This window comes from Phaseolus vulgaris, chromosome 8 (genome assembly GCF_051622355.1).
Source record: "Phaseolus vulgaris cultivar YP4 chromosome 8, ASM5162235v1, whole genome shotgun sequence".
Taxonomy (NCBI): Eukaryota; Viridiplantae; Streptophyta; class Magnoliopsida; order Fabales; family Fabaceae; genus Phaseolus; species Phaseolus vulgaris.
This window is the reverse complement of record NC_143505.1, coordinates 5,742,776-5,886,954: the sequence shown is the minus strand read 5'-3', so window position 1 is coordinate 5,886,954 and position 144,179 is coordinate 5,742,776. Positions and strand designations below refer to the sequence as shown.

General features: G+C 29.2%; 10 protein-coding genes and 1 non-coding gene across 32 annotated transcripts; 7 read left to right on the top strand and 4 right to left on the bottom strand.

Annotated features, from left to right (window-relative positions):
• Positions 1-32,373: 32,373 nt before the first annotated feature.
• LOC137825019 (gibberellin 20-oxidase-like protein) lies at positions 32,374-33,882 on the top strand. Its single transcript, XM_068630691.2, has 2 exons — positions 32,374-32,765; positions 33,012-33,882. Exons 1-2 carry the CDS (start codon positions 32,410-32,412, stop codon positions 33,610-33,612), a joined length of 957 nt encoding a protein of 318 aa, XP_068486792.1. The 5' UTR covers positions 32,374-32,409; the 3' UTR covers positions 33,613-33,882.
• A 2,860-nt stretch (positions 33,883-36,742) lies between these two features.
• Positions 36,743-40,226, top strand: LOC137823490 (rop guanine nucleotide exchange factor 3). Of its 4 annotated transcripts, none has more exons than XM_090293712.1 (9): positions 36,743-36,858; positions 37,203-37,515; positions 37,617-37,736; positions 37,948-38,102; positions 38,192-38,266; positions 38,367-38,657; positions 38,993-39,148; positions 39,356-39,700; positions 39,930-40,226. In XM_090293712.1, the coding sequence occupies exons 2-9, from the start codon at positions 37,239-37,241 to the stop codon at positions 40,050-40,052; spliced, it is 1,542 nt and encodes a 513-aa protein (XP_090149838.1). In that variant the 5' UTR covers positions 36,743-36,858; positions 37,203-37,238; the 3' UTR covers positions 40,053-40,226. The 4 variants fall into 4 exon arrangements, with proteins under 4 accessions (XP_090149838.1, XP_068484759.1, XP_068484758.1 ...); XM_068628657.1 differs by lacking the exon at positions 36,743-36,858 and adding an exon at positions 36,902-37,118; XM_068628658.1 differs by lacking the exons at positions 36,743-36,858; positions 38,993-39,148 and adding an exon at positions 36,868-37,118.
• Positions 40,227-40,854: 628 nt separating this feature from the next.
• Positions 40,855-40,957, top strand: LOC137827336 (U6 spliceosomal RNA). Its single transcript, XR_011083727.1, has one exon. It is a non-coding gene; the product is annotated as a U6 spliceosomal RNA (small nuclear RNA).
• Positions 40,958-41,169: 212 nt separating this feature from the next.
• On the top strand, positions 41,170-44,280 carry LOC137823491 (uncharacterized). Of its 2 annotated transcripts, none has more exons than XM_068628660.2 (4): positions 41,170-41,304; positions 43,289-43,376; positions 43,662-43,741; positions 43,832-44,280. In XM_068628660.2, the coding sequence occupies exons 2-4, from the start codon at positions 43,305-43,307 to the stop codon at positions 44,091-44,093; spliced, it is 414 nt and encodes a 137-aa protein (XP_068484761.1). In that variant the 5' UTR covers positions 41,170-41,304; positions 43,289-43,304; the 3' UTR covers positions 44,094-44,280. The 2 variants fall into 2 exon arrangements, with proteins under 2 accessions (XP_068484761.1, XP_068484760.1); XM_068628659.2 differs by having other exon boundaries at positions 41,216-41,508.
• A 670-nt stretch (positions 44,281-44,950) lies between these two features.
• LOC137823489 (uncharacterized) lies at positions 44,951-51,757 on the bottom strand. 3 transcript variants are annotated; one of them, XM_068628653.1, is made up of 7 exons: positions 50,474-51,757; positions 49,761-50,036; positions 49,374-49,441; positions 47,561-49,193; positions 47,313-47,443; positions 46,972-47,152; positions 44,951-46,125 (listed from the first exon to the last, which is right to left on the bottom strand). In XM_068628653.1, the coding sequence occupies exons 2-7, from the start codon at positions 49,909-49,911 to the stop codon at positions 45,509-45,511; spliced, it is 2,781 nt and encodes a 926-aa protein (XP_068484754.1). In that variant the 5' UTR covers positions 49,912-50,036; positions 50,474-51,757; the 3' UTR covers positions 44,951-45,508. The 3 variants fall into 3 exon arrangements, with proteins under 3 accessions (XP_068484754.1, XP_068484755.1, XP_068484756.1); XM_068628654.1 differs by having other exon boundaries at positions 50,551-51,685; XM_068628655.1 differs by having other exon boundaries at positions 50,279-50,482.
• A 32,180-nt stretch (positions 51,758-83,937) lies between these two features.
• On the top strand, positions 83,938-91,593 carry LOC137823706 (U-box domain-containing protein kinase family protein). Of its 6 annotated transcripts, none has more exons than XM_068628940.1 (10): positions 83,938-84,110; positions 84,681-84,940; positions 85,438-85,559; positions 85,639-85,760; positions 86,462-86,566; positions 87,572-88,013; positions 88,201-88,338; positions 88,856-89,383; positions 89,782-90,546; positions 91,198-91,593. In XM_068628940.1, the coding sequence occupies exons 2-10, from the start codon at positions 84,697-84,699 to the stop codon at positions 91,378-91,380; spliced, it is 2,649 nt and encodes an 882-aa protein (XP_068485041.1). In that variant the 5' UTR covers positions 83,938-84,110; positions 84,681-84,696; the 3' UTR covers positions 91,381-91,593. The 6 variants fall into 6 exon arrangements, with proteins under 6 accessions (XP_068485041.1, XP_068485038.1, XP_068485035.1 ...); XM_068628937.1 differs by having other exon boundaries at positions 83,964-84,110; positions 88,198-88,338; XM_068628934.1 differs by having other exon boundaries at positions 84,015-84,225.
• Positions 91,594-101,865: 10,272 nt separating this feature from the next.
• Positions 101,866-110,383, top strand: LOC137826184 (signal peptide peptidase-like 4). Of its 2 annotated transcripts, XM_068632066.1 has the most exons (14): positions 101,884-102,230; positions 103,338-103,496; positions 103,631-103,742; positions 103,977-104,096; positions 104,230-104,381; positions 104,692-104,874; positions 107,449-107,483; positions 107,867-108,029; positions 108,768-108,821; positions 109,015-109,107; positions 109,226-109,368; positions 109,493-109,563; positions 109,716-109,799; positions 110,014-110,383. In XM_068632066.1, exons 1-14 carry the CDS (start codon positions 102,093-102,095, stop codon positions 110,124-110,126), a joined length of 1,620 nt encoding a protein of 539 aa, XP_068488167.1. In that variant the 5' UTR covers positions 101,884-102,092; the 3' UTR covers positions 110,127-110,383. The 2 variants fall into 2 exon arrangements, with proteins under 2 accessions (XP_068488168.1, XP_068488167.1); XM_068632067.1 differs by lacking the exon at positions 103,631-103,742 and having other exon boundaries at positions 101,866-102,230.
• A 701-nt stretch (positions 110,384-111,084) lies between these two features.
• On the bottom strand, positions 111,085-117,946 carry LOC137826185 (SKP1-like protein 21). Of its 6 annotated transcripts, none has more exons than XR_011083422.2 (10): positions 117,650-117,946; positions 116,204-116,428; positions 115,860-116,075; positions 115,687-115,797; positions 115,407-115,485; positions 114,843-114,949; positions 114,589-114,746; positions 111,908-112,041; positions 111,520-111,586; positions 111,085-111,338 (listed from the first exon to the last, which is right to left on the bottom strand). XR_011083422.2 is itself a non-coding variant. In XM_068632069.2 (9 exons), coding segments are annotated over exons 1-9 (1,044 nt in total). In that variant the 5' UTR covers positions 117,686-117,946; the 3' UTR covers positions 111,085-111,336. The 6 variants fall into 6 exon arrangements, 2 of the variants coding, with proteins under 2 accessions (XP_068488170.1, XP_068488169.1); XR_011083426.2 differs by having other exon boundaries at positions 115,884-116,075; XR_011083425.2 differs by lacking the exon at positions 117,650-117,946 and adding an exon at positions 117,011-117,150.
• A 3,500-nt stretch (positions 117,947-121,446) lies between these two features.
• On the top strand, positions 121,447-127,843 carry LOC137826183 (ascorbate transporter, chloroplastic). 4 transcript variants are annotated; one of them, XM_068632063.2, is made up of 12 exons: positions 121,586-121,818; positions 122,092-122,166; positions 122,660-123,198; positions 123,642-123,749; positions 124,149-124,304; positions 125,324-125,539; positions 125,893-126,102; positions 126,234-126,371; positions 126,575-126,676; positions 126,789-126,854; positions 127,074-127,158; positions 127,246-127,843. In XM_068632063.2, the coding sequence occupies exons 1-12, from the start codon at positions 121,764-121,766 to the stop codon at positions 127,341-127,343; spliced, it is 1,848 nt and encodes a 615-aa protein (XP_068488164.1). In that variant the 5' UTR covers positions 121,586-121,763; the 3' UTR covers positions 127,344-127,843. The 4 variants fall into 4 exon arrangements, with proteins under 4 accessions (XP_068488165.1, XP_068488164.1, XP_068488166.1 ...); XM_068632062.2 differs by having other exon boundaries at positions 121,588-121,818; positions 122,089-122,166; XM_068632064.1 differs by lacking the exon at positions 122,092-122,166 and having other exon boundaries at positions 121,447-121,818.
• A 674-nt stretch (positions 127,844-128,517) lies between these two features.
• Positions 128,518-132,348, bottom strand: ORC5 (origin recognition complex protein 5). Of its 2 annotated transcripts, none has more exons than XM_068632059.2 (5): positions 132,242-132,348; positions 130,144-131,007; positions 129,632-130,057; positions 129,040-129,346; positions 128,518-128,929 (listed from the first exon to the last, which is right to left on the bottom strand). In XM_068632059.2, exons 2-5 carry the CDS (start codon positions 130,977-130,979, stop codon positions 128,879-128,881), a joined length of 1,620 nt encoding a protein of 539 aa, XP_068488160.1. In that variant the 5' UTR covers positions 130,980-131,007; positions 132,242-132,348; the 3' UTR covers positions 128,518-128,878. The 2 variants fall into 2 exon arrangements, with proteins under 2 accessions (XP_068488160.1, XP_068488162.1); XM_068632061.1 differs by lacking the exon at positions 132,242-132,348 and adding an exon at positions 131,909-132,163.
• A 5,850-nt stretch (positions 132,349-138,198) lies between these two features.
• On the bottom strand, positions 138,199-141,497 carry ATI1 (mesoderm induction early response protein). Its single transcript, XM_068629016.1, has 3 exons — positions 141,300-141,497; positions 139,591-140,437; positions 138,199-138,633 (listed from the first exon to the last, which is right to left on the bottom strand). Exons 2-3 carry the CDS (start codon positions 140,428-140,430, stop codon positions 138,529-138,531), a joined length of 945 nt encoding a protein of 314 aa, XP_068485117.1. The 5' UTR covers positions 140,431-140,437; positions 141,300-141,497; the 3' UTR covers positions 138,199-138,528.
• Positions 141,498-144,179: the final 2,682 nt, after the last annotated feature.

Here is a 144,179-nt window from a genome sequence, read left to right as displayed (position 1 = left end):
TAATATTGATTATGAATTATTTATAAACACTTGACTACTTTGTTAAGATGTAATGTATAAAAAGTGGTGAATTGTATGGTTGTGATTGAAAGCTACAATTGTATTAGAAGTTTTTAAACATGGTTAGTTTATCTTACTTTCTGTTATGTGTTTGTATTTTTTAAAACCTGCAACGATCGTGTTTTATATAAAAAAAAAGACTACATGTACTAAATCTTAACATTGAGGAACCGATCAATTAGTAAAAAAAATTTAAAATATTTTGTCTATATATATATTATAATATTTTATAATAAAATATTGTGAGTAAGTCAATTAGATGTAACATGTATTGTAACATCTCATAAAATATATCTTATTATTACAATACAAGTTTTACCAATTTCTATACATACTTTGAGTTTTTCAAAATATTTCTATTACAAGATTTTGACTTATATAAATACGAATATTAACAAATAAGGTTCAAAACAACACAGGCTCTCATGCACTTGTATGATCATCTACGCGTGCGCGTGTACATAGTATAGTCATCGGAGTTCAAATACAACAAGAAAAGCAAGGGTAAGCTAGTGAAAATTAAGTTTTATAATATACACCATTCAATCAAAAGAACAAACCAAATTACATGGATCAATTTTTCAATAGTTCAATCTTCTTTAGTTTCCAACATAAAAGAATCACATAGATCTCTCATTATTCTATATCCAGGATATTTAACAAACAAAATAACAACTGACGCATTCCGGAAGACCTGTATTAAGTAAGTCCTATCAGAGACTAACACCTAATCCAAAGATTACCAGCGAATCCAAGAGAAATTATCAGAATAAGTTCAATACAACCCAAATCATGCATCTCATATGTCACGGTGTGCATGAACTCCCCAATCAGCTTCTCACGACCTAATATTTTAGTGTATGTAATTTAGATCATTAGTGAAACTCGAAATCTCTTAGTCTATATTATACACATAAATTTGCGATATTGTCAAGAAATTTCATATTTACATCATTTTAACAAAATAAGTATCTCTCAATAATTTACTTACATATATGCATATGCATATTCGATAATTTATTAATTTACCTACATATATGATTTACCTACATATATGCATATGCATATGAGAAGGTTTTAATCTTTAGTAGGGTAAGAGTAAACTTTTTCAAAACCATTCATTTTTCCAATAGTGAGGTGTTATAATTAAAATTCAATTTTTATTTGGAATTAAAATATATTAATGGTGTTATATTTGAAATTAGAATAAAAATTTGATTTGGAATTAGAATTCATTGACCGGTGAAATAGATTTTGTTTACTTATTTACCTTAGCAAGCATTGGTTATACAAACTTAAACTACATCGAAAACAACACAAAAGTAATATATAAATTAATTATATTAAAAAATCTAAATTGATCATATATTATTTTTATTTTTATAAATGAGTTCCAGTGACACGTAAGAAAAAATAGAATAATATGCAAATAATGAATTTATTTATGGCAGAGTAGATAACCGAAATAAAAAAAACATTATTAGTTCCATCGATAGTACTAACAAATATTGGTATCCCTGTTTTGAGTGTATACATTAAATACAACAAATCACCATTTCCCCATTTAAAGGAACAGAAGAAGAGTGTTCTCCCCAAAAAGTCAGTGCCGAAACTCCATTGGAAGCTTTGATTGTAATAGAGAAGATGGTGTCCAATATCATCATCTTTAGATTTGCAGTGAATATTTAGATTTTCTTTTCCCTCCAGAGTATTCGTAATCTCTACGGTCACCTTGGTTGCCCATAATATCGTCAGCATGGATAACAAGATAACGGTTTTCGCAATCAGAGACATTGCAACTTCCAACGCTCTTTTTCTACAGGCAGCCTCAAAAGCAATGACCAATTAAAACTATATTAAAATTATATCATATCTATACCTATTTGTACCTATATATATATAGGAGATTCCCCACTTTAACTGCTCTAAATTGTTTTTCTATTTTATTCTTGTTTAATATTTTGTTTTATTAATTTATTTTGATTATTTGGACATTTTATAATTTTTAAAATTAAAAGCAGTTTCTTAATTTTAAAATTTTATTTTATTTGTTCTTACTTGATTGACATATTTCTCAAGCACAAGAGGAAGAACCGAAATATCAGATAAATTCCTTTGTAGATAAATTAATATTGTTAACAAATATGAAATTTACTTGAAATTAATATATCAATACCCTTCTATGTTTATCTTATTATTTATTAGCTTAATTTTCTTTACTTTAATTAGTTTTATCAGAAAATAGTATTAAAAAATTATATACTTTTATTTAATTTTTAAAAAAAAAATTGTCTAATTAAAATTAAATATAAATATTTAATTTTTATAATTTTTTAATTTTTTAATTTTTTTTTAATATTTATTATTTTCCCAGATTTTAATATATTACATAACAAACACAATTTTGAAGACTAAATATTGGAAATAGAAAAGAGAAATAAATACACGAAAAAGAACTTATAGAGAAATGAGAATCATATGACATATTGTTTCAGAAATGAGATTGACATCTATTTGACATTTGGCTCAATCAATAAAAAGTACACTTAACAAGAATGTTATTAGTGCTCCATACTATAATTCAATATTTATTGTTGATAATATGCATTTTAAAAAATTATTTAGTTTTATTAAAATGTATATTTAATCAAAATAAAACTAAATTGAATAATCGGTAAATTTACCATGTATTACTACTATGTTAGCTATGTTTTGATAAAATTTATGTGTCTTCTTACATGTGTTTGTATTTATTAAAATGAACTTAAATTTATACTGATAATATAATATGAGTGTGTGAATAATAACATTATTTATTTAATTTTAATATTAAACATAATTATATATTAATAAAAAAATAAAAAAATGCGGATACACAGGTGCTTCTGTGCTCGCTAGTTAGTAATAATAATAATAACATTAATAATTTTAATAATTAATAATATTATTAATACTATTATTAATAATAATACTTAATATTAATAATAATAATAATAATAATAATAATATTGTTAAAATTATTAATATTATTAATTATTATTAATATTTTGTTAAGTTTATTAATATTATTAATTATTATTAATATTATTAATTATTATTAATATTATTCATTTTTATTAATATTATTCTTTATTATTAATATTTTTTTATTAATATTATTAATTATTAATAATATTATTAATTATTAATAATATTAATAATTTATTAATTTATTAATAATATTATTAATTATTATTAATATTATTAATAATAGTAATAATAATTAATAATAATATAAAAATATATAATTATATTTATTTTTTATACATTTGTAAAGATGTGTATAGTTATCTTTTGATATTAATAGTTATTTTTTATTATAATTAATAACTAATATATCTTTTCATACTCAAGTGAATGGAAGAAACTTAATACATTACTCAGCATTTTAACACACATTAGCACTAATAGGGAGACAAATGGAAGAAACTTAAACAAAAATAATAATGATTTATTAGATATAATTTATTATTCAATTAAATGTATTTTGAAATTGAATTTAGTAACATCTAAATAGAATTTATTAAATAATTAATTGAAAAAAGTATACTTAAACATATGTTATTATTATTTAACTGATAATTATAAAAATAATAAAAAATAATGAATAACTATAATGAAATATGTAAAATCTATTTAATGAAAAAGTGGTTATTATATAAAAAGGTGATTATTATTCAATTAAATGTATTTTGAAATTGTATTTAGTAACATCTAAATAGAATTTATTAAATAATTAATAGAAAAAAGTATATTCAAATATATGTTATTAATATTTAATTGATAAATATTATAAAAATAATGAAAAATAATTAATATCTATAATAAAATATATAAAATCTATTTAATGAAAAAGTGGTTATTATATAAAAAGGTGATTATTATATAAAATAATGAAAAATTATAAATATTTATGATAAAATATTGGAAAATCGTGGTCATTATATATATAAAAAAAGTAATACTTTAATGTTTAATTTTTAAGCAAGTTTCATACTAAACATATAATCTTTACCAACGATATATCATCACTAATATTGTTATTAATATTGCTTAAGGTTAGAGAAATTGTCTACAATAGTTTATCTAAGAATTTATATTTGTAGGTAATGTTATTAATATTAATATTATTAATAATATTAGTATTAATATTAATATTAATATTATTAATAATATTTGTAACAACATACATACAAAATGCACATACTTCCACACGTAACTTCCCTTACTCTCTTTTTATCTCTCCAATCGTCCTCTTTTTCTCTTCACTTCTCACTCCATACATCATCTTCATCTTTTTTTTCTATCAGTAAAGAATAAATAAAATAAAATGAGACACTTCAGGGGTGTCTCAACCCTTATACATAACAACCAAACCAGGTTTTCTAGCACCCTACCGACTAAGGACCCAACGAAACATTACACTACAAGCCAATATAATACACCATTACAAGATATTGAGACCCAACAAATACTGTTACAGTAGCCCACCAAAGAGACCATACCCTCAAAATAGGATGTACACCCATCACCTAAATAACATCATCTTCACCTATTTTATAATTTGATCGAGTTAATGACCATTTCTCCTCAATCAAATTTTCTAACAAAGTAAGTTCATTTTTGCCCTAAAGATCCTTCATTTTTTATTTTTCCTTATATTTACAAATCGAGTAAGTTCATTTTTTTTTTCTAAAATTCCTTCATTCTTTATTTTTCCTTAGGATTTAGTCATGAATCTTGGTGGGATCAGTTGAAAAAATTAATCCTCTCAACTTATTCAACTATATAATGTTTTGTTTTTGGATAACTTGCATTAGGCCCTTATATTTTGAAGCTTATCCAAATTGAGGGGATAAAATTCTAGAGGTTGTATTAAAGGATATGGATACAAGAGTTATAGAAAGATGTTAATATTAATTGTGTCTTTTCTAATTATTAGTTGTTTCCCTTTATAGAAGTGAATGACCTTTTATTTTGTCTTTGTCTGTTTTTGTATTTATTGATTGGCTCTTTGTTTTCCATTCTCTCTCTTTAGTTAGACCTAAACTGAATGTATTGTTTGTATATATTCAGACTATTTGTTTTGATTTCAATTGAAGAATAAAAGAGATAATCATTCTCATATCCTTTGACTTCCTTTTAAATTTTTGTTCATTTTTGTTCTATTTTATAGTATGGTATCAAAGCAATTTAAAGCCTATCCCAGCGAGTGTTTGGCGGACTTATCAGGCCACCCACTATTAGACGGTTATCGGACCACCCATAAATATATTTTCTCACGCACGAGCTTTCACTCTTGACGAGAGTGTTGGAGATCCCACATCGACTAGAGATTAGAGCATTTCATAACATATAAGTGGGTGCAAATCTCACCTTATAAGCTGGTTTTATGAGGTTGAGTTAGACTTACAGTTCACTTCTTAATAGGTTGCTTGGAAAGAAAACAGTTAAGGTAAGGGAAGCTAACTTTAACTTTTAATAGTACCCTAGGCTAGAAATCTGAATGTGGAGTAAACGTGGTCCTAAGTTTCAATTTCTCTTGCATGGTTGTTATTTGATAAAATTGTTTGATTTTATGTTGTTTGAACATGTATAAGTATTGGATTTTGATAGTTTGAAAGTTAAATATTGTGCTTGATATTGGAAAGATTCTTGAATGTTGTGAATTTTTAAATGATATGTATTATATATGAATGATGAAAATTGTATGAAATTGATGTCATACATATGGGATATATAATGTATGAGTTAATTGTTTGATGATAAATTAAGTATGAAAAGACTATGCTTAACATCTAGAGGATCTTCTAGCGTCAGTGATGATCTAAGTCATATAAACTAAGATATCATGTGGTGAGAAGTTGATGAGTGAGTGTGAGTTCATACACACTGGGTCTCGCTGTAGACACTCGGTATTGGAAGTTTGGAAATGTATGGATTAGATGTTAGTCTCTGGTAGGGGCATACCTAATGAGTCTTCCAAAAGACGATGGATTCATGAGTAGTAAGTGTTAAATGAAATCAAAGTGCTATGAATTGAAATAAAATCCAATGATTATGATTGAAAATAAATCTATGTGTGGTCTATATGAATGTTGTAATTGGTATTGAAATTTTATATAACATTTAAAGAAATGTTTATAATTGATTAATCTGATTGGTTCTTTTTTTTCATGAATTAAGTATGTTATGAAATTTCTTTTCATTAGCTTACCTTTCTTTTCGTTGTGTTATGAATTGCGATATCTTTACTACGCACACGAGCATATTATCATAGAGGTGTCAGAGGGTCTAGAGGGCTTTAGGATGTTGTTTTGAAACTTATATTGTAAATATTTGTATTTATATAAGATATAATCATGTATTAGGAATGAAAAACTCTAAACTTATTTTTATATAGAACTTGTATGGTAATATAGGTAGATGTATTTTTGGAGTGTTACAATATTAATATTATTAATAATGTTAATAATGGTCATATTAATAACAATATTAATTATAATAATATTATTAATGATATTATTAATATTAATAATATTATTATTTTATTAGTATTTATAATATTATTAATATTTTATTAATATTATTAATATTAATAATATTAATATTATTAAATTATTGTTATTATTATTAATAATAATAATACTAAAATATTATTATTATTATTATTAATTCATATGTAATATTGAATTTATTTATAAATATTATAAATACGTATCTCTCGATAATTTATATATATATATATATATATATTCGATAATTTATTAATTTACCTACATAAATATGATTTACCTACATATATGCATATGTGAGGTTTTAATATTTAGTAATGTAAAAGTAAACTTTTTCAAATGCATATATGAGGTTTTAATCTTTAGTAATGTAAAAGTAAATTTTTCAAAACCATTCATTTTTCCAAATAGTGAGGTGTTATAATTAAAATTGAATTTTTATTTGGAATTAAAATTAATTAATTTTTCCAATAGTGAGGTGTTATAATTAAAATTGAATTTTTATTTGAAATTAAAATTAATTAATAGGTGTTATATTTGAAGTTGAATTTGAAATTAGAATAAAAATTGGATTTGGAATTAGAATTGATTGGCCGGTGTTACAATTGAAGGGATTTCCAATTGAAATTGATGCGAATCTGAAATAGAATTTGTTTCGTTATTACCTTACCAAGCATTGGTTATACGAACTTAAACTACATCCAAAACAAAACAAAAGTAATATATAAATTAATTATATTAAATAATCTCAACTGATCATTTATTAGTTTTATTTTTATAAATGAGTTTCCGTGAGACGTAACTGAAAATAGAATAAAATGTAAATAAGGAATTTATTTATGACACAGTAGATAATTGAAAAGAAAAACATTAATTCCATCGATAGCATATGCGAACTAAAGAGTCTACGCTTTCATAAAGACAGGGTCCACTTTTTGTAATATACCAATGGCAGTCTTTACAAACATCGTGATCTTTGAGTTGATTGTATACCTCAAAATACAACAAATCACCATTTCCCCATTGAAAGGAACAAAAGAAGAGTGTTCTCCAGAAAAAGTTAGTGCCGAAACTCCACTGGAAGCTTTGATTATAATAGAGAAGATGGTGTCCAATATCATCATCTTTAGATTTGCAGTGAACATTTAGATTTTCTTTTCCCTCCAGACTATTCGTAATTTGTACAGTTATCTTTTCTGCCCACACCAACATAAGTATGGATAACAAGACAACAGTTTTCGCAATCAGAGACATTGCAACTTCCAACACTCTTTTACTGCTGTCAATCTCTTATACACGCAGCCTAAAAGCAATGATCATTTAAAACTTTATTAAAATTATACCATATTAGTAATAATAATGATAACATTAATAATTTTAATAATTAATAACATCAGTAATAATTAATAATATTATTAATAGTACTGATAATAATTAATAATATTCATAATAATTAATAATAGTATTAATATTAATTAATATTACTCAGAATAATTAATATTACTAAAAATAATTAATAATATTAATAATAAAATTTATATTATTATTATTATTAATATTCACAATAATACGAAGAATTTAGGTAATAACTTACTACGGATTCAAACTAATAAGTAATTATTTACTATTTAAATTTGTACGTAATTAATTACCTACACATAAATTTGTAGGTAATAATTTTCAGTCCAATTTTACCAAAATTACGTAAAGTCCAAATTATATTCATATATAATTATCAATAGGTAATAGCAAATTTTCTTTTCTTGTTGTGAGAATTTTTATTAGAGTAAGTTTAGTTCAACTCCTTTTTCCTTTGAGTCAGTTTTAGTTTTTTTGTTTATCTAGATGAAAGCTCTTTGCTTGTGGTATTTAAGACTTTAGGACGAGTCTCTATTAGTTCAAAGTCCTAGTGTATGTTTGGATCATTATTCAAGACTTTGTGGTGGAGGTTAAACTATTCTTATTTTCTTTAGGGATTTGTACTCTTTGTGAGTACATGTACTTCACATCAAGTAAGAGAAATTAGTTTTACTTTTCAATAGAACCCTCGATTAGAATATCTAGATGTGAAGGTGACGTGGTCACAAGTTTCAAAAATTCTTGCAAGATTTGTTTGTTTCGTAAACTAGAATGTGTTGATTGAGATTGATTTTAAAAGTATAGATACAATATACTTTGATAATTTGAAAATGTACATGTTAATTTTGATGTTGAAGAAGTTCTTAAATGTGTTTAAATTGTATTATGAACCATTTGACCTAAAAACATTAATGGGTGTTGGTTGTTTGAATTGAAATTTGAATGAATCGTGTTTAGAAATCATGAATATATATATATATATATATATATATATATATATATATATATATATATATATTTCTGTGTGTGTTTGTTGACATAGAAGTTTAAGCAGAGTACATGTCTAAGTATAAGCAAGGTGATATCATTTTGATTTTATAAGTTTTATAAAATACAAAATTTAGTATTATTTTTTTGGTGGAAGCTTGAAAAGTAGTCATTTTTATAAGTTTTCTTATGATATTTTCGCTCAAGCGAGAAATTTTTATTCAACCAAAAGATTTTTGCTCAAGTTAGAATGACAAGTTGTTCTCAGGTCAGAGTAAGGGGATTATCGATCAAGCGAAAATGGAGTAAAAATTTGGCTTGCTCTTAGATCTATTTTCGCTCAGACAAGGGGATTCTTGCTCACGCAAAAATAGTACTAGAAATAAGCTTGCTCTCGACCTCATTTTCGCTTAAACGAGACAATTTTTGGTCAAGCTAAAAAAAACTTAAACATAGAAATTTTCTTTTGAAAACTGTTTGATACTTATTTACTATTCTAAGTAAATCTTATGTAAATTTTTATTTATATATTTAATTGAAAGAGTTAGCTTATATTTTTATGTGATTTTCTTTGATATCTTTAGATTGTTTAAAATCCAAACTTTATGTGATTGAATGGTGTAATGATGTGTGATATGAAATATGAATTATGTGAAAAAGTGATCAAGACATAATATTTTCATGGAAGGAAATACCGTGTTGAGATTGTTAGGATGTGCATTGATTATGTATTCGTCTAGAAGGAGATATCTTGACTATATTGGTGTATTAGAATCATATAGACGAAGGTTATGAGGTGGTGAGAACTCAAGGAGGTTCATATGAATGGTCTGTTGTTTGAAAGATAACTAGTCTAACCTGTCATATGAAATGATTTTGTACCGAGATTATTATGTGCATAGCTTTATGGACTTCACATCGGGGTAGTATGACAAATGTAGATCTTTGAGTCTAAGTCAATGCATGAGTCTTATGAAAGTAAAACATGTGTGTATGTTATCAGTGCAATTTTGGCATGAGTAGTATTGATTATGAATTATTTATATTGACATGAGTAATATTGATTATGAATTATTTATATTGACATGAGTAATATTAATTATAAATTATTTATAGACACTTGACTACTTTGTTAAGATATAATGTATAAAAAGTGATGAATTTTATGTTTGTGGTTGAAAGCTACAATTGTATTAGAAGTTTTTAAAAATTGTTAGTTTATCTTATTTTGTGTTATGTGTTTTTATTTTTCAAAACCTGCAACCATAGTGTTTTATACAAAACCAAAGACTACAGTACTAAATTTGGTTATATTAAATATATTTATATATATATATATATATTTATATATATTGCAAGAGATAATGACTTTTTTTTTAAATCATTCACATTCTAACAAAACATATAAAAAAATATCATCACGAATATACATGTATAAAGAAATAAATTTTAAAGACCATTTATAATGAAAATAATATTCAATTTTGTTTATAAAAATGATAAAGTTTACTAATCAATTGAAAGAAAAAAAAATCATGATGAAAGAAAACTAAAAATTAACTAGCAACTTAAACTTTGAAATGAATATTTTTTAAAAGGAATAACGCTTAGGATCAAGAGAGACCAAACTTTCAAGATTTACTTTTTTTCTATATGATATATTTTGCACCTCTCTTTCTTCTTTGTGGTCATGAAACATTCTTGACCTGTAATCATATATAGAGAAACTGAAACAATCAATTTATAAAGATGAAAGCTAGAACTCATTTTCCAAAGGCATGAGTAATATATATATATATATATATATATATATATATATATATATATGTTGATATCAAAATATTAGATACCATATAATACATATTATTTCTCAAAGTAATACATATTAATTAAACCAAACACACTAATATTAAATTAATTAAATATATAATTAATAAATTAAGGTTGTCAAGGTATATTTCATTACTAATTATACCCTAAATAGTAAAGACAAAGCAAAACATAATTACTATATTGAATGAAATAAAATAAAATATACTTAATTGATATGAAAGTTGTAATTGATATTGAAAATAAATCCATGTGTGGTTTATATGAATGTTGTAATTGATATTGAAATTTTATATGACAACATATAAAGAAATGTTTTAATTGATTAGTTTGATTGGTTCTTTTTTTCATGAATTAAGTATGTTATGAAATTTTTTTTCATTAATTAACTTACTCTTCTTTTCGTTGTATTGTGAACTGTGATGACTACGCACACGAGTATATGATCATATAGGTGTCGAAGGGTCTGGAGGAGTATAGAATGTTGTTTTGAAACTTATATTCTAAATATTTGTATTTATATAAGCTATAATCATGTATTAGGAATAAAAAAAACTCTAAACTTGTATAAAAAAATATGTAGAACTGGTATGGTAATATAGGTAGATGTATTTTTTTGGATGTTACAATATTAATATTATTAATAATACTAATAATGTTAATAATTATCATATTAATAAAAATATTATCACTTTATTTATTTATGACACAGTAGATAACTGAAATAAAAAAACATTAGTTCCATGGATAGCACTTGCGAACGGATGAGTCTAGTACGTCTTCGTAGCGACATGGTCCAGTTTTTGTAATGTACCAATGGCAGTCGTCTGAACAAATAAAGCTATCCCTGTTTTGAATGTATACATCAAAATACAACAAATCACCATTTCCCCACTGAAAGGAACAAAAGAAGAGTGTTCTCCAGAAAAAGTTAGGGCCGAAACTCCATTGGAAGCTTTGATTGTAATAGAGAAGATGGTGTCCGATATCATCATTTTTGGATTTGCAGTGAACATTTAGGTTTTCTTTTCCCTCCAGAGTATTCGTAATCTTTACAGTCACCTTGTTTGCCCATACCAACGTGAGCATGGATAACAAGATAACGATTTTCGTAATCAGAGACATTGCAACTTTGAACACTCTTTTACTCATCAATCTCTTATACACGCAGCTTCAAAAGCAAGATCAATTAAAATTATATCATATTAGGGGTAAATTCCCTATCTAGCACCATTTACATTTTTATTTTCCTATCTAACATCCTTTTATTTTTTTTTTATTTCCCTAGCACCATTTAAAAAAAAAATAAATAAATATATTATTATTATTTTTTTGATAATTTTAATTTTTAATGCTTTAAAAAATAAATATTTTTAATGTTTAACATAGTTAGAAATATAATTAATAAATAAAGAAATGAGTTTTTACAAAATAAAAATAAAAAAGTAATAAATTTAAAATGTTTAGTTTAAAAGTATCTTTTTAAGAATGAAGAAAATAAAAAATTAAACCCTACAACAACATAAAAGTTGAATCTATAAACATAAATTAGTATTTATTTTTATTATTATTTATGATGTATCATGTTAATTTCAAGTAAAAAATATAAGACATAATTATAAAAAAAATAAAAGTCAATTAGTATTAGTTAATAGTGAACACACAAATAATATTGTTTAATTTGCTAAACGCTCCTGCCCAGGTAAATGGCGTTTGGAATTGTTTTTGAGTTGCTGTAGTTAGTGAATTATGGAAGCACATGAACAAAGGGGTGATCGACCTTTCGAGAGTGTTCACTTTGGCACAATTAAAGGCTTGGTCAAGGGTAACATCTAAAACTGTGAGTGGTGCATTAATCTTGTGGCTTATATGTTTTCAATTAAGTGAGCTTTTATAAGAGGTACTTCCTCGGTTGGGGTGTCTGTTTTTCTTTGTTTTAGAAGGTTAGGTTGTTTAGAAGGGATGAGGGGACTTATATTTTGTGCGAGTTGGACCACCCTAAAGTGGTTCATATTTATTTATTTGTTTCTTGTTGATAAAAAAAAACAAATAATATTCAAGTGTTTACCTTAAATGCAAAATACTAAAAAAAAAAAAACTAATGCAAATGTTACACTTAATGCTTAAAAATGAGAAGAAAAAAAATGCAAAAAATAAATAAGTCTAGAAAATAAAAACAACAACAATAAAATAAAAACAAAAAACAGAAAAAATAAAAAATAAAAAATGGCAGAAAAAAATAATAACTAAAAACATAAAAGATATAAAATAAAGACAAAACAAAATAAGATAAAGATAAAAGATATAAAAAAAATCCAAATAACATAAATATAAGAGATATAAGACGATACTAAATAAGTATATGTTGATCATAAAAAGGAAAATAAATGAAAGATGATCATTCATTTAATATTTTCTTCAATGATACATTAAATAGTTTGTGCGAAATGAAACATAATTAATGACAAGAAGTGCACAATCTAGTAATGTTGGAATAGGTTATTTATATGTGTCTTGGTGTTTGACAATATGAACATTTTTTTTTAATCATGTTGTTTTCTTATGTCCATATTAGTCCTTTTTCAACTTGGTTTTTTTTATAATTATGTCCTGTATTTTTTACTTGAAATTAACATGATTACATCATTAATAATAATAAAAATAAATATTAATTTATGTTTATAGATTCAACTTTTATGTTGTTGTAGAGTTTAATTTTTTATTTTCTTCATTCTTAAAAAAATAATTTTTAAACTAAATATTTTAAATTTTTTTTTTTATTTTGTAAAAACTCATTTCTTTATTCATTAATATATTTCTAACTATTTTAAACATTAAAAATATTTATTTTTTAATGCATTCAAAATTAAAATTATCAAATTTTTTTAATTTATTATTTTTTTATTTATTTTTTAAATGTGCTAGATAGGGAAATAAAAAATCAAAGGATGTTAGACAGGAAAATAAAAACAAGAGGGTGCTAAATAAAAAAATAAAATAAAAGAATGTTAAATGGGAAAATAAAAGTGTAAATGGTGCTAGATAGGGAATTTACCCCATATTAGTAATAATAATAATAACATTAATAATTTTAATAATTAATAATATTAGTAATAATTAATAATATTACTAATAGTATTAATAATAATTAATAATTTTATTAATAATATTACTAATACTATTAATAATAATTAATAATTTTATTAATAATATTATTAATTACTATTAATAATATTATTAATAGTAATTAATAATATTATTAATAATAATTAATAATATTATTAATAATAACTATTAATAATTAATAATAACTAATAATATTAAAAATAATTAATAATATTAAAAATAATTAATAATATTAAAAATCATTAATAATATTAAAAATCATTAATAATATTAAAATAATTAATAAAATTAATAAAATTAACAATAATATTAATTTTATTATTATTATTATTAATATTCACAATAATACTAATATTAAATTATCGAAGAATTTGAATAGGTAATTACTTGCTACGAAGTCAAATTAGTAAGTAATTATTTTCTATTTAAATTTGTACGTAATTACCTACACATAATAATATTATTATTATTATTATTATTTTATTATTATTATTATTATTTTTTTTTTATTATTATTATTTTTATTATTATTATTATTATTATTATTATTATTATTATTATTATTATTATGTAAGAATTTTATTTATTGATTTTTCTGTTAAATTACTCTATTATTATATATGGAAAAATTCTTATGAATAATAATTTGTAGGTAAAATTTGTTCGTAAATATAAATTTATCTATGGATCCATATTCATATGTAATTATCAATAGGTAATAACAAATTTTTTTGTTGTGAGAATTTTGATTAGAGTAAGTTGAGTTCGGCTCCTTTTTCCTTTAAGTCAGTTTTAAATTATTTGTTTATCTGGATTAAAGCTATTTGTTTGTGGTATCTAAGACTTTAGGATGAGTCTCTGTTAGTTCAAAATCCTAGTGTTATTCATGATTTTGTAGTGGATGTTAGACTATTCTTATTTTTTTTTTAGTGGTTTGAGCTCTTTGTGAGTACACATACTTCTAATCAAGTAAGAGAAATTAGTTTTACTTTTCAATAGAATCCTAGGTTAGAATATCTAGATGTAAAGGTGACATGGGCACAAGTTTCAAAAATTCTTGCAAGGTTTGTTTGTTGAGTAAACTAGAATGTGTTGATTGATGTTGATTTTAAAAGTATAGATATAGTAGACTTTGATAATTTGAAAATGTAAATGTTAATTCTAATGTTGAAGAAATTCTTGAATGTGTTTGAATTATATTATGAACCATTTTAACTAAAAACACTAATGGGTGTTGGTTGTTTGAATTGAAATTTGAATGAATCATGTTTAGAAATCATGAATATATATATATATACATATATATATATATATATGTATATATGTATGTATATATGTATATATGTATGTATATATATATATATATATATAGACATAGAAGTTTAAGGAGAGTACGTGTCTAACTATAAGTATTATTTTTTCGGTGAAAGCTTGAAAAGTAGTCATTTTTATAAGTTTTTTTATAATATTTTCGCTCAAGTGAGAAATTTTTACTCAACTAAAAGATTTTTGCTCAAGCTAGAATATGTTTTCAAGCAAGGAGATTATCGCTCAATCAAAAATAGAGTAAAAATTTGGCTTGTTCTTAGATCTATTTTCGCTCAGACAAAGGGATTCTTGCTCAAGCAAAAATAGTACTAGAAATAAGCTTGCTCTCGACCTCATTTTTGCTTAAACGAGATAATTTTTGCTCGAGCTAAAAAAACTTAAACTTAGAAATTTTCTTTTGAAAATTGTTTGATATTTATTGACTATTCGAATTAAATCTTATGCAAATTGTTTTATTTATATATTTAGTTGAAACAATTAGCTTATGTTTTTATGTGATTTTCTTTTATATCTTTAGATTGTTTAAAATCCAAACCTTATTTGATTGAATGGTGTACTAATGTGTGATATGAAATATGAATTATGTAAAAATGTGATCAAGACATAATATTTTCAGGGAAGGAAATACCGTGTTGAGATTGTTAGGATGTGCATTGATTATGTATTCGTCTAGAAGGAGATATCTTGACTATATTAGTGTATTAGAATCATATAGATGAAGGTTATCAAGTGGTGAGAACTCAAGGAGGTTCATATGAATGGTATGCGGTTTGAAAGATAACTAGTCTGACATGTCATATAAAATGATTTTGTACTAAGATTATTATGTGCATAGCTTTATGGACTTCACATTGAGGCAGTATGACAAATGTAGATCTTTGAGTCTAAGTCAATGCATGAGTCTTCTGAAACTAGAGTAAAATATGTGTATGTTATCAGTGGAATTTTGGCATGAGTAATATTGATTATGAATTATTTATAAACACTTGACTACTTTGTAAAGATGTAATATATAAAAAGTGGTAAATTGTATGTTTGTGATTAAAAGCTACAATTGTATTAGAAGTTTTTAAACATTGTTAGTTTATCTTACTTTCTGTTATGTGTTTGTATTTTTTAAAATCTGCAACGATCGTGTTTTATACGAAAACAAAGACTACATGTACTAAATCTTAACATTGAGAAACCGATAAATTAGTATAATTTTTTTAAAAATATTTTGTATATATATATATATATATATATTATTTTATAATAAAATATTGTGAGTATGTCAATTAGATGTAACATGTATTGTAACATCTCAGAAAATATATCTTATTATTACAATAAAAGTTTTACCGATTTTTATACATACTTTGAATTTTTCAAAATATTTCTATTACAAGATTATGACTTATATAAATACAAATATTAACAAATAAGGTTCAAAACAACACAGGCTCTCCTGCACCTGTATGATCATCTGCGTGTGTGTACATAGTACCGTTATCGAAGTTCAAATACAACAAGAAAAGCAATGGTAAGCTAGTGAAAATAAAGTTTTATAATATACACCATTCAATCAAAAGATTAAACCAAATTACATGGATCAATTTTTCAATAGTTCAATCTTCTTCCGTTTCCAACATAAAACAATCACATAGATCTCACATTAATTTATATCCAGAATATTTAACAAAAAAAATAACAACTAACGTCATCCGTATTAAGTAAGTCCTATCAAAGATTAACACCTAATTCAAAGATTACTACCGAATCCAAGGATAAGTTCAATACAACCCAAGTCATGCATCTCATATATGTCACGGTGTGTTTGAACTTCTCCATCAGTTTCTCACAACTTGATATTTTAGTGTATGTGACTTAGATCATTAATAAAACTCGAGATCTCTTAGTCTATATTATACAAATAAATTTGTGACATTGTGAGGAAATTTCAGGTTTACATCATTTTTCCAAAATTTCCACACATGTCTATAGTATATAGTATGAACTTTTCATAAATAAAATAATACAATTGAAAATCTTCGAATTCAATATCAGTATATTAAAAAAAGCTCATCAATATAAATAATTTAAATATTATTTAAATATAATTTAAAATCTTCCAACGTAACTCAGTCTTTTTAAACAACCCCCGTGTTGGTCATCAAAATTGAGTCTAGGCCGCAACTCTACAGTAATACACTAAAAAAATTGGAATTTGTTATTTTGAAATAATATTTAAATTTGAATTTTCAAAACACTTTTCAGTTTAGATTTTCTAGAACATTTTTTTAGAATTGTCTTTTTAGAATATTTTTACATTTTTGTTTTCCAAAATTTTTATTCTGAAATGTGTTTTTTGAATTTTGTTTTACAGAGTTTCTTTTTGAAAATATATTCTTTATATTTCGAATTTATCTTTCTAAAATCAGATTTTAGTTTTCTAATTTTATTCTAAAATTTACTTTTCATAATATAAAAAATCTATTCTAGATTTTTTTTAAATATATTTTTCAGTTCCGAATTTTAAAGATAATTTTGAATTTTTAAATTTATAGGGTACCAAAAGCAAAAGCCTTGTCCAGCAGAAGAATGAATTGGTGGGCCTGGTGATATTTTTACAAAATTGATTATTTTTTTATTGCTTTATCATATTCTTACGTTGATAACAAGTCATTTCACATTTTCCAAACAGTTATACTGAGTTTAAACTTTTCTAAATTTTATTTAAAATTAATAGGGAACTAGTTTTAAAATAAAAATTATTATCTGAAAAAAATGTTTATAAACAAATATATTGAATAAAGTTGAATAAAAATATATATTTAAAAAAAATAAAAGTTTAGAAAGGAAATTATCTAAAAAAAACTATTTAAAAAATACTAAAATAATGATTTAGAAACCAAATTATTTATAAAAAATAATTATTTAAAAATAAATTATTTGAAAAGTAATTATTTTCAGAACTAATTAATTTAAAAATTAAAAATGTGAAAAATGTAATTTGTTATAAAACTAAATTTTTAGAGAAGTGATTGTTTATTTTTAATCATGCACATAATTATATTATTTATAAATTAATAATTTTATTTAAATAATTATTTACAAAAAATAATGTAATATTTTAATTATTATATTTATCATTCACAAATTAATAATTTAAATTATATAAAACACTTTTCAATATATTTTTTAAAAAAAATCTATGAAATTTTCCAAATCAAAATTAAAAAAAAAACAAATTATTTTAAATTTTATAAATGTTAATTCTGTTAAAAAAATATTTACGTATTTCTATAAATAATTATTACTTAAAAAATAATTTTAAAAATAATTACGTCTTTAAATAATTACTTTTTAAATTATTATATTCTATATATCTGTTTTTTTAAATGATTTTTTTTAAAGAAATTATATGAAAAAATTAAGTTCCAAATTCATAAAATTAAGTCCGCGTTACCATCCTAGACAAACTATGCTATTTGATTAGAAAAAAAAAAAAAGACTGCCATTTTAGGAAAAACAAAATCAGTAATTGCATTGTTATACTGAATTTAATGTTATTATGTCATCATGTACGCATTTGCTAAAAGTAAATTGCATTTAATGGTTCTATTATATATATATATATATATATATATATATATATATATATATATATATATATATATATATATATACTAAACATGAGTGTTAGTATTATCCTTTAAAAAGAAAAGTGTTTGTAGCAAAACCTTCATTCAGTTATTAGGGAACAAATGTGTCAATATTTAACTTAATTATGTTGTAGTTAATTTCATTGGTATAAAGGATTAAATAAATATAAGAAATTAAGACTATTTTATTTGACAATTCATAAAACTAAAAAAAAAAAAATCAAACTCGTGTGAATGATAAACAGACAAATAAAGAAAAGTAGTTTAACATTTGAGTTTAAAAAAATAAAATCCATACGATCTTGATGATGTAATCATAGACTTCACCCAAATAATTGGTCACTATATTAACTAAATTAGAAACTATTTTATAAACTAAAAAAAATTTTGGTACCTAAAATAATTTTTATTATTAGAAAAATTTATAAAGTAGTTTCTATATTCAACTATTAACTACCAAGGTTTTAGTTACTAACTACATATATTCTAAATTAGTTTTTATTAGCCTTTTAGAGACTAATTTAAAATATTAGTAGCTAAAACTTTGGTAGCTAATATAGATACCAATTTAGAAAGTATTTTATAAAATTTTATTAATTATAGAAACCATTTTGGATATCAAAAAAAATTTTAGTCTCTAAATATTTAGTCAATATAATAACTAATTCTTTTTTGTTTCTAAATTTAGTTATTATTTAATGATTTTCTTGTAGTGTTATTTCTCCTTATCCATCTTTTTAACCCAAAATTTAGAGACCAAATCGGATTTTTGTAAACAAATATCAGCTTAGGTACATTATCCACTATCGATTTAGAAGTAAATCATTTGGCAACAACAAATTTAGAACTTATTACATTAATTGCATATTTGAGATGAGAGAATCCTTCTAAAACACATAATTTACAAGAGATAATGAGTATTTTTTGTAAAAAATCATTCACATTCCCCAAAAAACACTACAAAAAAAATCAGTATTATCTACGAATTTTTATCCACGGATTTTAATCCGTAGGTAAATTCAGCATTACCTACAGATATTACCTACGGACAACATTACCTACGGATATTACTTACAATTCTAAATCCGTAGATAAATTCAGCATTACCTACCAACTATTACCCACGGATCTTATTACTTACGAACTTTTACTCACGAATCTTATTACTTATAAACTTTTACCTACGAAATTTTATTCACGGATCTTATTACCTACGAACTTTTACCCACGGATCTCAATTACCTACCAACTATTACTCACGAATCTCTATTACCTACTAACTATTATCATAATAATTATATACATAATATTTAATAATATTTAATAATATTAATAATATTTAATAATATTTAATAATATTAATAATATTTAATAAAATTAATAATATTTCATAATAGTAATAATATTTCATAATATTAATAATATTTAACAAAATAATAATAATAATTAAATATATTAAAAATATTAATAGTATTTAATAATATTAATTATATTTAAAAATATTTAATAATATTAAAAATATTTAATAATATTAATAATATTTAATAATATTAAAAATATTTGATAATATTAAAAATATTTAATAATATTAAAATTATTTAACAATATTAATAATATTAATAATATTAATAATATTTATTAATACTAATAATATTAATAATATTTAAGAATATTAATAATATTAATAATTTTTTTTCGTGGGTAATCAATTGAAAGTTTACTAATCAATTGAAATAAAATTAAAAATAATGATGAAAGAAAACTAAAAATTAACTAGCTTTAACTTAAACTTTGAAATGAATATTTTTGAAAAGGAATAACACTTAGGATTAAGAGAGACCAAAGTTTCAAGATTTACTTTTTCTCTATGATATTTTGCACCTCTCTTTCTTCTTTGTAGTCATGAAACCTATAATCATATAGAGAAATTGAAACAATCAATTTATAAAGATGAAAGCTTGAACTCATTTTCCAAAGGCATGAGTAATATATGTTGATATCAAAATATATAGTACATATTATTTCTCAAAGTAATACATATTAATTAAACCAAACACTAATATTAGTCCCACTTGTAGCAACTCAGATGTTTAGATTCTTGTCTGCATGGTCCATCTTCCTTAACATACCAACGACACACTTTGCATATACCTTCATCTCTGTCTTTCATGTATACATCATAACGCACCAAACCAGCCTTTCCCCATTGAAACGAACAAAGCAATAGTGTGTCCCCAGAAACACTAGCCTTGAATTTCCAATGAAAGGTTTGATTAAAATTGAGAACACGCACTCCAAAATCATAGTATTTAGATATGCAGTGAAGGTTTAAAGCTTCCTTTCCCTTCAGAGTATTAGTAATCAACACAAACTCTCCAAGAACACTGGTGTTCCACGATATAAACACGAACAAAAACAACACACTTTTTGTAAATAGAGGCATTGCAACTTCTACTAGTCTTCTCTGCGACACTGAATTCGAATCTGTTTGTAAGAAATTGTTTCAGAAGGATTGGTATAGAAATTATGATAGATAAAAGGGGACAGCTACAATAACTACAGTGACTAATTAGTATTAGGGTAAAATATTTTCTCTTCTTTTATTTTCAACATTACTCACTTATTTATGTGAGTTTTTAGGTTAAGAGTTATGGGCTGATAGAGGTCCAACTACATTCATTTTGACTAACTGTACTCTTGTACTCTCCTATTTTTATTATGTAATCCTTTATTCAAGTGGGCTGTTTTGGTTGTTTTGTGGGTCTTACTGTAGTGTTGGGCTCTTCTCTATCAAATTATTAGACAATAAGTTTATGTGAATTTTCATTTAATGACATATGAGTGAAATACATTAAATATATAATTAATAAATTAAGGTTGTTAAGGTATATTTCATTACTATTTATACCCTAAATATTAAAGACAAAGCAAAACATAATTACTATATTGAATGAAATAAAATAAAATATACTTATCTAATAGAAAAATGTACATGTCACATACGATGCTTGCTAGTTTAAAAATAATAGTTAATGTTAGAAGAGTGATATGATTCAAGATTTTTCTCTAGTGTCGTGTTTGGATTGGTGATGGAATTTTAAGGGAATTGAGAGGAAAGTATGAAGAAAATGAGGTTGTTTGGTTTGAGATATGTTAAAGTGTATTTGTGAGAAAAATTTATTGAAATTTATGAATACGTGATGATTGTAGGAGAATTTTTACTTTTTTTAAAAGGTGTAAAATGTAAGTTTACAAATCCACTTATAAGGTTGTTTTGATTGAGGTATGCTAGTGTGAATTTAGTGTAAATTTATGAGAAAAATTTATTGAAGTTTGTGAGTGATGTGATTGTTGTAAGAAAATTTTTAATTTTTTTTAAAAGGTATAAAATGTAAGTTTTTCAAATTTACACTTTAATTTAACAATATTTGAATGAAAAAAATTAATAAAAAATTAATTTATTTATAATTTATTTTTTATAATTAATAATAATATTATTATATAACTTTTTATTTAAATAACTATATTTATTTTAATTATTATTAATTAATTTTATTAATTTTTATTAATAATATTAATGGTGTTTTATCAAACTGGATTGTATTAATTTAAAAAATAAAAACAAAAAAAAAACTACATGTTGTTTTGATGTTTGTGTGAATTTTCAAAAGCTATCGATTATGTAGTCTAGAAAATCGATTTCCAACATATAACATATGGATAATCTAAAAAAATTTATCAAAATCGATTATATTTTCATTCAACATCAATTCTCCATTTAAAATACCTACGTTGAGAATCGATTTTTCTTTGTAAACATCAATTATCTGAATGAAAGATAACTTTATAAAAGTAATCTATATACGTGTATTTCTTTGCTTTTCATGACATTTACATGAGGATTGGAAATTTCATTTTCTTTGTCATTTTGCGTCACCAATTCTACGCTGATGTCTTAACTCAAACAAAATTTCATTTTCTTTGTCATTTTGCGTTACCAATTTTACGCTGATGTCTTAACTCAAACAAAATTTTATTTTCTTTGTCATTTTGCGTCACCAATTTTGCGTTGATGTCTTGACTCAAACACACACGTGAATTACATTTCCATCGTGATGAACATTAATCACCCGGATCCGAATACAGTGTAATAAAAGACTAATACTTGAAATACTATGGAAACAAAATTTGATAAAAAAAAATTGCGTGTTATCAATTACAAAAATAATCAATTTTCTAGCTCGATAAAAAAAAATATTATACTTTTATTTTTAACCTAAACTGATTAATACCATTTATTTTTATGTGAAAAAACAAAAATACAAAACATTATAACTAATTAGAATAATAATATTTCTCAATTTCTAAAAGAGTAAAAGAAAAATACATTAAAATTAATGGAAATATATTCATTAAAACAATTATTTTTAAGAAGATCAAAAGAAGAAAAGAACCAAGTTTTTCAGTAACAGAATTTATTAACATTCCAAGAAATGCATATTATTTCTCCACACATACATATTAGAATGAAACAAATTAGTTCCAGTTATAGCATTGAAGATGGTCATGTTCATATCTACATGGTCCATCTTCCTTAATATACCATCTGCAGGTTTCACATGTAAGCCAGTCCCTATTTTCTACGTACACATCATAATGCTGTAAAGGAGAATTTCCCCATTGAAAAGAACAAAAGAACAGTGTGTTCCCAAAAACACTAATCCCAAAACCCCAGTGAAAGGTTTGATCTTTCTGGAGAACATGCTCTCCAAGATCATTATCTTTGGATTTGCAGTGAATCTTCAGATCTTCATTTCCCACCAGAGTATTGATTATGATTACATCCGTGTGCTGCGTCGGTAAAAATAAAAGACTGCAGCTAGGAGATGCAAGCGTGAGCACCAACAATAGAAGAACACTTCTGGAAAACACAGACATTGTAAACTTCTATTACTCTTTTATGGGGCACTCAATCTATCTGTGTGAGTATGTGTATATATAGGCTGAAAAGAAGAACAATGACAAAAGGTTGAAAGGAAAAATATATTTTCTTCAATTTTACGTAATTCCTACATGGCAATTTGCTACTTCTCTATTTCTTTTAAATGTTTATTTTTTTATTTATTTAATTGTCACTTTTAAAGTTCAAAACGTTATTAACTACTTTTTTTTATATTTTTACCTTTTATTTAATTTTTAATTATTATATATATTGAGATATAAGTTATATCTGCATTATCTATACCTATACATAAAGGGAATTTTCCATTATAACTATTTTTTTGTTACACGGATTTTTTTCGATTCTACCCTTATTTAATATATCTCATTTTATGAATACAATGGAGTATTTTGTTATTTCATATGAATTACTTAAAAAATAATTTTTTTTAAAATTTTTTAAATTAATATTAATGTAGAGTTTTTATATGACTCACCCACTTTTTTCTTAGTTCCTTATTTTAAGGCATTAACATGAAGAAAGAGAAAGCATACTCTCACACATTTCTACACCAAATCTCACATATAAAATAAAATAATCTTCATTTTCAATCACTCTCTGCACTCCATTTTTTGCTTTTCAATTTCGACTCATCATCCAAAATTATTTATGTATGTATATTACATTTCTATCATCGTAAAAATTAAGTAAAAGAGGAAAATGTGGATACACAAGCGTAACCGCGCCTGTGTTTCCACTAGTATGCAAGAATGTTGATACCCATTAGAGCATTTTCCGTGCACACTGATTAATATGTTACCAAACAAAAAAATTATGTTTGGATATTGCAATATAGTTTATCAATGTTCCAACCTATAGAAAAGTGTTTGGATTGCAGTTATTGATGAGATCTGGAGGTATAGGAATAAATTTATCTTTAAAGATAGAGTGATGGATCATTCTGAAATTTATTTTTTGGTCTAACTAAAAGTATGGTCCTGTATTACATCTAAAACTGCGCACGCTTGTCTTTCCTTATTGGATTGGTGTCTAGACCCGTTGACGTGTTTGTTTATGATTAAAAGTTCTTGACTTTACAAAATTTTAGTTTGAGTAGGACACTTGTGTGTTATTATGTTTCTCAGTTTAGTAGCTTAAGTTTCGATGAGTAGAATAGTTGGTTGTTTCCGGAATTTCTAAAACTTTAATGTTATTGTATTTATAAGGAATTATACTTAACAAGAAAAAAACTACACTAATTTATATTAATAAAATTATTTTAAGTTGTCAAAAAGATAAAGTATAAATAAAAAATTATAAAAATGTAGATGGATTTATAAGAACTACTAGTTAAAACAAATTTAAAAATGAATGAGTTTCTTAAAAACAATGTGACATTAAGCTTGTTGTGATAACTTTTTCTATTTGGATGATATGGCGTATGAGGAATTTTGCTCATTTTCAGGATAAGATTGAGGTTTCTCGGGCTATTTCAATTATTAAAGATTTAACTTGCCTAATTGGTAACTTGTCTAAAGCTTCTATGAAAAATGATATGTTGGATTTCAACCTGATCAAGTTTTTTGGTATTAAAACTCGTACTGGTAAAGTTCTTCGTCCTCTTCCTGTGAGATGAGAGTTTCCTTCACCAGGTTGGGTTAAAATTAACATTGATGGGGTTGTAGGGGATATCATGGTTTTGCTACTTGTGGAGGTATTTTCTGTGGGAGTATGGGAGAATTTATTGGAGCTTTCTCTGTGTTCCATGAAGTTCAAACTATTCTAGTTGCTGAGTTTTATGGGGTTATACATGCTATGGAGGAAGCTCAAAAGATGGGGCTTACTAAGGTCTGGTTTGAATGTGATTCTGCTTTGGTTTGTGTTGTGTTTACTATTAGGACAAATGTTCCTTGGATGCTTTGGAATCGATGAAATATTTGTCTTAATTACTGTGGGAAAATCAGGTTTCGGGTTACTCATATTTTTCGTGAAGAGACTACGTCTATTGATAAGTTGGCTAATTTAGGATTTATCCACAAAGAATCATCTCATTGGTATAATAGACTTCCATCTAGTCTACTCTTAGAATTCTTTATGAATATGTATAGTCTACCTATGTATCATTTTTTTGTTGACATATGGGTTTTGGCCTAATCCACCCATATTTTTGTATTTTCTTTCTTTTTTCTTTTTTAATAATATTTTTTTTTCATGTGATGGCAGATGATTGTTATAGGTGTCAACCTAACTGAGATGTCAACCTAGCTGAGGTGTGACATAATTACTCTATTTAAAAGTGGTATAAAAGAGTTCCATATATTACGTATATAAGAAACAATAGTGAAATGCTCGCCAAACAAAATTCATATAAAAATTAATGATTAATAAAGACAGGAATTAAATGCATTTAATAATTACCATAAAAAAAGCTAATAGCAATCATACTTGTATTGTCGTCATCTCGGCCAAACAGTTCAAACAACACTGAACTCCATTAAAGAATGACTTCATCCCGATGCGATGAGAGAAAATTCACAATAAAGACTAGTCATACTATAAATAAATCACTCCCTAAGCAAGGTTAAGGGAAAGGGAGTATTAGACCTTCATGGGCATGAGGATTAGGTCAATAGAAAAACTATAAATAAGTGAGGAACTCAAAGGTAAAAAGTAATGATTTTTTGACTATAGTACATGTAATTTACACATATTCATTGTTGACTTGAGCGTCAGAGTGTCTTTGCAGGTATCCCCAATCAGACCGAGAGATCGAGGCACACTAAAATCTTGGTAACTAATTAGATATTAATTTATAAACTAGTTTATAAATTTTATTAATAATAGAAACTACTTTAGATCCCAATAATTTTTTTAGTCTCTAAAATAGTATCTAATTTAGTCAATATAGTAACTAATTATTTTTTGTCTCTAAAGTTGGTTTATATTTAATTATTTTCTTGTAGTGAAAGTTGAAAGGAGAGGTTTTGCACACCATGACATATTTGGATGCACGACTTGGGTTGTATTAAACTTACGCTATGAGTTCTTGTTCACCGTGACACATATGGATGCACGACTTGAGTTGTATTAAACTTACCCTAGGAGTTCTTAAAGACCGTGACATATGTAGACACACAACTTGGGTTGTGATGAACTTACCTTGATCAATTCTCTTAGGTTCTCTTGTAAATATAGGAGTTATGGAACATTGTTATATATTTAAACACACGACTTGGGTTGTAATGAACTTATCTCGATCCATTCTCATAGGTTCTCTTGTAAATCTATCGGCAAAATTCGTCAGTAATAAAAATTTACCGACAAACAAATTTGTCAGTAAATCAATAATTTCTTATAGTTTACTGTTAGTATTACATTGCAAAAATTGTATAAATTCTTATATTCTTTCATACTCATTATTTATGCGTGTTGAATTTATCCAATCTCGATTCATATGTATGTTTTTAATGTTGTCATTGACATTATGTGTTGTTTACGTGCATGTAAATCTTACTTTTAAATGAAAGGTGCGACCTTATCCCATTTAAGAAGATTGACTTTTTTTTATAGTTTATTAGTATATAAAATTTGTTACATTTCACAAAATTTGATAACATTCCGCATTGGTCTTACGGTTACATGAAATGAAAGTGGTAATCTACCAAATTAAATTTGCACCCGAAAAGCAACAAAAAAAGTTCAATAAACTGAATTTCGTGAAATATGTGAAATGTAGATTAAAATATATGTACCAATAAACTATTGCAAAGTGATTAAAATATATCTTCTCAAACCATCTAAGTGGACAATTCTAAGATTCAATATATTGATTATTAATACAACCTCTTTTTGTTTGCATATAAAAGAAAACATAATAACTTTTTAAAATTGAAGGTGGTTCATAATTTATATATATATTAATCCCTAATGACAAATAAAGGTTCAATATAATAATGTAATTTCAATGTCAAACAAAACTAACCAACTTTATGTACTAAACAAATCCATCTACAATCAATTATATTACATACAATATTTTACATGTTTTTTCCCAAAAATTTTGCAACATAACGACTCAAATATGAGCTTCCAAAGAAAAATAATAATTTGTTGAGGTGGAACATCCTTATACTCACTCAATACCAATGAGTTCAAAACATTCATTGATACAACTATCACATACCAAATGTAAACAAAGAACTAAAAGTAATCACCTTATTTATATATTATTTAAAGGATAATGATACATTGACAACTCACATTTTTTATACAACCAGATTACAATTTCCAATACTATTATTTTAATACTTTTTCATATCATTTAATTTCAAACTTATCATTTATTATATATATTTATTTCTAAACCCATCACATCAAGAGTTGTATACAACTCTAAGGGTTGTCAAAGTATCATTTTCTTTATTTAAAAGAAATGAGGAGATGAACCAAAGCGTGGTCAGAAGCAGCACCGGTGTGGAGAGGAGGCGATTAGGATCAAGGCAACCATGAATAGGTATGATAGTGGCAGTGAACTCAACAACACGACGATAGGAACGAAGGGAGACAACAACAAACCAATTGTAGTAGTGTGGAGCAACAGAGCTCGTGAACTACTATGTTCAATGCAGTGGTAACGGAGGTCAAAAACACAACATCATCAGAGCAATGGAGAGAAAACAGAGTGTTCTTAAAGAGAAAACTCAAATGAGAGAACACCAGAGGAGAAGAAAATCGGCCTACAATGAAGAAGAAGAAGAAGAAGAGTTAAACGCTTAAAATAAAAGAGTTACGACGATCACAGTTGAATATTAATAATCGTTGTATCTGGGCTACGATGATAGTTCTTTAGTAAATCATCGTCGTAGGGTTACCTACGATGATTACTAATACTCAAATGTCATTGAAATACAAAAATGATGATATTTTCCCCAATCATCGTAACCCAGATACGATGGCTACTAATATTCAATAGTCATTGTACTTTGAATATGATGATAGTTTTCCCGATCGTCACAGTATAATTGCTCAAATCTTAAAACAATGGTATCAGTCAATGATCGACGATCGTTCTTGGAGGATCGTCATTGTATAATTACTCAAATTTTAAAAAAAAAATTCACCAGTCAATGATCCACGATGGTTGTTGGAGGATTGTCGTCGTAAAAAAAATTATGAAATAGAAATTAATTTTAGAGACCAAAATAACTAGTTACTATACTAACTAAATTAGAGACCATTTTAGAAACTAAAAAAATTATTGGTATCTAAAGTATAATAAAATTTTATAAAATAGTTTCTAAATTGATATCTAACCATTAGCTACTAAGATTTTATCTATTAATTACTTGTATTCTAAATTAGTCTCTATTAGTCTTTTAGAGACTAATTTAAAATTTAAAATATTAGTAGTTAAAACCTTGGTAGCTAATTTAGATACCAATTTAGAAACTATTTTATAATTTTTTATTAATAATAAAAATCATTTTAGATATCAATAATTTTTTAGTCTCTAAAGTAGTATATAATTTAGTAATATAGGAACTAATTATTTTTTGTTTCTAAATTTAATTGCTATTTAATGATTTTCTTGTGGTGTTAATGAATTATTTTACGATAGTGGTATGGTAGGGACTAAATTAAAAGTTGGCATAGACTAATTTAGATATTTGAAATAAAAAATATGAAATACAAATATAATATCCTACTATTAAAATATATCATTAAATAAAATGTTTCATCATTAATATATATATATATATATATATATATATATATATATAACTTATAGTTTTCCAGGACATAAAACACCAAACTGGGTTGAAAGAATAAAATATAACCCTAAATTCTTTCGTAAAACATATCTAACTTGAAAACTCAAACTTATAAAATAAACATTAGTGACTATGCTAAATCTCTTAGAATATTCTAAATAAAAGAAAATCAAATCAAATCAAATATAAAAAAATCAAATGTCATGAACACTATATTTTTCAATTTCATTCATTACTTTGAATTATTAATCTGAATCCACCATGGATCTATAAATTAGGATCGAACACGTTTTTTTTTTCTGATTAATCCTTCCAGGGATAGCAAGAGTTTAAATGGTCATATAGAAACAAACATGGTCCATCTTCTTTTATAGTCCAATCACATGTCAAACATCTAAGCTCATCCCTACTTGCTTCATATATAGCAAACTTATGAATAACATCATTCCATTGAAAGGCACAATGGAACAATGTTGAAGAAAAAAAGTTAACTGTAAAACTCCACACAAAAGAAGAATTGGGTGAAAGAATTTGCACTCCAAGATCATCATCTGCAGATTTGCAATGAAGGGCTAGGTCCACTCCTCCTTCTAAAGAATTTGTCACACTTACATGACTTTTATGAGTTCTTATTTCAAAACCATTGCTGGTTGATAGCAACCTTAGCCACAGAAGTAAGAAAACATGTCTTACAAATAGAGACATTGCACCTTTTCTGTTGATACTTTCTTGCATCTTTGTTATATAAATGCAGCTGAGAGGTTTTAGGTCAGAAGATAGTTGTAAACATAATATTGGCCAAGAATAATAAACTGCAGTTAATTTGCTAAAACTGTTTTCTTGAAATTTAAACCGACAATTTATTTATTATGATTTTATTCCTATTGATTACTCTTTTCCATGGCTGCATAATTTTCAGTTGTCAACTGATCAGCTTTAACTCTCTTTTTTATTACTCTTATAAAGCTTTTCTATGCTTTTTATCCCTATAAAATAATTGTTATTAATCTTTATAAAATGTGTGAATTTTTTTCTAAAATAATTTTTTTTTTTATTTTATTTTCATACATCCAAAAATTTAAATAAATTTTTTTAGTTATCGAACTTAAGATAAATAAATTTAACTTACATATCTTAAAAGTTATTTTAAAACGTCTCATGCTGAAGTTATATCACCACATTATTAATGCTTCGGTGATCTTTTGTTGATAAACAATTAATTAGTTTCATTTAATACCAAGATAAAAAAAAATAGTAATTTCCTCTTTATATATATCACTATAAAAAATCATTAAATAAAAATTAATTATGAAAGAAAATATTGGAAATGACTCTTTTTGAACTTAGAAAAATAATCTCATTTAAGTGTTATATAATTTTTCGTGCTAGCCTTGTTTTGGTATAAAATAAACTAAGTCATTATTGGTATTTTAAGTTGAATGATAGTTTTACTTAGAGATTTCACCTAGTAAGTTTCATTAGTTTTTGGATTAATGCTCCGTTGTAAGATTTTTAATAGGAATGTTTTTTTTTAATTTTGAAATGGTAAGTTAAAATATTTGCGTTTTGAAAGTTGGGAAATGAAATTGATGGTTTAATTCTTTAAACTTAGTATCAAAATATTTTAGTCTTACTTATTTTTAAATATAGTCTTTTGTAATTATATCACAAATAAAATATTAGTGCATGTTACGAATCATCTGACCATTTAGTTTTTGAAAGTTTGTTTCTTTAAATTATATTGAATTTTATTGGGATTTTATATAGAAACTTTTTTGAAACTATTTAGTATACCATTTTATATCAAGATTGAAGTATCTCTTAAATATTTTTATTTATTAATTTTTTATTTATTGATAAAAAAAATATCAAAGAAAAGTCGTGGAACAAAGTTGCAACAAAACACTTTTGAATGATTTCATAATTTGCATATTTCAAAATTATTATTTTAAATTGAATAATTAAAAGATAGTACTATACCAATCTTTTTTTTTAACTGTATAATCTTGAGTTTATGGATTTTTTAACTACATATTGTGTGAACTAGAAGATTACATCTACTTATAATGTAAAAAATAAAGTAAATTGAAATTATGATGAACACATCTCTAATATTATTCGAATGCTTTGAAATAAAACCCCTCAAATAACTTCAACATCTATGATATCTTCATCATCTCTCACAAGAATCCTTTTCGGCTTTTACAGCTTATATAACAAAAGCCATCAAAGGAGTACACGAGTGATTCATTTAAGACATAATGGAGTTTCATTGAGGTTTGCAAAATACAAATGGAAAAATGCATATTTTAAGAAAATGGGTAGGACCCTCCTTGAGTCAATCATTGTTCAATTTATAGGTCAACCCTATTATGCCCCTCAAAGTGATTTTGTGAGTGTATCATTTGCAACAGATAAAAGTTGAAGTGGAAGGTATCATGAATGGCCTTTTCAAAATGGTAGCACCTAATTGTGATTAAGGTCATAGACCCTCATCATTGTCCATAATCAATCAGTCCACACTTTCAAAACCAATTTCCAGTCATATCATACAATTGTAGGCACCAACCGCAGTTTTTATGTTTTGGTGACACTTCCATTAATTCACAAAAAAACAACATATACTTGTCCTTTCAACATTATCTTCTCATTCCATTCTTCCACTCTAATGATTAGTTTCACAGAAAAATAAACAATAGAATGAAATAGTGTTCTATGTTGTTACCTACTTTCTATATATATTGAGTAACCAAAATTTAGATGGCAATATGCTATTCTATGCCTCTACTCATACACCAGCCATTATTATGTCTAACCCTAAATCTCATGATAGCATTCCCATTTTAGATCTTTCTCAGTCACTGCAGCCATCTTCTCTATTCTCTCTCTATAAAGCAAGCAAAGATTGGGGTTTTTTCTACATAATCAACCATGGAATCTCCAAAGAACTTTGCAGCCATATACAATCACTGTCCAAACACCTCTTCAGCCTTCCTTCTGATACTAAACTTAGACTTGGTCCCTTCTCATCTTTGAAATCTTACACCCCTCATTTCATTGCCTCTCCATTCTTTGAGAGCCTCCGAGTTAATGGACCCAACTTTTATGTTTCTGCCAATAGTTCTGCTGAAATTCTCTTTGACAAAAAGGACTGCAAATTCAGGTAATCAATGTGTGTGTGCATTGTTTCACATTAAGCTTTCACTTTAAACTATTTTGGTGTCTCTTTCTTTGCCTCCTTAATTTTATTTACATCACAATTACATAATTTTTTCATAAACACTTAATAAATCTGAATATTTCTCATAACAACTTAAATATTTGTAAACTTTGACAGAAATTGAATGAAAGAGATTCTATAAAATGGAAGACATATTTTATTTCTTCTTTTTGTGTGTGTTTTAAGCAGTGTGATGATGAAAGAATATTGTACTAAGATGGAAGATTTGTCAAAGAGAATTATGAAGATTGTGTTGATGAGCATAGGGGAAGGCATTGAGAAGAAGTTTTATGATTGTGAGTTCAAGAAGTGCCAGGGTTATTTGAGAATAAACAATTACTCAGTTCCAGATTTTATGGAAGAGGAAGTTGAGGGGCTTGGAATGCACACTGATATGAGTTGTATTACCATCTTATATCAAGATGAGATAGGAGGGCTTCAAGTGAGATCAAATGAGGGAGAGTGGATAGGTATAAGCCCATCTGAGGGAACCCTAGTGGTGAACATAGGGGATATGTTGCAGGCATGGAGCAATGACAAACTAAGGTCTTCAGAACACAGAGTTCTTCTGAAGAACCATTTCAACAGGTTTTCTCTTGCATTCTTTTGGTGCTTTGAAAATGACAAGGTGATTTTGGCACCAGATGAAGTTGTTGGAGAAGGAAACAAGAGAAAGTACAAACCCTTTGTGTGCTTGGATTATTTGAAATTTAGAGAGAACAATGAAAAGGGAAGATTTGATAAGGTGGGTTTCACAGTCAGAGACTTTGCTGGGATCAAGGTTCAATAGTAATGTTGCAAAAGTTATGCTGATATGTATACTAATTAAGATAGTTTAGTTATATAGAAAATTGATATATGCTATTATTCTGTGTTGTTGAATAGTGTAAATCCACCATGTTTACACTAATTACTTACTGATTAATGTTAGATAATGGGTATGACCATGGAACCATATATCTAAGGCCATCTATATGACAAATTTATAGTGGTTCTTCATCATCAGTGTTAATCAAGCAGATAATAATAATTGCTTGTTACATTTGACTGTGCTAGTCTACAATATTAGTTTATTCATATGTTTGAGTTTTGGATTTTCCAGTGTTCTCCTTGTGAAATCAGAAGAAATTATGCAGTCTGAGGTTAATAGGAGGTAGTTGTTTAAAACTATTTTTTCAATATTTTTATACAAATATTTTAATGTCAAAGTAAAATATAAATAAAATCACATTATTTTTATACAAGTAATATTTATAAATCACTAACAAAATATTAAAAAATTATGTTTATGTTATATCCTCCTATATTTTCTCATACTCATATTTTTTATTTACATTTATTTTATTTATTTATTTCTTTATCCACATTCATCTCTTTCAAAAGATTCTCATCTCCTTATCAATGTTTATTTCCTTCATCCACATTATTCTTCTTTACTCATACTCATCATCTTCATTCATACTCATCATTATTCACCGTAATCTTTTATTATGTTTTATTTTGTTGAGAATACGAGCAATGTATAAGAAATTTGTTAAAAGTACTCTCATTAAAGTCTGTCACACCAACGCTCATTAAACTACTATTAAAAATGGATTTTATTTAACGTTAACTTAACTAATACTAAATTAAATAAATTTAAAAATAAAAACATATTAACATTTAACATGAGTTTGATCACGCCCTACAAGAAAATCATGAAATAGAAATCAATTTTAGAAATAAAAAATAATTAGTTGTTATAATGACTAAATTAGAGATCATTTTAGGGACTAAATAATTTTTTGGTTTCTAAATTAGTTTCTATTATTGTTAAATGATTTTTAAATTGGTATCTAATTACCAAGGTTTTTGCTACCAAATTTAGAATCTAAATATTTGTTAGTTAAAACCATAATAATAGAAATCAATTTTATTTTTTTTAATTTCTAAAATGTTCTCTGATCTAGTTACTATTGCAACTAATATTTTGGTCTCTAAAAATTGGTTTCTAATTCATGATTTTCTTGTAGTGACATTAAACTACCTTAATGGAATTTTAATTTAAAAATTAATTACAAGTCCACGTTACATATAATTCACCTTCAATAACTAATACTAGTGATTAGCATTAATGGTTTAGATTTTATACATTTACAATACAAATTTGACACTATTTACTAATTAGTGTAATTTTCACTGTTATCATCAAAACTTTTATTAATACTAAACATTAATTTGTTGTTTAGTGAAATATACGTGCTTCGTTTTATTCATTATTGGATAATCTTCAAACTTGCATCTTCTTAGTTTTTGTATATTTCCAAAGCATGGAGACGGCAAGAAAATGATTAAATCAAAAATCATTTTTAAAATAAAAAATAATTAGTTAATATAATTTTATAAACATATATAACACATAAATGAATCCTTGAAATGCATATATTTAAAGAGTATGCATAAAATGATAGTCTAACAGATAGTGAGAAATGGGATGCACGTTTTGGTGCCTTCAACAAAACTATTTTCCATTTTCTCCATAAACTATAGCTCAGGATCAAACAATTAGTTACAATTATTTCTAATAAAGATTCATTTAGACCAAATTAGGGTTTCTTTTCTTCATCAATTTTAATTTTATTCATACCCTTTAGTTCTACTAAATTTCCATCAAGAAAAGCAAAATTGGCAACAATATTAAATACAGACAGCTAGAAACATATTGTATTTTTCAGGATAATAAAAAGTAAACACTATGCAGGAAATAATTGAATGTGTAAATGCTGTAACTTGTTTTTGGTTCTTGTCCTTCACATTCAACTACATTTTAATTAATAATTCATCAACTTTTTTTCGGAATCTTAAATAGATTTTCAAACAATTGTATTTTTATTATAAAAGTGCATACACATTTGGTTATAATTGGTTCATATGTTTGATAGAAACCTCATTAAAAAATTGTCAAATGTTTTTACTTTTTGAAATTAGTAAGCACCCATCATTTTGTTTCTAAAAATTTAATTTTAATTTATATAATTATGAAATGAAGATCAATTATTCAATCTTTGTTTATACTTTTAATAACTTATGACTATAATTTAGTGACAGTTATGTCAAGGAGTAAAATATTTACCGTTTAGTAGAAATTAAAATGTTTTTTATTAAATTGAATTAAGTAATTTAGTGTATTATTAAAAAATATATAATAGAGAAACTAATCAAATATCGTAGTAATTATTTAATAATTTTGAACTGAAGCAGGGGTTTTTGTACTTTGGCCTGCGCCTTCGCTATCCAAAGAACATTCCTTTCTTTAATATTTTCAAACTCAAAACAAAAGTATATGCAAACGACTTTCTGTTTTTTTAATATTTTTATATTTTGTATAATTTTATATTATTTCTTTCTTACTTCATCTAAGTTTTTTTAAATACAATTATACAAAAAAGCATATGCAGACGACTTTTCATTTTCTAATATTTTAGCATTTTGTATAATTTTATATTGTGCCTTCTTATTACTTTCTTTATTAAAATGGAATTATTAATTATATGCAAAGGGCTCTCCAATGTCAAATATTTTGACATTTTGTATAATCTTTTATTATTCCTTTCTTACTTTCAATATGAGTTTATTTAAATGTAGTTATAAAAAAAATACAAAATTATCAGAGTGTGTAACACTTTTTTAACTGTGCACAGACCCATGAAGCAAAATTATCTAGGCTTCATTTTCAACTAGTAAAAGCCTTGCATTTGTCCAATCTACCCGATAATTGGGCAATTTCTGCAACTTGGTCTGTCTTTTTTAGTTGGACAATTCAATGATTAATCTATTATTACAGTAGAGGAACACCAATAATTTTGCTTTTTGCATGGAAAGTGTTCATGGAAGAAGAAAAAGGTGCAAACGCTTAGGAGGGAACTTCAAAACCTAGTTTAACTAGTTATAGTTTAAACTTCAAATTCAAATCTAACACATTAAAAGCTTACACAGAAAACAATGCTGGGGACCCTTCCTTTATGGCCAACCGTTATCTTTGAAGTTTTGAATTTCAGTTAGTTTCAACCTCGGAAAGTTGTCCAACATTGCTTTTTTTTGTTCTTCACAGCCCTTTTGCTGCGTTCTTCAGTGAACACAAGAAGAGATTTTGCTTCTTCTTTTTTTCTATAGGACAAGACAAGAACATTCAAATTAATCTGCTTTTTCTTTTGATCACCCTTTTTTCCCCTTTTGTTTTCTATACTTTAGTTTGATTTCAATGGAAATTGTATCTCTTAAAGCTAAGTTGCATGCCATGCCTTTACATCCTATATAGTATGTCTCAGAGTGATGATGAAGTAATTGAAATTTAGAGGCCACAAGCTCAACTTGTGACTTGACCTTCGTGTTTATGCGCAGGTGTTGAAGAAGCTAATCACATATTGTTGAGCTAAAATGGATAAATTATCCAACTTAGATGAAAATCCTGAGATGGGTTATCACCCTTCACCTTCCAATACTCTTGCTTTTTCCCCAATGAGTCGAGATTCTTTTGCATATTGCCAAAATTGGACAAGCTCAGAGTCTGAGACTGTAGATGACAGTAGCTATGCCAGTGAACCTTCACCTTCTCGGTGGAGGGCTAAGCAAGATGTTCTTTCAAAGCTAGGAATGAAGCTGCGCAAGCATTCAATTGATGATGAACTTGGCGGCAGTGATCTCTTGGATTCAGGTAGGTTTGCATTTTTCATTGCTTATGTAACTAATAGTGATGTTTTAGGACACTTTGAATGAGTATAATAGAAGTGATTGACGTAATTTTGTCCACTTTAGCCGAGCTTGAACTGATGAAGGAAAGATTTGCAAAGCTTTTGCTGGGAGAGGACATGTCTGGTAGTGGAAAAGGTGTTTGTACTGCAGTTACAATCTCAAATGCCATTACCAATCTCTATGGTAAGTTTTTAACTTTATCAATAGTCAATAGCACAGCTATTTTAAAAGGTTGAGAAATGTAACACACTCTTTACTGTTGCCTATAAATTATTGGAACATATAATAGGGTGTTGAAAAGAATGTTTTATTGAGTTTGTAAGTTGCCAGCATTTCTCATGTTTGTTTGTGAAATTTATTAGCCTTGAATGTGTTTGATTTGGGCATTCTGCAGCAACTATATTCGGACAAAGTTTAAGGTTGGAACCACTAAAGCCTGAGAAGAAGGCTATGTGGAAAAGGGAAATGAAGGTTCTCTTATCAGTGTGTGACTACATACAAGAATTTGCTCCAACTGCACAATATTTAGAAGATGGCACAATTGTGGAGGTGAGTTTGCTAAATGATAACCATTAACTTCAATGGAACTTGTTTGGCATCTCTAAATGTATATAACGTCATTCGATGTTCTCTTTCAGATGATGAAAAGCAGGCCAAGGTCAGACATCTACATCAACCTCCCTGCACTGCAGAAGCTTGATACAATGCTCATAGTAAGACAAATCTCAATTGCTTTCTTGTATATAACATCTCAGTTTTCATCAAGATTTCTTGTTGTTGTGACTAACATGATAAACACAACATTGTTTGCAGGAAATATTAGATACTTTCCAGGACACTGAATTTTGGTATGCAGAGAACATACCAGGGAATTCGAGTCGATTACGTGGGGGATCATGTCGAAAAATTGTTCCAAGGAAAGATGAGAAATGGTGGTTGCCGGTTCCTTGTGTTCTTCCTGGTGGCCTCTCTGACATGTCAAAAAAGCATCTGATAGAGAAAAGGGATTGTGCTAATCAAATTCATAAAGCAGCCATGGCAATAAACAGCAATGTTCTTGCAGAAATAGATATCCCGGAAAATTATATAGATGATCTTCCCAAGGTTAGTCCACATTGGAAATCCTTACTGTTAAAGATGAGATTTTCTGTTTCTGAAAGTTGAGATCTCAGAATGAGTCTTTGTTATGAAAGAAAGTTTAGAAGAGAGATAAGATAAAAATAAAATTGATATTTGATTGAATGGGTAAAAGATAGTTACATTGAACCTGCATCAAGCCATTTATATTAATTAGCCAAGTAGAAACTAACTACCTTTTTTGACATGTCAGAGAGGCCACCAGGAAGAACACTAACCAAATACTAATTAATCTCCAACCAAGTAGTAAGTAATCTCTAAACAACTCCATCTCTAACAAGTCTGCATCTCTTTTTTTCCAGCTGAAATTCTATTGCCAAGTGATTGAGGATTCAATTAAATGTGACCCCATAAAGCAAATGTCTTGGAATTTATCATCAAATTTCATAAGCCTTTTATGGAAGCCAATAATAGCAGCCGAGTCTTGTAGAAAACGGGATGATATAGTTTCAATTAAGGTACCAATATCAATGAAATCCGATTAGATTTTATTAATCTCATGCCTTCAAATTAATCATTAAAATTGAATGACTGATTAAGTTAATGCAGGAGAAGAATAGTTTGCATGTTGCCATAAACAGTATATGCATTCACATCAGTTTTATCAAAATGACTATACTCTAATCTTTCTTCTTTTACTCTTTTTCAAACATGAATGTCTTCAGAGCGGAAGATCAAGTCTAGGGGACTCAATTTACCACTACATGTATAGTGCAGACAAATTCTCACCTGAACAACTTCTTGACTGTCTCAAAATAAGTTCTGATCGTGAAGCACTTGAGTTAGCAGACAGGGTTGAATCATCAATGTACACATGGAGACGCAAGGCTTGTCTGAGCCATTCAAAGTCATCATGGAGCAAAATAAAGGATCTCATTGAAGAGACAGAGAGTAAGGACAAAAACTACACCTTGGCTGAGAGAGCTGAGTCTTTATTGCTTTGCCTGAAGCAAAGATATCCTGAACTTTCACAAACTTCTTTAGACACATGCAAGATCCAATACAACCGGGTAAGTTAAGCAAACTATGAAGTTTTATCATTTCTGCAGCAATCAGAGATAACATAAGGCCAGGAGAGTATCATTGTTTCCTTGAAAACAATTTTCAAAATTTAATTGCCTTTGGATGAAATTGCCATTGAGTATATTGGAATTGTTAAAAAAAATGAGAAATATCATGCGGGTACTTAATATTTTAAATTTGGGATCATGAACTAAGAATGGTGATTCTGTTTTGCAGGATGTAGGGAAAGCAGTACTAGAGAGTTATTCAAGAGTTTTGGAAGGCCTAGCATTCAACATTGTTGCATGGATTGAAGATGTTCTTTACGTAGATAGATCAATGAGGAATCGAGAGGTTTAGAAACTAGAAAGATGTTTGTTGTTTTCCATCCAATAATCTTCTGTAAACTATATGTTTACGTAGGATGAAGAAAGACATTAGATGATTATATGAAAACAAATATATATATATATATATATGAACTTGTATATGTGTATCTGATTGTTAAATGCAACAGAGAGATGACATTTTTTACACCCTTTAAGCATTTTAGCTTGAGTGAATAATATTGACAAAAAAAGATGCTGATCAGTGCTCATCTTGAGAGAAAAAATCCACAGTCCTCATGAATAAAGAAGAAGGAAGATGCATTTTCTCTCTTTTAATATATTATTTTTTGTGGACACAAGAACTTATATCTATCAATCTTTATTACTTAGTAGCATCATCTATCTATAGGTAACCATATCATAACTCTGCACCCTACTTTTGATTAAATATATTTAATCAAGTGTTATAGATGTTATTTACCATCATGTCAAGTATTTCTCCAAGTGCTACATCACATCAGTGGTGTAGGGTGTGCAGTATTTAGAACAGAGTCATTATAGGCGACCAGGCTAAATGAGTTATACCTTCACAATCGATTCTTGAATAAAACAAAATGAGTTAAATATTCGGATCTTTCTTTGATTTTTTATTGAGAGATGATTCTTGTTTGCTTGGGCCTGTAAACTCAACATTACTTCAAGAGTGTTTAGTTTTTGTTTTGTTTAGTTTTCCTTTATGTGAAAGTAGGTTGTATAATTCCCATTCAAGTCCCACATCATCTAAACGCAACATAGTTTTCGAGTTTATAAACAACTGGCCAACCACTGACATTGTCCCTTCGGGGACATCCGATAAAATTGGAACGATACAGAGAAGATTAGCATGGCCCCTGCGCAAGGATGACACGCACAAATCGAGAAATGGTCCAAATTTTTTTTATTTTTTTTTCTTGACCTTTACACTACTATTCTTTATTTGAATTTTTTTTTATTTTTTTCTTAACCGCATTTTTTTTAATGAATTTACTTGAAAATTTATATTTAAATACCTCTAAATAATATACTGTTTTTTAAGTAGTTTCTTTTTTTATATTATACTTTTACACTACTATTCTTTATTTGATTATTTATATATAAAAAAAAAAGTTGTTGGAATTTTGACCCAACTATCCAAATACTGAGAAACACAGATCCGTTGGTGTGATAGGAGAAGAAAACATCAACTCCCAAAACGAACACAAAGTTGGAAGAGGGAACTACTGAACCACGGAATTGTTAGCCAGGTGCGTTCTGCATGATTCCTAAACCCTACAACAATTCCAGCATATTTAACCTTGGTTGTAGCTGTCAGGGTTTGGGGCATACGATTTGGGTTGTAGCTATTAGGGTTTGTGGTTGTGGGTGAGTCACGGCATGTGGGTTGTAGCTGTCGGGGTTTGGTGGTTTTGGGGTTTCGAACAGTGGCTGAGGCACAGGATGCGTAGAAGGTTCCAACACTTTGATTAAACATTCTGAATGGTTTTAATTTGCTATGTCTTCACTCTGCTTCTGTACTGGTTGGTTGAGCCATTCAAGCATTCACAAAAAATAAAATAAAAAAGACATTTTTTAAAATAAAATTGAAACAGAAAATTAATAAAGAAAAATCTTAAACTGACTCTCTCACTGCTAAAAACAGTATTTGATTTTGTAGACGATGGCAATTGGTTGTTCAGCTTCATCTAGAGTATAACTTGGATTTGATGATAAAATTTAGATTTTTAGATGATTCTAATGGTCGGTTGTTTCTTTAAATAAGTGTCCTTTGTGTATTTGTATTTTTAACTATAATTTATTATTGTTGGATATGGCTTCAACACTTGCAGTTAAGATTCTTGCATCTTGTAAATTGTCGGCCACAAGTTTGTAAGCATTAGCACTTGATAATATAGGTGTGATTTTCATTTTTAGATTTTTGTTGCACTTCATAATAGGCGGTGCTTGGTGAGGTTTGTAACGATGTTGTTCATATAGAGTGTGGACCATATTGCAAGAAAATTTTAATATTATTTGAGAAAAAGTGCCAACCAAAGGAAGAACAAGGAGGGGCTCATTTGAGCTGGAGGAGTTTGGGAAGACTAGGTCTATAGTCAGCCTAGCTGTGTGAGATCAGAGGAAGATGAGGGTGCAGCTTCACTAATGACATGTTCTCTGATTTTCTTAACAAAAGTAGTTTGTTCCCAACTAGATTTCATATTGGTTTCACACCATCAAGGGTGAAATCTCATAATCACCACACACTTAAATTTTATCAACATTGAATAGTAGTGAATGACCTCCACTATCGAAACCAGCTGAAGGTTTTCCCTAACCCAGACTCCCTTGAGGTTGAAGTGCCTCTCTACTCTGTTGCCCATCTGAAAGCATCCTCCTCACCAAACTATGGTTTATTGAGCTTTCTTCGCTGGTCTTCCCTTTGGTCTAGATATTCTTCATCTTCAACCTTATTTTAGGGTATTTCATTTACTGATCTGTCTGGAGAAGAACTTCTCCCATTTAATTCCATTCTCAGATATATGCATCAAGTTTTACGAGAGATCTTTGATCTTTCATTTTGGCTTCTTGCAGTTTGTGATGTAATTCTTTGAGTTCCTTTTCACACACTTCGGCCCTCTGTTCTTCTTTGTGCTCCTTTGTCCGTCCCTCAATTTCTCTCTACCATGTCTAATCTTGCCTCTATGCAAGTACAACACACTATAATCTTGAGATAGGTATTCTTAATATGTCATTTTACAACTTGTAGAATGTTTCTGCAGTGATATTTGTGTGAAGCTAAAGCACTAGAAGTATGTTTGGTTAGATTTTAGTACTAGTGAGTAAAGAAAACTTCATGATAGTAACTATTAAGTGGCTGTGTGAAATATTTCATCCAAACTAAAATTATGAAATAGCTTTTACTCTTTAAAAATTGTTTAAAATAAGTTTTTTTTTTCTCCGTGCATGAGTGAGTCTTGTGATACGGAGTTCAAGACTTCAAATCCTGAGAACCTCTGTACTGTTGCGTGCATGTACCCCCTATACTCCCCACATCCTACTAGGTGGGAGCAAGTTGCCCGCTAGTTATTGGAATACTAAAATTTATTGGCTGGTTGAATTAAGGAATATATATATGTCAGAATAGAAAGCATGTATATGTATGTAAGCAATTTTTTTTAAAATATCATGTTTTCAAATATTTAAAATATAGTAGTATGAGTGTATATTAATTCTTTCTTTTCAATTTATCAGGGCACAGGAACTTGCAATGAGTGTCACAGCAACATCCAAGAAAACTGGCGCTCCCCAAATTTTTAAGTTGGATAAGGCATTGAAATTGGTAAGCAATTTTTTACCCCTCTTGCCATATGTAATTTGTGGTTGTCAAATCGTTTTATGCAGTATTAATGTTCATTCATGCAGATGATTGCCTTACACTAACAGCAACATTTTATTAAACGTGTGTGTGACTAGTTGGTAAAGTAGCTTGCTTAAAGATTGGAACTTATTGTATACTAAAGTGATTTCCATCATACTGAACGAATTGCTCTTCTTGATTTATATCAAAATATAGTTAATTTACTACTTATACATGTACTTAAACGTCAACCATTCTGATTGGCAGGCCGAGTTATGGGTAAATAATATGAGCAAAGATGCAGATGATCATAGAACAAATGCGGATTTAGAGGGTAGACCTTCCGGGTCAGTAGCAAATCTATCCTTTGTGTTATGATGCATTTGTTTGTTTGTCATGATATATTGCTTATGTTATACTATCACACAACTTTATAGGCTTGGTCTAGGTGCAAGAGTTTCACGCCAATCAAAATTTGTACCTTCTGATGACCCTGTGGAAAAGAAGTTGTATGCCAAATTGAGTGCTGAAAAAAGAAAAGCAGCAAATATTGCTAAGGAGTCTGCCACAATTGCTAGAGATGATTTAGATGACGATGAAGAGAGCGAGGAGTTAGATAGCAGAACTAATGCGTTTGCTAAGAGGAAGCCAAAACTGCCTTTGCCCTCGTCTATATGGCCAAATAAGAAGCAGAAGTGACATTTACTGATCACTTCTTTTTTGCTCTAAGGCTGTAAAGTATCACATTTTGCATTTGCCTTTTGGAATTTTGGAATTTTGGCTTAATATATTTTTCTTGATTGACATTTTGACAGTTGAGAACATATATTTTATGTAATACTAATTTCAATGAAGAATCGGTGTCTTTTGTTGGGAACACAGATTAGTGTATACTCAATTTACATAATGTTTTTTACTTGGTGCATGAAATCTGTGTTTTTCATTGGTAGATCAGCTTGAGGAATCATTCCTTGGTGCAGATCCTTACGTATTGTAACCGCTATAGTGAATGGGAAAATATTAGCATAAATTGTTTGATACAAAACTAGTGACTCGACCCCAGAAAACAAAATCTGAAACTCACGTTAATGTGTTACTTTATACCAGTTATTCGACTTGGCTCATTATTGACACATTTGTTCACTAATAACTGAATGAAGGTTTTGCTACAAACACTTTTCTTTTTAAAGGATAATACTAAAACTCATGTTTAGTATTTATATATATATATATATATATATATATATAATGTTTATAAAATTATCCCAACTATTTGGCTTGAACTTGGCCATTCAGAAGAGAACCAACTTTCTAGCTTATATAATTGTAACATTCAATTTGCAACTAATAAACATTTTGGATCACGTACACCTGTAATATATGCCAAAAACTGCAGAAGCATCATTATTTATACCAAATACACTTTAATTAATTAATAAAAATATACTTGCCATGTGATATAAATTTAAGTTTTTGTCTAATCTATCTAAAGGGTGAATTGGGTTAATATTAATAAAATATTAATTCAGGAAAGAAAGCAAAAGCAAGAACAATAATAAATCAGACAGCTTCCTAATTTCTTTATTGTCACATGTCAGTTCCCTTCCAAACCACAAAAAACTGAGTGTACATTATTTTATAACTTCGTGAAATCAATAGGTTAACCAAAAAGCAAATATACAAACAAAATTATAACACACCATCTAATGGGATCAGAAATCAAACTTTACAAAATCTACAATCAAACCCCTTTTGTCTTCAATGGGTGAAGTGAGTCACACCCTGAGTAAGACTCTTACTTTGTTTGTCATAGTAAACAAACCTAGATTTTTCACTTTTGCAAGAAGCAATTGCCACTGGCTCCCCATTTACTTCTTGTTCCTTATTTGAGTATTCTCATTCACAATATATTATCCAATATGAAATTAGTCAGGTGGAACGAAAAGAAACAGTACCAAAGTTCCAAGTAAGCTTTAAAGAACTCTAAATCTCCAGTGTTCTTGTTAATCAATTTCCATCCCCTCTTTGCTTCCCTTCCACCTCACACATAGGAATTCCTTTAAACTTTGTATGATCAAAAGACAGTGAGTAGTCTTTTACAAGTGGAAGCTGCTCTAATTGTCCTTCAACTCAAATTGAACACTCACTGAACTTTCACTCACAAGGCTCAAAATTGTGTCTTCCATCAGTTCAGTCAGAATGGCCTCTCCCATTTCAAAACCAATTGTTTCAGCATCAAGTTCAAGGTCCATCCAAGTTCCCCTTCTTACCATGTCTTTCCTAACAATTTGCTCTAAAGTGCGTGGTGGGGGCAAGGGAAGGACATGCCAGCACACTCCTTCCCAGACCTTGAAAGTAACCCTTTTCATACTTGGAGCTGGCCTCATGCAAGGATTTACTAATGAAACACAAGGTGAGACACCAAAGTAATGCTGACAAACCTCCATCAGAACTTCATTGATAGAGTCGAATAGGAGCTTCTGGTCATGGAAGAGCAGGTTCGAGAAGAACTCTACCTGATCAAACAAGGAAGGATCTAGTATTTTGTCAGAAGTAAGGCATTTCACCAACAACTGATCTCTTGTCAACCCAGAGGCATGCAAGACAACTTTGATGTAGTCATATATCAATTCATTTTCTCCAAAACTATATTTTCCCGTGTCAAAATGTTCTGCAGGTGAAGAGTTTTGTTCTTCAAATTGAATTTGTAGAGGTTGTACTGGTAATTTAACTGAAAATAATTAAAATTAATATGACAAATAAAAAGGGTTAGTGGATCAATCCGAATCAGTTCCAACTTTGTGCATATGTAGGGAATAAAAGGGACAAGAATGTGAAACCATACAAATATTGGAGACTGACTATTTGTAGATCAACTGTCTTTTTTACTCATACAACATGTGAATAACTTTCATATTTTATGAATATTTTTAAGAAAATTAAAAAGGAGATAATATCAGTGAAAAAATTATTTTACTTTAAAACTGGAATAAAAACCTTTGAAGGATAAGGAAATATTGAGTTATTAACTTTTTTATCATAATATAAAATAAAATTTAAAAAAAATAGTATGATAAGAAGAAATTCATTTTTTTGTAATATTAAGAAGCTTTTTACCACTTTACCATATTTTAAATAAACAAAAAATGGCATAGATAATATAAGGATAAATTTAATTTCTTGTATTGATAAGAAAAAAAAATTAATAATAACATTTTATTATATAACAGCTGTGTGGAGATGAGAGCGAGAGAAAACATTTCTACTCTCAGTGATTGTGAGAGTAAGTGTTGTTCAAAGGAGATAAAAAAAATTATAGATAAATAAGGTAATTTAGAGTCAGAAAAGCTAGAGTTTCGCCCTCCAACTTGTGTACTCTAATTTATATAGAGAAAGAGTAGATTTCTGGAACCCAGGCAACCAGTATCCTGTTTCTATATCTACTTCTAGTTTAGAGTTTAGAAACAATAGAACAACTGCAACAAAAAGTTTCTTGGTCTTGTTTTTAAGATATGGTTTTAACTATTAAGAAGATAGTAAGAGATGCCCTTTGAGGTTGCAGTGCAGGAATGCTTACCAGGTTGACATCTGGACTGTCCAGAGTCATCATCTGAAAATGATGTATCAAGAACAGATACAGGACTCGGTCCCCCGCATATATCTGTCCCGCATTCTAGCCCTTCATTTTTCTTAGTGGTCGATGAGTGAGGAGATGATGGTAGAGATGATAGTTGATTCTCTTCTGTTATATCTTCATCCTGTAAAAGAACGAAATGATACTTTAGACTTTCAATAAATATAGGAGCTGTGGAAGAAATCTTTAGGAGCCATTATATAACTTTGACTACATTTCTAGCATCATAGTCTATTCATTCCTAAATTATTTAGGTAAGAGTATAATGTAGGAAGTGACATTACCTGATCCAAACATCCAGAACATCTTGCCCCATCAGGAATTTCTGTGATATCAATTTTTTGTTCCTTTCCTATGATGAAGCCATTTGCGTCTGATTCCAATTCATTTTTCTCTTCTGCAGATTCTACATTATCTGCATCAAAGTTAAGAAATAATAAGCCTAAAAAATGTATATAAGCATGCATACAAACTGAAATTTTATCATAGCATCTACAGTTTAGGTCATGTACTTTGAAGTTGAACACGGTACCTTCAGTGACTGTCTCATCTACAATAGGACACCAGACTTCAGATATATCAACAAGAACAACATCATGGGAGAAATTTGACACTGGCTTAATTTCTTGTACTTCATTATTAGAGATTTCATCACAAATGCTTGACTGCTTTTCTGAATTGTTAGTTTCCTGATCTGGAAGACCAATTGAGGTTTCTGGTTTTGGGGACGAATTATCCTCACTAACTTCCCTAGTTTTTCCTGAGGGAGAAAATCTTGCCTGTGCAGTCACAGAATGATGCTCCACATCCCTTCCAGGACTTTCTACAGGTGAAAAGTTGTACTCGGGAAGAGAAAGTAATCTTCCAAGGGTTTTGGGAATCTGCCTGCTTGAAATGTTTGTGTTTTCATCAGCATTTTCTAGCATCTCACACAGATGTTTCCTTGCCTCAACATATATGTTAGAAGCACTTCGCTTGGGAATACTACTTTCTTGTTCTACATTCAATTCAGAGTCTATCAATGTATGAGTCTTGTTTCTCTTCACTACATCAAACATAGGTCTTGCAATCTTTTCAATGAAGAAATGGTCTTTATTAGGAGATCTCATTCCAGCATTATCTTTGCATTTTCCTCTTGGCAACTTATTTTGACGTTCAACAGGGAGTTTTCGTGGGATTACTTCAGGGTTTCCATGCCTCTCCTTTCCCATGGCCTGTTTCAATTTCCTTTTTATCTCTGTAAGAGAAAAATGAGAACCAACTCTCACAGAAGGACCTTTGTAATAGGCAATATCTTGAGAATCTAGCGATGAGGCAAGGCTGTTTTCACTTTCAGAAATTTGCATGTCTGTTAGTGCAGGTTTCAGAATGACAATTCTATTTGAAAACTCAGCTTTCCCATTTTCATTTGTCAGATCTTTTGATTGAGACTTCCCCCTTTTCCTGAAAAAGTTACGATGCTTGCGGTTGGCACTCTCCTTAGTTTGTTTCAGATTAACAAGTTCTAGTTCAGAGCCGTTGGAGCCAGTAAGTGAACTGCATTCTTTGCCATCTCTCCCTTGAGCATTTTCCAACTCCTGAATGTATTTCAGCAAATGGGAATTTGGGTCTTGTAGAAGTCTAAGGAACAATTGCTTATCTGAACTTATAACCTGAAGTGCTTCCATGAGTTCACGTGAACTAAGGAATTGTCCATCTTCATGCATATCTTTCCCATTCAATCTCTTTTGATTCACAAATTCATGGATTGCATTAGCTAGGTTTTCAGACATAACATTCTTTTGATTTGACTGCGCATCAATTTTGCCATCATTGTCATGCATCATGGAACAAGCAGCTTCAACATGACAAAAATCATCCATTATTTTGTCCAAATCTACAGTATCTTTTGACTGTTCCCTTGAATGCTGCTTATGTGAAAACTCCGATTTCAAGGTTGCATCTGAATTCAAATCACGGCTTTTCTTGCGAGATTTCCTTTTTCTTTTGGAATCTGTCTTTTGGAGGTCGTCACGCCCTATTCTGGATTGTTTTGATTCCACTTTCGTGTTACCTTGATCCTTTATTTCATCCTGGTCAATGATCATTTCCTCTTCTATAAGTTTCTTCACACTAAGCTTTTCAGCATCAGTTGTCAGTGTTAGTCTCTTACTCTCTCCCCTGTCCTGAAACATATATGACATAGTAATACCACCAAAAGACATACTGTTAGCAAATGGCAGATAACCTAATGTTACTTTAGAATTTTGCAAATTTTAAAGTAATCAAACTTCAACTTTTTTGCTGAAAAAAAAAGAGAAAAGAATTCAAGATTTGCAAAAGTATATATGGATGGACAAACTTACAAAATTTCCTTCATAGTTTTCATCCAAATCGCTCAGCACTTCAAACTTGTTCTTGGTAAATGCAGTACCTGCAGAAAACAAAATGAAATTTAATTACTATTATGATTCTTTTCCACTAATCAGCACAGTTGAGCCACAAACTATTAAAAGATAAGTATACACAAAGAACATATTATGATGAAAGATTTGTTAACAAACATGGCTGTAGAAAAGATATATAAAATTGCACAGAAGGATATTCAATTTTTTACCTTCCAAGTTATTCAGCATAAGCACATTTTGTTATACATTTGGCATATAGAAACTCTCCCCGCAGATATATAAAACACAACAATGCAAAGAAATCAATTATGGAAGTAAAATTTTAGATGTTAAAAAATTTCTTACCAAAAACATGCTTGCTTCCATGCCTCTTATCTGCTATCAACTTCCGAGTAAATCGAGCATGCCGAAAATCGAATATACTAATAAAACCCCACATACATCCTGACTGGTCTTTCTCATAATTCACAGGGAATCTTTGGGACCTCTTTGCCATGATGATTGTCGCAGTTGACTCCCTTCTTTTGTCCTTTTCCTTTTCTCAGGATGCTAACAACGCAATATTGACCTTATCTTGCCTATGTTCATACAAAACTCTTCATGGTTATAATCTTCCGTGACCTGATTCATGGACAAAAAACATGGAGTCAACAATGTTATTCATAGTCATGGTTCGTGCACAACACCCTAACAAGTGAAAAAATAGTGTGCACTAAATATATGTAAGCTAAACTAATTCTTCATGCTATCAACTTTGTTCAAATCAACTCTTGCAAGAAAAATCTTAATCTACTCGCATGATAAAAGGACCAAGTTAAAAAGCAAATTCTCGGGTGTTATTCACCATGACTAAACTCACTCACAGATTCACCAAAAAAGAAAAAGAATCGGAGTCACACGATTGATCATCTGAATCATCAACTCCTCTTAGAGCACAGAAATCTGGGTTTTCAGTGGAAACAGAAGAATATGCAACTTGGTTGAATGCTTAGGAATTTCAGGCATGTAAAAAAAAACTTAAAAGATTATAGGAAAATAAGAATGATTAAACCAAGTACCTATTATTCAGGTTCTTTTAGACTCAACAAACTGTAGGAGCAAAAAGGCTAAGATGCAGCTTGGTGAGTTCACTTACAAAGAATATTGGAATTCCAATTTCACTCCCCCAAGTTTCCCAACTGAGTGAATCTCACAGAAGCAATATAAGATTTCTTTGGAGGGAAAGGTATCAATGCCTTCTTTCTTCATGCACGGACCATACTGAAGAACGGGTTCTACAGAAAAAGCTGAAAATTCCAATCCACTAAAAAAAAGGCAATGGAAACACCTAGCCACCCTTATTCAGCGAATCCTCCCTTTCTTCCAACAGAGGAAAAAGAAAGTTGAATGATTAAACGTAATGAAAAAGTTTGATAATCACATACAAAAGCTTCACACACACAAAAGCTTGGCCCCAGCACTGTCAAATCCAAATCCCACAATCACTGATTCAAGCAGAGCTCCATAATTGCTGCATAAGAGAATCATGAATGAAATCAACAGTGCATTTATCTTCATTCACCACTGAACAAACACAGTACAGACGAAGCATCCAAGCAACAGTTAACAACAAAAACACGTCACCACGGAGTAGTCCCCCCAAAACATCCACTATTCTGCAAACTCTTGCACAGCATTCTCACTGAAACTCCACCACAAAACAGAATCCAATCTCCATCACCAAAACTCTCCCTCAGCCCCAGTTAAAAGAAAGAATGAAAAAAAAAATGCCTTTGTAAGATACAATCCAATCTCACATAACAATGTTTGGGGATGAAACTGGTAGCAAGTTTTACCCAAAAGAAGAAAAAAAACAAGACTTTTCCTATTGGGTATCTTTTTGACAACCAAATAGATAAGAAAAATGCTAACTTGCACCGACCCACAATTGTTTAACGCGGAGATTTTATGCGGGCAGCCATTAAAGACTGAGAAAAAGTGGCAGAAAGAAGAGAGAGAGAGGGTTATTATGGGATTTTGGGAAAGTGAAAGAGAACTTTTACAACGTTGTTGTTGGTGGTGTTGCTGTCCTTGTTTGGCAGAAGAGGAAGAAGAATACGTGAGAGTTGGGACAGTATGGTAGAGGTGTGTGGGCCCATACTCAGAGCTTTTGTGTCTTTGTTGTAGATTTCTACGGAAGAAAATGTTAGTCTTTTTGGGTGTCACCATTTTTCTGGGTTTTTTTTTTCAATTTCAGCATCCATCAAAGTCATCATTGCAGATGATGATGCATTGCACACACATTTCACATCCATATTTGGCTTCATAACTCCTCTTCTGTTCACACTTTCTATTCTGGAAATAAAGATAATAGTAACACACTACAATCTTTAAGTCTTCAAATTATATCATTTTTATCAAAAAAAAAATTATGTATTGAAGGTAAACAGAAATTATATTAGTTTTTAATGAAAAACTCTCATGTTTAATAGTTATTTGATTTTAATAATAATTATTATGATTATGTCTAATACATTTTAATTTTATAATAACTATTTGAAAGGTCTTCATAGTGATGGTGAGTTTTATTTATTAGTATACTCAATACTTATTAAACTCTAGATTGTAATTAATCTCTTTGAGAAAGTCTAAAATTTCTTTTGTTGATTTTTACTAAAAATTATTTTATTTTCTGATGTAAAAAATACTGCCAGTATAAATTTGTTTTTCATTATTGTTTACTTATACATTAGTATAATATATAAAGTTGAATAATAAATATACTTTTCATTATAAACTATTGTGTTTTCTTATTGATTTTTCACTGTAAGAGAGAAAGATATTAAGATTGATTAATAATTTGGTTCTTATGTTTTAGTTTTTATTGTAAAGTAAAAAATAATAATAATACTAATATTTTTATATTGGTTTAGTTTTACTTTAATCAGTTTTAATTACACAGGATTGTTTCACTATTTTAAAATCCAGGATTGCAATAATATTTTATACAAAACATATACAATCACTCAAAATGCCTAATTTTAAAAATTTATTAAGAATATTACAAAATCACATTGAAACCTAGTGATACACTAAACCTAAGTTTACACAAAATTAATTTCAAAAAATATCAAAATTCAAAATAAAAAAACAATCAGTTATGCAAGAATTTCAACAAATATCTACTTCTTTAAAAAATCTCGGAAGAAAACATGTTTTTACGTGCTTATAAAATTCTTAAAAGTTAAAAAAAAATATTTTAAACTTGTTACATTTTAATTTTGTAGAAAAAATTGTATATAAATTTATATAAAACATGATACAAACTATATAATTAATTATTTCAGTACATAATTGATTGTTAACAATAAAAATTTAAATAATCAATTATTACTTAAAATAATTAACTATAACATAAGATAATAAATTATTTGTAAAAGTACTATTATATAAACATATCAAATAATTAACTATATTTTAATATAATAATTAATATATTCTAAAATTATATTTCAAAAAATATATATGTTTTACCTAATACAATAGAATAAATATAATATACATAAATTAAGAAAAATATTACGAAATGGACTTTAAGCCTAACTCAACCCCATAAAACTGGTTCATGAGGTGAGGTTTGCACTCACACCCCCGTTTACGCCGAGACTGCCAACTCGTGCGTGGGACTATATATTATGGGTAGTCCAATAGCGAGTAGCACGATAGGCCCAACACAAACACTCACTAGGATAAGCTCAACCTGGCTCTGATAACAAATTACGAAATGTACTTTAAGCCTAATTCAACCCATAAAATCGGCTCATGAAGTGAGGTTTGCACCCACTTATATATTATGAAAAGCTCTAATATCTAATCGATGGATATAAAAAAAAAAACTTAAATTAATATATGATTCACACTCATCTCTACATTATCAAAATCAAACTATATCTTAAAAAACTTATTAAAGACTTTGATCAACATATATATATTTAAAAGTTTTATATTTTAGTATTTGTAAGCATAATTAATTTTTACACTTAATTTTTTTACATTTTATCTTTTGAAAATTTATTATATTTTATATTTTATTTATTGTATTTCTATTTCGCGGTAATTTACGTCATCCGAAAACTAATAGTAGTGTATAAACATAAAAAGAAATTGCTCCTGAGAATTTAAACATAAAGATTATAAATATAAAGACTACAGCAAAAAATAGACAAAATGTACGTACTAAATAATTAATTAGCAAATATTATATGACATTTTTGTTACCATTAGATTCTCATTGCACTTAAAAAAGTAGTTTGAACATTTTTTTCACTTTTTTTAATAGAACATTTATGTTATTCATCATTCTTCCTTTTATTTATTTCTTTTTCATTTGAATGGTAATTTGTTAATGGTCAATCATGTTAGAAATAGATTGTGATTTTAATAATGTTGGTTAGTCCAAAAAAGAAAGTAAAGTGAAGATATCAGAATGGTGATGTAGCAACAAACAAAATATTAACAACAAATTAATGAAAAAGGAATACCCAATAAATATTTGTTAAGAAAAAAAAACATTAAAACAAATTATGTCTTTGAAATCATTTTTAGCATTCATGTGTAAATAAAAAGTGTAACGTCTTACTAAATACATAAAATCGTAATTCAGTTTTACTCTTTTATTTTAAAAATAACGATAAAATATTTCTAGTGTTATTTAGTTACTGTATTTATATTTTTTAGAAAAGTATGTGCTGTTTTAAAATTTATAGCTTTTTATTTCATAAATTTAAAAAAAAAAACAAATTGTAAAATTGTCTTCAAACTGGATTTTATGAAAGTTCAAAATAATTTACTCATTGTAATTAAGTTTTCTTAAACTCCTTTCATCTATCCTTTTGACTTACTTAATTAATAAACTTTAAATTTAAATTATTTTTACAAGATTAATTTTTAAGATAATTTACACTAACTTATACATTATAAATTAATCATAATTTTTATGGATTTGAAAAAATCTTAATAATTATCTTAATGGTTATATATTTTATATGTAAAAAAGAAATATGAACTTCTTTAAATATGTGTCTGTGCTTTATTTTAAAATAAAAACAAATCACATAGAAAATATAAAGAAATTTTATATATCATCAAATTAAAGTATATATGTATCTTCATATGATAAATTTATCCATATTTATAATGAATAAATACCTAAAAATTATAAATACTAATAATAAGGGTATTAATGCATGATAATTAAAGTGAAATAGATTGAATTGTTGGTAACTTTTTAACTGAAAATTGTTAGAGGTAGGCCTGTGATTGATTATATATATAAGACAAGATCATGAAATCAAAGAAGAAAGGAGAGAATAAATAAGTGTTATTGTTTGTTTATAAAGTTAAATGATTTTGTTTAAAAGTGAAGACATGAAATAATGTTTACACCAAGGACAAAAAGAGCAACCAACCATACATACAATTTCTAAATAATAATAGTAATAATAACAACAATATACATTTTAAATTGAAGAGTAATTTATTAAAAAAGAATAATTATCATGGAATAAATAGAAAGGAAATAATAATGTCCGTGCTTATATAAATAATCTGCCAAAGTTTTGCTAAGTAGTTATTTTATAAACATGAAGTATTGTAACTAAATATTACACTTATGCTATTTTTCTTCTATATATTAGATATAGAGAAAACGTTAGAATAAAATAAATATTGAAAAAAAATGTAATGCCAAATTTGGCAACACCAATATAGAGCAAAGTCAACTTCTATAAAGAACTAACAATATAAGATGTCATGAAATCAATAAATATAGAGAGGATAAGATGTCACATTCATATTATTTTATTTTATTTTATTTAAAAGATCAAAAAATGTTTGCGTGACAACTGCTATTTTCTTACAATGTTTTTGACTTTCATTTTCTACATATAATAAATATTAGTATAATCATGATATCAATTAATAAAATATTTTTTTTAATACAAACATTAAAATAGAGAGGGAAATACCAAACAGAACTTAGCAAGAACAAATTTATATAGCGTTAATACCAAACTAAAATTAATTTTGTGTGCATATTTAGTATTTATATATATATATATATATATATATTATACAGAAATAGTTTTTGATTTCTATATTTACAAAATCTGTAATTTTGATCTTTAAATTATTTAGAAAATTGAAGATATTAACTTTTTTTTAATAAAAATGAATAAATTCACGAATAATGTAAGAGATTAAAAGTGCTAAAGAACACTAATCATTAAATATAAAACAATTTTAAAAATAAAATAATTAATTATTATAGTAACTAAATTAAATATCATTTTAAATATTAAAAAAATTATTAATTTTTAGATTAGTTTTTATAAATAGTTTTTAAATTGGTATATAATTAGTTATTGATAGTTAAAACCTTGATAACTAATTAGATACCAATTTATAAACTATTTATAAAAATAAAAACTAATTTAAAAATTAATAATTTTTTTAATTTTAAAAAAATTATATATTTTTTTAAAATATCAAACCAAAAGTACAAAATAGTTTTATATATATTGTAAAAAAATAATGGCTTTGAAAATAAACTGGCAGTTTCAGAATATTTAATTTCCATGCGTAATTTAAAAAAATGATGAAAAAGGAAAGAATAATAAATATATAGAAAAACAAAGTAAGCATATAAGGGTAACAATATGTGGTGAGGTGTGTCACCTACTTATTAGAAGCAAAAACTATATATTAAAATTTTTCAAAGTATAAAGTATTAAAGTTGGGGTTCTAGAAGCAAGAGAAAACATTGGTTCAAAATTGGAACTAGTATAAATAAACACATAGACTATTATTTTGAATATATAAGTATTTTTTTTATTCCATATACTATATTAAAAAACTATAATATAATATAATGATGTATTTGGAAGCAAGCATGTGTATAAATTAAATCAACTTTTGACTCTTACTCATGATTATGACGTGCTTAATCCGTCAAATGTCATTATTAATTTAGATCAATTTAATATAATTAAAGACAAATTTTCACACAAATTAATCATTGACCACTCATTTCAGCTTTACATTTTATCAAAACTAAAATATAGTTTAAAAGAAAGCTTAATTAGATAAATATCTTACATTTATTCTTTGAAATTTTCTACCAAAAAAAAGGAAAATTGATATGTAAGTGGCAGAATAACAACATTGAAAACATCTAAAAACAAAAGAAAAAACTATCTACAATAAATTCAAATAGGAAGTTAAATACTTTAAAATTTGAATAAGATCGCATCATGTGTATAACTTGTTGCTTATTATATAGTAAAATGTATGAAATAATAAATAAGACCAATAAGCTCATATAAAACAACAACTAAATAAATTAACTAACGTAATTTTATCTTCAAATTTCAATGTGTACCAGTATGGACGACTGATACATTGAAGTATCTCAGTCTTCCCGATCGAGCTGACCGAGACATCCACAGACGGTTTGACTGACCGACACAATGCTCAAACCAAGATCGGTGAAGTTAAACTACTATTAAAAATTAGGTAATGCAACCATAGGTGTGATTCACTCCATTAATCAGACTCAATGAGTAAACCTATTAAAATAATATAAATAGCACACATTCCAAGGAACAAGGTACGTCATTATTACTGTACACCTACCTAAGTGTCGAACACCCGCTTTACTGACTTGAGCGTCGGAATGTCTTCTGCAAGTATCTTCCCAATTTGGCATTCATCTAAGAGCCGAATGAGTAACACGAAGGCGAGAAGGATCCCAGTAAAACCCTAGGAACGTGCCCGAAGGAAAGAAAAAAAACAAAGACTTCAATAGTTCTTTAGGTTTCATCTCCCTAACGGGAACATAATGATTTCTTAAATTTGAGATTCATCGTTTCCATTTATCACACCACTTTGATGGAGCAATAAAAAACAATTATACAAATAATGGCTGAGATTTACAATTATTTTTATTGAAAAAATCAGTTAAAGTAATTAATATGAACATGTTGTCGTGTTTACTTATTTATTCATTAATTTTCCCCTTAAACTCTTCTAACTTGTTTTAAATCGATAATTTAGTAAACCTAACCACTAACTCCTCTACAACACTAATTATAAAATAAACTCTTTCCCAATATTATAAATGTGGGCCACTTCAATGTTTTAACTTTATAAAGTCTTCATGTGTCAGTTCTCAAATATATATATATAAAGATACTTATTTTAATTATTTTTACTTTATTTTTCATTACCGTTTTACCTTAACTTAATAACCACAAACTAATTTTACTTTTGTTTTTGTCTTCATTCATTATCTCGAGCAATGTGTCTCGTTGACACACACAACCAAACATCATTTCACGTTGAAGTAAATGTCAAACAAAAACATCCATTCTAATACTATGCTTCTTTCTGCGTATGCTACTCAATCATCTTCTTTCGGTGCTAAATCTTATTTTACCATAAATTATTATGTTTGGTTGTTTAACAACAAAATCAAATTTCTCCTGAATGCATGTTTAAGTAAAAGCAAAAAAAAATAAAAAATACACAATATCTTTTAGGTTAAATATGTTTTCTCACTCATATAGAAAGATAAAAAAAATATATTTAACTAATATTTTTTTATCAAAACTTCTGTAGTTGGTTTTATTACAAAATAATTGGAATCATCATAAAAATACCTATTAGTAATTATATTTTCACAGTAGCACCTAAGGAATTCAAGTTTTTCACAGTAGAAAACAAATGTGCTTCTGTTGAAGAAGCATTTCTTAACCTGTTTTTTTTATAGGGGTGAGGCATGGAGCTTAATTTTGGGTGTATGCAACATGTGAGGAGCAGTTGGGCCTACAAATACTCCAATTGGGCCCACATCTATTTTTTCTCCCGCAAACTTCGACCATGATTTATTGTCCAATTCATGCCTCTACAAGACACAAGGCATTATTCACACTTCAATTAATATTAACCATGATTTTTATAATAAATGAATCAAAAGTCATTCTACCATTTTTTTTAATTTGTTTTGTATTAATTTAATTGTATCACGTTATTTTAAGAATTTTTTATAACTTTTATTTCAATGTAAATGTACCGGTATGAACCGAACGGTTAGCACCAGACTCGACTCCCACAGTCGAACCAATCGAATGATATACGTCTATATATGATGAGCGACACTCTCGGTCTATTAATGCTCAATCAAGGTCAGCAAAGCTAAATCATTATTATGAATTAGGTAATACACCTTTAAGTGAGACTCATCTCACTAATTCGGCTCAATAAGGTAAGCTCATTAAATCAATATAAATAGCGCACATTCAAAAAACAAAGTACGTCATTTATTACTGTACACATCCGAGTGTTGAACGTCCTTTGCTGACTTAGCATCGAAGTGCCTTCTGCAGGTACCTCCATTGGGCATTCTCCTCAGAGATTGAGCAATCAGGCAACAGTAACACGAAGACAAAAGGAGCAGACTGAAGTGTGAACTTACCAATCAATAGAAGAAAGGAACACGAAACCAATTCTCTAGGGTCTCATCTCCCTATTAGTAAATTTTTTTATAAGAATTGTATTTTCATTAGTGTTTATTTAGTTGTTCACAAAATTATATATGCTCAAAGACAAAAAAAATAATATTTTTTTAACTAATGGGGAATTTTCTAAGATTAATATTTTAATCTTATAACTGTATGACATTTACAATGTTTAATAGGTATACACGGTAAACGTAAAAGTTCTACACTGTTAATTAATTAAAAAACTATTATAATAACTTTTAAAATAATTATTACAAAAATAGAATATGTATTTATAGCGAAAACGATTTATATAATGTTTGATCTTTATCATATTAAATTTTTTAAAATCAACAAGAATCAATGCAGAGGAAAAAATGTGTTAAGAAAAAAGTATAATTAAATATTATTGGCATGAAAAGAAAAAGTGGTGCAATTTTGATTCCTTGTAATTGTACTTTATGTGATGCATTGAAGGTTGATAGTTAGTGATAAAGAAAATCTGGTTGAAAATTTGTGATGTTAAGAAGCAATAAAATTATGTGACACACAATTTTGTTCTTACATGTAGATGTTGTATGAGAGTTGTGGAATCTATTGGAGCCATCGATAGTGTTTTTGTTTTGAGTTATGATAAAAGGTGTGAGGGTCAAATCTTTGGGACCACAAGCATGGAATCTAATGCATCATTATTAACCCCAATTAGGTGCAACTTATTATATATTATGAACTAAGAAAGGGATGGGATACCCTATATATGTTGTGTGATACCTTCAAAATTAGACCATTTCTTTATTCACTCACTCTGGATATCAACACATTGTCAAATTGTCTTTTCATTTCTCTGGCTTGTCATTAAAGGAATACAATGTAACTAAAGGTTAGTGGGCTTAGAATGGTGGGTGCATAACAACTTCTTTAGGACCACAAAAAACTAAAAAAAAAAACATGAACACACACACTTAATTCAATTATAACATAAATTAGGTTAACTCGGACAATACAAAACAATTTTATACCCTATTTAAGAATAGTATCTTATAATATTATTAATTGTATCGACCAGAACAATCATTTACTTTCGGTATTGGATACTAGGTTGGCCTGTGTAAATACATTAAGATAAAAAGAAATACACGATAGATTAGGTAATACTATTTTTATTATTATACACATTAATTATGATCCATCAATGATAGAATATTTTGCTAGTGTACTTTTGATCGAGATTCGAAACCTAAACGTGAGAATAAGGAGAGGAAGGAAAACATGATTAATAGAGATGAATCAATTGTTCAATCAATAACATGTATTGTGTTTGAATCTATATTGAGGTGTTGAGAATATTGGTCTTGACCTCTTTTGTTTAAGAGTTAGGACACCCTAATGTGTCTTGTTTTATTTTATTTCTTTAGTGATAAAAAAAAACATGTATTGTCTTAATCCCTTACAATAACATAAAATTTTTTAATTCAGGAGAGAATCAAATACAAATTTCAAAACTATACCAACAAAATTAATTTAAATTATTAAGAATGATAAGTTTAATAACATTTATAATAATTATCTTGAAAATTATATGAAATAGATCGATAGTGCAAATTATGTTAAACTCTTTAATTATTCATAAACTCTTTAATTATTCATATATACATATATATAACTTTCCACTCATACATGCAAATAAATAGACATGGAGAGTTATTCTACCTTCACACGTGTACTCTTGAATAAGAAGCAAGAATTGTGGTGGAAAGTTGTGATGGAAAATGACCATAAATGCATGCTTGTTCATGGGATTAAGGATGTCAATAATCACAAGTTGTTATTATTTATTTGTATATATGTTGAAGGTCTCACTTAATATATATATATATATATATATATATATATATATATATATATATTGCACTTTCTTTTGTATTATTTACTTGGTGGTGGGTGAGGGTTCAGATTATGTTATGTCTTACAAAATTGTATTGTCAATTTTTATGGATGTACTTTCGGTTCTAGTTGTCATCACTTCCAGAACTACAAATATATGGAAATAATACCATGCTTATTATTCTAACATAAAAGTACAAATTTCCTACAACATTATAATATCATCTTATTTGTGTATTATATCTTGTAATGGTGTCTTTTCCTTTATTTTAAATGTGTTTTTCTATTTATTTATTGTTTGGATTCGTGCGTCTATAAAAAATATTTCTCTCTCATTAGTTGAAACTTAGATATAATAAAAAAACGTAATTAATAAATAATATATATATATATTAGATTTATCGTGTTTATAATTTTTAATAGATGAGTTTGAATTAAGCATCAAAATCAGTGTTTAGGTGTGTAACTATTTTTCTAGTTATTAGTAAGATGGTGGAGGCGTTAAGTAGACAGAGATCATATAAGAATATGGTGTTACAATTAGAAAGTTAAAATCTTATTATGTATTTAAAAAAAGCTAAAATCTTATTATGCAATTTGTCATAAAAAATAAATTTACTCCAGTGATTGTAATATTAATATATTAACGGAAGTTAAAAGGTCAATTTTATCACAAGGAAGATTTTTATAAGGATGGAGAAAAGTGATAAATTTCTCTATTAGTTTAGTGTTGTTTCATCTTTTTGTTTTTTTTTAATTATTTTCCAATCAAAATTTCCACTTAAGTATATATATATATATATATATATATATATATATATATATATATATATATATATTTATGGTCTCATCCATTAAAAATATTAGTATAAGATAATGTTAACACTGGTTATATTAACAGTATTATACATTAGTAAAAATGCACCTAAACCATTATTACTAAAAAATTATTAAATAAAAAAGAATTAATTTGTATATTAATTAAATTAGATATTAAAAAATTAATAAATAGTTTTTAAATTTATATCTAATTAGTTATCAAGTTTTAAAATTAGTAGTAAAACTTTAATAGATAATTAGATACTAATTTAAAAATTATTTATCAATAATAAAAATTAATTTAGATATAAATAATTTTTTCAATCTGTAAAATAATAATTAATTTAATTAATATAATAATTATTTATTTTTTAAAAAAATGGTTATTAATTGTATAATTTTCTTGTAATGAATATAAATATGATATAAAATTTAACCTTTTAAAATACGATATATAAATGGTATGCAACTATATTTTATAATTTTTTAGTCTTACATTTTCTACTCTAAATTTACCAGGATTTAATTAATGACTACAATTTTTGGGTGACAATCATGTTCAATAAGATATGTAACAAAAATTATCTATTGAGTGAAATTTGTTATTGAGTTAACTTCACATTCTATACAATTAGTAGTAAAAAAATAATAATTGATAATAGTGGGTGACCTAATTGCAACTACTTCCTTTTAGGCATTGGATGCTCCTTTTCTACCTGCCATGGCTTTAAAAGGGTTCTCAATCCATATGCTATCTACAAAAATAAAAATAAAAAGTAAAAGAAAAGTTGCAGACACTGTTCTGAAGGAGGGGACCAGTTCATGGCATCTCTCATAAAATAACATTTAGATATCAAATTTGGGAAGATGAGAAACCTCTTTAGAACACACTATTGTAATGCTTTCTTCTCATACTCAATTTCATTAATAAGAAATGTTGGAAAACAAGTTATACATCTATTGCAAATTGACCTAATAGAATAAAATTAAAGATGGTTGAAAATTCAAGGTGATTTAAAAGTTTTACATTAAATAAAGAAAGAAAGATCTATAAATTTATTTTCTTAAAAATTTAAAAATACTCCTATTACAAGAAAATTAATTTTAAAAATAAAAAATAAAAATATTATATTAATTAAATTAAATACTAATTTATAAACTAAACAATTATTGATATATAAAATACATAAAAAAAATTTAGTTATAATTTTAGAATTTAATTAGCGGTAACTAAAAGCTTGTGATTGTGTAACTTTTTATTAGAAACCAATATTAAAAGTATTTTTATGCATGATTCCTTACTCCCATCAATTCTCATTACTAAATGAAACATATTGATGATTTTTTTCAACTCTATCTAAAATTTTGCATTAATGAATGTGATTGTGAAATATTTTATTAGAAACCAATCTGAAAAGTATTTTTCTGCCTGATTCCTTAGTTCCAATAATTTTCACTACTACATGAAACACATTGATGACTTTTTTCAACTTTGTCTAAAAGTTTACATTAATTTAATGTGATTGTGAATTTTTTTATTAGAAACCAATCTGAAAAGTATTTTTCTGCGTGATTCCTTAGTTCCATCAATTTTCATTACTTCATGAAACACAGATGATTTTGTTTAAACTTATTAGTTATCCAAGTATCTAAATTCTTCATCGATAATTAATTTTTTTCAACTTATTAATTATACAAGCATCTAAATTCTTCATCCGATACTCAATTTTTACTTATATATTATAAAAAGTTTTTATCTTTAGTTAATGTAGCCGTCAAGACTATCAACTTGTACGATCAACAAATTTTCACTAGCAAAGACTCTAAATGATCTTATACCATATTAAGAAGTGAATTTTAAGTTTAATTCAATCTTATAAATTTGACTTATAAGATGAAATTTGTAGCCACTTATATATTACGAAAAGTTCTTATATTTAGTTGATACGAGTCTCCAACATTTTTTTTTTATGTTATTCTCTCATTTGTACTTTGTTACATTTAATTAATATATATATCCAATTATTGTCATTATTAGTGTATGTTTTAGATGATTAAACATTAGTGATTGTATAAACATGTGATTTAAGATTTTTTTCTCAATTGTATTTACTTAATATTAAAAAAATCCTAAAATAAGTAAAAAATCTAATTAGAAAGTTGCTATATACACAAAGAGAAAACTTGAAGGGATAACTACACATCTTATAAGCACAAAAGTCATACTTCAAATGCTCTGAAGAAGATTTCTTCTATCAAATCTATGCCAAACTAATTTTAATATTGGTAGTTATAAAAAATCTAAATATTAAATTTAAGACTTTTCTCCTATTAATTATATCAACATGTTGTGGGGAGACGGATAGTTGGGTTTGGAAGGTTGGGGGTGTCAAACATTCACAGTTAACTCAGTCTATGTTCAGGTAAGGAAGGATCGAGGCGGGGAGTTTTCTCCAATATACAGTAAGTTATGGAGGTGTAAAGTCTTGGCTTCTGCTTTGTTCACTGCTTGGAGGGTGTTGGAGAATAAGATTGCTTATATGGTTAATTTGGTAAGGCGTGGGGTGGCGGTTTGTGTGGGGAGGAGGATGAGTTGTCCTGTTACTTGTTCTTCGTTTGCAGGTTTACTTGGCATGTCTGGAGTCTTTGCTTTGAGTGGCTTGGAGTGTCGTTCGTAATTCACAAGGATCCTATGTCAAATTTTTTACAATTCAAGATGGGTTAGACTTCTGATTCGGTTAATGATGTTTGGGGTACAATTTGGGTTGACATAGTGAGTGAAATCTGGAAACATAGGAACTCGGTCATCTTCAAAAGAGTTCTGGCATATGTGTCAGAAGTGTTCGCATCGGCAGAAGTTAAGGTTTGGTCTTGGATTGTTACAAAGTCTCGTTATGCTTATTTTCCTTATCCTAGTTGGATTTTGAATCCTTTGACTTGTATGAGGTTGATTCATTAATGTTTGTTAGTGTTGGTAGTATCTTTGTCAAGTTGGTAGGCACTTCTAGCTAGGAGATTGATATTATGTATTTTTGTATAAGGGTTGGACCACCCCTAAAGTGGTTCCCATTTATTTATTTTTTATTGCTAATAAAAAAATATTAACATGTTATTTGTATTAAAAATAGGCTTTAAAACGAACAAAATTGGTTTCGCGAGGCGTGAGTAATCACTGTCCGTAAGGATTTATCCGCGGTGTATTGCGCAAGTCCCCCAGGATACAACAGGAACTTCCCAGAGATTTCCGAGGATTAGAACTAGCAAGTTACTCTTTGAAAGAGTGATACCCAATGGAACCCAATATAAAACTTAAAATAAAATAAAGTAAGTGAGGAGAGAGAAAGTGGAAAAATGAGAGGAGAAAAGAAGCTTCACGGTGGGTGAAGAAGATGAAGAGAGTGAATGAGAGAGATGTGCATTTTGGAGAGGATGGAACCCCTCTTTATATAGGGAGAGAAATCAAAGATATTTTGTATCTCCATAACATAAATCAATTTGCTGTTACACCTCCAAAACAGAATTTTATTTGTTACTGCACGTTTGACTAGGCAATGGGAGATTAAACTGTTTTTCTGTTTTTATTTTGCAAAACCTAATTCTATTTTACAACAATCCCCCACATATTGCAAAAGATAAAACATAGAGATAAAAACTTTTTGGGTTCATCTAAGATGTAATGCATCAAATCTGGTATGGCAAGCTATATGAACCAGTCTTAGATTGATTAATGTAACACATAGTGTAGTTGGTATAGCAAGTTATATGAACCAAGACACTTAGTATGTGTTAGAGGTTTATCAATCACAATACACCCCCATATTACTTGTTGTTATCGTTGTGTTGCGCTACTAGGCCATGCGCGTGCCCGGTATTCATGAGTGCTATAGAGATCTTGCCAAGAACTCATGCAAGCAGCCCCACTTGACACTCATATAGGTGATTTCATCAAGTGTATGCTGCAAATCACACACCACCAATAAGGGATAGGAAAATCATTAAAACTTTGTAAATCGTTAAAACTCTTTTACCTCTGAATTTTAACCACAAAGTTTATCCTCTCGATAATGCAGTAAATAGCACTTTCACACACACACACACCATAGGAATGGACAAAATTGATTTTAAATCAATATCAGTGTTAGCAGAACTAACAAGTGACTTGTTTTTACCTATATGAACCTTATTCATGGGATCTCCAATCACAAAGGTTGGGTTTCCATCACTTGTTTGTTTGCAGGTGGCTTCAGTCTCATTCCCCTCGATGTTTCTAAAATCATTTTTCTCCCTAGGGGTTTTGTCAGAGGATCTGCCAGATTCCGTTCTGACTTGACATAGTCAATAGAAATCGTTCCACTCTTTAATAGTTGTTTCACCAAATTATGTCTCAATTGTATATGTCTATTCTTTCCATTGTAGCTTTTATTTTTAGTTATAGCTATTGCCGATTGGCAATCACAATGCATTAATACAAATGGGGTTGGTTTCATTCCTAAAGGAATGTTTGCTAAGAAGTTTTTCAACCACTCAGCTTCACTACCAGCCATTTCTAGAGCAACAAACTCAGATTCCATTGTTGATCTTGCAATAATAGTTTGCCTGGCTGATCTCCATGTAACTGCACCACCCCCAAGTGTAAATACATAACCACTAGTGGATTTTGTCTCATCTGAATCAGAGATCCAGTTAGCATCATTGTACCCTTCTAGCACAACGGGAAATCCACTATATTCAATGGCATAATCCATTGTACCTCTAGAGTATTTCATGAGTCTCGCAAGTGCTTCCCAATGATCTTGATTAGAACATTGAGTGTATCTACTCAATCTACCTACTGCATAAGCAATATCTGGTCTAGAAAAGCTCATTAAATGCAAGAAGCTCCCAATTATCTGGGCATACTGAGTTTGAGAAATAGATTCTCCTCTGTTCTTCTTTAATTTAGAGTTAGTATCATAAGGGGTACTCACTGACTTAAAGTCATAGTAACCAAACTTCTTTAGAAGTTTCTCAGTGTATTTTTCTTGGGATAGTAATATACTATCTCCCTTCCTTATGATTTTAACTCCTAGAATCACACTTGCTTCACCCATGTCTTTCATCTCAAACTTAGATCCAAGAAACAATTTTGTTTTAAAAACTATATCATTGCATGTACCAAAAATTAGCATGTCATCCACATACAAACATATAATGACATATTCACCATTTTCAGATCTAGAATACACACATTTATCAACATCATTGGTAGAAAAACCTTCACAAAGTAAAACATTATCAAGGTTTTAATGCCATTGTTTTGGTGCTTGTTTCAAACCATACAAAGATTTTAAAAGTTTGCATACTTTTTCCTTTTGACCTGGAACTACACATCCTTCAGGTTGAGTCATATAAATTTCCTCTTCTAATTCACCATTCAGAAAAGCTGTTTTAACATCCATTTGGTGAATTACTAACTTATGGATAGATGCTAAGGCTAGCAATACACGGATAGAGGAAATCCTAGTAACAGGTGCAAAAGTATCAAAGTAATCTATGTTATGTTTTTGAGTAAAACCTTTAGCAACTAATCTTGCCTTATATTTCTCTATGGATCCATCAGGATGGTACTTCTTCTTAAAGATCCACTTACAACCAATGGGTTTTGCTCCTTTAGGCAGATCTACTAAGGTCCACGTATTATTTTTCTTAATTGAATCAAGCTCAGTTTTAATGGCCTTATCCCAATGTTTAGAATCAGGAGCACTAGTAGCTTCTACAAAACTTATTGGATCATTCTCAACTAGATAAGTATAAAAGTCATCTCCAAAAGATGTGTTCTTTCTCTATCTTTTACTTCTTCTAACATCCTCACTCAAGGTATCACTAACACTATCTATAGGTTGTTCAGATGTACCACTACTCTTTAGCGGAAAGATGTGTTCAAAGAACTCGGCGTTTTTTGTCTCTACTATAGTGTTGCGTTCAATTATATCACTATTAAGAACTAGAAACCTATAGGCAGCACTATGTTCTGCATATCCTCAGAACATACAATCAGATGTTTTAGAGCCTATTTTCCTTTTCTTAGGATCAGGTAACATCACTTTATCTAAACACCTCCACACTCTTAGGTATTTCAAATTAGGTTGATAACCTTTCCATAACTCATAGGGTGTTTTACCAGTTTTCCTATGTGGTATCCTATTTTGCAAAAAAACACGCAGTAAGCAAAGATTCACCCCATAAATTATCAGGAGCATTAGAACTAATAAGCATGACATTCATCATTTCTTTAAGAGTCCTATTTTTCCTTTCAGCTACTCCATTAGACTCAGGTGAATACGGTGGGGTTACTTCATAAATAATACCTTCTTTTACACAATAGTCATTGAATAAAACATATTCACCACCTCTATCTGATCTAATTCTCTTAATTTTCTTATTCAATTGATTTTCTACTTCCGCTTTATAAGTTAAAAACATGTCAAAAGCTTCATCCTTATGTTTAATTAAATACACTTTGGTGTATCTAGAAAAATCATCTATAAAAGTTACAAAATAATTTTTACCACCTTTAGACATGGTTTGTTTTAAATCAGCAAGGTCGGTATGAATTAAACCAAGAATTTCAGTTTGACGTTCTACAGAGTGACATGTTTTCCTCGTTATTTTAGATTCTACGCATACATCACATTTACTATTTTGTTTGTCATGCATGTTGATTAATCCTAGTCGTTGCAATTTTATAACATACGAAGAATTCACATGTCTTAATCTAGCATGCCATATATCATATGAGTCAACAATATAAGCAGAAGATTTAGATTCATTCATAATCTCAGAAATGTTTAATACAAAAAGGCCTTGATCACAATATCCCTTTCCCACAAAAACATTGTTTTTTGTCATAACAATCTTGTCAGATTCAAATGACACTTTAACTCCAACTTTGCTTAGTAATGCCACAGAGACCAAATTAACTCTAATTGATGGCACATGTAGCACATCATTCAAAGCTAGAGTTTTATCAGATGTGAGCTTCAGAAGAACTTTTCCTTTTCCTAGGACAGGAGTTGTCCTGGAATCACCGAGATATACTTGTTCTTCTTCATCCCCCACACTTGTGTAGGAGGTGAACACATTTCTGTTTGCACAGATGTGTTTGGTAGCCCCAGAGTCTACCACCCATTTGCTCACATTTGTCACAATGTTTACTTGTGAAACGACTGCCACAATAGTATCTTCCCCTTCGGCTAGATTTGCCTTAGGAGGATAGTCGTTTTTGGCCCTATGTCTCCACTGGGACGAGAGAATTTGTTATTAGGTTTCTTTTTGTGATCAAATTTTTTCTCGTACCTTTTTGGAGCTGGTTTGTCTTCTATCACGTTTGCTTTGGCAGACAAAGCTTTGGCGTTTGCAGCAGCGCACTCCTTCCTGTTTGTGTCTTCGATGATGATGTGGGTGATCAGATCTCATAGAGACATTTGTTTGTGTATGTGCTTCAGTTGTTGTTTGTAATCCATCCAAGATTGCGGGAACTTTTCGATCAAGAGTTCGAACACGAATTCATCCGGCAAGGTTATGCTTTCAGTTTTGATATCTTCAATCAGCTTATGATATTCGTTTATTTGGATTTTGATGTCTTTGCTTTCGATCATTTCCCAACAGTAGTAGTTTGCAATTACGAACCTTTGTCTAAGGATGTCTTCAACAGTATATTTGAGGATAAGAGAATCCCAAATATCTTTGGCATTCTTATAAGAAGCATAAACATCGAATAGATCGTTAGATAACACACTGAGTAAAGTGTGACGGGATACCTTATTCGCATGGATCTAGTCAACAACTTGTTTTGCAGCCGTGGTTGAGTCGGGTTTGGCAGTTGTAAGTGCATGAGCAACTCCGTACATGTCCAATAGGGTGGACACGCGTTCTTGCCAACGTCGGAAGTTCTGACCGGTGAAGACTTCAATTTTGGAGACGTCCGGAAATGGTTTCTCAAAAATGGTTTACGTTGCGAAAACAACATTTGACGGTCCCGGAGCAGTGTTGTCGTTGTTGTTCGGATTTTCAGCCATAAGTCATTACGATTGTATTAAAAATAGGCTTTAAAACGAACAAAATTGGTTTCCCGAGGCGTGAGTAATCACTGTTTATAAGGACTTATCCGCGGTGTATTGCGCAAGTCCCCCAGGATAAAACAGGAACTTCCCAGAGATTTCTGAGGATCAGAACTAGCAAGTTACTCTTTGAAAGAGTGATACCCAATGGAACCCAATATAAAACTTAAAATAAAATAAAGTAAGTGAGGAGAGAGAAAGTGGAAAAATGAGAGGAGAAAAGAAGCTTCAGAGTGGGTGAAGAAGATGAAGAGAGTGAATGAGAGAGATGTGCATTTTGGAGAGGATGGAACCCCTCTTTATATAGAAAGAGAAATCAAAAATATTTTGTATCTCCGTAACAGAAATCAATTGCTGTTACACCTCCAAAACAGAATTTTATTTATTACTACACGTTTAACTAGGCAATGGGAGATTAAACTGTTTTTCTGTTTTTATTTTGCAAAACCTAATTCTGTTTTACAACATTATTCACATAGAAGTTTCTCATAACACCTTTAACATCTCAACTAATACTCCTAATATTGGATAAGCTATTAGAGTGTTTACAAATTAAAAATACCAAAGCCTATGGCCCTTAAATAAAAATTGTATTTCTCAAATACTACAAGACACAGAATCATGAATATTTGACAGGTTAGAATTGTTCAATATCATCCCTATTATACACAATTCCACAACAAGACAAAACAACTTTATAATTAAAGCAGTGTTAAGGAGCATTTGTGCAATAAACAAGGTTATAATTTGGACGAGTATAAAATGTGTGGATACCTTATTGGTTTATGTTATCCAATTATTAGGGTTGGTCAATTTGCTTTTGAAATTTCGTGTACAAACTTCACTTTGATGTTCACCAATTGATTAAGAAATTTAAAAGTAGCTTTAGAATTTTCCTAATGTCACACTCTTTTTGCATCATAATAACTTATTATTTTCTCTTCAATTATCATTAGTTTATGAGATAATCATGATTAGACCTTAAGAAGAGGAAAACATATAGATATTTAGGTGATATGTGTTCATTTCAGAATTTCATTGCTGACACATACCATCTTATCTTATCTTTATTATGGAAACCCTACTTTGTTAGTTTCCACTGTTTTCTTCCCTTTTTCTTTTTCTTTTCATAACTCTAATTTATTTTTAAAAAATCAATTCTTTAAATGAATCTCAATAATATCTTAAGAGATATTCATAATTCAAATGAATATTATTATATAATTCAAAAATATTGAAATAATTAGTGACTAATTAGAAACAGTGACCATGATGATAACTTTAAAATAACTATAATCTAATATGTTGCATTTAACCTTGATAAGAGTGTTTATCCATTGTTAAAACCCTAAGGAGATTACTATGATAAGAGTCTTTGACCAAACCAATTTAATATATCAATTAACAACAACTAAGTACATAAGAAGTCAAAAATATTATCACATGATTTTAAGGAGCAATCTTAATTAGTTAGACATGTTTTACATGCAACTCATCAAATCAAACCTAATTTTTCTAAGAATTAAATTTCACCAACAAAAGATGTGCATTATAGAAATTTTTATAAAAATAAAATATTTGGATCATTTATTTTCTCCAACAACATATTGTGCTGAATAATTATCTAAATAATATGATTTACTCTAACAATTCCAATCTAAACTTGAATTTTTATTTATTTATTTAAAAACAAAGGAAAGAAAATTCTAAAACATTAAATAAAAAATCTTATCCTGAAAAATAAATATTTTGAATAAATTTCTAGAAAAATATATATTTAACAAATAAAAGTTTAGAAAGTTAATTGTATTGAAGAATAGTATTTTATAAAAATACATATATTAAAAAATAAAAATTTAGTAAACTAATCATATTAAGAAATAAAATTATTTTCAAAATATTATAATTTTAAGAAATAATTATTTAGAAAAAGTAATTATTTTAAGAACTAATTAATTAGATAATTAAAAAATGTGAAAACTCAATTTGTTAGAAAGTTAAATATTTAGAGAAGTGATTATTTAGTTTTGTATTGAATTAAAAATAATAATTTTAATACCTATTTATTTATAAATAAAATAAAGATTAAGTAAATGTAAAAATAAAATCTTATATTAAAAAATATTCTAAGTCAATTTTTAATATTACTCTTATAAATATGTTAATTATTATATTTATTATTCAAAAAATAATAATTTAAATTATATAAAACGGTTTTCACTATTTTTTTTAAAAAAATATTTTTATATAAATTTTCATACCAAAATTTCAAAAATAAATTATTTCAAAATTTATAAATGTTAATTTTTAACAAATTTTTTTGTGTACATATTTTTCTAAATAATAATTGCTTAAAATTTATGTTTTTGTAAATAATTATTGTGCTAAATTATTATATTCCATATAATTATTTTTCTAAATAATTTTAAAATATATAATTTCGAAACCAATTTTATTAAATAATTATTTTATTAAATTCAATATTATTAGTTCTCTTTCCTTCATTTTTGAAGAAAAAAATTAAAAAAATCACTAAAATTTTAATTTAACATTTTCAACCAAATCGAGAGTTTCTTTTACCAACATTTTCCACGAAACATGGATTCTTATTCCTTAGCACGTTTGATTTGTATAGGCGCTGTAGGGTATTTTTTTAGGTTCTTACTGTTTACACCCCCACTTTAACTTCTTTTGTTTAAAATAACACTTATCCTTATTTTCTCTTTCTTGTTTCATGTTCCAGAATTTTTTAGAACGTTAAGAAAGTAAAATTTATTTTTGGTAATATTAGTAAAATATGTTTTAGAAAATACATTTCAAAAAATATAAAAGTTTTAGTGAAACAATTTCTAGAAATTCTTTTTATGTTCTAAAAAATACTTCTCAAAAACATCTTTTTTCATTTCAATTATAATTTTCGGAAAAAAATTTATAATCTTTAAAGTAATGTTTGAAATATATTTTATTTCTTTAACGTTTGTGGAACATGAAACAAGAAAAAAAGAGAAAAGAAAGATAAATATATATCATTTTAAATAAAAAAAAACATAAATGGGTTTGTGTTTATTAAACATGAAAGTGTATATAACAATAGTCTTTATTTATGGACAGACTATACACATAATGGCCCACTCGGCAAAAGAAAATGGCAGTTTCTTTCTGCACCCCTACATTTTTCTTCCTGCACCCCCACAATTTTATACATTCCGAAACTGACCTCCACAATTTCGGGATCTGGAAGTGTGTTACGGATTCATCAATCCGGAAGTGAATCATGTTGCATTCCAGATGAGGGGGTGTTCTGGAAGCAAAGTTTGCATAAATTATTTATTTCTGAATTGCTGAAATTGGAAGCCTAATTTCTATTACGGATTGATGGATCCAGAATTATTTTTTTCAATTATGGATTTCTGAATCTGGAATGCATATTTTGAATTACGGATTGCTAGATCCAGAATGGTTTTTTCAATTATGGATGTTTTGCATTTTTTTATTTTGGATTAACACTATCATTCATGTACTACTGGAAGCATCAATCCGGGAGATTACCGGATGCACCAATCCAAAAATTTACCAGAAGCGTCAATCCAAAAATTTATCGGATTTCATAATCCGGAATAAAAAAAAAATAATTGTACAATTTATATAGGAACAGTTTTGTCTTTGCGCAACCTTGTTGGGTGCAGGAAGAAAAATGTAGGGGTGCAGGAAGAAACTGCCAAAGAAAATACTTGAGTGGACTACTTACTGGGCTTCAACACGAGGCAATTTTTGGGTGTTTCTTCCTGCACCCAACAAATGGCTTCTTGAACCCCATCATTTTTTAAAAAGACCATTTTACCCCTTTTAAAAATATTTTCAAAACATACTTTTCATAATAAATTTTATAAATTCTGGGTTTATCATTAGAAATTAAAAAAATGTCTTCTCAAAAAGATATTTTGAAATAGTTTTTTGTCTTCTAGATATCATTAGATGATTTGGTTGTTCATCTTTTGTGTTAGAAAGTGTGAATGTGAGTTGAACAAGTCTTAATTAACCTGAAATTCAAAGACACATAATGTGGAAATTGAAAACCAATGAACCCTAGTTATTAGTAGAAGACATGGTGTGTTTAATGTGTTTTGTGAAATGAAAAACACTCACAAAAACTCAACATCTTGAAAAAAATATTAGTCTAGACCATTAATGTTGCTTTGAGATTCTTATAACAACTTGTTTGGATTCATTAATTGCAAAACTTTTGGTGGGGACAGAGAATTAGAAATAAATACTCCATGTTCAATGAAAGAGGTGATTGATGAAGATGAGAAGAAAGTGGAATATATGGAGAAGAGAATAAGAAAACAAACTCATCATATTCATTCTATTGGATAAAGGATATGACAAAAGTTATTTTGGATATTTCTTAGAAATTGCATGGTAGTTTAATTGGGTGTTTGATTAGATCACTCCATTTTCCTTCAAAATTACTATTATTAGTTTTAAATTGTTAGGGACATTATGTTAGAATAAAGGTATATTACAATAAATTTATTAAATATAAATTAATTTTAAAGATAAAAAAAATTAATTAATATACTCATTTAGTTAGATACTATTTTAGAGACTATAAAAATCACGTGTATTTAAATTAGTTTATATTATTGATATATAGTTTCTAAATTGGTATTTATTAGCTATCAATGTTTTATCTACTAACTATTTAGAAATAAATTAGATTTTAAAGTTGGTAGCTAAAATCTTGATAGCTTATTAGATACCAATTTAAAAACTATATATTAATAATATAAATTAATTTAGATACAAATAATTTTTGTAGTCTATAAAATAGTATATAATTTAGTTAATGTAGTAACAAATTATTTATTGAATATAAAAATGGTTTTTATTTAATAATTTTCTAATAATGATATTACCAACTTATAATATTTAAGTTAGATTTAAAGTTCATTGTCCTATGATGATATCTTATTTGTTGAGTTTATTGTATTACAAACTATCGTATTTTTTTCTAATATTACATTTGAAATGTTTAGTTTTTAATGTGAGAGATGGGTTGATAATCTCATATTACATATATAATCAACTAAATTAAAGTATATAAGTGAGTGTAAATTTTATCTTACCAATTTAATTTTACAATAATAAGTTAAATTTAAATTTCATTTTTTAAAAGACGGTTAAAAATACTTTATAATTTTTTATTCATACCTTATCTTTGATTATATTTCAAAATTATAAAAAAAAAATAAAAAAATTATCATTTACATATTTTAGGAAACAATTTTTTTATCAACATCTATGTCTTGAACAAAGAAAACATGATCAACATATTTGTAATTAACAATAATGTTCTGTACAGAGTGACAGGTATAAACTAATTACATCCTTTTGGCTTACGTGTAAGAAAAGCATGGTATATTTGACGGGTAGGAAAGTCAAAGATTTAGAAAACTAATTTAAACAAAAACCCTAATCACGTTTAATGATTCAAAGTTTGATTAAAATAAAGGGATACTAGATTCCTTGCTAATATATGACTGAATATGTCATGCATACTATTTTCTTTATTCAACATTTTACTTTAACTTGGAGTTTAAGTAATACAAGCTTAGTTAAGTAAAGTTTTGGATAATTTTTTTTCCATTATGCATGCATGATAAATTAAATTCAAACAACTTGGATGAAATTTTAAATTATGTGATTGTATAGTAAGAAGTGTATTAGTAATTTTTTTAATTATGATGTAATAAAACTAAGTTTTTACATATTAAAATCATAGAATTTTGATGTCTCTTCTTAATAACTCTGACGAACAGTGGAATAACTTAGGAAGTATAGTTGGGTAGCATCTCAACCCAGAGACCAAGTATAGTAAATAATAATTTCATTTCTTTGAATCTTCTCAATTCATTCATTATGATATAAAGAAAAAGGTCATGTGTTTTAAATACATAAAAAGAAAACAATGAATTATTCTCTAAAAAGATCTCTATCATAAAGATGGTGTCTTAGGTCCTTAAAATATTTAATGAATTTTATATTATATGAAATGAGGAAATATTCCTTCTCATAATTTTTAAAAATAAAATAATAAAATAGAATATATTATTAATAAGAGTAAAATCAAAGAAGAGTTGTATAAAAAAATGGTTATGAGAAGAATTTTTTTTATATAGAGATATAAATAAAATGAGATGTATTAATAGAAAAAGATTTGTGTAAAAAAAAATATTTATGAGAATAATCCCTTTCATTAGCGAAGGGAGAGAGAAGATGTGTTATTGTGGGTTAATAATTGTAGTATGGAAAAATATAAATATAAAACTGAGTCATTTATGATTTTAGTAAGACAATGTATTTAAAAATAATAATGAAATTGTATTTCTCTTCACTATATATAAGTTTTGCGATAATGAGATGTAGTTTAAAATAGTATAATTAAATAATATTTATATAATTTATGAGAGGATGTGTAATCAATTATATTTGTGGGATATTATTTTAAATTATTAATATTAAAATATGTTATTGTAAAATAAAAGTTTGAATTTAACATACTAATGTTTTAAAATTTATAATTGTAAATAAGATACCAGTGTTATTTTAAATGTGAAAGCATGGAATTGGTACAAAATATCTACTAATTTGATCAATTAATAATTTATATAAAAAATAGTTAAATACTTGTAATGAGATTTTTAATTCTTTTTTTTTCAATTTTCGACACTTAGTGCAATATCTTAATTAAAAAAATTGAATCTAATTTTTCATTTGCAATAATAATTGATGGAGTTTATTGTACCTTCTCCCAATTAATAATTTATATTATCTGTCAAAGACATTAAAATATTAACTGAGTCAATGGAACAATGCCTACGGGTGAGTCAACCCAGGTCAGTGGCATTTTAATAGATATTTTATATTTATTGACATAATATTTTCAAATAAAAGTTCAATAAATATGTCACGTTTATACTCATAGAAAAGAGAAGCATGTGAGAATTAACTTGACAGAATACAAAATAATTAATGAGTTGGGTAGGTTCTGACTTTTAAAGATGCTCAATAAAATTTCAAAATTAAGAAAAAATAGTCTTTTTAATTAAGAAAATTGTGAATATATCAAATGCAAAAATAATCGTGATTTACAAAGAAATTTATTAAATTGTAACACAGAAAAAAAATAATTAATTATTATATTAATTAAATTAAATATTATCTTAAAAATTAAAAAATTATTTATATTTAAAATAATTTATATTATTAATAAAAATCTATAAAATAATTTATAAATTGGTATCTAAATTAGTTATCAGAATTTTAACTATTAATAATTTAGAAAAACTAATTTAAAATATAAAATATTAATAAATAAAATCTTGATAATTAATTATTAGATATAAAATATATATATATATATAATTAGTTAAAAAAACTATAATTAAATTATGACGTATTAAACCATGCGAATAACTTCAATTCAGTATATTGCCTAGCTTAAAACTCATGAATTGTTAAGTTACATTTACACAAATTATGACCTAATGTTTTTATGGTGCATTATAACTTAATTTGAACATTACAAGTTATTATAGCATAAAATTGTTGACTGATTTTGAAATAAACGTGAAGGTAACTAAATCATCTTTGACTTGTGAGGTTAAAACTAGTTTAATGAAAATCATAACTAATGCATACCAGTAATATTTAATATACATTCTAGCACCCACATAACCACTTTTCTCAATTTGATAATATGACGAAGTGCTCCAAATTAGTTTTAATTATTCACATTCTCATCAAAGTTTTTTTTATCCTAACAATACCACAGGGATATTGCAATATAATCATTTTTATTTTTATTTTTTTTTAGTGTGAAGCCAAAACCAATTAAGCTGAACTGACTAGACACCATGTTTTAGTGAATAAGTTTAATCATTGTGCCCCTTTATAATCTCTATTTAAAGATATCATTGTACTTATAATTTGACATGCAACAGAAAAGAAATGTAACTGAGAGTTTTTTATTCAAATAGTGATTACATCACTGATAGTTTTTTATTAAAACATCACACCTAATGAGGTTTGTCTCTCTGAGTGACCAAATCATTGAGAGTTTTATTTAAATAAGCTGTCCAACGAATTTGATTTGCCCAATGACCAAATCTTTTGAATTTTTAACTAAATAAATTTCGTCAAACGACCAATTCACTATAAGCTTTTATTAAACCGTTCGTCCAATGATCAAAACTCTCATTTTTAATTAAATTAAACAAATTTTGCCCAACGAGAGATTTGCTCCCCAACAACTCTACAAAAAAAAGAGAAATTATGCAAAATAATGTCAGATCCTATTTTTTTATAAAAGTTTTCATGTTAAGTATCATTATGCAACTTGACATCTCAGCTAGACTAATATTTCAAGCAACAACAATCATTTGCCATCACATGGAAAAAAATTATTAAAAAAAAAAGAAAATACAAAAATACGGGAGACTAGACCAAAACCCATATGCTAACAAAAACGATACATAGGTAGACTATACCTATTCATAAAAAATTCTAAGAACAGACTAGATACCAATGAAATGGTTCTCTATGAATAAATCCTAAATTAACCAACTTATCAGCACATGCATTTCCTTCACGAAAAATATGATTAACCTAAACCTGATTTTCCCACAGTAATTAAGACAAATATTCCATCGATTACGAAACAGAACATTAGTCCTAACAGTAAACGCAACACAAACCAAGACAAAATCACATTCAAGTCAGACATTAGTAAGCCCCATCTTTAGAGCTTCCTCCATAGCATGTTTAACTCCATAAAACTTAGCAACCATAACAATCTGAACTTCAAGAAACACAGAAAAAGTACCAATAAACTCTCTTATACTCTCATGAAAAATACTTTCACAAGTAGCATAACCAGATACTCCTAACAGCCTCATCAATGTTAATTTTAACCTAACCTATTTAATTCAGGCTAAGTTTTTACTTCATGTTTTACAAAACATTGAATATTATATTTCAAAACAACCCCAACTTAACCAAATTTATTCCACATATATTATTCTAACATGAAACAGATAAATACACACAACAATTTTAAATCATTAAAGTTCAAATAAAATTTATTTCAAATTAAAATCAATCAACACACAGTCCTTGAAAAACTCAATACAATCTCACCACATCACATTTTTACCAAATTATCTACCTCTAATTAGATATAAAAAAAAAATTAACTAACTTCCCTTACTTATTTTTAACTTGCTTAAAATAACTTTAAGTTTCAAACTCAACAACTCTCAACATAACCCTATGAACACAATTTTTCAGAAATTTAAAAAGAAGTACAAAAAATAAAATAATTTTAGAAAATAGTAGTTTTTCTGAAATTTGAATAATTAATTTTTTCTACTATTTATAATTTAATACTTAAAAAATAAAATATTTATATTTTATTTTATTATATCATTTCTACTCTTAAACAACCTTTTAGGTCCTTAGAGTTACACTTAAAATAACTTAGAACACTTGAATCCATGATGTTTTTATTAGCTTCATATACCCAAGTACCAAATAGAAAAAAATAAAAGAAGAGTCAATCCTAATTTATAATTTTAATTTAAATATTCTAAAAATCTGAGAAATCAAACCTTGAGAAAAGTCAATAATTTTCTGTGTTTGGAACTGTTGGTGAAATTCACAGACTGATGAGAGTCCTACTCGCCAAGTAAGCGCGTGGGCCCATCCTTTCATTCCAGTGACGCTTCTTGGTCTTCAGTTATTAATGAAGGTGGACCATCTTGGAATCGTTATAGTTTTACTTTGAATAGTTTTATGCATTTATTGGGGCATTTCTCATGTTTTTTTAAATGTGCATGAATAAAAAAAAAAATGTTATGCAAAATATCTTGATACTATGAATTTAAATTTTATTTTAAAAAATATACTCTCACTTTTTTTTCACTTTTTTGACATTTTCTTATGAGCTTTTATATTAAATTAAATCATTTTTATAGTTGATTAAATGCTAAAGTTTTATTATTTTAATTAATGGTTCAACATCTTTTGTCATCATAGTATTGATATGAAATATCTATCAATTTTATTATTGATAATTAAACTTCATTGCAAACATGTTTAACACTTATAGTAGGTTTCTTCCAACCATGTCTTTTTAGACTATGGTTACCAATACATATTAACTTTTTTTTTAAATAAAGTTATGGAAATGTTAAAATTTTAATACGTTTTAGAGCATGATTTCAAAAATTAAATTTATTTTATAAAAACTTGGGATACCATTTGTGATTATAGCTATCTTCATAATGGACTATTCAAAATGGGTCCATCTTTTTACTTATTCATTATTCACTTTTTTTCTGTCTATGATAGTTTGCTTAATCACATCAAAAATATTTTCTTTTAACATTTTTTAAATTATATTTTTCTTATTTCACATATTTATAAACTTGTGGAATGTATGATACACTTAAAATTTATTATATTTAAATGCAAATTGTTAGTATATGTCTATAGTCAGATAGAGTTTTTTAAAAATATACACAAAGTTAAAGTAAACTAATTATTTACCTTTCAAGAATTACTCATCTTAGATTAGCTTGATACAAACTCTAATTTGGATGAACATTATTCAATTGTAATTGTACCGCCCTGGTAGTCGGAAGTGATGACGTGACAGCAAGCTATTATGTAGGCGTGTTGAGCAGGGCCCATGGCTGGCAGAAGGGAAGGAAGTCGGGGGGCTCGTGTAGTCGTCAGTCCTTAAGTTGACGTGCTCCGATCTCTAGCATACCTAAACCGGCGGCCACCAGGTTTGTGATGAAGTCGCCGGAGGCGAACCCAGACGACCAAGTGATCAGAGATCGCCGAAGAGAAGGACATCGCCAGATAAGAATCATAGAAGCTTGTTCAGGCTTTCGAAGCAGAGGATAAAGTCGTCAGATAGTCATTCCCTAGCTAGCCAGAGGTTGAGGTCGGGGAACAACTTACCTTGAACATGCACGACGAAGCAAGAGAGGTAGATCATGGAGGCGGCCGGCGAGACCACAGGGAAGGTGTGTATGAAGGCACCCGTACTCGCCACGCAGAAGGGATCACGCTCCAAGGCAGCTATGCACTGAGTTGTTTCATGCATAAGTAACTTAGCCAAAAGCCTGAAGAGTAAGAAGTGGCGCCCAAGTCAAGGATGCTCCAGATGGTGACACGTGTACAGCTGGATGCGAGCCACGTGTCCAGATGTGTAACTGTCAGGAGAGAGAAAGTGCACAAGTATATAAGAGATTCTAACGAATTTCTGAGGTACGCACGTTTAGATTACTTCTTTACGCTTGCGAGAACTTGAGTACGTTGAGAGAGAATTTTGCACGGTTCCTGAGAGTTCTTGAGTTTTCTCTTAGTATTTGGTGGTTCAGTTGCCGACTTGGGCGTCGGAGCGTGATCGGCCGCAGCGGCGCCGTTCTGTCTTTTGCAGGTTCTTGAGGTGAATCAAGGCGAAGGACCGAAGCTAACACGGTGCAGAAGTCGATCCAGATTTGACGAGGCAAGGCTCCAACGTCTTGGTCAACAGGCAGGATCAGTAATCCTTTTGAAATATACAAACAAAAATATTTTAATCACAAAAATATATATAATTAATTCAAATTATAAGTAAAAGAAAGAAAAATAAATAAATTTAAGATAAGAAGAGAAAACTTGATATCATACTTGTCATAATTCTTTATAAAGAAAATTATCAACATAACTTTAATAAATATTTATTATCAAATATATAAATAAAAACTCAATATACATGCTTTTTAACATTTTATAAATTGTTGCTATAATAATATATAATGTACAATATTAATTTTGGCTAATAAAACATAACATGTAATTATATTATAACATGTAATTAAAACATCTTTTGAAATAGAAGACTACCATGTTTGAATTTAGAGACTAACACATGTGGGTCACATCGTAGTATGTTGGTACTTTCGATTAATTTGATTATCCTATTTATAAGGTTGAACTATGTTTGATTATACTCTAATTTGATCCACCTCACTGTAGTCTCAAAGTTTCCCTCATCATATCTTCACCACTTGACACATCTATCTACATGATTGGGTCACCCGTGAAACCTAAGATCTCGTTGAATATGCTTTGACAAACACTAAATGCACCCATATATAAAACATCTCATCAACACTTCTTAGTATATCATGGACATCAACCATGGACTCTACTCGACCTCACACATAAATAATAAATTATGGGACATGTTCATAACTAAGAATTTGTTTTCTCTCAAATTTATCTTGAAAGAGGTCCAAAAACACCCAAAATTTTTGGTTCAGTTTCGCTTGAGTAAAAATTGATCAAAATTGATTCTCTTTCCACTAAACTATTTTCGTTTGAGTTAAAAAAAAATAAAATTGTTTGAGCTAAAATTTTTCGCTTGAACTAAAACATATTCAACTTTTTATGGAGCATTTCTTGTCTTGCTTTAGTGAAAAAATGCACTGCCTTAGTCACATAAGCACAATCACATTTTTGATTGAGCAAAAAGGTATTGCTTGAGTGAATATTGCACAACTTCGAGTTATATAAACACTGAGGCAAACTTTTCCATAAAAAAAACCTCAATTTTTCAATCTCAACAAACAAGTTTCCTCTCTTATATCATCAACAAACAACTAAATTGTGACTCACACATCCAAAATAGTACAAATTAAGATTTCAAACAAACATAACACATTACAATCGTTATAATAATAATTGCATAATAAACATGTTATTATGTTCAAAGAATTGATTAGATAAAATTTCTTCCTGTTGCTTCTTTCAAATCTACACAGCACAAAGTTTTTATGACATTATCTCAGAGAAAACTCAAAAAAGAATAGTGGTATAGTTAATTGTTATAAAAAAAATAAAAACATAGTAGGAACCATAATAACAAATATGGAATTATAAGTAACTATTCAATAAAAAGTGAAAAAATAATAATATATTTTATTTAAATTTTTTCATAAATAAATTAACAGTTCTGCTGATTCAAATTATTTCGTAAATAAAATAAAAAAACCGTTGATTCAAAAAGAAAAACAACAAATAGAAAATTAAATTCAAAACTGTCTACAAAATAAAAAAAACCGTTATTTAGGAGAATTATCTTTATATTTAACTACAAAATAACAAAAAACAGTTATTTAGGAGAATTATCTTTATATTTAACTGTTATTTTAAAAAAATTATATATAAAAAAATAGTTACAAAATAATAAAAATAAGAATAAAATATAAATATAATATAATATTAATATATAAAATATTAATAAAATGTAACTGATTTTGAAAATAAACCAAATCGCTACTCCATATCTCTTTCAATTTATAATTGTTCCTCCACATCTCTTTCAATCCAAAACTACTCTTGCACTTCTCTTTCAATTCAAAACCGTCTCCACTACGTATACACAATGACCATAATACAATAATAAAATTAAATATTAATATAAAGATAAGATGAAAAAAAAAATGAAAAGCAGTTAAGAGGGGAATCCCCTTTATATATAGGTATAAATAGGTATAGATTCAACAAATATAAAATTTTGTCTCTCAGTTTATATTTTTTTAATTAGCACTTATATACGAACTTAAACTTATGTTTATGTCTCAAAATAATTTAGTGTTAAAATTTTTTTTTATTTTATTTAATACCAACTAATAAAAAAATTATAATTACATAGATATGGTAATAATATACTAAACAAAAATCAAGATAAAATATAAAACGAAAATAAACTATTAAGACAAGAACATATATAAATATGATAATTGGTGAATTGATATATTCTCTATCAAAATTATTTCGAATTCCAACAATATCCTAAAGTATGCATTGGTACTCTAACTCATTACAACAATTTCCTATCTTTTAATTACATATACTTCTCTGTAATGCATCTAATTCATCTTTTTATAAAAGATGACATAACATCTAAATTTTTCTATATGATTTCTCTTTAGTTTTCTTTCTTTTCATTGCATCTCATATTATATTTATCTAAAGTTGTCTTTTTTCTTTCTTTCCAATTCTCACTTCCTTACAGTTGCACCTAATAAATCGGTGGTATGTGTGTAGCATTTTCTTATATTGTTTACAAAATTTCTACTTAATAATGTAAAGTCAAACATTGAAGATTCTCTTTCCATCTGTTGTTGCAAACTAATATTATTGTTTTGGTGAGCTTATTCTGTTTGTAAGCTACAGTACAATGATTTTGAGAAGGGTAACACAAGGTTACTCCTTTCATGTCATACGTTCTCAAGGTAAGGAGTAAGAGAGACCCTCCTGTCATATTACCGCAAATTCTCAACAACACCATCAAAGCCTTCTCCTTTATATCATTTTCATGGTTTGCCTTTCCCACAACAATGAGTTTGTGTAAGAATCTGTGAATTGTATTGGGGATAGAGACAAGGGGTTAAGGTTAAGTTTTGTTTTGTTTTTGTTTTTGTTTTTGTTTTCTGTCTCTTTGTTATTAGGGTGAAAGTTTTCTTGAGCATCCGCAACTTGCAGACAGAGAAAATTTTGATGTTTTGTTGGGTTTTCTGAGTCCCAGAGAATGAATTTTTGCTGGGTTTGAGAGATTTTGATGATTAATTTCTGGGTTTGTTAGTGGTAACGGGAAATATAGAGCTAATTACCAATTGTTGGGAGAAAGTTGAACCTTTTCTTGGCAGAGAGAGAGAGTTGGTGATGATTAATTTTTGGGCTTGGTAGTTGGGGTGGGTGTTTGTGTATTATTTGGAGATAAAAACCAATTGTTGAGACAGAGATTTTTTTGGGAGAAAGAAACAGAAAGTTGAGTTCTTATTTTTTTAGTGGTTCAACTGTAGTAGTGCATTTCTTAGCATGGCGGTGGTGAGTCCCGTGCCTGCAACATCACAAAGGATGGGTTCTGTGAGGTCACCTTCTGATGCTAGTGGGGAAATTTTGGAGGAGCCTAATCCAGGTGTGGTTGATCAGCCAATCTATGTTGCTGTGACAAAAGAAGTGAAGGAGAGCAAATTAAATCTGATATGGGCAATACAACACTCTGGAGGAAAGAGGATTTGCATTCTTTATGTTCATGTTCGTGCAACAATGATCCCCCTACGTATGTATATACCATGTTTCTCTGTATTTGTTTATCTTTTATTCCTTAAATTGCCTGGTTCTTTATCATGAAATTTTCTATCAGCTAAACTATCTCAACTTGGGGTCAGTGTAACTGTTTTTGGTTTACAATGGATTTGACCCTTCTAAAGTTGGGAGGTGCACTTTAAAGTGCACTCACTATTGCCAATTAGAAATGATCAGGAGATTTCAGATTAGAACCAAATAAGGCTCATGAAATAATCAGGGCAACTTCAGAAACCTAGTTTTAAGATCCATATGTTTGTTTTCTTTGAGTTTTAAAGTATGAACTTGAAGACGATGTTGAGCTGCAGTTGTCAAATTGACCATTTGTTGTATTGGTTTATTACTAGAGTAGTTATTATGAGGAAACAACTCTGGGTTTAATATATGGTAACCGTTGTAAATTCTCTCTGCCCTGCTGTATTTTCGTTCATACATGATCATGGTCTAAAACATCCATTTTCTTGTTAATAGTGGGAGGTAAATTCCCCGCAAATGCACTAAGAGAGGAGCAGGTTCAAGCATACTGGGAAGAGGAAAAGCAAGGCATGCATAGGACTCTAGACGAATATCTTCAAATCTGTCGACGGATGGGGGTAGGGTAACTATATTAATTCTATGTACTTGTGTATTTAGAAAGTTATTTAATATGCACTAATAACTTTCCTGATACAGGTGCAAGAAGAAAAACTGCACATTGAAATGGATAGCATTGAAAAAGGAATTGTAGAACTTGTCTCTCAGCATGACATCCGAAAGCTTGTAATGGGAGCAGCATCAGATAAGTACTATAATAGGTAAGAAACCAAATAATCCCCCTCCCCAACCACATTAATGTTCTGTTTATTTTTACCCAAAATTTGATGATGATAATGTAAAAAGTATCGAAGATGGTATGCTGGTTATTTTTGTAAGGAATAAGATAAATAAATTGCTATATTTGTGGAAAGCATGCAAATAGCCATACTTTCTGGGGTGGAGTTTTTCAGTGAATCACGATTGTTTGGATAAGTCCAGAAGCACTTTTAGAAGAGAAAAATGGATAAGTCCATAAGCACTTTTAGAAGAGAAAAAAAATAAAAAAAATGAAATGAACTTCTTCATAAGCTAAAATTAACTTATGTACAAGTTTAAAATAAGAATTTAGGGAAGATATACATGAGAGCTTCTACCAATTAGCTTATGGAGAAACTTATTCATTCCTTATTTTTTTTCCTAAAAATGTTAATGGAGAAGCCTGTCCAATTTTATTTGATCTAGTTCAGTGACTATTTTAGCTGGATTTATATCTCTCCACTTTGATTCTATTTTCTCAAAGTGTTTTGGATGTCTGGAGATATCATATTCCCTTACCATATTCACATGTAATTTTGCAGAAACTATGCTCTCTTTTGTTTGTTCTGACGATCAACTAGTTGTATCTTTTGATAATTTCCTCATTTTTATATCTGTTTGTTTTGATGAAATAACCATTATGTTTCGATGCATGACATTGCAGGAAAATGATGGACCTTAGGTCTAAGAAAGCCATCTATGTGTGTAAACAAGCTCCAGCTTCTTGTCACATACAGTTTATCTGCAAAGGGCACCTTATACACACAAGGTATGCAAAATCCAAAAAGATTAATGTGTTTTGATATTCGTGTATATAGTGTCTTATGAAAGATAAATGTAATTACGAAAGAAGGTGTGTAGTCCTGGGAATACTATGTTTGAGCACATTTTTTTTTCTCATTTCATTATTTCAGTTTCTATTTTATATTTATTTCCTTGTACTTTAGTTTCTTTTACTTTTAACTTTAATCATGTAGCCTGTAAATGTTCATGAATCTCCCTATAATAAATAATATCCAGTTCTTAATCTCCTTTCTCAAGATGGTATAAGAGCTTCGGATCTTGGGGCTATGCTTCAACATTCAAACCCTAGATGTCATTGTTGCAACTGACTTTATTCGTCTATTATGTATATAGCCCCTTCATTGCATTCAGGACTTAGATCCAACACTTTAATTGCCATCGGAACTCATTGCCACCATTGTCACTATCACCGGTTTCTTCCTGACTCACTCTACCAGGAGCTGCACATTCCCTAGCTCAACTAGACCTCCAAAGGCCCCACCAAAAGCAGCCTCGAATGCTCTAGCCTGTTTTCTTTATGGGGTGTTTTTCCAGTGCATGACCTCTATGCGACGCCACCTGGGCTGGTATTCCACACTGAACCAGTCCCATTCTGCTTATTTGATTCCCCTCTCACTATTGGGACCATTATCCAGCTCACCCGCAGCCTTTGGAACTGTAGTGAATTTACTTTTTTTTACCCTGTTATTTACTTTCCTTTTTTAGTTGTAATTGTGCAAAACTATAGCCTATAAATATTAGGATTATTCTCCACATATATATAGTCTATTCATATGATCAAATAATAAAGTTCAATTCCTAATATTCTTTTTTGAGTTTTTAAGCTCTAATTCTTTTTTAAAATAGCTTGTTTCTAGATTTAACGAACTTGTATTGTATTATTGTGCTAAAATCATCCCCACAATAGTGTCATTGCACTTGGATTAGATCATTTCTGGTACTGATTTACTAATGCAACATATTAACACAGGGATCAGAGTTTGAATGAAGGTAATGTAGAGGTTGCATCTCCTTTGGTGCAGCAAGTGCCAAACTCTGTGAGAACTTTCAGATCACAGTCTGTTACACTGGGGCAAGATCGCCGAGCAAATCTAACCAATCATGCACTAGAATTTTTACGCAGAGTAAGGTCTGTCAGTGATGGACATGGAGCAAGCTTTCCGGCTGTTTCTTCTCCAGAAGAAACTGAAGGGTTTTCAACTCCACGTGACAGGATGGGTACAGAAGTAAGTTCTGATGAATCAGATAGGCTGTCAAGGATGAGTCCTTCTGGCTTGTCAATGTGCTCTGATAGTGCAGTTGAGCTAGCTACCCCAAGATTGATTACTGAAAGGAGTGAGAATGCATTAGAGTTGACTTTGAGTCAGCTGGTCATAGAGGATCTTCATCATTCATCTCCTCCTAGTACAGTGGTACGCACAAATATTATTTTCTACTTCAGCAATGACTTCCTATTACAGAGCATGTTCATATTTTTTGCATTGTAAAGTTTGCAATTGATGAGGCATTTTTACTTTGTAAATTGGCAAATGAGGAAAAGAGTTTTAATTCCCCACGTTTATGCTGATATTTAAAGACAAATTGATTGAACACTAGCAGGACAGTGGAATAGATGATACTATCTATGACCAGCTTCAACAGGCTATGGCTGAGGCTGAGGATGCTTCGCTAACTGCGTATAAAGAAACTGTAAGGCGTAGGAATGCTGAAAAAGAAGCCATTGAAGCTATACGCAAGGTAATTATTTGGTTGTTGAGTGCTTATTTCACTTCTTCAATACGTAGATGACCATGTTTATAATGTGGTTTGTCAATTGTTTGTATCCAGTGGGAAAGCACTTATCAGTCCCTAGTTAAACAAGGAAGGAGAAAGTACAAAGCAACCTTAATCAATGCTAATGTTCAATTGAATGAATTGGTGCTGGGACATTGGGCAAAAGAGTGTTAGTTAAAGTAGTGACTAAACAGATAAATAGAACTGAAGGGGAAGGATATTCATTCAAATTTGTTTCATTTGTAAATTGAGCATCTGTTGTTTGTAAAAGGAAAAATCCATGGAGGAGAGTTATCCCTCCTGTTCCCATATCCTTTGCGATCAAGAAATACAATCTCTCTTTTCTTTCTTCTATTTTCTAATCTGAGTTCCTAACAATAGGAATCATTTTAAGTTGTATTGTATTATCTAGTGATAGGCCAATGTTGCAGCTTGATGCCACCTCTAATCCTTATCAATGTTTGAACTGCCCAATTGACAGGCTAAAGCTTCTGAAAGCTTATATAGAGAGGAGTTGAACCTGAGGAAATTGGCAGAGGAAGAACTTAGGAAAGAAAAAGAAGATCTTGAGAATGCAAAGAGCCTGAGAGACAAAGTTAGGGAAGAACTCCACCTCGCCCTTGATCAGAAGGCGTCTCTGGAGAGTCAGATTGCATCATCTGAACTTATTATAAAGGAGCTGGAGCAGAAGATTGTATCTGCTGTGGATCTGTTACAGAGCTACAAGAATGAACGAGAGGAATTGCAGATTCAGCGTGATAATGCATTGAGAGAGGCTGAAGATTTGAGAAAAAAGCAAGGAGAGGCCTCAAGCTCCCATGTCCCTCAATTTTTCTCAGAATTCTCTTTTTCAGAGATTAAAGAAGCAACAAATAACTTCAATCCATCCTTAAAAATTGGACAAGGTGGATATGGAAGTATATTTAAAGGTGTCTTGAGTTACACTGAGGTGGCTATAAAAATGTTGCACTCTGACAGCATGCAAGGACCCTTGGAGTTTCAACAGGAGGTGAGGTGGTTTGACTTTTATATGACAGTTTAAACATCTTATTCTAATCATTGATAACTTTTTGGTGTGCTGGATGTAGCACTTCTGAAAAACCCTGTGTGAAAGTCCAAGAATAAAATAAATTTGGCCTTAACTGATCTTTCTTGTATCTTGCAGATTACATTTTAGATAACTGATATCAGAAAAAAAAAACTGTGAGAAGAGTTAGCAGCAAAAAATTAACAGATTTTTTAATTTCTCCTCATGTTTTGCATATTCTTTTGGAACTTGTGTTTGTTGGTTCTTGGTATAATAATATATTATCAATCTTGTCTCTAAAGGTATGAATGAAGGGTTTATAAGCTAAATTTTTGTAAAAAGGATAGTTATTTTCATCCCCACTTTCGGTTCTGTATCAGGTTGATGTGTTGAGCAAGCTAAGGCATCCCAATCTTATCACACTCATTGGAGCCTGCCCAGATGCATGGGCTCTTGTCTATGAGTATTTACCCAATGGAAGCCTTGAAGATCGCCTTGCCTGCAAGGATAATACCCCTCCATTATCATGGCAAACTCGAATTCGCGTTGCCACTGAACTATGCTCTGCCCTCATCTTTCTCCATTCCAGTAAACCTCACAGCATAGTGCATGGTGACTTGAAACCCTCCAACATTCTGCTTGATGCAAACCTTATTAGCAAGCTTAGTGACTTTGGAATATGTCGTATATTATCAAACTATGAAAGTTCCAGTAGAAATTCTACACAGTTTTGGAAAACTGACCCAAAAGGAACATTTGTCTACATGGATCCTGCATTTCTTGCCTCAGGGGAACTTACTCCGAAGTCAGATGTTTATTCGTTTGGAATCATATTGTTGAGATTGTTGACTGGGAGACCAGCCTTGGGAATAACAAAGGAAGTGAAATATGCATTAGACACTGGAAAGTTGAAATCCCTATTGGATCCTTTGGCTGGAGACTGGCCATTTGTGCAGGCTGAACAATTGGCTCGCCTGGCTTTGAGATGTTGCGATATGAACCGAAAGAGCCGGCCAGATCTTTATTCTGATGTCTGGAGGATACTTGATGCAATGAGGGTTTCTTCTGGAGGCACAAACTCCTTTGGACTAAGTTCTGAAGGACTTTCACAACATCCATCATATTTTATTTGCCCAATCTTCCAGGTAACTAACTAGCTCTGTCTACCTTTCTTTTGAGTTTAGGCTTTTAAAATGTGATGCCCTCGTGCTGTTGTAGAATCTCTGCCTCTGCCCCATTGAACATTTGTCTAAGGAAATGAAACTCATTCCATTTCTCATTTCATTTCAAAGTTGACCAAAATTTCAAGCTTTCATTTTCCCATTCTTCTTTCTTTAGTTACTTTATTCTCAAACATTTTTACTTCACTCACGACCGAGCTTGATGCAAAAAAAAGTAAGATTTCTGCCTTTTGACCCGGAGGTCATGGGGTTCAGATGCTGGAAACAGCTTCACAGTGTTGCCCTTTTTTAGGATTCAACACCTCTAAAGTTAAGGACGCATGTTATAGGATAAAGTAGGTAGTTTCAGTCTATGATCAGAAAACCAGTGATGAATATTACGTTCACATGCATAACAAATCATGGATGTATAGATATATCAACTGAAAATTTTCTCACGGCTTAGATTGCTTATTTTACCTTCTAAAGTGAGTTGCTCACTCTAGAGTCAAATACCTTCTTTATATCTTTATTTTCTTATCTGGCAAGATATTTTCCAATTAATGGAATGATATGTCTTTGAATACAAAACTGCTATCTAAGAAAATCCTCCCTGCATGTGTTCCTACTTTGCAGGAAGTCATGCGAGATCCACATGTAGCTGCAGATGGTTTTACTTATGAAGCTGAGGCTATACGAGGATGGCTTGATGGTGGTAATGACAACTCACCAATGACTAATAGTAAGCTTGCACATCACAATCTTGTTCCCAATCGCGCTCTTCGCTCTGCAATCCAGGATTGGCTTCAAAACCACTGATCAAGTGCATTATTTTTCTCCCATTTTGATTGAACTGTATAAACATATCTACAAAAGAAAGTTGTCATTTCATTTTGTTAGCTTGTTCAGGTTCTTCATTCACACTTTATACCTATCCCCTTGTATAGGTTAGATAACAACGTGATTATCTTACAATAGTTGTAAAGTACACATTATATAAGATATATATCAGAACAGTTCTTTGTGTGATTATCTTTCTTTTGTGGTTTAGTTTTATATAAGGAAATGTTGACTCATCTGAAGATTTATCCAAAGTTGATAGCAGCAAGCAACAGTGTTATAACTTAAATGAGAATCTCAAATGGCCATGATGTGGTTGGTTATCCTTTTCTGTATGGACTTATCGGAAGCAAATAGTAACACAGTGAAAAGAGATTAAAATTTTTCTAAAAGGGAATGTTTGTCAGAAAAGCTTAAATGCATCTGATTTATGTTATTAAAGTAGCTTATAACCTTACAAAAAGTTGGTTTTAACTTCATTCAAAGTGAACTTTACTACTGAATGTGTTTACTTAAACTGCTTACTGAGAGACACTTACAATATTCATGTGCAGAACCAATTTCAAATGGGCATCTCTTATTTCAAAGTCAGAGACAAATTATCTTGGTATACTGTAATTTACTAAGAGATTAACTTTTCTAAACAAATGTTACCTACAAGTATTAACTTGAAAATCAAACTTTTAATTACATGTTAAAGGGGCACAATTACATGTGAAAGTTTATTGTTGATTACTACACAGAAAACCATTTTAAATAGCTAATTTTTCTGCATAATTTGTGCACTTATTCTGACTTTTGAAGACAATCGAGCATATGAATAAATTGTCACAAGTTTGAGTTATTTGTCTATAGTAGCGTTAAATATGAGAGATACTTTGTCAACAACGGTCCTACCATTTCACTGCAGCAAGATTTTTTCCAGAGAAAGATACTTTTGGTCTCCAATGTCAATGTCAATTGAATGGATAGGAAATTTCACCATTTTCAAGAAATTTAAATATACATTACTTTTTTTCATTTTTTAAAATATTTTATTTAAATAAAATAATTATTATTTTTTGGTTTAAATAGAAATATTTCGATTATTATTAAATAAAAAAATATTTTGATATCCAACATACCTAACAATTCAAAAAAGTTAGTTACTGTTATTCAGTCAATATTATTTTTTGGTGAAAGTCTACAAATTGGCCCGTGGCTTTAATCACTTATTAGAACTTCTAGTCAACATTTTCAATATATTTATCAATATTTTCTATATAAATTATTGACCAAAACAACATTTTTTAATACATTTGTAAACATATATATCTAGCAGCCATCATTAATATATGTTTTATGCTTAGTTGCTTGAATTTAGGGGTTTTAATTTTAAACTATTATGAACTATTACAGGACAATTATTATATCCTTGAGATGAAGTTATATAAAAAAAAGGAAAATGTTAAAATTAAAAGGTATCAATTAATAATTGTAAATTGATTAATATAATTTCAAAATTACTTTTTTTTTATATAAAAAACTTACATGTTATACATCATTATACTACTTGACATCTCAGTTGAAATAACAATAATCATTTGTCATTACATAAAAAAAAATATTATTAAAAATTTTAAAATTACTTCATTTAAAAAATATAATTTTCTTTCTAACTAGTAATGTTTTGTGCCTTTTTTAATGCATACCGAAAGAGACCAAAAGCTATTTCAAGAAAAGGTTGGATTCAACCAATTGCACCTTTTTTCTTTCTTTCCATTCATTGTAACTTGAAAAGGGTGCATACTAATTATAAATAAAGAGAAGAAAAGCATCTAAGGATGTTTATGGATAAATTCAATTTTATTCTCATTATTGTTGTTAAAGTTTATGACTTTATAAAAAGAAGAAACAATGATTTTGCACAAACAAGAATATGGACACAAGAAAGTTAACAAATTGGTTGTTGAATTTTAAAGGAAAAAAAAAATGGAGGGCTATTTTTCATTTCTATTAAATATTTTTTATTTTTTATTTTTTTTAAAGCAAAAAATATAAATTAACATATTTTTATGTCAGTTTTATATGCCACTATTATAATTTTCTATTTGGAAAAACCTTTATAAATTGATACATACGTTATAGTTCCACTGGTTCGTTGGGATCAGAAACAGAATAAAGGTATGGTAGTTATATCAACTACCATAGTTTTCAATATATATAATATAATACTCATAGTGGGGATTAAAATATTGGTTCATTGAATCACTTTTGAACAAAAATAATAATATATATATATATATATATTAAGGTATTTATTATATATAGTGTTGGATTCCACAAACATTCTAATACCATCCTGAAGAATTCAAACAGAATATCCTTAAAAAGCTGCATCTTCATCAGAAAATAAAAGTTTTTCTAACTTTGTATAAACTTTAATATCCATAAATATCATCAAACAAATATTATACAATTTATATGTTTAATATATAACTTATATGTAAGTAAAACCAACATGCAACCAAATCTAATTTTTTAGTACGTTATAATATTAGACATAATTAATTTAAAAAAACATATAATGAGTTACTATATACTAATTTAAATATTATTTTAAAGATTATAAAAATTATCAGTATTTAAAATAATTTTTATTATTAGTAAAATTTATAAATTAGTTTTTAAATATTTTAGTCATCAAGAATTTAAAGTAACTGGTAGTTATTAATGTTGATAAAATATGCTTACCTACCTATTAATTTAATCCTTCAGTTCCATTAAAAGTAATTTATTGAAGCATTAGAAAATGAATAAAATAATAACTTTACACCTTAAGTACAAAAGAATGATACAAATTAAAGTTTAATAAATAGTAGCGTAACCACCCAAAACACTTTTAATACCATTATAGGGTCAGTCTGCATTAATTTCATGAGTGGGTTTGAGATAGTAAATCTTCAAAATATTGTAAAGTTTTTATTTGTGGAGAAACTCAAGGATTCCACAATACAAATAATTACTTATTACTTGTTGGTGAACACTAGATACAAAACAGTGATAAAATAATTGAGTAAAAGTGCCATATTTTTGTGTTGATAATTTATCTTTATGAACTTAATGATTAAAATGAAAATATCTTCAAATTTGAATCATTTAGTTATGTTTTTATAGATGAAAGAACGATTGGAGTGAATATGGAATTATGCAGATAGTGATATTGACAGCTTAATAAGGTGGATTTTGAAGTTTGAATTTTAGAAGTAAAGTAAAAATGTAGTTATGTATTTTGTGTTATGGATAAGAATTGAATATTGAAGTGAGAAAAGAAGAGAAAAAAAGAGTGTATTGCAGATTGCAGAATCCACTTTCTGATAAACCTTGTCTCCCCATAATATTCAAATATCTTAAACAGGTTCAAATTGCACTATCAAAATTTACACGGTTTAATATATCCAACAAAAGTTATAAGAATTAATAAAGATCTTATTCATATTTCACAAAGATGTGAGTGTTGTTGTGTCAATTACTCTTCAATTTTATTTACCTTTAGTATATATAAATAAAATTTCACATAAATTTAATTAAAATAACATACATTTATAAAACAACATTTTAAAAGAAAATTTCAAAGTTCTAAATTTTTTTAACTTGAGGGAAAATAGATTTACTTAGAGTGAAAGTCTGATCGTTTGAGTGAAAATTAGGTTAAGAACAAGTTTAATTTCAGTACTATTTTCGTTTGAGAAAAAAATTTCTGTTTAAGCAAAAGTAGATACGAGAACAACCCAAATTTTCACCTATTTTTGTTTAAAGTGTGAATTTTCTCGCTTTAGTAATTGAAATTGAATAATTGAAATTGTATAAAAAAATTCATCAAAGACTAAAACTATAGATTATTAAAAAAAAATCCAAAATTTATATAATATGTGAATTAAAATTAAAATTAATTATAACATTTAAAATACATTGTTGTTTAATTGCATTATTTTTGGTGGGTGTGGATTTTATTTCAGACTTAAAAAGAGTTTTATTTGTTTACCAATGATATAATTAAATGTATAATATATTTTTGTTATTTAATTTTTTTTAAAGTAAAGCTACCTGTATAAGAAATATTAAGTCACATCTTAATGATAAAATAAATGAGTTTCTTATAATTAAAGAAATCGTATGAACTTTAAAAATAAGAATGTGTTAAAAGCATGATATCTCCTGTTTATAAAAAAAACAAAAAAAAATTAGATCGTAGGAGTTTAAAAAAATACAATATTTTATAACTAAATAATAAAAATGTATAAATGTAGAATGATGTTATTTATCTTTTAAAATAATATACGCACCAAAATTGCACTTTACTTTTTTAATTCTTAAAAAAAACAACACATTCCTTTCAGAAAGATTAATTTAGCTGTACTATGTATATTAGTCAAATTTGACATGAATGAGTCTCTATAGTGGTTGTCATATTTCATAGTTAATTTTAAATTCCATTACCAACTTTCCTTTCTCTTAAAAAAAAAAAAAACTTTAGAACTTTAAAAGATAAATTAAAAATTTGATAAAGTTTCAAATTTTATAAATAAAGTATTTATCACAAGTAGCCTATGTGAATAATATTAAACTTAACTTTTTTTTTATATAAGTTCAAATTTTATATGTAAAAAAATAAGATTAAAAAATCACTAAAAATAACACTACAAGAAAATAATGAAATAGAAACTATTTTTTTAGACAAAAAATAATTAATTATTATAATGACTAAATTAGAGACCATTTTAAAGAATAAAAAAAATATTTCTAAATTAGTTTCTATGATTGTTAAATGGTTTCTAAATTGATGTCTAATTAGAAACCAATGTTTTTACTACCAAATTTAGAATGAAAATAATTAGTAGCAAAAACTTTGGTGGCTAATTAAACACTAATTTAGAAACCATTTAACAATAATATAAACTAATTTAGAAACCAATTTTTTTTAATCTCTAAAATAATTTCTAATTTAGTCCTATAGCAACTCATTATTTTTGTCTCTAAAAAATAGTTTTTATTTCATGATTTTCTTGTAATAATTTAAATTTTCAATGAAATAATTCATTCAATCATAGTTGTTCATATTAGTGGTATATTGAGAATACTATGAAAGTAAATAAGTTATTATAGAAGTGTTAATTAATTAACACATTCTAGTGACTAAACAATTTTCTAAATTAAAATGAATTATTAGCAAATTAAAAAGTGTGGATGTTTTCATTTTAATTTTTTCCTATTTTTTTCAAAAGGCAGAAAGTAAATGGGCTGGTATCTATCTATGGTGAGTGATGAGTAATGAGTAATTGGGCCAAAATTCATTGTGGGCCCCACTGGTGTGAATGTTCGCACGTGTGAATGGATTTGATACGTGTGAGATGTGAGAATGGATATGGTTTGGCATACATAAGGTAAGGTCATGTGAGGACCCTACATTGTTGGGTCGGTGTCTTATGCCCAAGGGAACCTTCAAACTTTATCACTAAATCCTTTCCACAGGTCTCTTTCATCCACCCTTATTTTATATATATATACTAAATGTACATAAATTATAATTATATATACACGTCTTTATATTAATAAAAATAAATTTAAATATTTATTAGTGGAATTATATATGTGTGTGTATTTTGTTAAGGATTACAAAATAAAGTAATAATAAAAGGCAATTTGATAGGATTGAATTAATAAAAATTGAAATTAAATTAAAATAATCAAAATTTCTCATATAAATTTATACCAGATTAAATGTATTGCCCTATTATAAAAGTATTAATATATGCAATAATATAAATTTTTACAAGTTTAGGATTTTACAAAATATTCGAATTCTAAAACAAAGGTTTATTTTTATATACAAATCATCTTTAAACAAGAAGTATGTAATATAATATACAAAATGTATATTTTTTTTTCCTTCTGTTATGCTTTAGAAGTTGTAAACTTATTTATTAGTGTGCTAAGTATAATTGCAGCACAGTTTTTAAAATATAATAAATAATAAAATAAGGGTAAGTTAGTGCTTATTTAAGCACCTCACACCATCCAATTTCATAACAATTTAAAACATTTCAATATTAATTTTAACCGGAAATCTAACATAATTACTCATATGTGATATTATTCAAATATCTTCACTTGTCTAATGGGTAATTCGTCTAAATTTTTATGTAAAATGATATGTTTGATTTCAATGTACTTAAACTTTTTTTATTAATACTCGTAATGGTAAAATTATATTTCCTCTTCTTGTTTGATGGGAGTTTTCTTCTCCAACTTGGGTTAAAATAAACATTGATGGTGCTGCTTATGGTGATATTTTTTGTAGGAGTATGAGAGAATTTATTGGTGGTTTTTCTGTTTGTCTTGATATTCAAACTGCTTTAGTTACTAAGTTGGATGGAGTTATATATGCTATTAAATCAGTTCAAAAGATGGGTCGTACTAGTTTATGGCTTGAATGTGATTCGACTTTAGTTTGTGTTGCATTTACTCTTAGTACTACTGTGTCCTCGCATGTTTTGTAATAGGTGGAACATTTGTCTTAACTACGGTAGGAAAATCAGGTTTAGGGTTTCTCATATCTTTCGTGAAGGAAATGAATGTGTTGATAAATTTGTTAACTTAAATTTTATTCAGATAAAGTATTTTCATTAGTATAATAGGCTTTCATCTAGTATTTTCTTAGAGTTCTTTATTAATAGATATAAATTACCTATGTACCATTTTTGTTAATATATGAGTTTTGGTCGTCCCCCATATTTTTTTGTATTTCCTTTTTTTTCTTTTAATTATATTTTTTTTATGTGCTAACAAATAATTGTTGTTACTTGATGTGTCAACCTAATCGAGATATCTAGTTTCATGAGTTTTTATAAAAAAAAAATCAATAACTTTTATGTTAGATGATGATTTGTGGAAACAAACATGTTAAAAATTAAAATAAATGTTTTAACCAAACTAAAAACGCTAATCAATCAAAAAGATAATTTTATGTTTTTTGTAATTGAAAAAATAAACTGCTTCTTAATTTGACTTTGTAAGCCAGTGGCAAGTTCAGAGTTAACATAAACATCAAAACATTAATAAATGTAATAGAATGGATAAATCATCACATAAATTCGAAGACAAATTTATTCCAATCAACAATAAAAACACAAGTTCAAATATTTTTTCTTATGTGAAAAATGTGTGAATTGCAAATAATGGTTTCTCAAGAATAAAAGTTCCATGAAAAATCAAAACTTAAAATCAATAGGATTTTTTTTAGCTCGCAAATATTGCAAGCACAGTCCAATTATGAATGAAATAATGTTTGGAGAGATATAAATAGAAATAAAAGACATAACATTTAAACACGAAGACAAGAAAAGAGATTAACTTTGTATGCAAGTGAAAAAAAAAATACATTGAAAAGTGTGAAATAATTTTACTATATATATATTATAAATGTGAAACATATTTGTAAAAAATATACAATATTTATTAATTTTTTAATAATGATTTTTTATTATAACTAAATATTTGTTGATGAAATATTAACAAAGCACTTGTTATTCCAGGTTTTAAGATGATGTTGAAGAAAAGATTAAAAAAAATTAAAGATAAAATATACATATAATTGTACTTAATTAGATAAGTATCTTTTAAATACAAACATTAGAAGGAGAAGAAGAATAAGGGAAAAGATAGACAAAATTGAAATTTAATTTAAAGACAAAATGGAAAGAATAAAGTTTTAATTTTTGTTTAGAAATAAATTTGTATCTCTCTTTTGTTTTTTTAATTAAAAAAGAAAAGTGATGACTAATAAGAGAGAGACAGGAGTAAGGGGTAAAGATGGTAGATGATGCAGTGGATAGAGTCACAAACTTCATGGATCGTACAACACTCTTATCTGTACGGTTCATACGGAAACAAAGGACCCGTTCAGAAGGTAGCCGGTAAATTTGTACTTTGCTTATAACTTTGCTACGCGCATCATCCACGTTCATTCTACTTCTAATTTTCTCTCTCTTTAATAATCTAATCAATTAAATACCTTTAATTGTTACTATATTAATAATTTATTTCTGTTCTACCAACTTATTTTTATTCTCTGTTTTTTTTCTCTCTCTACTAAATTTATACTTATATATGGAAATTTCTCTCTTTAACTGTTTTAAGTATATATAATTTTTTATTTTTTATTTATATCAAATTTTTATTATTATTTATATCAAATTTTTATTATTATTTTATTTTAATTATTCTGTTATTTTGTAATTAGTAGAGTAGTTATTATTTTTTTAAAATTTAAATAAAATAATTATACAAAATAATTGATAAAGTAGTTACACAAAATGTTACTTTATTCCATAAAGATGAATTTATTTTTTTTGTAATTTTAAAACTATTATAAAATTAAGGACTTCACTCACATAAAATTAAGGACTATCATTTTATTAATAATTATATTTAATATAAAACTAAAATAAAATAAAATTAATTTTTATATTTTATTAATTTAATTATTTTAATATATTTTTATTTTGAAATATAATTTTTTATTTATTAAAAATTTATAATATATTTTTTATTTTAAAAATCATCTTAATTTTAATTTATATTTTTAATTTTTTTGATAATTTTTTTAAAATGTATTAATACAAAAAATATTTTGTTACATATTATTTACAGTTTTTTTTCTTCATTTTTTAGTATACACTCTCTCTTTTTAATTCAGAAAACATTTGTTCACCATTTTTCTCTTCTTTTAATTTGTTTTCACTTTTCCTTAAATCCAAAAAAAGTAAACAAATATTAAGTTATCTTCCTAAATAAAAATCATTAATATTTGTTTTTATAAATTTTCAAATATATTAAATATTTGTATTGTTTTAATTTTAATTTCGTAGGCATTTTCTTACATTTGAGTGATAAAATGGTATGTTCTTAAATATTAATTAACAAATAAAAAGAAATTAAAATACTCACATAATTAATAACTTAAAAACTAAACCTAAATTCAATTAACTACTTTCATGATACTATAGTATTCAACAAAAATACAAGATTGATTTTGTGATGTGTGTCTATACTGTGTTTAGCAAAGTTGTTTTCATAACATCCTAAAAATTTACAAAAGTTCTATTGGATTATCTAATTTTGTTATATATATATTATATTATATTGTTGACAAAGAAAATTACAAACCAAAGTCTATTAGTTCATTTATGTTAAAATTATTTGTATTTTTAATTATGATTAAAGGTCCAAGTCCAAAACAAGCCTCACATGAAAACATCATTGAGATATAAGAAGACAAAATCTCAAAAGTCAAACTTCAAAATTTTATGTTATGATTTAGTCAAATTATGAGGTGCTCATGTCAACCTTGTGTTCCACAATGTTGAACACCGATAAAAAATACCAAAACATCCTTAATAAAACTCATTTACATAAATGTTTTTTTATAAAAATTATTTTAATGTAAAAGAAATAACTTATACTTTAAAAAATTACATTAAACTTGAATATTATTTTTACAGATAAAAAATTATATCAACAACTCTATGTTAGTTAACACTTTCCTGTGTCACAAAGTCAATACTTACCATATTGATTATATAGTAACATTTTTTTACACTTTATATGCAACTAGTAAATAACATCTTATCTTATAAATAAAAAAACACAAATATTTCATCAAATAAAAAGAAATAAACTCTATTAAAAGGTGATTTTGATTCATTTTTAAGAATTATGCATGTGAAGAATTATCTTCTAAAAGAGTTTTTGAATTTAGATATAATATAATAAAAAAAATATAAACTGATAATGTAGTTTACTCATTCGTACCAACAACATGTACGTGTGATCAATAATGTTGATAATAACACATATCATTGACTTTAACATGGATAATCTTATTTTATTTTCTTTTTCTTTTATAATATAGACTTTGTTTACATTGATTAAAAATGCTATTAATTTATAATATACCTTCCAAGTATAATAAAAAATTATTAAAATTTATAAACTTTACTTAATTTTTACTTATAATTTTAATTTTTAAATTAATTATGATCATTTAAAAAGTTATATAGAGTGATAAAGTCCTCAAGTAAAATTTGATGTGAGGGAAAGAACTAAATATTTTTTTCATTCATCTATATTTTTAAACATAAATTTATACTAATATATCACTCAAGAAATTTAAACTCTAAAGAAAAGTGCATTGATATCACTTAGTTAAAATTCACACATTATTTGTAATTTATTATTTTTTTAATTTTATATTTTTTTTGTCACATCATTTTCATGGAAGTGCACATCACGCAGGGAGAAAGGTCGTGGGCAAAACAGCAAAGAACAAATGGAAAGTTTAGTTCAACGGTTGCCAGGAGGTGTTTTTCTCATGTCCCATCCTACATTCGACAGACACAAACACCCAATGGCTAAATTAAATTTAACTTAATAAATTAAATTAATCAAATTGAGTAAATAAATAAAGTTAAAAACTATGTGTCTCTCTTCTCTCTCTCTCCCTTCACCCCTAATTCCAATTGTACCTTCTTCCTCTTTCTTTCTTTTTTTCTTTCCAAAGATATAATCTTTACCCTTCACACCAAAACCCCTTTTGGTTTCCTTCCTCAAATTTGCATCTGGAATCTGGCTTCTCAACACTTCGAACCAACATGGTTTCACATGGAGCTTCCTGTGCTGTGTTTTGGTCTGTGTTCATGATGATTATCACTTTCAGTTTTGCTGGGGACATAGTGCACCATGATAATATTGCTCCCAAGAGGCCTGGCTGTGAGAACAACTTTGTCCTGGTAGCTGAGATAATGGATACAAATTTTGAAGTTTTGTTGGTGTCTGATGTGAATTTGATGCATATTTGATTGTGAAGATGCACACTTTATTTTTTAAAGAAAAATTGGCTTTGTTGTTTGTTAGGGTGCTCAAGAGGTAGTGGAAGAAGGAAAAGAAGACTAATTATTATTTTCTTCTTTTAGTTTTTTTTAACTCGTTCTCAAAAAAATTGGGGAGTTGGGTTTGATTAAAATTCAAATTTTAGTTTCTTAGTTTTAGAAAGATGATATTTTTTAATTCTCTTCTGCACCTTGACCTCCCCCCTCCTCCACAAACCCTGCGGTGCATGCTCAGTTGAAGTACTCTCTTCTTCTGTTCTTAAATTAAACCATAAGATGTTTAATCATGTTTTTAGATTGTTTGTGGCATCAAGTTGTGGAAGTAAAAATATACTTGTTTTCTCCTTTTCTTCTATAAATTAATCTCTGGCAAAATTTTCAGGATACAGGGGGAAAGAGGGAAAACACTGATATGGGAGTGGTTTAATTAATGTTTGTTACAAGTTTTAAAACAAATAATTGCCCTGTTTAATTTACAGTGGAGTTTGTCTGACAATTGTAATGCAGAGATCTGTTATCTGGTTGAAGTATGGTAGCTTTATTTGCTACAGTTGATATTATATATTTAATTTCATCATTTTTCTCCTTCTTTCTATATAAACAATCATGTCAATTCTCTCATCTTTCTCACTTGAGGTTGACTCAGCTAGACTTAGTTTTCTGGACACTACTAAAAGACCTGAAATTTTTTAATTTTTGTTTAAAAATTTGTAACAATTATCTGTCTCTTAAAATTCTGTAGTCTTGTGCCACTTTTCTCCTTCATGCGCCTTCTTCCATGCTTGAGTGCTTTCTAAATTGGAATTTGAACAAGATGATAGTGACCAGAAAAATGATAAAGACTTTTGTAAAATCTCAGAACCAAAATTGTAAACCTTTTGGCCTATGTCTTTCTGTGTTTAAGCAAACAACCATGTGGCATGTTGCAATTTTCTTACAAAGATTGGTAGGTATAAAGTATGAATGAGTCTTTTCTTTAACAATTTTGACTCATTGCTCTTTCGATAGGTAAAAGTTCCAACTTGGATTGATGGTGTGGAAAACTGTGAGTATGTTGGCGTTGGTGCAAGGTTTGGCCCTACACTGGAATCAAAAGAAAAACGTGCTAACCATACTAGAGTTGCAATTGCGGATCCTCCTGATTGTTGTAGCCTACCTAAGAATAAGGTATTCTAACTTTAAGTTTTAGAACTAACCAAATGCAACTCCTCTGCGTGTGAAGCATAGATGTTCAGATTATAAAGCTTTAATTTTTTAGATACTTGTAAGTTAGTAATATGGAGTGTCTTGCAATTTGTTAGCTCACTGGCGAGATCATTTTGGTGCACCGAGGACAGTGTAGTTTCACAACCAAGGCAAATATAGCTGAAAAAGCTGGTGCTTCAGCCATGCTGATTATAAATTACCGTACAGGTGTTTGCATGCAATTTTTGTTTTTTTGAACCTATAGTTTGTTTTATTTTCCTCTTCTCCATGCCTAATTTACAGTTAAAAGTGATGTGATCCTGTGGTTCGTAGTTTCATAAAGAATGCTAAATTTTTGTTTCTTATTTGTTTATTTGTCCTTTACTTATTAGAATAAACAAACATTTTGCAATGCTGTGTGTCTTGCTTGTGTAACCAACTATTTATGTCCTTGTTATGCAGAACTTTTCAAGATGGTTTGTGAAGCAAATGAAACTGATGTTGATATTGGAATACCTACTGTCATGCTTCCACAAGATGCCGGTGAAAACTTGAAAAATCACATACTAAACAACTCAGTGGGTATGTTTCAATTTTTCTTTTGTACCTATTCTTTTGTGATAAGTTAGAGTTTTCCTTCAGACAAAAGTTTAAATTAACTACTTTACGTTATGATTCTTGATCTGATTATTCTTTGCATTTCTCCGTTCTTTAGTGTCTGTGCAGTTGTACTCTCCATATCGTCCATTGGTTGATGTTGCAGAAGTGTTTTTATGGCTTATGGCTGTTGGTACTATTCTCTGTGCTTCTTACTGGTCTGCCTGGACTGTGAGAGAGTCTGCCATTGAGCAGGAGAAGCTATTAAAGGTTACCTAGTTTCTTTTCATGCCATTTTATTCATTTTTTCTTATACAAGGATAATATTATTTTGGTGAGAGAAAGAAGGAATACAAAGTTAACAAAGACACACAGAAGAAATTCTGAAAGGAAACAAACACATTAGAACATCGAAGTTCTTGTGCTCCTTGCAGACTTCGCATGGAGGTTTCCTTAGCAAAAGTTTATTCCCTTTTTGAAAAAAAAGTAATTTGTTTTTTTGTAAACAAAGCTTTCTTAAAGTAAAAGAAAAAGTCATTAATTCAATTACTAGCATATATATACTACGTTTGTATTGCAGGATGCTTCAGATGAATATGTAAATGCAGAGAATGCCGGTTATAGTGCTTATGTGGAAATCAGTACTGCAGCAGCAATATCGTTTGTTGTGATTGCTTCTTGTTTCTTGGTTATGCTTTACAAATTCATGACATCATGGTTTGTTGAAGTTCTGGTGGTTCTATTTTGCATTGGTGGGGTTGAGGTGAGTTATCATTTTCCCAAGCTCGAATGACTCTTAACTTTTCTCATCTTCTGTATGACTTGCGCCACATCTTGGTGGTTATTTTCACCTGTTTATACTTAGCAACATTTTACTTCCTTCACATCTAACCCAATTCCCTATCCATATTTTAAAAGTCTTCTGTGTGGTATTCTGCTCATATCCTCTTTAGAGATGTTTCTATATTAGACTTGAAGACAGGTTGATATGCATATGCTTCGATATCTAATGATTGGAATATGATGGATATGGGAAAAAGGAAAAGAAAAAGACAGTTCCGTCTCCTACCCCCAAACTAAAGAGGGAAAATGGGGCATTGGATGGAATATGCTGCATTCAATCCTGTTCTGCTTCTTCTCCATTTCATTCCTGTCCATCAATGCAGACATTGTTATCTGTTGATTTTAAGGAACAAAGGCAGTGGCTAATAGAGAAGAAAAGATGCAAAACTTACAAGAAATAACAGATTAAGAGATCACGTTTCATGATTCTAGCCACTTCACTGATAGCTTAGTTGAAAAATAGGAAATAGCTAATCCACTAACAGCTAATGAAGCAGACTAAATTTGACTTATTCAAACTGAAACAAATCTAAAAGCCTCCTCAAAATATACAACATCCAAAGGCACATTCTCAACACTCCTCCTTGCTTTGGAGGCTGCAGACTCCTAGCTTCTTCCTTCGGAATTCAAACCTACTGAGTAGTGGAAAAGATTTGGTGTACATGTCAGCAGCTTGGTCTTCTGTGCGACAGTAAACCAGATTTATATTGCCATTTTCTTGAACTTCCCTTAAGTGAAACAACTTCACATTAAAAGGCTTGGTCTTCCCATGAAACACAGGATTATGTCAAATCGAAATTGCTGCTTGGTTATTGACAAAAGCTTCTGTGCTTTTATCCTCCTGCTTTAGATCCAAATCTGTTAAAATATTCCTCAACCAAATTACTTGAATCACAGCTGCAATAAACTCAGCTTCAGCTGTTGACTGAGCTACAATCTCTTGTTTCGTAGAACACCAAGAGAAAACACTTGACCCATACTAAAACGTAGCCTGAAGTACTTTTCATATCATCCAAGCTACCTGCCCAATCACTATCAGAAGTCATGTACCTGGTAGTACTTAACTCCATAGTTGATGGTCCCTTTGATGTATCACATGACTCTTTTTGCTGCCTTCAAGTAAACCTCACTAGCACGGTTCATGAATCTTGACAGCATGCTAACTGGAATTAAGATGTTAGGTCTTGTAGATGTAAGATACATTAGACATCCAATTAAGCTTCTAAAATGTGCTTCATCAGCTCCATCCTCCTTACTGAGCATCTGCTTTTGATTCATAGGATTGTTCATTATTTTGCATTCATCTAGTTGAAATTTTTTAGGATTTCCTTTGCATATTTTTGTTGACAAATAAAATCTCATTTTTATTCTGAAGGATTTCCATGCCAAGAAAATAGGTCATAAGACCAAGATTAGTCATTTCAAAGACATCCTTCTTTGGCTGCTTGAATTTATTAATTAGTGCTAGATTGCATTCTGTCACCAAAAGATCATCAACATACAAAGAAATGATTAAAATATCAGCATCAACACGCTTGCAATTGAGTGTAGCTTCAGATTGGCTCTTCTGAAAGCCCAAGATTAACAAATGATCATTGATTCTACTCTAGGGCCTTGTTTTAAGCAGGACAGAGCATTTTCAGCAAATATACTTTTCTTGCCCTTTGATCATAAAACCTCTGGTTGCTCAACTTGAATCTCCTCCTGCAAAAAACTATTGAGAAAGGTTGACTTGACATTAACACTTGTCACCCGTTTTGTGCAACAATGACAAGTAGCAACCTTACTCTGTCAAGCCTTGGTGCTGGAGCAAAGGTATCTGTATAATCAACTCCAAAAGTTTGAGAATAACCCTTCACATTGAGTTTTGTGCAAAACACCCACTTCACCCCTTTTGATATTTCTGTCATGAGGTCTTGGAACCAGCTCCGCACCCAAGTTTGAATTTTCTGAATCATGGACATCTCTTTCATTACGGCTATGGCCAATAAATATTTCAGGTTCAGCTCTTTTGTCAAGTTTACGTGTGAGTAGCACAAACAACCAAATATTTTTAAAAAATTTAGGGCAGGTTTAAAACCAAACCAGGCTTCAAAAGGAGTTTGATTTTTAATTGGATAGTTTGAATACTTTTAATTGCATTTTTATAATTTTTATACTCATTAACTTCTATGCCAGTATTGGTCAGTATACCACAATAATTAGATAAGTTTTTTATACTTTATCATGATTATAATTACTTGTGGTCATTCTTAAACATGGATTTCTCATGATTAGATTTCAGTGGTAACTTTAGATTAAGTTTATAACATTATATTATAGCCATGTCGTGTCTTCAATTTTTAAAATGCCGATTTCACTTGTCCATAATTTATCATATTCGAATATTGCATCATAATCTGTGCTTCCTAGGTCATAGGATTGCAATCTGCAACGTGATGTTATTGTTGATATATAGCAGCTGAATGAATCTTTATTCTCTACGTGCTTTCAGGGACTACAAACTTGCTTGGTGGCTCTGTTATCATGGTATGTCTTTCATCCTTGTTTCCTTATTGTTTGAATTTGTGGTGCTCATTGGTTAACTTTTTATGAGTTAAATAATGATTAACAAATTTTATTGTTATTATAAATGGCGGGAGGGTAGCAAATTTGGGGATTGAATATTTGACTAAGTGGCCGGTGGCTAGCCTGTCATATATAGCATTTAACTCTGAATTCTATACACCAAATTTGGCAACTGACTGGTATAATTATAATTGCTGAAAAATAAATTTTTTACATAACTTCAGCATGGTCAAGGTTTTTCTCCTTACAGCTTTCCAAGAAACAATATTCATACTGTTAAGTAGATTGTTCATTCTACAAGATTCCCTTGTAATTATATTAATTTGACATCACATTGTGTACAGTTTCAGATGGTTCCAACATGCTGCACAAACATTTGTGAAAGTACCCTTCTTTGGTGCTGTATCATATCTGACAATTGCTGTTACTCCCTTCTGCATAGTGTTTGCTGTGCTTTGGGGTGTTTATCGCCATGTATCATTTGCTTGGGTTGGTCAAGATATTCTTGTAAGAATAGTTATGCTACCTTTAATGTGTTCTTTTTGGTGGAATCTTCTTTTGTACTTTTTTCTGCTCATTATTTTTCCTACTTGCAGTTTTGACTAATATAGAAATGTGTGATGTAATCACGAGCTCTGCCCTTGCTGCACAGGGCACGATTTTCTTCCTAGGCATTGTAATGTATCTGATGCTTTCAAACGAGTGTGGTCTTATAGTCATTAAAATGCTGACTCGAGCATATTGCTCTGAGTTTGACAAACAAAGATCTGGTTATAAAGTCATAAACCAAAATTCTAGAGGAAAACATATTTCTATTGCTTATCTGAACAGCAATAGTCTTCTCTCACTGGGTGAGAAACTGAGGTCGGCTCTGTGGATCATACAACACCATTGGACTTAAGTTATAAATCAGTAAAGTTCTCAGGAACACTGAAAAATAATATTAAAAATGATCAGATTCCTAACCTTTGCTTTCTATGCAAGAAACTAGGATTTCAATTGATAGTGCCAAATGATTGTAGATTGTTCTTGGTCAATTGTTATTGTTACAATGTTTTCTTATTATTTTTTCTTTTTCAGGTAGGATACATGCTATTTCAATTGCTCTCTTATCACTAAAAATACTTGCTCCAGTTGAACTTTTTCGATTTATGTTTATAATAATCTGGACTTAGTTTTCTTAGTCGCTAGCTTGCAAACTTTTATTAAATTATTGACCTTTTTTTTCAATCGTTTACTCTTTAGGGTATCACATTGATAATTACAGTTCTTCAGATTGTGCGGATACCTAATCTCAAGGTGATTATCCATACTTCAGCTTGTCTCTTGCACCATTGCCTACTTGGGTTGTATTTTGAAAGTCTTGAAAATTAAGCTTAGGATGTATAAAGGGGTCTCCATTTCAGTTAAACAATTAAATATGGATCTGCCGTGTATTACTGCTCTATTTAATTAACAAGATGACACTAATTTATTCATTTTTCTTTGTAAGGTTGGAACTGTTCTTCTCAGTTGTGCCTTCCTTTATGACATATTCTGGGTGTTTGTCTCTAAATGGTGGTTCCATGAGAGTGTGATGATAGTGGTGAGTGTTTTCATGGAAGATCTCCCTTGGACCTTCTTCACAGAGATTTTTATTTATCTCATTCAACATGATGCTTTTCTTCTCATTAAATTAATGAAACGTTTTCTCTTCTTTGCAGGTAGCTCGAGGTGATAAGAGTGGAGAAGATGGTATCCCCATGCTGCTCAAGATACCACGTTTGTTTGATCCTTGGGGTGGCTACAGCATCATTGGTTTTGGGGACATCATCTTACCAGGGCTTCTAGTTGCATTTTCACTAAGGTTGAATACTCATTCATTAAACAATTATGTTCACCTTCTTCCTTATACCATCATTTTGGAAGGAGGAAGAGAATGCTCTGTGGCTATTTCATGAACCTAATTTTTCTAATGATCGAGTATACAGGTATGATTGGTTAGCAAAGAAGAACCTTCGAGATGGATACTTCTTGTGGGCAATGACTGCTTATGGTTTAGGTATGCCATGTTTGATCTGGGGGTACTTTTTCATTAGATAGAATGTCTTAGAAGGGTAATTTTCTGATGTATCTGAACCTACTTGGACTGAAAATATGCAGGTGACACTGTGTTTGGTCTTTAAATTATGTTCTTTGAACTTTGATCTGCAGGTCTCCTCATTACATACATGGCTTTGAACTTGATGGATGGACATGGTCAACCAGCTTTGCTTTATATAGTCCCGTTTACACTTGGTTAGTAAAATTATTAGACAAACTCAATTGACATTGAATTAAAAACAGATTTTGTGCAAACAGAAATACTCGGACCTATTCCATTGGCTGTTGAAATGCTGAAGTTATGCAAAACTTTATCCATGTTTTTTTGGTATAGACATACTTTATTTTTTAATAGAGCTTTATCCATGAACACTAACACCAGTTTCTGAAACCTTTTCTTTATTTGCAGGAACCTTTTTGTCACTAGGAAAGAAGAGAGGTGAACTAAAGGTTTTATGGACAAGAGGGGAACCAAAAATACCTTGCCCTCATATCCAAGAGGATCAATCAACAAACCAGTAATCCCCAGCACAATTAGCATCCTAGGTGTTAGTTTACAGAAGACTTATAGCAAATCTTAGAAGACTGTAACATCTGTAACTTTGTCATAACCAAATTTCAGCCAAATGATATTATAGCATGTACTTAAAATCAGCACCCGAGACTGGAGATACCCCCCCACAACTGTTAGATGTTGGAGGACCCCTTGCAAAACTATTTTACTGTAAGAATAGATCTTTTTTCTGAAATAGAAGATGGACTGGAATGAGGAGGTTCAAGAGATTTGTTTTCTGATTCTGGCTCTGCCTTAGGGACATGTTTTTTTTAGACCTTTTATATTTATGCTTCCACGAGGATCTGGCTAAATTATGTATTTTAGTGGCAAGCCAAATGACAGGCATGGACAGCTTTCAATCAATGGAGAGAAGGTTGGGAGATGATGATGATGATTTGGAACTTATGAACTGTGAAGAATACGAATGAATATCTGTTATTTCATTTATGAAATTAAATAATGTACCAAATATGCTTGCAGTACTGAATCTGTCTCAGTTTTCACCAGCAACTTTAATTCCAACTGGATAGCAACAACACACAAAAGCACCTCCAAATGATCTCTATCAATCTCAAAGGATCGGGAAGATTACTTAGGCAAGGGAAATTAGAGGAAATGAGAAGGTCGTATATGCATCAGGATTAGCTCGGCAGTCTAAAGACACGATTCTTCATTTCTCCTGTTCAATCCATTATCACTGTAAAATATCTATACTGACACTCAATCAATGCATTGATAAATCACCTGAAGAGGATTATGATAACATGTTCAAAAGGACAACTATTTAATGGTTTGTTAATGCAAGATCAAGTAACAGTATAACACTTCTGTTTCGTATAAAATTACAAAAATCTTACAAAGGAGCTTTTAATCACAACTAGAAAAAAGAAACCAACGAAAACCAAATGAACACGACTTATGTCATCCACACAACCTCAACCTTTTTTTATTTCTTTCCTATGAGTTTACAAGAGAAAGCCCCCAGCAGCAAATAGCACCAGAGCTGAACACCAATAATGAACAACAAAGAATCAATTTAAACAGTAAAATGAAAATAACTGACATGCAACAATTTTCTAGCATATGTCAGCATCTCTCAAAATTGTTAAAGCCATTCGTCATCTGGGTAGGCTTGCAATCTTTTACACACTCATTTCCAGTCCATCCAAGTCGCAATCCTGTACATGAAATGTTTTTATTTAGTTGCATTTCACAGTGAAAGTGAGTGAAATGAATGGAAAATTGCCATTTTGAACAGGCTGCCAAAAATACCGAAGTCAAGAATGTGCTTTATTACTATATCGCATACCAAATAAATCGAACACTACTCCAGAAGATAACAACAGACTGAAAGATTACCAATTAATCTTGCCAAGTTCAGTTGTAAGGTTAGAAGTTTCTTTGGCAATGATAGGGCACCATGGTTCTACAAGTTGATAGGACATGGTAAGATGTAATATTTACTTTGCATAACAGGCATTCTAACAGATAACTTGTATAAACTAAGTAACAAAAAGAAACAAATTTGTATAAACAATAAAAGGAGCACACCAAATACATGTCATCAACTTTAGCTGACAAACTGTAGAAGCTAATTTTAAAAAAGAAGATAATGAATGCAGGAAAATTATTATACAAATAAGTTTTTTCAGTAAGAAACATTTTTAGAATTTTTTTAACTTCAGTTAGCAAGCATAGAATGAAAGGACAAGTATAATAATCACTCAAAAACAGTGAAAAAACGTACAAGCATTTCGCCGTAGAAAACTATTTCCATTGGGACTAAAAAGCATTGTCTTCCTTTCATGTCCAGATGATAAAAGTTCTTGCATCCTCTCCGGCCAGTCAGAGTTCAATCGGCGGGCAAAATCTTCGACTTCCCTGTGTTCAAATGGTCACCAAGCACACATAAGGTTTGCATTACACTCTCCTAAAAGCACATTTATATAACATCACCATAAAAAACCCTTTACATCAAAATGTTACCTTCTACACCTAAAATGATGAAAAGAAAAGACAGTTAATGCAAGGGTAGCTATTGGACCCTGCACATGTAAACACTAATTTTGTTTAAGAGCAGGGAGATTCGTACAGCTGTAACTAGGAATGTTAATTATAGTTAGTGAAGGTAGTTATCCAATTGTAACTAATTCAAGATGCTGTCATCATCATCATATATATATATATATAATTAATATCTGAAACTGAATTCACTTCAGCAGTGATCAGCACATTTTGAAATAAAACTTCACACTATTCTCTGAAAATTCTTCTCTTCAGTTTCTGTTGATTACAGTTTCAAAAACTATTTCTATTCCTGTTGTAAAGAATAATGCTGACTATGCTATAACCAGCCATTCTCTTTTTACGTGGCATGGCATCTAAAACTAGGGTGTCCCAATGGAATATTCCACTCATCTATGAGGACTGTACAACCACAATGAAATATTCCACTCATCTATGAGAACTGTACAACCACAATGGAATATTCCACTCATCTATAAAAGCACTCTCAAATTTTGTTCAGCCTGCTATGTTGAAAAAACACATCGACTACCTTCTTTCTACAACTTAAAATTCACCACTAGAATTAGTATATAGTGATTTGTAGAACCTGCTCCTCTAACATCCACCAATTTTCTGTACTTCATTACTTTTATTGATGCTTATTCTAAATTGACTTGGACATGCCCACTCGAAAACAAGTCAGAAACCTTCATCACTTTTCAACAATTTAATTTCATAGCTGAAACATTGTTTAAAAGCAAACTAAACCTCTTCAAATTAATTGGGGAGAGGAGTTTCGCCCACTCACCACCAAGCTTTTGAATGACTCGGGCATTATACATAGGCTCATCTTCCCTCAAACAAAATACCAAAATGGTGTAGTAGAAAGAAAACAAAGAACACAGTCAAATTGGGTCTATCCCTACACAGTCATGCCTCTATGCCCTTAAAACTACAGGATCATGCATTTATTGTCTCATTCTTCCTCAACAAACTTCATCACTCCATCAGTTTACTTTGCAGTTCCTTACACACAATTGTTCAACCAAATGCCGAATACTCATTCCAAGAGTCTTTCAGTGTGCTTGTTCCCCTATTCTCAGACCTTATAATACTCAATTTCAATTTTAAGTCCCATGAGTGTATCTTTTCAGGGTACTGCAACTCTTACAAGGGCAACAAATGCTATCTCCTGCTGGTACATTGTTCATTTCAAAAGAAATTCAATTAAATTAAATTTCCCCACAAAGAATTCCGGTCACCTGATCCTCAACCTATTCCAGCTACAATTCCATTGGTGTACTAGTTTTTGTTTCAATTGCTGACAACTTTATACACCATTAAATACATTTAATCTAGGTAGTTATGCAGTTGTTACCAACCTTGGGTGCTAGCATCAGTATATATATATATATATATATATTGCTGATATCTGAAACTGAAATTCATTATAACAATAATCAACATATTTAGAAATAAAACATTGCACTCGTCTCTGAAATTCTCCCTCTTCTAATAATTAAAAAGTGTCAAACACTGCACTAAGTGTTGGCTCGTAAGAGTAAGATATTCAGAAGCTACAGGCTTGATTCCTTGTAAACCAATAAGAAAAGTTGTAATAAACTTAAGAAATAGTAGAAGCAGAGCTAAAGTGGCAATTCAATTACCATCATAATATTGCTAAAGACTTGCTGAGAAAATAGGGAAGTATTAGTTGCCCTCCTAAGCAAGTAATTCTTAAATACTTATACCATTATATATGTTTACCAGTATTAATAATTAAAATGAACCAGGAAGTCATTAAATATTAGATTAAATTTTTTCTTGAATACAGGCACATGCACACTATCCAAACTAATTGCATTACCCATCTAATAGTTTTACAATATTCATGGTCAAGAAAAATTAATGGTTAGTTGATATAGGATACAAAATATTACTAAATTGATCATTCTCATCCAGAAAACAACAAAGATAAAAAATACAAAAACTTGTAAAGTCCAACAAATTGGCATTGCCATATCTTCCTCTGATAAACACAAACACTTCATGCCATATTCAACACTAGATGACTCAAAAAGTACAATTTGTAGAAGTATAGTGTTCAATCATTCTGATGCCTTGTCCTCTGCATATGCTATACTCCACACACAAAATATTCTGCAATGCTACAGATCACTAATGAGAAGAAAAGCTAGTGATCTGCCACTGCAACTATGCTAAAGATAATGATAGCCACCCACAATAAAAAATAGATTTTAGAAACAACATAGTGCAAACATTATAATTAGTGTGTCCTTGGTTCAAGCCTATTCGGAGAAATAATTGTTCTTTTCTAATCAGAACTTCCTAAGAGAGCTTTAAGAAAATTATTTCTCCCAGAAAGGTATTTCCAAACATGCACTAGGAATGTAGCCCCACCTGTCAATTTTTTCCTGAAGTGCAGGATCAATCCCATCATCTATATCTCCATCGTCAAACTCCTTATGAGCAAAAACATCTTCTGTATGTGAAATTGAAGTCTCCGCAATTATATCAGCTTCAGAATTTGGGTGTCTGATGTTTTGACCATTTACTTCCTATCATGAGATAGAAAAAGGCAGCACTTGTAATTTACATGATACATAATTGATTTTTTTTCATAAAATAAAACAGAACAGAATATTTACAACAACCTTCTTAGTCACTTTAGAAGCTTCCGTCAGAGAAGAGCTCTTCTGATGTTGCTCTTTTTTCCTTCTATTTTTCTTTTTATTCTTAGAAGTTTTAATGCCCTTTGGATCTGTAACGAAATTCTTCATCATTAATTAAGCTTTAAAAGGAATTAAACCAGAAAAAAAAAAGATACAGCTCTCAAAATATTGCCCCCAAAGAATTATGAAACTATTCTAAATAAAACAAGTAAAAGCTGCAAGACATGAGTAACGAAAACTATCAACAACCATGCTATATATAGACATAATGACATAGTAGGTTCAGTGATGCCATACAATTGTCACGTTAGGAAAACGGTCAATTGTATAGTCCTCATTAGTCATTGTCATTAATATCTTCCCTCTTATTGCAATCATACCAATCATTATATCCATCATGCAGGTTTCACAGAAATAATTTCATGTGGCCCAAAAATAATATAAAATAGAAAGACTTCAATTAGGGCTGAACTGGTATATATTTCACCAATGTACAGAAAGAATCAGGAAGTAAACTAAAGAAAAATAGGGATTAAAATGCTTTACCTTCATCATCTCCATTAATAAAAGACAAAAGATCATCAACTGAACGTTTATCTACATGCTCTTCTTCAGCTTCAACACTCTGAAACATCCAAAGGACCAATTCTCATTAAATTCAACAATCTAAAATTTAGGACAGGAAAGAGATACAAGAAAACATTTCTTGGCAGCAAAAGTTCAATTTAATTGGGATGTCGTATTAAGGAATAAGGAATAAGGAATACATTATACAATCTCACATATACTTCATTTAGTACGATAAATAAAGAAACAACACTCGTACCTTCAACCTCTCACGCTCTTTTAGTTCTTTCCTCTTCTTGGCATACAATCTATTCAAAAGCCTGATCCTTGGGTCATCAGTTGTGTTTTTCAAGGGCTCCAACTTCTCTTCCTAGATCAAAAGCATGTGTGAAAAAAGAGAAATAAAGATGAAAGAAGACATAATTGGCATACAGTGTTCTCACAAGCACCAGACACCTCAGTTAGATCATCAGGCAAATGAAATATTTCGCGTATCTCCTCTGGAGATTTTCCTTCAATTATCCGTGCAAGTGCCCGACTTGTAAGATCAACCAATGGCTTCAACTGAAGGCTATCTGCAGCAGATGTCAACTCACATAGCCGCTTCGTGTCCATCCTAACAAATTTCTCATCGTAAGACTTCCTTTCCTGTACAAAGAATAACCCCCAGGTTAGATCATCTTGACATATATTGTTGTTCAGCTCTAAATTATCTTTTTAAAAAGATAATAACAATGTACAAGCATTAAAGAGGTAGGCAGAACAGGTAGTAGAACCTTGTTTGAGCGACCTGGTACTAGATGAAAACGACAATAATCAAAAATTAAGCTCAATATTGCAGGACTGACTCGCTGAGGAAGACATATTGCACAATTCTTGGAAGACCCCATCCCTTTTTGTATTATCTCTTTACAAATCAATGGGCAATACATTGCAATTTCTTGTTCCACTTGTTGGATTGAACCATCTGATGTCTCAAGCCAGATATAAGGCTTCATCATCTGAAATTTTTTATATGAAATTAAGGATCTATCGGGATTTGGGACAGAAAATAAATACACAAGCTTTTTGCTTCTCTGGCAGAACCAAATACTCTAAAGTGGGTGAATAACTCCTTTTGTCAGCTGTATTCTGTTAGTTTGTTATGGCTGATAAATTTAACACACTGAAAAACTAATCTAGTGGAGTACCAGCTCATTAATAATTAATTTTAATGATACTGAGTTCTTTGATAATAATTAACAAATTGATACTTAAACCATACTAGTACTGATTAACATACAGGAAAACTAATCCAGCTAAATTTCTCTAAACCCATCATCCTTTCAAGAGCCAAAACTAAAGATAATTCATATTCTTGTCTAAAATCTCAACCTGTATAACACCACTTAATTATCTACAGTTTCTAAAATCTCAACTACTCCTGAGGGGAAAAACAATAAACATTGTAAAAGGGTGATATTCACAACAAAATTTCACTTATTCAAATATTTTTAAATTGAGAAATTCAGATACAGTAATGGTTAAAGATCACATATCGACTAGAAATATGACAAAATGATAATTTATAAGTGAGTGCAAACCTCAGATTTCAAGCCAGTTTTGTGAGGTTGAATTAAGTATAAAGTTCACTTTCTGAGATGGTATCAAAGTCTATCCTAACAAGCGTTCTCTACTCCAATGCTTGAGAAGTTCAACTCTCGGAGGGAATGCTTACAAGTAGATTTTGTGAAGTTCAATTAGGTTTAAAGTCTACTTTCTAAGACGGTATTAAAGTTTATCAAAGCCTATCTTATCGAGATTTGTTGGACCCATTGTGACACCTGCAATCAGACCCCGCACAAAAATGTTCAATCTTCAACATGAGAAAGTCTGTTAAAGATTCTACATCAATTAGATATATGATCAAATTATAATATATAAGTGGGTGCAAACTCACTTTTCAACCCATTTTTATGAGTTTGAATTAACTTTAAATTCAACTTTCTAAGAGTAACAAAGATTAATACTAATCAAGTTCTTAAACATATACAACAAAATGTGCTCTTTACCCTTTACAAATAAAGAATAAAAGAACAAATTAAGCAGGCATGGCTACTAAATAAAAATGAGACGAACAAGATAAAAAGCCCAAAGTGATACAACTTTAAGTAAAACTTTAACCTCTGAACTATATGGATAGATTAAGAAGAAAAAAAAACTCAGTAAAAAAAGTAGCATACCTCCGGTTTAATAACTGCCATGTCAATTTCTGACATATTAAACCAATTTGAAAAGTAAAATCTATTGATGAAAGTTTCTGTGATGCAAGCAATATTAGCCGGGGTACAGATTTAAACTTCAAATTCAGACAGCCAGATAATGCATCCAGTTGTAATAGCAATTCTGCAATCAGGATTAAGAAGCTCCAGCAGCATCTCTCAAATGCATGGTCCGTAAAAATATTTGCAAAACAGATGTAAACTTGCAAAAGAGAAGAATGGAGAATAATTTAGCACCTTGCAAGTTTAGAGCGACAACTGTAAAAAAACAGAACAAGAAGTCACTATGAGCAGAAAATGCCATTATAGAAATGAATAGTAAGTAAACATATACTACTTACAAATTAAGGATGATAACATAAACATGTTGACCGTAACAAAGTGCCAAAAATGGTAAATTCTCTAAAGTAATTCACACACATACGTAGATGCAGAGCGAAGGATGCCTTTATTGCTATTCAAATCTATATCTACATAGAGAGTTTGAACCCATAGTTTTTGCTTCACCAATAGGTGCATGCAAATACTTATAATGATTTAACAAACAACAGCCCTATTTTCATTTAGGTTTTTTTGAACAAGTGATCAACCGTTGCATTATAAGCTATGTGCTATTTGTGTCTAAGATATCATTGTAAATTTCTTAGTTTTATAACAAAAAATAGTTATTAGTACTTTTTACATATCAAACAACAAACACCTAATGCACCCTCTTACACCAATTCTTAAAAAGGAAACTTCGGATGCAAGAATTGCAGAATAGCCTAGCAAGCTACCCTTAAATTCATCTAATCAATACTTTGCTCTTGTTTAAAAATTCTACAAAAACTTACAGTCACAAGTTAGAAGTTTCTTTTACCGTCTTGAAAAAACTTAAACCATATAAAAACTCACAAGGACCAATCTTTCATTATCACCCAGCATCCTCCAATTATATCACATTAATTCTCATATAAAAACAGGCACTCAAGTAGTAAACCAAAAGCACTTCCCCATCACATCAAGAATTCCCATTCCCATAACACTACAACTACAATCACCCGTCTCCAGTACAAGTCATTGCAGACTAAAAAAGACAACCTAAACTTTATCATTTCCATTGCAAAACAAAATCACTAACACTATCCTTGGTCACAACATCATTCCCCGGTAGCAAAAATAAATAAATAACCCAACAGCAACAGCAAAAACAGCAACATATAAAGGTTACGTGGGGTCACACAAAAAAAACACATTTTGAAGATGACCCGCGATTATTTACCACGTGCTAATGTCGGAAAGGCACTAAGATGTGGCAAAGATAAAATGGGAAACGTTTTCTTGCATTCAAATAGAGCTAGGCAATCCATGTGTTAGAGAGAGAGAGAGAGAGAGAGAGAGAGAGCAAGAGCGAGAGAGGAAGAAGAAGATGAAGAGGTGGAGGAAGAGGAAGAGGAAGAGGGGATTGAGTACCTGAGAAGAGAAAGAAGAAAGGGGTTTGCTTTGAAATGGAGGGAATTGGCGGTTGTCGGCGATGGACAGAAATGGATAGATAGAATGGAAGAGAGAGAAACAAGAGAGAGAAAGAGATTTTGATTTAGATGAATAAAAATATGAAAGAAAATTGGAAAAGAAGAGTTTTTTTTTTAATTCTTATTGTTGAGATACAAAATTTGCAGAATGAGGAGGAGTTGTACACGACGCCGTATAGAGCTGAGAGCCTTTTTGTCTCCTTTTGAAATGGGTTGTGATGGGCCTTGTATTATTCAACCACAAAAGTTTGCTTCCTTCACCCCTCAATTTGAACCTGCACCCCCACAGCTTTTCAAAAGATAATTTTATACTTTTTTTAAGTCATTTTTGTTCTGGAAAATTTTATGAAATAATTTTTTTGAAATTTATGAAATAAATTTTAGAAAATATTTTTTAAATAAACTTTCCAGAATGCAATAGGGGTGCAAGAAGTAATTCCCTTTAACCTCACAGAGTTGGGCTGACCAATGAGATCTGGTTTTGTGATTCATTGAAACTTGCACCCCTACATTTTTCTTCCAGAACCCTTACATTTTTTAAAAAACCAACATTAACCTTCCTATTTTTATTTGAAAATTCATCATTTTGGGGTTTATAGGTTTCCAGAATGTAGGTTATGTAGGTTATGTGAAATCTATGGATTGATGAATCCATAATATATTTTTTTTACTTATGAATTGATGGATTTGGAATGATTTTTTGACTCATGGATTGGTGGATCCGAAATGTATTTTTTGACTTAAAGATTGGTGAATCCACAATGTATTTTTTGACTTATAAATTGGTGGATGTGGAATATATTTTTTGACTTTTGATATTTAGTTGTGATTTTCAATAATTTTTTGGAATTTCATGAAAGATTTAAATTTATAGAAGTTAAGTAATAGATAAGTTAAATAACATATAAATGAAATACTCATAAATTTATAATTTTTTAAGTTTTTAATTGAAAATGGTGTTTTGACTTAAAACTTCAAAGCTAATTTATAACTCCAATCAAACTCATGTTAACCCTAGTAACAAAATTTGAAGACGTATTTGTTTATAAATTCAGTTTATAATCTTCACTAGGTTTATTAGAATTCAAAATCAAATTTAATAATTTATCAGAAATTGAAAATAATAATTCTTTAAAAATAGTAATTTATGAAAATCGTTGCACTCAAACTTTTATGTATTTAATTACGAGATAGGATCCATTGATACCAAATGTTAAGCTTATATTAATAATTTTCCATGTGATAGGAATTTAACAACTCTAACTATTGAATTATTTGATATTAAATTTTACATAATTTAGACATTCGTTAATGTGTTACCTAACAACATGATTTACTTACAGTTTAATAGAATATTACAATAAAATAGTGTTTAAATATTAATTAGGTTTTTATTTGCATTAAATTTTATAATTTTAGTATATTGTATTTAAACTTTAAAAACTTTGTTGGAGCTTCTTACTCCTAAAATTCAATTCTCAAGTTGCAACTACCAAATATTAGAAGGGCATTTAAAAATTAATTAAATAAATAACAGTTTATATTCAAATAAAATATTTTAATTAAAAATAATGAAAAATTCACTTATTACACACTTAAATAATTAACATGTCATTTATTCATATACTTATTTTTATTACCTATATCTATTATACAGAAGAACATTTGAATTAACACGTTATTGATGTTTTTTACCTGACAATATTTATTTCAATATTTAGCAACACAATCAATAAATATGATTAAAATATAAACAAAATTAAAATGATTGTATCAAAACTGTATTTTTTGCAATTGTAATTAATTTTTAATGAACTCCATTCTTCGAGAAACACATGTTCCCATATAAAACCACAAAACACTTTAACGTTGGTCAAGCCTCCACGTGTCCAACCAAATATTCCACGTATGAAAATAACATCACCTCAGAAAATAACATCACTTGCTATTTTTGAAATACTGAAAACAAAAAATTGAAGAAAATCATTAAAAAATAATAATAATAAATATTATCCTGCACTTTTCCGACAGGGACTTAACTTAAGTTTCAATTTTTTATATTCCCATATTAACCCTCAGTTCACTTCCTATTATCATCTCACCAATACCAAAAGCACACTGATCCAAAGGGGTATATCAATAATTTCATGTTTCTGTACAGTTGACCCATTGTTTGCAAGGATGACGTGCCACGTGCCACACTCTCCACCCTCTTTTTTATTGCTAAAAAAGTAACTGGAATTTAATATTCTATTTTTAAGAAAAAGATATCCCAAAAAATTATCTAATCATTATGGAAAATTGTTATTATGATTAATGAACAAAGGGATGAGATTTTTTTTTATTTTTTTTGTAGTTTTTAATGGTTTTTCAAAACAGGTTCTATCATTTGGTTTGCTTATCCAATAGCTTAGCATAGCATAGAGGGAGAGATTTGCATTATCCATGGATGACATCACATCATTTTGCTGAATTTGAATTATGTTTTTGTGCTGTGACATGGTGTGAGATCCTTCTTCTCATCTTTCACTTCTCACTTTCATAGCTCCTCACTTGCATTACCAATGGCTCTGGGTGGTTTGCTTTCCAACAGAAACTTCACTTCTTTCACTGCACCAGGTTTTTCTTCCTCAACCATCATTCTTTTCACTCTACTAATTTTATCTTTTTCTTATACTATTTTACGCAGTTATTCTTAATCTTATGGATTAAATTGTCACTTTGTTCTTTTTTGCTTTCTAGCTTACTATTGCTAGAGATTTCTTTGCCTTTACTTTCTCATTATTGTAGATGTTTATCCATAGAGGTGTAGATAGTAAAGCCAAACGTTGGAGTTAGATATTGAAGATTTTTTTGTTCAAAACACATTTTCCCACAATCTTTTTATAGCAGGAAGGAGGGGGAACTTATGGAATGATGATGACCCTTTTCATGGTCTGTGCCAACAATTGCCTAGAGTGGCTTTTGGTAAAATTCTAGCTGTTTCTTGAAAACTTGCTTTAGAGATGAAACTTTTGAGTATTCAGAGATATTTTTTCTCAATGATTTAACTTGGTAGCAAGTAACATCCTCTGATGCACGTTTCACTGATTTGGCTCTCCACAATCCAACTAGTTCTCCAAGGGAAAAAACATTTGACATTCCACTTTCTGAAACCAAGCTTTTTTTTTATGTTGTTTGAGGCACAATAGTTACCAGAATTTATACATACATATCCTTATGGGGATGTAGTTGATCTGATAAAGTTATGGATGGAGAAAAGCATGGATAACTTTTTCGGTAGTTTATTTTGATGACAGAGTTATATATTGTTCAGCAATGCATGGAAATTATGTTAAGTTTGAGATTGTGTATCAATTAGGTTTGATTTTGATTCTCTTGAAACCCTCAAAGCTTGCTTTATGTAGATCACTACAGTAGCCTATGAACAAAAATTTTAGCAACTGTTTGATATGGACAGGAAATGTATATCAATTGGGAAAGGATCTATCACCTCATAGAGGGGACATTTCTTGTGCATTTGTTGCACGTTATGGTGGTCAGGTTGCAAAGGATCCTTTCTCAAGAGGCTGGCATGGGATGCGTTTTCATGCTAGAGAACCTTTAAATGAGAAAGTTTCAAAAGCAATACCAACATTTCAAGATGAAGTGCATCGTTGTTCTTCAATATCCCAGAAATCTATTCACTGCATGAACATGAAACTCAACGCCAGAAGATTTCAATGCTATCTCTCTTCAGATCCCTATAGTTGTAGCCTTATTCAACAAAGAGCAGTATATGGACTAGGATTAAGCAAAGTTGGTAAGGCTAATCCGGCTTGTGTTCATTACAAGTCAGAATCGGAGGTGGATCCCCTTGCATCAACTGAAGGGACAGGTGAAGCCATTCTCTTGGAAGGGAATGCTCCACAAGTATCTTCTTGGTGGCAGAAGTTTCCTAAGCGTTGGGTTATTGTATTGCTATGTTTTGCAGCATTTCTGCTGTGCAACATGGACCGTGTGAGTGTTTTCATTTGGTATTCAGACAATTTAAATTACAATATATTAATGTTTACCATGTCTCATATTCCCAATATATTCATTCCTTCATATTTCACTGGGTTGGCATTGCAGAGTCTCTACTGTCTCCAATATTGTACTACTTTTTATGCAGAAGCTGTTATTATGGTTTTTCTTTAACTAACAAGACAATGTGATGTTATGAGAAAGATAAAAAGAAAATTTAATAGATCCTGAATAAATAATGGTAGTCCCTACTATAATTTTTGGTCTCAACTCAATCTCTGTAATATCACATTGTGATGTTAGTAACATGAATGGGTCCAAATCTTTTCAATTATATCAATCATTTGATATGTAGTTGTGTTTTTAAATTTCCCTATTCTTGATAGTTGTGTTTTTAATATGAACTACTGATGCTTCTTCTCCATTATAATATACAGGTGAATATGAGCATAGCAATACTTCCAATGTCACAAGAATTTAAGTGGAACAGTGCAACAGTTGGCCTAATTCAGTCATCTTTTTTCTGGGGCTATCTTCTTACTCAGGTGTGACTGCTATATCAGCTATCCTGAACATATTAATAACAATGAAACAAAGGATGAGGGTATGTAAAGCAAGAGAAATAGGGTTTTTGATATTAGCCTAATAGAGAGTGTAAAAATACAAGGCATAATAAAGATATAAATATATAAACATGACAAGAGCATAAAGACTAAAACTATCCTTAACTAATATATATAATATTATCTAACACATATTACTTTAAACGACAAATTGATACCATATATTTATCTTCTAGCAGGCAATAGAGTACCGCTGCTAGTTGAGCTTGGATAAATTTATGTTTTTTTAAGAGAACATGGCCTAGAAACTCAAATCTTTAACTGTCTTGTCATAGTTGCATACTGACATTTATGCAATGTTGTTTTGTTTTTCTGGTTTAGGTCCTCGGTGGCATATGGGCAGACAAACTTGGTGGGAAGCTAGTGCTAGGTTTTGGAGTTGTCTGGTGGTCAATGGCAACAATTTTAACACCTATTGCTGCAAGATTTGGGCTCCCTTGTTTGCTTATTATGCGTGCATTTATGGGGATCGGTGAGGTTGGTCTATCATATATCTATTATACTACATGGTTTCATCAACTTGGTTAAGGAAACATGTTCTTATGGTCACTTATCCAGCCATCTATTCTTATGCATAACCAACTATCAGCTTTAAAAAAGGATACATGAAAAGAAAATTACAAAACTGGAGTTAAATTGAGTTTTTCTCCCTTTTTCAAATATCTTTGTAAAGACAAAATATGAGTTTTGTCACTAAATTAGGAAGGTTGAAATTCTATTCTAGTGCTAAATTCAGATTATGATAGGATATAAAATCCGTATAGTTGAGGGGAAAATAGGTCGGGATCAGATCAATTCCTGATATTTTAGAAATAGGCTGTTTTTATTCCTTTCCTATTTATATGCTGTAAACCATTAACGTGAGAATCAGAACATAGTTATATTCCCTTCCTAATTACTAGTTTCAAAAGCACTGAACCGGTAAGCGGAGTTCTGAATCATCTTAATAACCTTCTAAGACTCTTAGGATATATGCTTCATCTTGGTAAAAATGCTAGGATAGGATGTACAAATGTTAAACTTGATCTATCATACACTTTATAGCTATACTTGAGGATTTCACACACGTGATAAACATATCAGCTTTTTGTAAAATCTCATCTGAATCTTAATGCTTTGGTGGTCATCATAATTTGGAGTGTCAACTGTTTAGGCTCTCACAAGCTTTATTATGAACTTTGGCTCGATAAGATTGCTTGCAACTTTCTATCGTGTAAGCATGAAGAAAAAGTTAGAAAACTAGCCTCAAAGCATGGACTTTATTCTCCTTTAAAACAGACAGGGAAAGTGATGCACAAATGCAACCAAGATAGACAAACATACCTTCATAGTTTATGACCTCTACCCTCCAAAACTAAGCTATCCATGTGTAAATAATACAAACAAAAGGATGATATTTTACCATATGAATGATCTCATGTTGAAAGTCTAAGCATATAGGCAAGAATCTTAATCTTAAGATTTAGAACCTCACCATGCTAATTCTTTGTTTTCAGGGTGTTGCCATGCCTGCTATGAATAATATGCTTTCCAAGTGGATTCCAGTTTCAGAGAGAAGCAGATCACTTGCCCTAGTATATAGTGGCATGTACCTTGGTTCGGTGGTTGGCTTGGCATTCTCACCGTTGCTAATCCAAAAATTTGGGTGGCCATCAGTTTTTTACTCTTTTGGATCCCTTGGAAGTCTTTGGTTTGCCTTGTGGTTAAAAAAGGTAAGTAAGTTTCACTTAATTTTCTCAATGTATCTTTTCCTAATGGAAAAAATGTTTGAGAGGAGGAAAAAAGAACCTTCCCCCTGACAATCCATAATTAAGGGGACGGTCTAAAAAGTGTTTCATAGTGTATGACTTCAATTTCATCAGTATGCAAGTTTATTTTCAAGAATATTGATCCATTGACTGGATATAAGAGCAGACCAACTTTCTTGCACAATAAGGTCTCTGAAATTCTATTTAGATGGAAACACATTATCATTGCACAGAAAATTCTAAATGGCAGGGGTACTCCTTAGTTTCCTGCTTAGCCTGTTGACTCATTTCCTTTCATCTCTGTTGGGCTCTACCAGGCATATAGCTCCCCAAAAGATGACCCAGATCTTGGGGTAGAGGAGAAAAGGTTCATACTAGAAGGCAATGTATCAAACGCACCTGTTTCTTCCATTCCTTGGAAATTAATTTTATCAAAAGCACCTGTTTGGGCTCTTATAATCTCCCACTTCTGTCACAATTGGGGGACTTTTATTCTTTTGACCTGGATGCCTACTTATTATAATCAGGTACTAACTTTTTATTAAATTTAACCACTTCCTTTAGTTGTATGTATCTGTACAGTGAACTCATTACTTAGTACATCACATTATATTTCTGCTTTTAGGCCACTGAATGAATAGACTAATCATTTTCTCAGGTTCTGAAGTTCAACCTCACTGAATCTGGGCTCTTATGTGTTCTTCCATGGTTAACCATGGCTGCTTCTGCAAATATTGGTGGGTGGATTGCTGACACACTTGTGAGAAAAGGCCTCTCCATAACAACTGTTCGAAAGGCAAGAAAACCATTGCTCTTGTAGCAGAATTTTGTCATGCATGGCCAACTGCTATCTATATACATGATGTTCTCAATGGAATATCTTTTTTCTTAAATAATAGTACTAGGCATCCATTCATTTCGGTGCTAAATAGAAGGAAATATTTTGCATTGATTTCACTCTTCAAAATGATTCTGCTTTTAATGCTTTTGAGTTTGCAGATCATGCAATCAATAGGGTTTCTGGGTCCTGCCTTTTTTCTTTCTCAGCTGAGCAATGTCAAAACACCTGCCATGGCTGTACTGTGCATGGTGTGTTGTCAGGTATGAGATTCCTCTATTTTTTGAAGCATTAGAACCTCTACAACATGTTTCCATATGTTCTAAATATATGCAGAATCACCTTAATTTAGCCATAATGTTATTTTCTTGACAGGGATCTGATGCATTCTCACAATCTGGTCTATATTCCAATCACCAAGACATTGGACCCCGCTATGCTGTGAGTATTTGCTTTCCTAATATCTGTGGCCTCAACCGATAAACTGAAAATTTTGAGCTTAATAGTGTTAAATACTATTAGTAAAACGAATATGGCATATCACCAACACAATTTTACCAAAAGATTAAAGACTACAATACACTTCACTTCAACTATTCTTCTTGATACTCATACATCAAAATATGCCTCTATCATATTATTCACGAGATTCAATTTCAGGGTGTATTGCTTGGCCTATCAAATACGGCAGGAGTGCTTGCTGGTGTCTTTGGTACAGCTGCAACTGGTTTAATACTCCAGCGAGGTCTAAGAGTTCCCTCTTTATTTTGAAGTTTACTTTTTTTTTTGCAACTTTTTTCTTGGTTTTCAATCATGTGATCTTTTATTGCAGGTTCTTGGAATGATGTTTTTAAGGTTGCTGTCGTTTTGTACATAATAGGCACATTGGTGTGGAATATCTTTTCTACTGGGGAGAAAGTTATTGACTGAAGTTACATGTCAAGGAAAGTGTAGCCTTTTTAGCCATGGAAATATGGAAACGGATGGAACACTAATCTGATTACCAAACATGTCTTGGAAGATCAAACCCCCTAAAAAAGTAGAAAAAGAGACACCATGGAAGTTTTCACCATAAACCATGGCCTTTGATATAAAAGTTTCTCCAAGAAATCTTGGATTAATTTTGCTCCTTTTCTGCAACACTCCTCTACAGTGAGTTTGTTTCTAAAATGAGTAAGTAAAGGTGTGTCTACCTCCTTTATATATTAGATACATTTTTACTTGCTTACTTTATAGCCAAACTCAGTAATAAACTCACTTTACTCCATGAACTCAAGTGCTTTCTGTATAGAAAGTCAGTGGGCTCTTTCCTCATGTCAAACCTCATCTAAGCATACACAAGCTCAATATATACATGTTATTTAAGAACACTACCTCATGACACCAACATGTAAATTAGATTATTCAGCTATTTTATTATATCTCTCTAAGGACATTTGTATCTTTATCTTTTTCATTTTATCAATGTTTTAAAAAATAATTGAACTAATAAAAACATTAATACATGATTTATTGATCTAATTATAATTCAGTTTGTGATGCAATTGGTGATGATTATTGAGAAATGATTTAATGAATCTCTGTTATGATTTTGTAATTTTTAGTAAATTTTCATTAATAACAAAAGTTGCGTTAGAATTAATGTGTTTTAAGTATTAGTGTGTGTATAATTTATAAAATGACAAATTAACAATATGATAAAATAAAATTAACAAATCATATAACATAATATTTATCTATCTACATCACATCCATGAGTTCATTTTACAATAATTTAGACAAACACTGACCTTAAACAATTCAGAAGACAAGAATATAAATAAAATTGTCTACATTATCTAATAGTGATAAAAATGCTCTACTCAGCAGGGAAGTTGTGAATGAAATACCAATTTTTGCGTGTTTGGGTTATTAATAGATCATTTGAGGCAAGATTTTGACTGCTTTTTAAGGCCAATGGTTTTAATTAGTTTAATTTTATCAGTAGAGGGTTTAGTTCATGGTCTAACTGATCTCACTAATTGGTTTCCCAATACTTACTTCAACGCGTCATTTTTCATTGTAATTCATAGAAACAAACACAAGAATTTTTCTGCCATAAATCTTACAATAATAAGGCAACTTTAAAGATGCCAACATTAAAAATTGATTTAAAAAATTAAGGTACATCTACATTGTTTCTTACAAGGTACTAAACTTCAAATAAAAATGTAAATGATACAAATCAACATAAAACCAGCAAAATATGTCACAAAGAATTATCGATCCCCCCATTCAACATCCATGAATTGCTGCCATGGTCACAATTATCCATTCTATCCGTTGGTTTGACTTCAAGCATTCTAAGGAGATTCCATGTTTCATGTTGATGACAGTAGATCACAGTAGAGGTTGTATGCACTTGGCAGATCTGTAAGAGAAGAAAGTTGATATCCCAGCTTTGTGAAACGTTGATGCCAAAGATACTAACTTCTATACAAATACTTTGATAATGGGAACTTAAGGCTCCTTGCAACCTGCTTAAGAAAATTGAAAGCATTACTTCTTGTTTATAGTTTATGTGTATATTGAATCTCTTTACATAAACAATACCAAAGAATTTTGAGGGAGAGTTCATAGATGTCACCTTCAAAGCCAGATCTTCTGAAATGGTTGATCGATACCGGGTTGAGCCCTCAATTGGACAGCTTCTACCTTTGAATATAAAATTAGCATTGCATAGACTAGACAACTGCAAAAGAACGTCAGACATCAGTCCACCGTTGCCACCTTCAATAACAAATCCATCATTGTTTGGTTCTTCCTCATCTTCTGAGACTGACACAAGGCACTGAAAGATGGCTAATAACCTCTCCAAAGGGAAAGTCCCAGGTCCTTTCATTAGTAGCTCTTCTTCTAAAGTTTCCTTCCGTTCCATCGCTTTCTCAGAAGGCCTACACATGAAAAAACACAACTCAGAAAAAAGCAGTGCTCTATAAAGAAATGAAACAAAAAAGAGAGTAAAGCTATCTTTTAACAACAGGCTACAAAAGAAAAACATCCAATCGGACAATAGTTAGAATTTTAATTCCTACAAAGACAAAAATGAAAAGGAAATTAAGTACATGGGAAAAAGACCAGAAAAAGGCTTCATTCACAACGATGAAGAGTGTTAAATCATATTACTTTGTTTTCATAACAAGACATATTTGGTATTAACATTAAATCATCATACTTACTTCCTCTTCCGCTTTCGATTATCAGAACCACCTTTGGAATCAAAAAGTGAAGCATCAAGAGTGGCGGGGTTTCTGGAGGCAAGGAATGCTGAAATCAGAAGATACTTTGCACTAGTAGACATATGAAAATCAAGACTGCCAAGTTCTTCAGATTTCTCCAATCTCCTGGGATTTCCCTTCCTCTTTTCCTCTTTCCGGGTCTCCACTTCAGTAGAAGAAAGGGATGAAACCTTAAATATCTCATTCAAAGAGGGGCCAATATAAGGGCTGATATGAGCAAGCAGCCTTCGCCTCATCTGTTGATCAGGAGCAACTCCCTTTCCCTTATCACTTAAAGGTTCGCAATATTTTTCATATAGTGGCTTTAAGGCAGCAGACAAATCACCAACTTGCTTAGTAATTCCATAAAAAGACTTCAGAACTACACTGCAAGAAAAAGACATAAAATTCTTCACTATATGAGATTACGTAAAGCAGAAAATGGAAAGAGATATAGGGATGGAGTATGTTACTCGAGAAATGAGGAATAAAGCTTCTGGTTCACTTGGTTTCTTAATAATATTTGACGAATATCACCTTCTGTGTAATCAGGAAAGTAAACGGGGATAGGCTCTACATATCCCATGTTAGAGTAAAATGTGTCTGGGGAAGTACTGCTGATAAAAATCAGACCCACCTCATGCATCTTTAGCATATCATAGAGATTAAATAGCAAGGGCAATATAGTAGAACTATTATCCCATTCCCTAACAAGATGAAAATTGTCAAACACCAAGTAGATCATGTTTCCAATTTTCTCTTCTGTCGTCTTATTTGAGACCAACTTCTCTGACTTCTCTTTAAGATTGTTTATAACATTGGTCAATGCTTCCCGAAGAAAGTTGACAAAATCAGACGGTCTGTCACAGCGTTTTGCATTTGCATAACCGTTGGCAGCATTTTTTCTATGGAGAAATAACTGATTTAGAATAGATTCAAACAAGATACCCTGGTTATAACATGTCCTACAACTAGAATAAACGAGAGGCCTGTTGAGATGCCTGAACAATTGAAGAATGATACTGGTTTTTCCCGTAGAAGGACCTCCATATACAAACAAAGGAAGCATTGGTGAATTCAAAGGTCCCAAAAGACGCACAATCTCAAGAATCTGGCTTCTTCTACCAGGAAAGTCGGAAATTATGTCATCTAGACTGATCGGATTTCCTCCAACAAAAAGGTCGTTGATTGTTAGAGGATCAAGGTTATGTACTTTTGCTGCAATTACATTATTTGATGTGGATGTTGGAGATGAAGCTGAAGACCTTGTCATTCTTCTTGGGGGTTGTGAGGTTTTCTCTTTATCCATTGTCTCAACCGCTGACGATCCTTAACTTCTGATCAATGATGAAACCATCAATTAGAAATGAATGAAAAGGATACATCAGTAAGTATGAATACCAACAGTTGTTGTAGAACATATTATACCAACAATACAGTGGTAGCCCAAACCCAACCCAATATCATAATGGAAAAGTCCAATCTGGCACAAGTATAAGAAGCACATATTATTATCTATAATAGCACTTATCAGAAAATCACAACCACTTCCTCCCAAAGAAAACAAAACCAACGCAACCTTTGGGTTCTCAATCCACCATTTGATCGGCATCGATTAACATGAGTACATTATCCAATCCAATGAATACTCAAGTAGGCATTAAAAACTTGATCATAATCACACAGATGGACATTCATATACAGCATTGATTAATGTCACAGTAAAAATTGTAGTTAAATGGATGTTTCCTTTCAAGAACAAATCTTAATATTAATGATTTCAGTGATATCTATCTAAAACAAAAACTGAAAATACAGTGTGTAAATGACATTAAGTTTATCCGACAACAACTGGATCACACAATTCTTCACCTAAAGGATTCCCATTTTTTATATAGAAAATAATGAGAAAATTTCCAAATAATAAAATATGTGAAAATCTTAAAGGAACCCTGTCACAGTGTGGGCGAAGAATCTAAAGATAAACACACTCACTCCCAAACATTGTTCGCAAAACAACTCAAACAGATAATAAAAATTCAAATAATTATTATTCTATCGTAATGAAAGCGCTGTCTAACACCACAACCAAGTTTAGACAGAGGAAAACCCAGAAGACAAAGTAGAAACAATGTGGCCTAGAAAATCAATCTCTGACCCGACCGAACTCAAAGCAATTAATGGTAAAGAAGCCAAGTAATAATAATGCATCTTTGTCCAACAACGTAATTTTCTAACCAAATTTCACATTTGATAAATTGGGCTTCATCCCATTGAAGTGTACTTTCAAGCACAAGAATTGGGTCACTCCAATTCCCAGTTTTTCAGACCCACTTTCAAAACACTGAACTTTTCATTGTTGATCACCCCTCACCAGCAACAAAAAAGAGTAGAGATTTCACATCCCAATGGAGAAAATAAACAGAACAGAAAATATCCAAATTGAAAAACAATAGCAACACTTGAGAAACATGGACATGCAGTTGAATCTGTAAGTCAGCGTTAGAGGACGAAAATCGTGTAGAACAGTGGAGAGAGAGAGAGAGAGAGAGAAAGAGAGAGAGAAGTTACCTTATTGGTGAAATGAATGAAGAGAAGAGAGAAATCAAAGTGTTTTAACTGTGGGTTTGGGTTGCAAACTCAACAGTGATGGCGCCAAAACGAATCGACACGACCGCGAAAAGTGACCTAAGTTTTCTATGTCGGCTCTTATTTTCTTTTTTTGTTCCTATATTAAGGTTAGCAATAATATTTTAAGGTTTTAAAGCGAAATAATAGGCAATATATTTTATTTTATATATATATATGAGTAGTTCATAATACAAATATACATCATATAAAAAAACAAATACATAATTTTTAAATTATATATTTTATTTTATTAAGTATTTTAATATACACACATATAATAGATATACGATTTTATTGAAAACTATATATTTTATTATATTAAATAGATGATATAATTAAAATATGCATCACATTTTCTTTAATTTACTTACATTAGATTAAATTATGTTCAAACCAAACTTTAGAAAACATTATCCATTAGATGTCTAACACCTTCTCTTTATATACAAGTACCTTTTATATATTTTGCATCCTAAGTTTAGAATCAAAATTATAACATTCTAAATGTGAATAATATGAACAATATTTTTATTTTAACAACACTCTAAAATTTTGAAATTAAGAATTGAATTATTTTCCATAAAAAAATAATATTTTATTAATTATAAAGCAATTATACATTAAAGTATTGTAGAAAGAAAATGCATTCCAATTAAACTTTATAATAATGCACTTTAGATTATATATTTTTTCCCTTGCTATGCTTTCCTTGCATAATATCATCATAAAGACTAAGCTATTTAACCTGTGTGGTTTATAGATAAAAAAAAAAACAAAAAAAAATACTTCACATATGCCACCATACATAATTAGAAATATGAGAATAAAATGAGATGAAAAAAGAGCTAATATGTGTTGGTATTTATTTTCTGGAAAGTATTAGATGTTGAAATGATCATTTTGTCATTGTATATATTAATAAATTATATAAGTTTATTTATTAAATTATATAAAAAAATGATTACGAAATTAAGATGTTAATTTAGTTATACATATAATTTACCATCTTAAATATTATACACATTAAATTTGTCCTTTGAAAATAAAAATAATAAATAAATTTATAATATATAAATAACACCACATGACAAAAAGAAAACCTTACCCCACTAAGTGAGGTGGATTAAGTGGATAACAATAACAATTAATTAACATGGTTAAAAACTACATTTTCAGAAATAATTTGTCTGATAAGTAATTAATATATAAAAATAAATATTTAATGAATATTTTATCTAAATCGGACCATAACTGTTTAATTTATTTTCAAAATACATTAGTTTTTAAAGTTAAACTTATCAAAAGGTCTTAGTGACATAGAACAAATAAATGATTAGTCTTTTTATATAAACAAAGGAAATGTTATATGTGAGTACTAATAATATTAAAATAATAATGTACATACGAGGTAACATAAATTTATAGTGAGATAGAAAATTTGTAACCAACTAAGCTCGAGTTAGTGGATTATGTAAGTTAATTTCACCTAAACATGTTTTGATTTCTAACTTATTTTATATATTTATTGCATTATTGAAACAAGTTTAATTGGTCTGCCTATTTATTGTGGTATAACTAAGAATAATTTATAGTAGGTTAACTCACTTATTTATTGTAGTTTAAAATGTTATATTGAGTTTAATGAGAAAAATCAAAATTCATATTAAAAATGAGTTACAATTTAAGTTCAATAAGTTTAAATTCATTTAAGTCACAGGTTAAATAAGTTAAATTCATTTTTATCTATACTAACAAAATCCAATCCAATTAGACTAGATAGTCGAATTTTAATTCATTTTAACATTCCTACCACCAAAGAAAATATTACACACATTTTATTCTGATACATAATTAGTTGGTTGCATATATTTTTCAATTGTAATAAATGCAAGTCTAAGGACTATTTTCACATAAGTTAAGTACTCAGACATACCTTAGCTCAACCAAACATAAGTACAAACTCTAAATTATAAATACATTACTCCAACAACGTAAGGGAAAATCGACAAGAGAAGGCCAAGATTCCAACATGTCATCAAAAGTCCAACAAACATGTTGCATAATCAACTAGCAACAAAATAAAAGAACATTAAATAAGTCATTCAAATATGATAATCACAACCATGTTAGGAATAGTGTGTTGCAACACTTTCTTTTTTTTGTCACACTTCATTTATGCAACATTTCCTACACACCATAATGTTAACAATAATTCCTCATTTTGACATTGGTAATATTATCCACACGTTTAGTAATTTTATCACATTTTTCAAATATAACTCCTTAGGAAAATTAAATAACACCTTATATGTAATTTCAATTTCTTTCTTGCAAAAGGACATAAGTCATCTCCTTTAAAACCAATATTTTGTTTGTAAATTATCCCAAATGGTAATTCATCCTCCACAAAAAATATTAACTTAAGTTGGAACCTTAATCTTTCACAACTTGGTTCACAAATAAATTGAGTCGGTCTTCAATTAATGAAAATATTGTATGTCATGACAAATGCGAAACTATCTTCAATATACTCTTTTCACTTTCACTTGTCTAAAACATTATTCCCTTATATGGTTTCATCAAACTTTAATGTAAAGTTCTACAACACAAATCACTCTTTATGTCAACCAAACACATATTTTACACATACTATCCCTTTTGACAAAAGTTTAAAAAAACATAAGATATTCATTTTCTAAATCATCATTCTCAACCATGTGTCATTCTAAATTTTGGTATTTTTATGTTTCTCACATTCCACCTTATGTTGTGATCAAATCACTTGGATTAAAAATCCATTCCACACACTTTTGTTAAATACTTCCATCACACCAATGCTTTTTTATTGTTTGGGTATTGAATATACACCTTCAACAAATATATTTTTCCACGTGGTTCATCTTTGTGAAAAAAAAAATCACCTCTATTTTTTCAACAAAACATAATTAAACATTCTTATATTTTTTATCTCTAACCTTTAATGCAACTTTAGAAAACATATTCACTTTGTTGCCTTCCTACTCTATTCGCTTTTTCCCTATGGGAAAATTTTTAGAATAGTAGTAAAGGCACAATCTCCTCTTCAATCTATTTTTCCCCAAAACATAATATTCACATAATGTATATAAAAAAATTCCAACAAACTGAGTGAATCATATGTTTATTCATAATCTACTTTAAAAAGAAGATATTTTGTCCTCTTAACTTATTTAATAACCTCTCTAAACCCTAAATCATAAACCCTAACATTGAACAAGATGCATACTATCAAATATACATACTTTTACTTATCTGTATAAGATTACTTCAAACCTTCTTCAAACCTCCTTCTCAATATCTTAAAGACAATTGTGTATATGGAGATGGGTCTATAATCCCCTAACTCTAATGATTTTCTCTCACAGGTGTTTAGAAGATAAATGAAATATTGATTTTTTTCATGTACCTTTCATTAACATATAACTCCTTATGATATTCTTTTTATCATATCCCAAAAGGTCTCAATAAAATAAAGTTATATCCATATGGCCTCAAACTTTTGGTTGCTTTACATTCTCATGTGATTTCTTTCACCCCTCTCTCAAATCTACTTATCAACACAACATTTTCATATCCGTTCCAAATTCTAATCCACATAACCAAAACTTCTTGGTTCCTCTCATGACTTTCAAACCTTTCCATTAACATAACATTTTTTTTTAAAGTCCTTCAAAATTCTACTACATCAAGCTTTCATCTACTCCACCTTTCCTTAACAACTTTTTAAAAAAAATAATTTCAGTTCCTCCTTAACTCTAACTTTCTTTTATCCATTCACCTCTAATACCCATTCTTCTTATGTGTTATTTTCCTCTTTCAATTAACACCGTTATGAAAATATTTGGAATTTTAATCACATTCCTTTAACAATTTTGTTTTAATTTTTTTTGTCTCAAAATCCTCTTATTATAAGTTGTCACCCTCCAAATTCTTCTTTTAGTTTTTTTCTCCAAAATATTTTTTCTTTTTGGGGTTCCCCATCCCCACCTCTCTTTTGTATCTTACTGACTTCCAACTCAACATACTTGTTTCTTCACCATATCCTCAAACTCCTCTTAATTCCACTTTTTTTTTTCTACTACATAATTGTTTTTCTTAAAGTACACATGTGCTTTATCATTGGATATTTATTTCCCTCCATGCTTCTTTCACCATATCCTTTAAACCTCTAATCCTCTAACCAACAGTCTAATACTCTTAAAGGTTTTAGTTCCCAATAAATGAGATATTATTTTAGAAGTAATGGACATTGTGGACAATAGTCTTGTCTTCTCTCTATAGCATTATACACTTCTAATTTTTTCTCGTTCCCCACTTTAGAATGAGACACTCAAATATGATATTTGTATATGATCTAAGTAAGAACATTTTACCTAATAAATCCAACAATAATTTATTAGTTAGAGTCTACTATGGTGGTGTCTTATATTCAAATTAATAAAATTGATTCTAAGGTGTAATTTTTCATTTCTATACTTTTAATTTAACCATATCACTAATTAATATAGAATTTCTGTCATTATGTAGATATATAATCAAAATGTAACGCACAATACCTTATAAGTCAATTTTGTTGCATCTAATTAATCCAAACTTAAATTATAATAAAATAGGCTAATAGGAAAAGAGAAGAAAAAAACAAGGAGTACACTAATAACTTCAGACACAATTGGTAAAACAGTTCTCAGTTTTAATTTCAATTGTAATATTTATTTACTTCCATTTGTATAGTTGCTCTTTAGTTTTTTTTTTCTTCTCAAGTGTTGCTTCAAATAAAAAGACATTGTAAATACATGTATCTATAAGTTTTTAAAAGTAAGAATAGACTACTTTTCAATTTTTTTACTGAAACATGCTTTCGTACCATTTATATGTAAGAACGGTTTTTCTGTAAGAATCAACAATAGTTTTTTTCACAGTAAAATAAATCATTTTCCAATTTTTCATCTCCATAACCTCCTTCTTAGTCTCTTTTTTTAAAAAAATTTTCTGGGGGTGGGAATGAACTAAAATTGAAGAATAGCTAACATGAAAGAGAGAGAAGAGGGAGAAGAGAAGAAATGAGTAAAGTTAATTTGAGAAAGTGAAAGTGAAAGTGAAAGGGAGAAGAGGTGGTTTGTTTATTAAGAAATTGAAATTCATTTGGCAATAGGAGATAGAAAATCAATTTCTATTTTCTTTATCATCGTTCTTCAATCACTATCGGTGTACCTACAAAATTTATACCTGTTTGGTATTAATTTCACACGAAATTCTCAATGGACCTCTTCAATTTGACAGATATGGAATTGCTTAGGGTAAGACTAATGACAAAAATGGTGGACATTTGTGTCATAAGATTCATCATATGCATACATTAGATCCAATAGTCCACACTAATCAAGTTACTAAAATAGTTAAAGTTTAAAATTTATGATCACAACTACCAAAAATACACAATCTTCCTTGGATTGGTACTTTCAAGCGAAGAAGTTATATAATTATCTTTTAGTAAAAAGGTATACAGTTACATATTTATCAGATAAGAAAATTATTTAACGTACTCAAGAATAAAGTTATTCATGAGAGATGCCTGAGATCAATGTGCCAGTAATGCGGGCCCTTAATCACAAGTCCATTTAAAAACAAGCTAATAGAGATAATCAACTTTGTCGTTTGAACTGAGGTGACTCTTAGCATCTTGAAAGAATAAAAGATCCAAACCATACACAGTTGCACACATGTGTAGCACTTCACCACAAGTGTAGTTGTTCTCGTGTGTGCCATGCCTTTTGAACGATATCTATCAATTCATAAGCATGTACCCACAGCATGCAGTCTATTACAGCAGCCGTCAGACTCAAAGGAAAACTAAATACTCACAGTTAAAGCAATCACTTTATTTACATCTTTCGTGTTTAAACTGCCAATTTCACACTATCAGAATACATAACTTACCAAGTTGAATAACTTCAATAGCTATACAATGCTATAGTCAATACAAAGATGAAGAAAATCCATAGCATATATGTTTGATCACTGACATTCATAATTGGGAAAGGTCAACCAATCCTAATACCAAACCTGCATTTCACAAATGTAGCACTTTTCATTCTCAACCTCTCTCTGACATACAATTTTTCGTCATCATCTTCACTTAACACAAGGATAGGAGCCACGTGCACTGAGCCACCTTTTCTTCATGTTCTTTAACTTTCACTGGAGGAGCTGCCCCGGACCAAGGAGCCACGGCGGTGGCCACCAACAATCACATCTTTGAGTCGATATATGGGAGCAAGCACCCTGCTCCTCGCCTGTGGAAGCATTAAGATTGAGAATGTTAGTATTTTTGTAGTAATACTAGAAATCAAACAGAGCAGCTAGAGAGAATTGCACAAAAAGAGTTCGTGGCACTTGTTGATGTAGTAGGCCCTCAAGTTGACAAAAAATACCTTGAATCTGTAGTAAGATTTATGCTTCCCCACAGGATAGGGAGATCCAAAGATATAATTTTTCAAAAGTTCTTCCACTGCTAATGTTTCAGATAAGGACAAACATTACTTAAAAAATAAGAATAACATTCTTAAGATATGGTTACCACCCATAAAGATACCAAGGACATCATATGTTTTTCTATAGCCGGACTAAATAGATGGACAGGAAAAGATGATACACAACCATTGCAGCGGTGTGGAATGAAAATTGATTATTTTGGATAGAAGGTATAGTTCAAAACATGTTGCTGGATAAGAAAGAGGAAAGTTACTTCGGTAAGTATATTAAATATATAATATACTGGGCAGGCAAGATATTTTGAAAAGATTGGGACATTGCAATGTAATGGGTGGAGAGTCAATGACTCATGATTCTGACGATTTGTTCCAGTACTTCTTTGGTTTTGAGTAAATCTTTTCCTCAATTCCAAACTTCCATCTATAAACTTTAGCTTATTCAAAAAAAATCTTCATTATTATTCATCTCTGTATCACCACTATCAGATTTTGTCTAGTGTCAATGACAAATTAGTGTTATATAGAGACATACTAGTTAATGTGCATTAATGGAGTTTTATAATCAATCACAAAAGAGATTACAAAATTGAATCAAGCATATTGTCTATAACACATCAGAGTAGAGACTTGTCTGTGAATTATGTATGACTTTAGACAACCTTACACCATTTATCATATACATATATTTTCTGACGATGTATTAACTTGAATATGCTAACATAAAATGTTTCTAAGAACGCACGATGATAATGTATATACCTCATCATTTATACTGATTTGCCATTTAAGTTGTAAAGCTCTTTCCTGCTGCCAACGTTGGCCAAGCATTACAAGACCCATCACAGTAGCTGCAATGAAAACAGACCAGAAAGCATTTGTCTCTTTTGCATGAGAATATAAGGAGGCAGCTCTTCGCTTCCACCAAGCTCCACAAGGAAGATCTGAGGTGTTGTATTCCTTATCTTTGGAAAAGTTCTTTGGCAGTGATAAATCAGGAGATACATTTGATCCTTCAGCCGATTCAGTTGTTTCAGGCTCAACTATGCTTTCACCATATTCTGTTACACCACCAATAGTTGTTTCACCTTGGAAAGAAGTGTATTTTGCAGGGTCATATATACTCTCCCCTTTTTCAATCAAACCAAAATCTGGTAGAGTTGTACCTTCCTCGAACTGTTTACCATGAACAGTTAATCTATTGATTTTCCCATCAAAATAATGCATTCCCTCAAACTCTTCTGAAACTTCCAATCCTGGTAATGTCAAGTTTTCTTCATCTTTTCCACTTGGTCTGTTCACTTCTTCAACAGTCTCTTTAGAGGTAATATCTTTGTCTCCAGAATCATCATGAATCTCACTATAATCAGGTTCCACAGGCAAGTTTTCATGCTGACTGGGTGGAAAGACAAAGTGCCTAGACATGAATAAAGCACGTGATGTTTCTGCTTCATCCTGTACAAATGAACCTTCTCTCCCATCATCATTCATCTCAACATCATCAGGACCAGGAGCAGCTGCATATGTCGACGCCGTGAGAGATACAACCTCCCATTCATTCCCGCGAGAAGTCTTGTCCCCTCCATCCTCATTGTCTGCCATCTTTCGTCTTCATCAGAAGAATGACATCAAATTCTAATTCAACTTAGAGTAAACTTAAATGGAAATGCATACATGCAAGGAGGGTGGGTGAGTGTATTTAATGCTAAAAAGGTATGATTTAATAATCAATATAATAAATAAGAAAACTACCACACCTGAAAAAAAAAGTGTCACAACCATGTGCAGAGTCATTGAATTACAGTTGTAGAAAGGGGACATAATGACGAGTTTTACGTACATGTGCAAGGAGGTAACATTGCTCAACTTCTAAAGAAACAAAAACGTCAATACCAAAATTCTAAACCACCTTCACAAACACACACAAATTTCCAACAAAAGAAAATCTTAATACAATTTTTGCTATTACTAAAGAAAATGAATCCTAAAAAACTACCCAAATTTCTTGCAAAAAATCCATCCACCTCACCAAAATATACTTTTCATTTACTCTCCAATTAAAAAACACCATGAAAATAAATTACAAACTCTTTCACCAATTACGAATTCCATATTAGTTTTCCATCCTCACACCCAAAACCGATCATGAACTCCATCCAATAAACCGAACAAGCTCTACCAATCCACAGAACTCAAACACTAATTCATGCACAGTTAGTTACACAACAAAAATGCAAAGACGTCAGCACGAAATAGAAACAAAACAACACCCCGCACAGAGATCCAAAAGACGGAACAGACCATAAAAATCAAATCAAAATCAAACCCTAGAACAACAACCCACAGAGCTACATCATCATCAGAAAGACCAGGTTCCATAATCATCAACAATTTTTTCATTTTCCAGGATCAACATAAACAGAGATTGATAAATAAAACTAAAAAAGAGAGAGAGAAAGAGGTTCACTAACGGGAACTAAACGCGACACGATCCGCGAAGAACCAGAACGTGGGTACGATGAGGTTGAAACTGAGAAGCAACTTGAGGAAAATGAAGGAGGTTTGGCTTTTATAATGATGATTTGTTTATCCGGAAGTTACCGGCTATAGCAGGTGGGGTGAAGAGAAGTGAAAGTGGACAGTTACCGGTTATTCCCTTTGCGTGGTGTGAGAGAGATGGGATCTGTATCTATCTAGCTAACTACTGAGTTTAACAAATCTGATTCTCTGCATCACTTTTTTGTGTACAGCCAATGTACTTCCGAATGCAAACCATTGATTAGTTAATACGTAATAGTTTAAGAAAGAGAGAGAATGTATTGAATGGTTCAGATTTCAGTTACATATGATATGGTTTTGTAGAGGCAGCAGAGAATCCTGGTTCTCAGTTTGAGATCATCCAAAACTGTAGCCACTACCATAAATAAATAAAGGTATTTTTATGTTTTATCAAGTACATTTGAAAAATAAATAAAATTTGTTAAAAAATTTCTTTTGTGAAAAAATAACATTTTAAAATCAAATCTTGAAATTTTAATGTAAAAAACTATTATTTTTACTAATACAAAACTATTTATCTTAAATTTACGTAAGCAAAAACTTTGTTAAGGTTATTTGTAAGAACAAGTTTAACTTTGTTAAACTGTTTCATTCAGCTTTATTTTTAATATCTCATTCATGGAATAAATAAAGAAAACAGATGAAAATATATTTTAAAATAAATATTTATTATTTTTATAACTTTCTAATTATAATATTTATTAATGATTCCATTTTAATTGAGTATATAAATGATTTTATGTTTGTGGTTTTGCTGATATAAATAAAAATAATAATCCATTATAAATTATCAAAATAATTTAAGTTTTACTTCTATGATATATCTATCTATAACAATATATAAAAAAAATTATATTTTTAACGTACATAACTTTTTTAATTTTATTCTTGAGAAATAAAAAAAAAAATGAGATCGACACCTCCTGATAGAGAAAGCCACGAGCTACAGCAGGACTACCAAGTACGTGGAATAGCATTTCAACACTCGAATAAAATATGCATAAAACATAATTTATTTATTTATTTCATAATTTCAAGACTAATATAAAATTAACCCAAAAATATTTTAATCAAAATAAATTCTCAAACACAGGAAAAAATTAATCCAAATATACCTTAATTGTTACTAAAATTAATCGTACTACCAAGTTTTAAAATGCTAAATTGAAAATATTCTCCATTCTAACATGCATAAATACTAAGTAAATCCAATATATAACTATCCATAACTCAATTAACCCATACAAAAAAAATTTCCAATCTTAAGTGATGTACATAACACCCCATAAATCTTAACATCCAAATAAAATCAAATTTTGGTCAAGTTGAATTAGTCGAGAAAATCACTTTTTTTCAATTATCTAATTAATATTGAACTCAAATTCTAACATAAAAAATTTGAAGTTTTTTAATAAGAAAACACTTTTTTTTAATTAAAAATTGTACTATAGAAATAATTCTTAACTTACCACCTACTAGGATTTTATCTTTGAGAAAAACTAAATATTAAAATAAGAAATTCAGGTTATGTTTGAATTGGGAAGGTTATGTTTGAATTGGGAATGAGATGTATGAGGATTTAAGGAAGTCAACATGTGAAGATATCATAGGAAAGTGAGGAAAAAAAATGAGGTTATTTGGATTGAAGTATATTTGAAAACATGTTTGAAAGTAAAGTTATGAGTGACGTAACCTTTGCGAAAGATTATTGACTTTTTTAAGATGTGTAAAATGTAAGTTTATAAATTTATTCTTATATTTAAAAATATTTGAATAATGGGATATGAGACATTTTTGTGTAAATTTAAGTTAATTAAAATTTTATAAATTATTTTCATTACCATTGAATAATTATTTAAAAAAAAATACATTATTGATATATTAAAAACTATTAAATATTTATAATTAAAAAATAATCAACAAACAATTATTATATTAAATTTAAATAACATTATTTTTTATATTTATTTTTAAATTAATATTATTATATAACTATTTTTAATATAACTAATTATATTTATTTTATATTATGATTTTGTTATTGTTATTTATACTAACCAGAACACCATATTCCCACAAGTAAACCATAATCTATTCTCACTTAAGAAAGGAGTCATAATTAATGTTGGAACTGGATAAAAGAAACGAATAATTAATTATGAAGTAAAAAAAACTAACCATAATCGATTATTGAGTTTTTGAACAACTAAAAAACCAAACATAATCGATTATAATATCTTTGAAATCATTATTCATGCTTTATTCACCATTGTGTTTCGTTCTTAAATTTTCATAACTTCTTACTTTTTTGTAACACTCTTGAATGACAACCAACCACCACCGAAGCACCACAATACCACCGTCGAGAACCACCAAATCACAGCACCACCACACACGTCCATGGTAAACCACAAAAGTGGAAGGTACTATGGTAAAATCAAGCTATCAAATGTGACACCCTCATTTCCATGTGTGTGAATAGTAGATTGTTGGAATGTGATTAAAAAGAGTGAGAGTATGAAAAAGTAAAGAAAGTGGAAATTTGTAAGAATTTAAAATTTAAGAAAATAAAACTACAAAGCTATCGTAATTTAAACTTTCTATTCATTCATATAAGAAGAAATTTGCAAGGAAATCTTCAAAAAGATAGTTAACTATATTTATTTAATAATTAAATTTATTATAATAAAATAAGTAAATTAAAGTAACAAATATTAAAATAATATATTAAATTATTTTACAATATAAAAAAAACATATGAATACAAAAAATTATTATACTATATTAATCAA

Bases quoted from the DNA above. Each gene is read 5' to 3' on its own strand.
- LOC137826183 (XM_068632062.2), top strand. From the start codon at position 121,764: ATGGCTCTGGGTGGTTTGCTTTCCAACAGAAACTTCACTTCTTTCACT. The intron at 123,750-124,148 runs GTGTGACTGCTA...TTTCTGGTTTAG, and splicing joins GGGGCTATCTTCTTACTCAG to GTCCTCGGTGGCATATGGGC. The intron at 126,855-127,073 runs GTGAGTATTTGC...ATTCAATTTCAG, and splicing joins ACATTGGACCCCGCTATGCT to GGTGTATTGCTTGGCCTATC.
- ATI1 (XM_068629016.1), bottom strand. From the start codon at position 140,430: ATGGCAGACAATGAGGATGGAGGGGACAAGACTTCTCGCGGGAATGAA. The intron at 138,634-139,590 runs GTATATACATTA...ATGCTTCCACAG, and splicing joins AAATCAGTATAAATGATGAG to GCGAGGAGCAGGGTGCTTGC.
- LOC137823491 (XM_068628659.2), top strand. From the start codon at position 41,435: ATGTGGGTTGTAGCTGTCGGGGTTTGGTGGTTTTGGGGTTTCGAACAG. The intron at 43,377-43,661 runs GTAAGCAATTTT...TCTGATTGGCAG, and splicing joins TGGATAAGGCATTGAAATTG to GCCGAGTTATGGGTAAATAA. The intron at 43,742-43,831 runs GTCAGTAGCAAA...ACAACTTTATAG, and splicing joins TTAGAGGGTAGACCTTCCGG to GCTTGGTCTAGGTGCAAGAG.
- ORC5 (XM_068632059.2), bottom strand. From the start codon at position 130,979: ATGGATAAAGAGAAAACCTCACAACCCCCAAGAAGAATGACAAGGTCT. The intron at 129,347-129,631 runs GTAAGTATGATG...TTTCATGTGTAG, and splicing joins AATCGAAAGCGGAAGAGGAA to GCCTTCTGAGAAAGCGATGG. The intron at 128,930-129,039 runs GTGACATCTATG...TTTCTTAAGCAG, and splicing joins CAGAAGATCTGGCTTTGAAG to GTTGCAAGGAGCCTTAAGTT.
- LOC137823490 (XM_090293712.1), top strand. From the start codon at position 37,239: ATGGATAAATTATCCAACTTAGATGAAAATCCTGAGATGGGTTATCAC. The intron at 38,267-38,366 runs GTAAGACAAATC...CATTGTTTGCAG, and splicing joins AGCTTGATACAATGCTCATA to GAAATATTAGATACTTTCCA. The intron at 38,658-38,992 runs GTTAGTCCACAT...CTTTTTTTCCAG, and splicing joins ATATAGATGATCTTCCCAAG to CTGAAATTCTATTGCCAAGT.
- LOC137823489 (XM_068628653.1), bottom strand. From the start codon at position 49,911: ATGGCAAAGAGGTCCCAAAGATTCCCTGTGAATTATGAGAAAGACCAG. The intron at 49,442-49,760 runs GTAAGAAATTTT...TGTTTTCTGCAG, and splicing joins TGGAAGCAAGCATGTTTTTG to GTACTGCATTTACCAAGAAC. The intron at 49,194-49,373 runs GTAAGTTTGTCC...TATATGTTTCAG, and splicing joins AAAACTATGAAGGAAATTTT to GACAGGGGAGAGAGTAAGAG.
- LOC137826185 (XM_068632068.2), bottom strand. From the start codon at position 117,685: ATGTCAGAAATTGACATGGCAGTTATTAAACCGGAG. The intron at 116,076-116,203 runs GTTCTACTACCT...TTCTTTGTACAG, and splicing joins TACCAGGTCGCTCAAACAAG to GAAAGGAAGTCTTACGATGA. The intron at 114,747-114,842 runs GTTGTTGTAAAT...ATCTCATGATAG, and splicing joins CTTCTAAAGTGACTAAGAAG to GAAGTAAATGGTCAAAACAT.
- LOC137823706 (XM_068628933.2), top strand. From the start codon at position 84,194: ATGGTTTGCCTTTCCCACAACAATGAGTTTGT. The intron at 84,226-84,680 runs GTAAGAATCTGT...GTTCAACTGTAG, and splicing joins TCCCACAACAATGAGTTTGT to TAGTGCATTTCTTAGCATGG. The intron at 88,339-88,855 runs GTAATTATTTGG...CCCAATTGACAG, and splicing joins CCATTGAAGCTATACGCAAG to GCTAAAGCTTCTGAAAGCTT.
- LOC137825019 (XM_068630691.2), top strand. From the start codon at position 32,410: ATGTCTAACCCTAAATCTCATGATAGCATTCCCATTTTAGATCTTTCT. The intron at 32,766-33,011 runs GTAATCAATGTG...TGTTTTAAGCAG, and splicing joins AAAAAGGACTGCAAATTCAG to TGTGATGATGAAAGAATATT.
- LOC137826184 (XM_068632066.1), top strand. From the start codon at position 102,093: ATGGTTTCACATGGAGCTTCCTGTGCTGTGTTTTGGTCTGTGTTCATG. The intron at 103,743-103,976 runs GTGTTTGCATGC...CTTGTTATGCAG, and splicing joins GATTATAAATTACCGTACAG to AACTTTTCAAGATGGTTTGT. The intron at 109,800-110,013 runs GTTAGTAAAATT...CTTTATTTGCAG, and splicing joins TATAGTCCCGTTTACACTTG to GAACCTTTTTGTCACTAGGA.